Source organism: Mustelus asterias, chromosome 16 (genome assembly GCF_964213995.1).
Source record: "Mustelus asterias chromosome 16, sMusAst1.hap1.1, whole genome shotgun sequence".
Classification (NCBI taxonomy): Eukaryota; Metazoa; Chordata; class Chondrichthyes; order Carcharhiniformes; family Triakidae; genus Mustelus; species Mustelus asterias.
Window position 1 is genome coordinate 69,112,511 of NC_135816.1, and position 143,748 is coordinate 69,256,258.

Consider the following 143,748-nt stretch of genomic DNA (forward strand, 5'->3'; position numbering starts at 1 on the left):
TTCTCAAGGGCAATGAATGATGGGCAATAAATACTGGCCTAGTCAGTGACACCCTTGAATGAATAAAAAAACTTACAGGGAAAAGTGTTGACTTCCTTTAGGAATCCTGCATATTTGTACCAATATGTCATAGTTTGTTATGTCCGGACTCAACTATTCCTATGCTTTCTCAGCTGGCCTCCTGCCATCCAGCCTCCATTAACTTCAGCTCATCCAAATCTTTGGTGTTCATTCTAATTTGCAAAGGCCCCTTCAACCATTACTCCTGGGCTTATGGACCTACACTGGCCACCAGTCCACCGACACCACAGATTGACAATTCTCATCCTGGTGTTCAAATCACTCCAAAGGCTTACTCCTCACTCTCTCTATGCAACAGTCCAGCCTAGAACATTGAAGTGGACAGTTTGAAAAGGCGAATAAGATAGGTTCATAGGTATCTGAAAGAGATGGAATTGAGCGACATGGTGAGAGAATGGGTAGGTAGGGATTTGTGGGAAAGAAAGTAAGTTGGATTGAGCGGTCTGACGAGATAGTGAGTAATGGTGAAGCCACATTGAAGGACATGATGAGAAATTGTTGAGAGCTGTGGTGAGAAGGTGGTTGGGTGGGGTTGAGGAAAGTGGTGTGAAAATGGGTGGATAGGATTTTTCTCAGTAAAACTAACAGATGGTTGGGCTCTAATGGATTTTTCCTCTCTCCTGGTCCTACACTCTAAGTCTAACATTTATGATGGAATCTTGCCACACTTTGTGACTAATACAAGGCTATGTAGATCAGTATTCAATGTAGTTACTTATTTGAGATACTTCTGGTAAATGTTTAACATTTTGGACTTTAACTGCCTAAGGGCTGGTGTACTGAGGTTTGAAGCTTATGCCATAGCTTGCAAACAGAAAAATGCCTTGTTTAGTCTCCTGCTTTAAACAAAAGGCAATTGTGGCCAGTGGTTAGCTGAGCAGTGACCACAATGAAGAACAGGCTCCCAAGGGCACCATTTATAGTTGAATTAGAGTTCGGAGGGAGGTGTTGTAACTGTGAAATAAGCGCTGAATTATTCAGTTCAACGACATTTTGCAGCTAAAGGAATGGATGTTCCACTTCTGTTTGTGCCAGGCTTTACATTTCTGATAAATATTAAAGACTAAATTTAGAAAGGGGTAAACAAAAATGTTTGTCCCATTAAATCCCATCCCTCCAGAAACCCCTTCCAGTAAAATATTCATGTATTAGCAATCCAAAATAATAACCCTCCACTGAAGCATCTAATTACAGAATCATAGAATCGTATAGTGCAGATGAGGCCCTTTAGCCCATCAGGTCTGCATCGACACGTGTGAAACACCTGACCTCCCACCTAAATACATTTACCAGCAATAGAACCATCGTCAGAGTTAATCCCATAACTCTGTGAAAGACATTCACAAAGTCATCTCTTGTCAAACAAATCGATTTGGAGAACATATACCTCAAAGTCCACCATTCAGTCCACTTTGATGTGCTTCTATAGATAAAGCTAAAGAATGTTTTGAGATTGAGAAGGGCAGCTCAGGCAATGCTTTTCGTGAACTCCTCTGGACTGCAAATGATGCACTCCATTGATTTTCCAATGGCATAATGGCTTTTTATTTGTGCCAACAACTGAACATCTGCTCTGAGCTTGATGTAAATGGAAAGCTTGAGTGACATTGGGCCTTTGATGTGGTGATCGTTGTATTTCTGTCTCTGAGGCGGAAGGTTCAAGGTTTGGTCTCCACCTCAGACAGTCTGGCAAGTGGAGACTGGAGCTCTGACTCTGAATTTAATGTTGATTCCCAGTGTGATACAAGTAGTAGGCCTCGATGACACTCCCTCATTTCCCCCACTGCACCCCCCCCCCTCCCGCCATTCTCTACCCCACCACCAACTCTGAGGTGTTAGATTGTGAACCTACCTGCCTGCTCATATACATGTACCTGATCTCACTGGAACTGCTTGAAAAAAGAGAAGGTGATTTCTCCCAGTGTCTAAGTCACTTTCGGTTTCAATGGGAACTTTGTTTTGTAATCAGGTATGAATCTGAAGAGTTTGACTTCCTCTGTCGAAGGCCAGCTAGTGCTGTTTCATTAAACTGCACTGTTTATGATGGCGCAAAGCTGATATGCTTCAGATGCTGACTGAGTGAGAGTAACAAGGTTGTAAATTCAAGTCCATTTTCTAAACAAGAAATGCTTTCTTGCAATATGGGTGATGCTGGAAAGGCTGGCACTTATTGTCCTTTGCTAGTTTCCCCAGGAAGATGATGGTGGCCTGTTCTCTTCCTGTTTTGATGCATCTGTGTGGCTTGTTAGGTCACTTTGGAGGGGGCACATTTTTGTGTGGGAATGTCACCACAAATAGTGCCACAGGCAGAATTTTATGAGATTGACTCTAAGTGTCCAGCTAGCATAAAAATGGGAGAGTTCCTGATCCATTTTTTGGATGAGTTTGGGCCATCATAAGTCATTGAAAAAATGGTGTAGACAGTTTCTAGCTGCTGCAGGCAGTGAGCTGGGCTTAATTCGCCAGCCAGCCTGTAGAGGGAGCTACTGCGCATGTGCAGACCTCTGATTCTGCACATGCTCAATACGAGCAGCAGGGGTCTGACAGACAGAGAGCGAGCCGTCAGGCCCCTGCTACCTTGCTACTGCAGGCAGCCTCAACCAGCTCCCCCGATCACAATTGCAGTGGCCCGCGGTTGATCATGAGCCCCACAGTGCACAGACATATAGCTCCTGCCCCCGCCCCCTACCACCCAGACTGATCAGGCCCCCTCCTCCCGATCCGACCCTGTTGCAGAGTACGCAGCAGGCCCCCCCTCCTCCCTAATTGGGCTGCTCCTACATGCCCCAAAAGGCCCTGCCCCCATAGGCCCTGCCCCTGGAACTGCCCATCGGGCTGTGCCAAGGTGCCCACTGTGCATTACCGAGTTGCCATGCTGGCAGTGCCAAGGTGCCAAGCTGACACTGCTAGGCTGACACTGCCAGGCTGGCACTGCCCAAGCGGGCACTCCCCTTGCCCTCAATGGCCTCCAGTTCCACTGGTGAAGCCAACACAACTGTTCCCCGCTCATGAGGAGCAGGTGCTTTCTTTGCCGGAGAGAACCTCTCCCGGCGAGGCCATAAAGGCAAGTGAGCTCACTAAACAGATGGAAATTGAAATTTAAATCTATTTAAATAAATTATTCAGCCTCTCGCCCATTTCTGGTGAGAGGCTGACCTTGCTGGAAATCCGGCTCACGTATAATCGCCACGGCTGAGAAATTGGGCGTGATCCTGCTTTCTTGGCTCTTGCACGATGGGCAGGATGAGCCAGTAAAATTCCACCCACACAATTTCACATACAACCCTGAGATGACCATCTGACCTCACATTTGCGCCATCACGAAGATTGTCTATTTCCACCTCTGTCGCAGTGCCCAACACTGCCCCAGTCTAGGCTCACCTGCTGCTGAAACCCTTGTTCATGACTTTGTCACCTCTAGTTTCGACTATTCTAATACAACCCAGGCTGGCCTCCCAAATTCCTCCCTCCATAAACTTGAAATCATCGAGAACTGCCTTCCATGCCTTAAGTCATAGCGGGTCCCTTTGCCCGATCACTCCTGTTCCCGCTTCAAGCAATATCTTAACATTGAAATTCTCATTCTTGGGTTCAAATCCGTTTATATCCCTACTACCTCCTCTATCCCACAACTTTCTGAGATGTCTGCGCCCTCTAATTCTGTCCTCTTGAGCAGTCAGGATATTAATCGTTCCACCACTGGTAGCTGTGCTTTCAGTTGCCTCCTCCCTTAGGTTCTCTGTCCTTCTGCCTCACTTTCTTCCTTTAAGACAGTCCTTAAAACCTACCATGTTGACCAAAGTTTTGGTTATCTGGTGAGTGTGTCAACAACTAGCGATCATAGATTTGAAATCGCTGATTTCCTTAAGTGACTTTGCACCATACATTCGTCACAATGCTCCTGTGAAGTGCCTTGGGACATTTTATGACATTAAAGTCACTATAAAAGTGTACTTTATTTTTGGTGTTGCTGTTGTAGAATCTTCTAATACAGAAGGAGACCATTCACCCCATTGTGCCTGTGATAGCTCTTTGAAACAGTTGGCCAGTTTGATTCCATTTAGGCCAGACTGGGTAAAGATCATAGGTTTCCTTCCTCTGAGGACATAGAATAACAGAATCATAGATACTTGCAGACCAGAAGGAGCCCATTCGGCTCCTTATGGCTGTGTTAGTTCTTTGAAAGAGCAGCCATGCTTTGGCTTACAATCACCCTTTTCTCCATAACCCTGTAATTTTTTTTAAGGGGTTCAGTTGGAGGAGAAAGGTCACCAATGCTTCTTTGTTCATTTATGTTTTTCAAAATTTGTGTAATTTAAATATACTGTCTTTCCATATTGGTCCTTCCAAAGCGCATCTCTTTACAGACCATCTGCTAAGCTTCATCAGCCAACCATCCTAAAGTCAAGGACTATCCATATCACTATTCACACCATCTTGCTAAGGTTCTTATCATCTGCAAACCGTTATATGGGCTGCTCCCAACATCTGAGTGTAAGCCATTTATACAAATTGAGATTAGTGGATCCAAAACCAAATCTTGGGAGGCCCCACTAGAAACCACGTTACAATCTGGAAAACATCCACTAACCACCACCCTCGGCTTCCTGTCACTAAGACAATTCCACATCCAAATTGGCATTTGGGTGGATTTCTCAATAATCCAAAAGCCTCATCATCATTTTTACACATTTATTTCCAGATACCTGTTTTAACATTAAACTGAACTCAAATGCCAAAACTGCTACAATGGCATTTGATACCACCTTTAAACAAAGCAATCAATACCAGAAATGCAAGCAAATATGAAGTTGGTTGATATTGCAGCATGGTGCTGAGCATGAACTGCACGGGGATAGAATGTTGGCTGGTATTGCAGCATTGTGCTGTGCATGGGCTGGATTTTTGGAAGTCCCATTCTTTACGTAATCCTGATGAAAGGTTATTGGCCTGAAATATTAACTCTTGTTCATCTTTTCCCAGATGCTTTCTAGTTAGGATTGTATTCGCTGGTTTTTAGAAGAATGAGGGGGGAATCTCATAGGAAGCTGTAAAATTCTATCAGAACCAGACAGGATAGAATCCCTACAGTGCAGAATGAGGCCATTCAGTCCATCGAGTCTGCACCGACCACAATCCCACCCAGGTCCTATTCCCATAACCCGACATATTTACCCTGCTAATCCCCCTGACACTAGCGTGGCCAATCAGCCTAACCCACACATCTTTGGACTGTGGGAGGAAACCGGAGCACCCAGAGGAAACCCACGCAGACACGGGAGAATGCGCAAACTCCACACAGACAGTGACCCGAGGCCGGAATTGAACCCGGGTCCCTAGCGCTGTGAGGTAACAATGCTAACCATTGTGCCACCATGCCGGTAGATGCAGGAAAGATGTTCCCAATGGCAGGGGAGTCCAGAACCAGGGGTCAAAGACTAAGGATATGGGGTAAACCATTTAGGGCTGAGATGAGAAGAAATATTTTCACCCAGAGATTGGTGAACCTATGGAATTTTCTACCACAGAAAGCAGTTGAGGCCAAAACATTGTTTATTTTCAAGAAGGAGTTAGCTCTCGGGGCTAAAGGCATCAAAGCATATGGGGGCGGGGGGGGGGGGGGGGGAGCAGAAACAGGAACAAGGAACAAGTTATTGAGTTGGATGAACAGCCATGATCATAATGAATAGCCTATTCGTGTTGCTATTTTCTCTGCTTCTATGCCTGACCTGTTGAGTATTCCAGCATTTTCTGTTTTTATATTTCTAAATCCAACATCCGTTGTATTTTGTTTTCATTCAGTTGGGATAATATCCACCTGTTCAAGTGGACATTTAAATTATGTATTCTTTTCTTCCGGCCATCGGCATTGGGGAATCTGGTAGGCCATTCTGCTGCTGCCTCTACCTTCGCAAGATCCACATGACTTGGCAGAGACCAGTTCCAGAGCAATATCTTTCAATAACAAGAGGCTGAGTCTGAAGCCGACCAGATCCTGTAAAGGAACGGGCTCCTTGTGTATTGAAATGACTCAACTGATGAAAGCTCAAAGGAAGCTTTGATAACAAGCAGTCAGTTGTTGCAGCAAGAAACACATGTCACTCACAAGTCCCTTACCCGCGAAGCACAATGTGAATGGCTATTATTATTTGATCAGTCAGCTCCATCAGTGTAAACTTTCCTGAGAAGCAGTGGGCCTTTACTAATAGTTTGCAGTTGCAGAGTCCCACACAACTTTGTTTTACTAAGATCGGTATCAGGGCAAAAACCAATAAAGCTGATAATGACTGCAATGTTCTCCCTGGATATAGGACATGTATAGACATAAAAAACACACACACATGAGAAAGAGGCCGAAAAGAAACATTCTCAGAAACGTGTTTGCAGCCTCACTAATGCAAACTCCTTCGAGAAACACTTCAACCCACCTACGGACAACATGGAAGAAATCCGAAGTATGCGACCAAGGCCCAGCTTGAAAACTAAATTATGAAATTTGGCTCAGACCCCAGGTGCTCAAGCCAGCTTTTATTGAAAAAGCTTCCAGATATCCATATAAAAGGTACCATGAAATTTTAAAAGGGACAGAAGACAAACTTAACCAACAAGTCACCCTTTGACAAAGGATAATCTGGACTCGAAACGTCAGCTCTATTTTCTCCTCACAGATGCTGCCAGACCTGCTGAGCTTTTCCAGCATTTTCTCTTTTGGATTCAGATTCCAGCATCTGCAGTAATTTGCTTTAGTTTCAACAAGTGACTTGTTTCTGTTCAACAGTTGCAGCTACGAGTGCTATAGGTTCCTCAGTTGAATCAACTTGGGTTTCAGATGTTTCCCAGAAATCTTCCACTGTGACTGAAGATTCTGGAAGTTCAGTTCTTTGGATTTGATTTATCTAATCTGGTCAGGGTGTCTCTTCCAGGTTCCACAGGAAGATTCAACATCACAGTTCAGTGCTCCTCGAAGTTTGATGATTCTTTGCAGGATCCACTTTGGGATTCCACAGTAATTTCTGACCAAAACAGACTGGTTCATTGGAGAGTGCAGGAGGCCATGCCAGGAGCAGCACCAGGCATATCTAAAAATGAGGTGTCAGCTTAGTGAAGCTACCAAATAGGACTACTTGCATGCCAAAAGGCATGAACAGCAAGTGACAGACAAAGCTGAGCGACCCTGCAACCAGTGGATCAGATCTAAGCTCTGTAGTCCTGCCACATCCAGTTGTGAATAGTGGTGGACATTTAAACAACTCACTGGAGGAGGAGGCTCCACAAACATCCCCATCCTTAGTGATGGGGGAGCCCAGCATATCAGTGCGCCAGAAGTGGATGATCCATCTCGGCCTCCTCCAGTGGTCCCCAGCATCACAGATGTCAGTCTCCAGCCAATTTGATTCACTCCACAAAGAAAAGGTTAGAATCACTGAATACTGCAATGACAAGTGGCCCTGACAACATTCCAGCAATAGTACTGAAGTGTTGTGCTCCAGAATTTGCCACTCCCCTAGCCAATCTCTTCCAGTACAGTCACAATACTGGCATCTACCTGACAATGTGAAAAATTGCCCAGATATGTCCTGTACACAAAAAGCAGGGTGAATCCAAATTGGCCAATTACCATCCATCAGTTTACTTTCAATCATCAGTAAAGTGATGGACGGGGTTATCAATAGTGTTATCAAGCAGCATTTGCTTATCAACAACCTGTTCAGTGAAGCCAGTTTGGATTTCGCTAGGGTCACTCAGCTCCTAACTTCATTACGACCTTGGTTCAAACATGGACAAAAGAGTTGAATTCCAGAGGTGAGGTGAGAGTGACAACCCTTGACATCAAGGCTGCATTCGACTGAGTGTGGCATCAAGGAGCCCTAGAAAAACTGGAATCAATGGATATCAGGTGGGCAAATTCTAGGCTGGTTGGGGTCATACTTGGCATATAGGAAAATGGTTGTGGTTGTGGAGGTTTAGTCACCTCAGCTCAAAGTCATCTCAAGAAGTCCATCAGGTTAGTGTCCCAGCTCAACCATCTTCAGCTGCTTCCCTCCATCATAAGGTCAGAATTGGGGATCTTCACCAATGATTGCACAATGTTAAGCACTATTCATGGCTCCTCAGATACTGAAGCAATCCATGTTCAAATGCACCAAGATCTGGACAACATCCAGACTTGGGCTGACAAGTAACATGCACACCGTACAAATGTCAGGCAATGACCATCACCAATAAAAGACAATCTAACCACCGCCCCTTGACACTCAATGGTGTTACCATCACTGAATCCCCCACTGTCAATGATAATCCCAACATCTTTGGAGTTACTGACCAGATACTCAACTGGACTCGCCACACCACTAGTGGAAACCAGTCGTGATTCTTGCCGGACTCATGCTGCGCCCAAGGGACTGAAGATCCTGGGATCTGAGAGAATCCAGCGTCAAATAGGCTAAGGGTATTTAAATGCTACTTTAAATATACTAATTGGTCTCGTGCCCTTTCTGGGCATAATCTAGGTTGCGCCCATAGAAAGGGACCGGAAAAATTGCAAAGCATTTGGCACCAGGCGCAAAACCTGTTTTTAGGCCCGCACACTATTTTCTGGGATTGGCATGATCTGCACTCGACGTGACAGAAAATCACCCCCATTTCCTTAATGTTTGTCATTGCTTCTCTATTTACCTATCTCCAAACTTAGAATCCCAGTTTGCTTCACTTAGCTTGGCGTTCTTGCCCACATATATTATTTATGTTTAAAATACTCGTCTTAGACCCACCCTTCTCTCTGTCAAACTGGATATAAAATTCAGTCATATTGTGGTCACTGCTACATACTGCCTTTACTCTGAGATCATTAATTATCCTGTCACATTACACAATTCCAATTCTAATACTACTTACTCTCTTGCTGATTCCACAATGTGCTGCCCTAAGAAACTGTCTCAAAATCATTCTATCAACTCCTCATCTAGGCTACTGAGGGTAATCTAATGTTTCCAATTCATATGAAGGTTAAAATCCCCCATGATTATTATTGTCCTTTATCACAAGCATCCAATATTTCTTCTTGAATACTTTGTCCTACACTGTGGTTACTGTTAGGGGACCTGTAGACCACTCCAATAGTAACTTATTTCCCTATTATTCCTCATCTCCACCCAAAACTGATTCCACATCCTGATCTCCTGAAACAAGGTCACATCTAGTGCACCAGTGCTATCCCTCCACCTTTACCTAATTCCCTATTTTTCTTGAATGTTATGTATTCTTCAATATTCATCCTTGTCCTCCTGCAATCAGGTCTCTGTAATGACTATCAGATCATATTTATTTACTTCAATGTGCGCTAATGATTCACTTACTTTGTTATGAATGCTACTTTTTTACTGCCCTTTCTTAAAGCCTTGATTGTCGGAAGATATTTAAATTCTCTATAAGCCCTTTGTGCGATGAGAAAGACTCATTGCAGCTGCAAGAAACACCATTGTACAGAGGCCCTCAGCTGCTTTGACTTGTGTTTTTGCACTGCTGCTGTACAGTTCATGGCCAATTACCTTCCAAAGAATTGGCAATGACTTAATAGCTTACTGCTACACATAACAGGAGATGCCATGTGCCACGCTGTATAGCTGCTCTTTAAGAATGGCATTGGAACAGATAGATTCTCAGATTTGCCATGCCGTCATTGCTAACGAGACAGATCTCTGAGGCAAAAGAGGAGTGGCAAATCTGAGTGACAAATGCCATTTGTTGAATTTTGGTGGAAACTGAGAACATTAAATGAAGTCCCTGCCAGGAGTTGGGACTTTATAAAAATACAAGCATGAGAGACCATTTTCACTGAGTGGGCTCTTGCCGAGCTTGGGAAATTTGGCTTGATGGTATTGCATGGGCTGCCCACGAGAGATGTGGCGTCCTTGGAGTTCCAAAATGCCTTTGATAAGGTATCATATCAAATGTTTCTATGCAAAATAACATCTCATGTTGTAGTAGGCTGTGTTGCTGGGAGGGGTGGGTAACAAGCTATCATGGATGAAGGATTAATTGGCTAACAGGAAGCAGAGAGAAGGGACAAATGGGTAATTTTCAGGTTGGCGAGCTATAGCCAGTGGAGTGCCACAAGGATCAGTGCTGGGGCTGAACTATTTACAATCCATATAAATGACTTGGATGAAGGGATTGAATGTAAGGTTGCCAAATTTGTGGATATCACAAGGGTAATTAGGAAAGTAACTGATGAAGAGGACAAACAGAGCTTACAAAAGGAATTAGATTAAGTGAGTGGCAAGAAATTGGCAGATGGAGTATAATGTAGAAAAATGTGAACTCATCCACTTTGGCAGGAAGAATAGAATAACAGTATTATTTAAATGGAAAAAGATGGTAAAACTCAACAGTATAGGGCAGTCCAGGTACATGAATCACAAAAAGTTAGTTTGCAGGTACAGCAAGTGATTCGAAGGCAAAATGGATGTTTATTACAAAGAGAATGGGATCTAAAATTTGGGACATTTTACTCCAATTTCTTATGTTGGTGAGTCCACATTTAGAGTACTGCCAACAGTTTTGGTCTCCTTACTTGAAAAGGGATATTATTAGCATTAGAAAGAGTCCAGAGAAGATTCACTTGACTGATTCCTGGGATGAAATTCCTATGAAGAAAGGTTGGCCCTATATCCATGAATGAATGAAAGGTGATCTTATTGAAACTTGTAAGATCCTGAGGGGAATTGACAGGGTGGTGCTGAAAGGATGTTCCCCCTTGTGGGAGAGACTAGAGTTTTAAAATAAGGGGGCTCCCATTAAAGACAAAGCTGAGAAGATTTTTTTTCCTTGAGGGTTGCTCGTCGGCGGAATTCTCTTCCCCAAACAGCAGTGAAGGCAGGGTCATTGGATATTTTTAAAGCTATGTTAGATAGATTCTTGACTGACAAGGGAGTTTATGGGGGGTAGACAGGAAAGCAGAGTTGAGGCCACAATCAGATCAGCCATGGTCTTATCAAATGGTGGAGCAGGCTCAATAGGCCAAATGGCCTACTCCTGCTCCTAATTGGTATGCATGTTTGTATACCTCCAATTTGGTGTTCAGTCACTTGTGATATGGAATTGAATGGAATTGAATAGCGGGTGGAGATGAAATGGGTGGCCAACTTAATGTTGCCATTTTGTGTTACCGCCCAAGATTTATTTTTAGCCCATGATATAGTTCAGAGCAAAAGATTTGACTTGATTTATTATTGTCACATGTATTAGTACACAGTGAAAAGTATTGTTTCTGGCATGCTATACAGTCAAAGCCTACCGTACATTGAGAAGGAAAGGAGAGAGTGCAGAATGTAATGTTGCAGTCAAAGCTAGGATGTAGAGAAAGATCAACTTAGTGCGAGTTCGGTCCATTCAAAAGTCTGATAGGAAGCAGGGAAGAAGCTGTTTTTGAGTCAATTGGTACATATCCTCTGACTTTTGTATATTTTTCCCGATGGAAGAAAATGGAAGAGAGTATGTCCGGGGTGTGTGGTGTCCTTGATTATGCTGGCTGTTTTTCCAAAGCAGGAGGAAGTGTAGACAGTGTCAATGGATGAGAGGCTGGTTTGAGTGATGGACCTTCACAACTTTTTGTAGTTTATTGCGGTCTTGGTGTATCTGTAGAAGTTGGTGAGAGTTATAGCGGACATGCCAAATTTCTTTAGCATCCTGAGAAAGTAGAGGTGTTGGTGGGCTTTCTTAAGTATTGCATTTGCATGGAGGGACCAGGACAGGTTGTTGGTGATCTGGACACCTAAAAACTTGAAGCTCTCGACCATTTCTACTTCCACTGCATTGATGTAGACAAGGGCATACCCCCCACTACGCTTCTTGAAGTCGATAACTATTTCTTTCATTTTGTTGAGATTGAGGGAGAGATTATTGTCATTGCACCAGTTCACAGATTCTCTATCTCTTTCCTGTACTATGCCTCATCATTGTTTGAGATCCAACCCACAACAGTGGTGTCATCAGCAAACTTGAAAATCGAGTTGGAGGGGAATTTGGCCACACAGTCATAGGTATATAAGGAGGATAGTAAGGGGCTGAGGACACAGCCTTGCGGAGCCCCGGTGTTGTGGATGATCGTGGAGGAGATGTTGTTGCCTATCCTTACTGACTGCGGTCTGTGGGTTAGAAAGTGTAGGATCCAGTTGCAGAGGGAGGAGCCGAGCCCCAGGCCACAAAGTTTGGAGATTAGTCTCATAGGAATAATGGTGTTAAAGGCTGAGCTGTAGTCTATGAATAGGAGTCTGACATAAGAGTCTTTGTTATCTAGGTGTTCCAGGGTTGAGTACAGGGCCAGGAAGATGACATCTACTGTGGACCTGTTGTGGCGATAAGCAAACTGTAGTGGATCCAGGCAGTCTGGGAGGCTGAAACTGATTTGTGCTATGACTAACCTTTCGAAGCACTTCATAATGATGGATGTCAGAGCCACCAGACTATAGTCATTAAGGCATGCTCCCTAGCTTTTCTTTGGTACCAGGATGATGATTGTCTTCTTGAAGCAGAAGGGACCTCAGATTGGTGGAAAGAGAGTGCAAAGAGGTAAAAAGACAACTTTCCCCAATTATACAATTGCCTTTCTTCCAGCTGTGGTTGACTATATTTGTGGATGTCTGTAGAATTTACATTACATTTGTTCCAGGAAATGGAAATATTGCACACAGAGCAGAGATTGTCAAGTAGTGCTGAGTCAGTATGTTTTGCGGGAGACAGTGATATAGTGGTATTCTTGATGGATTGGTAACCAGAGATCCAGGGTAATAATCTGGGTACCTGAGCTCAAATTCCACCACATCAGATGGTGCAATACAAATCTGGAAATAAAAGTCCCATTGGTGGCACGGTGGCACAGTGGTTAGCACTGCTACCTCACAGCGCCAGGGACCTGGGTACAATTCTAGCCTCGGGTTGCTGTCTGTGTAGAGTTTGCACGTTCTCTCCGTGTCAGCGTGTGTTTCCTCCAGGTGCTCCGGTTTCCTTCCACAGTCAAAGGATGTACGGTTTAGGTTGATTGGCCATGCTAAATTGAGCCAAGTGTCAAGGGATTAGCAGGGTAAATATGTGGGATTACGGGAATATGGGCTGGGTGGGATTGTGGTCGAATGTCTCCTTCTGCACTGTCGGGTTTTTATGGTTCTATGATTCTAAGATTGTTGTAAAACCCCATCTGGTTCATGAATATTCTGCAAGGAAGGAAATCTGTCAGCCCTATCTTGTCTGTCCTACATGTGACTCCAGATCCACAACTACATGTTTGACTCTACATGGATGGGCAATAAATGCTGGCCAGCCAGTGGTGCCCACATCACATGAACTAATTAAAAAGAAGTCTCGTCAGGACTGTGGGTGCACTGCATGGTCAGATCGGCAGTCTTTCAGATGAGACACTAAACTAAGGTCGACATGGAAGAACCTACAGCACAAACTCAAGGGATGGCAGTGAGTTTCACCAAGCGCCTTGGTCAAACTTTATCCATTACTAAGGTACAGATTTTCTGCCAATTTATTTCATTCTTATTTATGGGAGCTTGCTGTGTGCAACTTGGATCCTGGGTTTTCTACATTACGATGTGGAGATGCCGGCGTTGGACTGGGGTAAACACAGTAAGAAGTCTCACAACACCAAGTTAAAGTCCAACAAGTTTATTTGGTTGCAAAAGCCACTAGCTTTCGGAGCGCTGCTCCTTCGTCAGGTAAGTGGGATTTCAGTTCACAAACAGGGCACATAAAGACACAAACTCAATTTACAAAATAATGGTTGAATGCGAGTCTTTACAGGTAATCAAGTCTTAAAGGTACAGACAATGTGAGTGGAGAGAGGGTTAAGCACAGGGTTAAAGAGATGTGTATTGTCTCCAGCCAGGACAGGTAGTGAGATTTTGCAAGCCCAGGCAAGTCATGGGGGCTACAGATAGTGTGAAATGAACCCAAGATTCCGGTTGAGGCCGTCCTCATGAGTGTGGAACTTGGCTATCAGTCTCTGCTCAGCGATTCTGCGCTATCGTGTGTCGTGAAGGCCGCCTTGGAGAACGCTTACCCGATGATCAGAGGCAGAATGCCAGTGACCACTGAAGTGTTCCCTGACAGGAAGAGAACACTCTTGCCTGGTGATTTTCGAGCGGTGTTCATTCATCCATTGTTGTAGTGTCTACATGGTCTCCCCAATGTACCATGCCTCGGGACATCCTTTCCTGCAGTGTATCAGGTAGACAACGTTGGCCGAGTTGCAAGTGTATGTACCGTGTACCTCGTGGATGGTGTTCTCACGTGAGATGATGGCATCCGTGTCGCTGATCCGGCACGTCTTGCAGAGGTTGCTGTGGCAGGGTTGTGTGGTGTCGTGGTCACTGTTCTCCTGAAGGCTGGGTAGTTTGCTGCAGACAATGGTCTGTTTGAAGTTGTGCGGTTGTTTGAAGGCAAGAAATGGGGGTGTGGGGATGGCCTTGGCGAGATATTCGTCTTCATCAATGACATGTTGAAGGCTCCGGAGAAGATGTCGTAGCTTCTCCGCTCCGGGGAAGTACTGGATGACAAAGGATACTCTGCCGTGTCCCGTGTTTGTCTTCTGAGGAGGTCGGTGTGGTTTTCGCTGTGGCGCGTCGGAACAGTCAATCGATGAGTCGAGCGCCATATCCTGTTTTTATGAGGACATCTTTCAGCGTCTGGAGGTGTCTGTTGCAATCCTCCTCATCTAAGCAGATCCTGTGTATACGGAGGGCTTGTCCGTAGGCAGTCCAGAGACTGATAGCCAAGTTCCGCACACATGAGGCTGGCCTCAACCGGGATCTTGGGTTCATGTCACACCATCTGTAATCCCCACGACTTGCCTGGGCTTGCAAAATCTCACTACCTGTCCTGGCTGGAGACAATACACATCACTTTAACCCTGTGCTTAACCCTCTCTCCACTCACATTGTCTGTACCTTTAAGACTTGATTACCTGTAAAGACTCGCATTCCAACCATTATTTTATAAATTGAGTTTGTGTCTTTATATGCCCTATTTGTGAACTGAAATCCCACTCACCTGATGAAGAAGCAGCGCTCCGAAAGCTAGTGGCTTTTGCTAACAAATAAACCTGTTGGACTTTAACCTGGTGTTGTCAGACGTATTACTTTTCTACATTACAACAGTGTTTTAAGTTTATTTATTAAAGTCACCAGTTGGCTTACATTAACACTGCAATTAATTTACTGTGAAAATCCCCTAATCGCCGCACTCCGACGCTTGTTTGGGTACACTGAGGGAGAATTTAGCATGGCCAATGCACCTAACCAGCACGTCTTTTGGACAGTAGGAGTAAACTAGAGAAAACCTACCCAGACATGGGGAGAACGTGCAGACTCCGCACAGGCAGTGACTTAAGCCGGGAATGGAATCCGGGTCCCTGAGGCTGTGAGGCAGCAGTATAGCCACTGTGCCACCTTGCCACCATTACGACACTTTGTGAAGTGCATTTTTGAATGTAAAGCATTTTTATACTTCTGAATGTTGTGACAATTGTTTTAGACATGCAAACTCTTCTTTGATGTGTCACAAGGATATGTACAGACAGCTTATCAGCACCCTTCCACACCCACACAAGTTGAAAATAAGCCCCTTGTATTTAATACCAAGATTCCCATGATAAGAATGTGTTCATTTAGAATTTAACTTTAACAGTAAACAGGAAGTTGTGATTAATACAAGCCCAGTAGCAAATAAGGAAGTTGTACATGCAATTGCAGGAGGGCTTCCCTAAACCATCTGCTCAAACATAGATCATTAGGGGATTTTTACATTTATTTTGCATTTTAAGCTGTATTCTAATTTAAGCTGCTCTATATTGCTTACATCCTATTTTTAAAAATTAATTATTGAGATGTGAATTAGTCTGTGTGATTACAGGCAAGTTAATTTAACCTTGGTGTGGGCAAATTCTTGGAAAACAATTTGGAGGAACAGCTTAAATTGTAACTTTGAAACTCACAAATGAATTGAAGACATCATGGATTTGTTTAGGGAAGATCATGCCTGACTAACTTGATTGCATTTTTTGAGGTAGTAACATGGAGTGTAAATGATTGCAGCTCATTTGATGCAGCCTGCATGTATTTTAACAAGGCTTCTGACCAGGTCCCACATAGCAGACTGCTCAGAAAGGTAAAGGTTATCGGGGTCCAAGGGAAAGTGGCAAGTTGGATCCACAATTGGCTCTGTTTTAAAAAAATTAATTTATGGGATATGGACATCGTTGGCTAGGCGGGCATTAATTGCCTACCCCGAATTGCCCTTCAGAAGGTGATGGTGAGCTGCCTTCTTGAATCGATGAAGTCCCTGCGGTGTAGGTACCCACAGTGCTGTTAGGAGAGGGGGGAAGGGAATTCCAGGATTTTGACCCAGCGACAGTGAAGGGAATGGTGATATATTTCAAAGTCAGGACGGTGAGGAAGCCAGGTGCATTTGTTGAGAAAAGACTTTGTGACTGGAAACTTGTTCCCTGTGAGGTTCACAGGACTTAATACTACCTTTTGTGGTGCATATTAATGTCTTCATCCAGAAGCATGGAGATCTGAAAGTCATTGCCTGAAAGAGGCTGAAACCCTCATTGCATTTAAAATACACTTGGAAATACACTTACTTTTCTCTAACCTACAAGGCTGTGGATCAAAAGCTGGGAAGTGGGATTAGGCTGGATAGATTCGTCTTCAGACAGGAGAGACACAGTGGGCCAAATGGCCTCTTTCTGTGCCATAGGTTTTTCTACATTTTTAGCTGTCCTACTTTCTTCTATTCTTTTCATTATCTACTCCACGAACACATTAAACTCTTTAATTCTCTTTTAGGTTGGCCTGAAATCGCTACATATAAAGGTATAGAATCTGAGGGTTGAGTCTCCACAAAAATTCCAGTCCTTCTATTGGCAGGAGGGGATTTTGTTTTGAAAGGGAAAATAAACAGTGTGAAACTTCTGATAAAATGTCAATTCCAGAGTTTTTTTTTCTAATGAATAAGTTTCCCTTTCCCTCAGTATTTGTCGATCAGCAATTATATCGGGGTGGAGGTCTTGAGGTGCAGTGGGTAGCATCCCTGCCTCTGCGCCAGAAGCTCCAGGTTTGAGTTCCACCCCAGGATGTGATGGCCAAGGAAGGTGCATTCATAACCTGGCCAAACAGGTTATAAAATTCGACCAGGGTTAGACAGGGTAGTTACAGAAAGAATGTTCTCAATGGTGGGGGAGCCCAGAACTAGGGGTCATAATTTGAGGATAAGGGGTAAACCTTTTAGGACTGAGGTGAGGAGAAATTTCTTCACCCAGAGGGTGGTGAATGTGTGGAATTCACTACCACAGAATGTAGTTGAGGCCAAAGCATTGTCTGATTTCAAGATGAGATTAGATATAGCTCATGGAGCTAAAGGAAATCAAGGGATATGGAAGGAAGGAGAGGGTTCAGGATATTGAATTTGATGATCAGCCAAACATCGCAAAACAATGGGATTGTCATCAGAAGCAATCTGGATCACTAATATCCATCGGGAGAGGAAATCTGCCATCTTTACCTGGTCTGGTCTACGTGTGACTTCAGACCAACAGTAATGTGGTTGACTCTTAACTGACCTTTGAAATGACCTGGCCACTTAATTCAAGGGCAGTTAGGGATAGGCAATAAACGCTGGCTCATGACTTTCCACTGCGGTCGCCACCCTTACAGTGTTGGCCTGGTACGCACATTGTGTCGGCACCACTTCCTGCAACAGCTCTCTGTTGAACTCCCTAAACAGCCTTTCAGTCGCAGCATGGTTGCTGACAGCCCTTCCACAACTCCCCGGGTTTCCTGATGCATCTCCACCAGCCTTGGGATGAACAAACCCCGAGGCCCAGCTTGGGGACAGCTGAATCCTCACCTCCAGCAGACACCCATATGCTTGAGCCCTCGGGTGTAGCCACCTCCACCCGATGCGCATCAGTGTCTGTGATGTACTCACCAGTAAGTGACCCAGAAGTCTAAACACTAAAAGTACCCACCATGGTGATAGTCTCTGTGTTGGTGGGTTGTGTGGTACATGCCAGTGCAGCGTCACTGGTGCTGTCCTCGGAGGATTCCGCAGTGCCTCCCTCCGAGGTGCCGTCCAGGGGGTCATGGGGAGTTTGCTCCAGAGCAGCGGCGGGGGGAGGAGGGGGGTGCCAACACCCACAGGGGCGGGTTCCTCTGGGTCTAGAGCTGCAATAAAGAACACCCATTAGGGGAGGGAGGTAAAACATTCTACGCAGCATCGCACTTACTTCGAGGAGGACCTAGGTTGAGGGCTACGCTCATGCTCACTTGCATGCTTGACACCGACCTGACTGTCTGTCACCATTCTGGATGGCCCATCATCCCCTGCCAGCACCCTGGCACGCTGTTCAAAGCTGGTCAGCTGCCGCAGGTCAGGCACACCACCACCAGTTGTGCCCTCTCACAGTGGCTATGCAAGCTTTTTTCCTTTGGGAACATCAGGGAGATAGCAAGCATTAACATATTGAAACGCATGGTGTGCAATGTGTGCCTGTGTTGCGGGCATTGTGCTGGCAGTTTCGGGGAAAAGGGTCACCACTGAAGGGTGCTCGTTGAGGGGTGAGGGGAAGGGGTTAGATTCTGTTCCTGGGGGAAAGGTGCCTTGTTGCATACCCTTCAGGTGTCTAAGCAGGGTTTGAGATCCGTGCCAAGCATCTGCGGGGTTCCAAGTGGGATGCTCACTCACCCTTGCTGCTCACAGAAGGTTGTTTTTTTACACTGCTGGCCAGAGCTTGGTGTCAGGCTCCTGGCATTCACAGCATCTGCCACCTCCTCCCACAATGCCGTGGCAGCTACTCCCCTTGGGCGAGGGCCCTGACTGGGGAATATTCGCTGACACGTCTCCTTCACAGCATCAAACAGGCGGTCTTGGTCGGCCTCGGCGAATCTTGGATCAGGTTTCCTGGAAGACATCTTCATAGCATGATTGGCTGTGTGTCCATTCCTGCAGCTTACATACAGCTCTGGCTTATTAGGGGAGTCATGATGTGGAGATGCCGGCGTTGGACTGGGGTGAACACGGTAAGAAGTCTCACAACACCAGGTTAAAGTCCAGCAGGTTTATTTGGTAGCAAATACCATAAGCTTTCGGAGCACTGCTCCTTCGTCAGATGGAGTGGAAATTAGGGGAGTGCAGGTGTGGTGACTTTGGCCAGTCAAGGGCAGTTGGCAACAAATCCTTGTGAGAAATTTTGAAGGCTGCGTTCAGTTGAGTGTCATGCATCCCTCGGGGTGTTGATTGGCTGCCATTCAATAAGCTGTTGTGTGCAGCGGGGGCGGGTGCAATACTCAGGGTTCCCATTCAATAGAGGGAATTCTCGCAAGCTGAGGGTGTGCATGGCAGCACAGCGCAAGTTCTCTGCAGGGCAGCAGGGAGGTCAGTATTTTCAAGGGGTGGAGGGATGGGGTACCCGTGTTATCCAGATCTGTGAGGGCACGGAGTGAGCGGGCAGCCATGGCTGTGTGGGGGCTGTGCCCAGCGATGTCTGTATGCGGAGGGGGGGGGGGGCGGTGGAGAGGGAGGGCAGCAGTGTGGCCAGCGATGTCTGTGAGGGGGGAGAGGGGCAGTGAAGTCTGTGAGGGGGGGCCAGCGATGTCTGTGTGGTGGGGGGCCAGCGATGTCTGTGTGGTGGGGGGCAGCGATGAGGCCAGCGATGTCTGTGGGGGTAGGGGGGCAGTGATCTAGATGCTGGGAAGTCTTTTCAGTGATCTCCCAGCGATGTGCGTATGTGTGGGTCCCCGCTCATCCCGCCGATTTCAGGCTCTTTGGCGTGAATAGGTTTCGCCCCCTGAGCTTTTAATGATATTCACGATTGTGACCTCTGCATTGCACAGAGTGGGGAGATTCAGGTCTGAAGTTGGGCACTGAAAAAACAATTGTGAATTACATAATTTTTCTCGGCAATTCAGCACTTAGAATTCTTGTGGAACAATCGGGCCCAAGGTCTTTTCCCCGGGTGGGAGAGTCCAAAACTAGAGGGCATAGGTTTAAGGTGAGAGGGGAAAGATTTACAAGGGACCTGAGGGGCAACTTTTTCTCACAGAGAGTGGTGCGTATACGGAATGAGCTGCCAGAGGAGGTGGTAGAGGCGGGTACAAGTACTACGTATAAAATACATTTGTTCAGGTACATGGATGGGAAAGATTTAGAGAGATATGGGCCAAATGCAGACAAATGGGATTAGTTCAGTTTAGGAAACCTGGACGGCATGGACAAGTTGGGCCAAAGGGCCTGTTTCCGTGTATATCTCTATGTCTCTATGAATGGTATGGGTTAAAGAATATGTATTAAATGCCACTAAATGGAATGCCATACGAGTAGATTTTGGTTGTTGTTGTTCGTCTATCGTCGTTGATGAGGACCTCGACACCATTAGTCATTATGAGGCTGGATGCGGTGTGTCCAAAGATGACTGATCAGGCCATTTCGGGCACGGAATGTCCTGGCACATATTGGGCAAACCTGTGTAGGCGTTGCAGTTGTTGCGCTGGTGGCTCTGGACTTGCGCAGCTCGCACTTAAGTTGTGCTTCAGCATTGCACCTTGCTTCATAAGCTTGACAGCCCTTGTGGATGAAGCAACGCCAGGTAGGGTGGTTTTGTGCCAGCGTTTCCCAGGTGGTCGTGTCTATGTCAAACAACTTCAGGGAGGCCTTGAGTGTGTCTTTGTAGTGTTTCTTCTGCCCTCCATGCGAGTGTCTTCCAGCAGAGAGTTCCCCAAAAAGGAGCTGCTTGGGTATGCGCTCGTCCGGCATACGGATGATATGACCTGCCCACCGGGACTGTGCTCTCATCAGCAGTGTGTGGACTGATGGTAGACTTGCTCTAGAGAGAACTTCAGTGTCTGGTACTTTGCCTTGCCATCTGATGCGTAATATTCTGCGAAGACAAGTCATGTGGAAATGATTGAGCTGTCTTGCATGCCTTCGATACACAGTCCACGTTTCACAGGCATACAGGAGGGTAGTGAGTACCACGGCACTGTAGACCTTCAGTTTTGTTGCTGGGTTGATTCCTCGACGTTCCCATTTGGTGGAACGCAGTCTACTGAAAGCAGAACTTGCCTTTGCTATTCTGCAGTTAACTTCTGTATCAATAGTCACTGCTCGGGAAAGGGTGCTGCCAAGATAAGTGAACTGGTCCACTGCCTGTAGTTTCTGCCCTTTGATTGTGATTATGGGTTCTGTGTACGGTGCATGAGGAGCAGGCTCGTGCATGAAGAGCAGGCTGGTGCATGACTTTGGTCTTTTTAATGTTGATGGTGTTAGCACGAGTGGGCAAACACGACCACTTCGGACTCAGAGTCAGGTTCAACAGCGGTACAGCTTTATTAACGTCGATGGAGGTGCAATCAGGACATACAAACAGCACTGTCCCGAAAGCACTCTGAAAGCCCGCCGCAATGGGCTAAGTTATACTCGAACTTTGACACGTTGTATGATTCAAATGTTAATGTTTTGTTAACAGTATTTGACTCTGACCATTCTGTTTGATGTTTTAAGTACAGTATCAATGTTTAGGTATGGTAATCGTTTCTGTCCGATGGGTTTATCAATGGGTGTTTGGCTGATCTCAGGAAGTTTTTTGAGGCTAAGAAGGCTTCCTGATGTCAATTGATTAGATCAGTCGAGCTGATTTGATTAGATGAGTTTCCTTTTGTGCGTTAGACCTTGTTTGGATTTTAAAAGACCTGCTTGTCTGTTCACAATTTGTGCCTGGGTGCTGCTTTGTCCTGTTTCATTTACTTGATTTTATTCTAAGAAATATTTAATCTAAGGAATCACAGAAATTTGTGTCCGCTCACAGTTCCCCCCCTGTCGGTCGGGAGTGGACTTGTCTCGCCTCCCTCAGACCGATTTTCCCCTTTAACATATTTTGTGTCCGGTGCTCCCTGCATTTGCACGCTGCAGTCATGCAGTTTAGGGGAGCTCCGAGGTTTGTCAGATTAGGTGTACGCGGGAGAAATCCTCCCGATTTGTCAGTCGCCCCACCTCGCCAATCGTTCTGATTAGTTGTCTTGGTGCTTTGATTTTCTTGTGTTGGCGGTATGTATAGCACGTCACTATTCCCCAAGATATTGCGAGTATAAGTTGGATAGTGACTGGTACATGTGAGATTATCCGGATCCAGGGGTGAATGTCCATGTTTAGGCCCCAGTCCCATACCCTCTGTGCCCATGTTTGGCTCTGTGGGGCTGACTCTGTGTCGTGCTCTAGGGTTTTGATGTGTGACTGTAATTGGTGATACAGCCGAACGGAGTGTCCCACTTTGAGGCAGAGCTCCCTCACCAATTTGGCTAGGTGTGGGGTGGGAGCCTGTTCTGGCTCTCGGTAGTATTTGAGGTCATCTCTCAGTGGGTCCGTGGCATTATGTGTCAGAGTCTGCCTACCTCGAATGTTGGCGATGTGGGCCTGGCCAATGGTGACCGGTCTGCGAGGGGTGAAGCAAACATTTGGGCTGGGGGATCGGGCATGTCAGCCCGTTATATACAAAGGATGTCTTTGTTGTGGCTACACAGTTCCTGCCTCGTCCTCCAAATCCTGCCCGGGCAAAGTGTGGATCTGTCGGTATGATTTCTAGAGTACAGCCCTGTGTTTGATTAAATCCACATTCAGCTGCCTGTCCTGGTCCCAGTGGGTGAGGGCAAATGGTTATCTCGCCCCTTTGTTTGCATCCCGAGAGGGAGGCGCTTGACATCACGCCATGCCTTGAGATGGCCGTGACTTCGGTTAGGTGGTAGCGGAGGGACGTATTGCCCCTGACAACGACAATGTTCTCGATCTGGAAGATGGGGAATGGTCCCGAGTCTGGTGTAACTATCGGAATCAATAGGACCATCCCTACTCCTGTGCCCTCGCTAACCTCGCAGTCGGGGATTACTGGATACACCCGCGTCATTCCTTTCAGGGTCCAGTTATCCAGCACCCCCTTCTGATCTGCGAGTTGTGCTAGCTGGGCGCTGTCAATCCAGTCGGGCACCTTCCCCCTGTGTACCTGGTCCAAATTATGTCGTAATTGGGCTATCATCCACAGACCATACGCATGGCACAGCTGTCCCTGTTGTACCCGGGCCGTGTTCTCTCTCTCTCTATCTATGAGGCGGTTAATGGTACGGGCGTGCGCTTCCAATATTGTGATCCCATCTAGTTGGATATGGGCGCCCTCCTCCCCTAAAAGAGCCTGCTCGGCCTGTTGGTCTAGTGACCGCTGCAGGATATCTTTCATCACCCCCTTTAATTGTCCGATCTTATCATTGAGACCCTGTATGTCGATAGAGTTGACCACTGTGGATCCTGTGTTAATTCCTGTGAAGATGTCGTTGACTATGTCCCTTTTGTTTCTGTGTGTGTGTGTGTTGTCTCTATAGTGTGTTGCTCCCATTGCATCTATCTCCAGATTCCTCAATGGTTGTCACATACTTGCCGATAGCCCTTCCTCGTGTAGAGGTGTACGATGGAAGCATCTTTAAGTTCCTGAGGAATGGATCCTTACTTCCAAAAGGACTGGAACAACTCGGTGAGCTTCTCGATAAGTACAGAACCAGCAACTTTGTAGATCTCTGCGGGTATGGCATCTGCCCCTGGGGCTTTGCCACTAGATAGCTGGCTTACAGTTTTCGTGACTTCGGCTGCTACCGGTGGGTCATTCATGGCGCTGTTGATATCGACCTGGGGAATCCTGTCTATCGCCTCATCGTTAATATTTTGGTAGACATGAGCACATACCCCCTGACATAAAGTTAGGCAATTGCATCCTGCCCTTGAAAATCCTGAGTACACACATTCAAGCCAATGTGAGAAGCGATGGCCAAGTGGACAGTACGCTTAGAAAAAAGACAAATAAATGAATGTTCCTTTTCAGATCTCTCATTTCTGTCAGGTGCTTTCTCTGTGACCTGTTGTTGATCGACACTGGCTATATTGGCCATGTCTGTGCTTCATTGACCTGAAACTTTGACCGAAGTGCTCCCTTGATGGACATGGAGATAAGGTCATTGTCCAATTAAGAGTGCCGGATATGCTCTTGAAGCTGGAGGACCAATCAGAGGCCTTTCAACGTTAGGGGAGCAGCCAGCTGCAGCACAACTTCATTAATTACAAGGCTGCTCTAGACCATGTGTTAAGTAAAAAATACAAAAAGCAGACAGGCTACTGCTATAGCACATGGGGTGGTGAGTGGAGGTGATGGGAGTGTGTAGGAACCTTTCCATGGCTAAACTTTTGCTGCATCCAACAAGCCAGGGAGGGAGAGCATATAGGCTTGTCTGAAACATTGGCACCCTGGCCTGCCACTAGTACCATGGCTTGCCACATGGTGCCTTAAGTACTGGCACTCTGGCCTACCATTGGGTGCCACCTAGAGGCAGTTTATCATCCCCTTCGCCATCGTGTGGCCAAACTGGATGCCAACCAGAAAATCCCAGTCAGTTTCTTTCTTAATCCTGGCTGAACAAGGCTCCAAATGAGTCTAATTCCTGCCTGCCTCATGGCTGAGGCTGGGAATGAGGCTGGCACTGCACCAGCCACCCACTGATCCCTGCATCAGAGAAGTGCAACAATTCAGCCTGATGCTTCCACTTTTGGTAGAATCCAACTCTAGGGACCACGAAGAGAAGATAGTCACTAATAAACCTAATAAGGAAACCAGGTGAAATGTCTTCAGAAGGTGTTAGGAACATGGAATGTGCAACCACATGGAGTGGTTGAGGTGAATCACATGGACGCATTTAAGGAGAAGCTAGATCAGTGCATGTGGGAGAAAGGAATAGAACGACCTCCCCCCCGCCACCCTCGTAGTATACATCTTGTCTGATTTTCTTTGTCTTCGACTCTGACGAAGTGTCAAACTAATGCTCTCCACAGATGCTGTCAGACCTGAGTTTTTCCAGCATTTCCTGTTTTTGAATAGAAGGACATGCTGATAGGGTGAAATAAAGTGTGAAGAGGTTCGTGTGGAACTTAAACATCAGCAGAGACCTGTTATGGGCAGCATGGTAGCACAGTGATTAGCACTGCTGCCTCACAGCACCAGGGACCTGGGTTCAATTCCAGCCTTGGGTGAGTGTGTGGAATTTGTACATTCTCCCTGTAACTGCGTGGGTTTCCTCCGGGTGCTCCTGTTTCCTCCCACAGTCCAAAGATGTGCAGGTTAGGTTGATAGGCCATGCTAAAGTGATCCTTAGTGTCGGGGGGATTAGCAGGGTGAATATGTGAGGTTGCGGGGATGGGGCTTGGGTGGGATTGTTATTGGTGCAGGCTTGATGGGCCGAATGGCCTCCTTCTGCACTGTAGGGATTTTATGATTCTAAAAGGCCTGTTTCTGTGCTGTAAATTCTATGAAATGCAATTTTATGGTGTGTGATGTGGTGGTAACTGTTAATGAATAGCTTGAAATTCAGATCAACACTAAACAAAAATAATGTCATTCTTGTTTTCAGAAAGTAGGTGGAATGAAAGCTGTGCGTTCTGAGAATGAACTTGTCGCAAGGTAACAGCTCCCTCTATCTTTGCTAAGCTCATTATTTTCTTTGTTTGGCGAATGGAGATTCACACGGACTGTTTAAGTGCTTTGTTTCACAACCAGCAATGTTCACATACTCTACATTCTTCTGTTCCCCACATTAAGTCAAACAGTTTAAACGGAGGCTTCTGAAACTGAATGAAAATGGTTGAATACTAACATTAAAATAACAGGGAAAGAAATTTTAGGAACTACGGTAATGTTGCACAAGATCATTTCTTTCAAAGTTTCACTCAAGTTAATCAGATTACTGTAGAACTCCCAGCTCTGTTGATGTGAATTGTTCTTTCGTCTGGTGCAATTTCCAAACCCACCGTCTCTCCCCCGCGTCCACCATTACAGTATTCCCTCAGTATCAGCATAGATTTTTGTGCGCAAGCCCTGTAGTCAAACTTGCTGTTCCAACAGGAACATAACAACTTGAGTTAGCCTTTCGAGCTTGTTCTGCCAGTCAATAAGGTCATGGCTCCATATACCTCCCCCCCCCCCATCTTTGTCCCAAATTCCTTAATACGAGGAGAGCAAAAACATATCAATCTCAGAATTTACAATTTATCAAACGTCAGTTGCCATTTGATTTAAAGAAAGGCTTCAGGAAGAATTGACTGTGACCGGCAATTGGAAATGAACCAGCATTTGAACGTTTTCTCAGGCTCCTCTGTTTGACAATTGGTGAGGTTACTAAACTTCAGCTGCAGCAGGTTCAGGAGGTCCTTTACTGTTGACGTTACTGATGAGAGCTGGAGTACCCTTGGGACCTGAAGGCAGTGTAGGCTTCAGTGAACGGTCACCAAGGTTAAGGGGCATATAGAGTAACAGGAAACACTCCTGGCAAAAAACTGGAACTAGCAGCACTTACCCTGAAGCAAATAGTATATTAATTGATCAGTAGCTCTTGACTTCCATCATCTTTCGACGATCATGAGACAATTACAACACAGCGGGAGGCCATTCAGCCCTCCACATCCATGTCAGCTCTCTGTAATAGCAACTTGACATGTCCCATTTCCTGGACTGAGTTTTAGGATGATGGGGCTTATCTCCGCCAACTAGAGAGTCTGCAGGCAACACAACCCCATTGCTAATTTGCGTTCTAATGAGCATTTATTGACAGTAGACAGGACTTTCGGGGGTGATTGGGGTATCGGTGGGTAGACCGGGAGTGATGGATGTCCACAGGTGTCCAGCCCTTGAAGGGAGGGTGCTCCCAGTCAGAAGGGGGCTACTGATGAGGGCCCCATCTACCCCTCCGCGACCTCTCCCACCCTCTATTTTCCTGCCCTAGATTTAGGATTTAAAGTTATTTCCTACCTTGATCCATCCCTACTTGCCAGCCTAAAGATTGAGGCTGGGCAGGAAAAGGCTCGTAACTGGTCATTAAATGGCTACTCAAGGGCCTTAACTGGGGAAAGGGTAGGCTTCCAGTCTGAGGCCCTGCCTGCTCACTGTAAACTTGCAACCAGGTCAGGGTGGGAGCCTCCTGCCCATGCAATTTCACGCTCCCTGCCCCTCCCTGCACCTCAACACCTAACAGAGGGGAGCATAAAACTCAGGCCCCTGTCTTATTCTAGCCCAGCACTTTTTTAAATCTTTAGATAATCATCCAATTTCCTTTTGAAAGCCATGATTGAACTTGTCTCCACCACACGTGTTCCAGATCCTTCACCACATGTCGTGTAAAATAGTTTTTTCCTCATGCCACCCCTGACTCATTTGCCAATCTCTGCAAATCAGCTATCTCTGACTCTCCTGCTAATGATGTGGAGATGCCGACGTTGGACTGGGGTAAACACAGTAAGATTTTTAACAACACCAGGTTAAAGTCCAACAGGTTTATTTGGTAGCAAATGCCATTAGCTTTCGGAGCGCTGCTCCTTCATCAGATGGAGTGGAAATCTGCTCTCAAACAGGGCACAGAGACACAAAATCAAGTTGCAGAATACTGCTTAGAATGCGAATCTCTACAGCCAACCAGGTCTTAAAGATACAGACAATGGTTCGATTCCCGGCTTAGGTCACTGTCTGTGTGGAGTTTGCACATTCTCCTCGTGTCTGCGTGGGTTTCCTCCGGGTGCTTCGGTTTCCTCCCACATTCCAAAGATGTGCGGGTTAGGTTGATTGGTCATGCTTAAATTGCCCCTTAGTGTCCTGAGATGTGTAGGTTAGAGGGATTAGTGGGTAAAATATGTATGGATATGGGGGTAGGGCCTGGGTGGGATTGTGGTCGGTGCAGACTCGATGGGTCGAATGGCCTCTTTCTGTCCTGTAGGGTTTCTATGAAATGGTTTCTATGAAATGTGAGTGGAAAGAGCATTAAGCACAGTGTCACACTATCAGTAACCCCCACAGCTTGCCTCCTGGACTTGCAGAATCTCACTGGCTGTCCTGTCTGGAGGCAATACACATCTCTTTAACCTGTGCTTAATGCTCCCTCCACTCACATTGTCTGTATCTTTAAGACCTGGTTGGTTGTAGAGATTCGCATTCTAATCAGTATTCTGTAACTTGATTTTGTGTCTCTGTGCCCTGTTTGAGAGCACATTTCCACTCCATCTGATGAAGGAGCAGCGCTCCGAAAGCCAATGGTATTTGCTACCAAATAAACCTGTTGGACTTTAACCTGGTGTTGTTAAAACTCTCCTGCTAATGGGCAGACTTTTGTCCCATGGACTCCGTCCAGAGCCCTCACAATTTTCAACAGTTCCATCAAATCTCCTCTTGACCTTCTCTTCCATAAAGAGAACAGCCCCAGCTTCTTTAATTCATCCTCAACTGATTTGGCATTTCCTATCACCCTGGGAACAATTTGCATGAATCTTTTTTGAACCCTGTCTAACATCTTCATTGTCGAAATTTGGCCCACCCAGAATTGGATGCAATGCTCCAGGTGAGGCTGAATCAGTGTTTTATAAAGGGCCACCATGAATTCCTTGCTTTTGCATATTTTTATACGTTTCTCAGCCTTGGTAACAGTTTGTATTACAGGCCTTGGGCTTGCACCTGGGTTTCTCACAATTTTTGAAAAATATTCATTCTTGTGATGTGCTTAATCTTGCTCGTTGGCAAGGCCCTTATTTCTCATCCATCCCGAGTTCATCAAGTCATAGAATCATTCTCATTTTCCTTGTTCAGATGGTAGTAGTGAGCTGCCTTCTTGTTTGGCTGCAGTCCAACGCTGAAGTTACTTCCACAGTGTGATTGGAATTCCAGGAATTTGATTCAGTGATGGTGAAGGAACAGCAATTTAGTTCCAAATCAGGGTAGTATATGACTCAGAGGGCAGTTCAGAGGTGACAATGTACCCATGCAGCTGCTGCCTCTCGGTAGCAGAGGTTTACAATGTGCTGTCAAAAAATCCTTTGAGTTTAGCTTGCTGCAATGCATCACATAGCTTGTGCAGGCTGCAGTAAGGATTCACCGGTGGTGGATGGGGTAAGTATTTAAGGTGATGCGCGGGCTGGAGTCAGGTAGACTTCTTCGTTTTGGGCAGCATCAAATTCCTTGCTTGTTGCTGCAGCTGTAGAAAGGTGGGCAGTATTCCATCAGACTTCTGTCTTGTGCCTTGTAGATGGTGGACAGGTGCTGAGGAATCAGGATGCAAGATACAGAATAACTAGCCTCTGTGCTCTATCCGTCACTGCATTGATGTGACTACAATTGCAAAACACTGCTAGTCTCATGTCTCACTTGATGAGGACAAGTGCAACTTAATTTCAAAGTGCTGGATCACTAAAGGTAATTAACATTCCATTGCCATTTTCTCTCAATATGTTATATTTTCCCTTATTTCATTGCTTCTGGGAGGAAGTTTGATGTAAGCATTCCACACACGCAGAGTACAGTCCCAGGATGCGGTGACATACTGAAAAAAAAAACATACCAGTCTTTAATAGTTAATAGGAAGGGAGATTTAATTTGTCCCATCGAACCTGCCCCGTAACCCCACGTATTTACCCTGCTAGTCCCCCAGACACTGAGGGGAAATTTAGCATTGCCAATCAACCTAACCTGCACATCTTTGGAGTGTGGCAGGAAACCAGGTCACCCGGAGGAGACCATGCAGATTCCACACAGTCATCCGAGGCCGGAATTGAACCTAGGTCTCTGGCACTATGAGCCAGTAGTGCTAAATCTTTGTTCCAATCTCAGCCAAATTTGCATCCATGCTGCCAAATACTGCACTTTTAATTTCAGGGCCTCCATTTTGCGAATAATTACCTGATACTTTATCCCTTCTGAAAGTTGATACTCACAACATCAATTGCAATATATTGTTATTTCATCAAATAACTTAGTCTTAAGTTAGGCAGATATTATTTGTCTTTAATAAACGTATGTTGGCTGCAGTTTAATAACCCAAATATCCGACCAGCTAATAATTAATGACATCTCCAATAATTTTCTCCAGAAGTTTCCTCATCATTAAGGACTGAATAGTGAACTGGTTTACCTCCCTCCCGTTTTGCATACGCCTTTATTAAAAATTCCCTGGGAATGTTTGGTGTGACAGTCTAGGCAGACTTTCACTCTCTGTACTAGACCTGGGTATGTTTAGACAGTGTAAAGAGAGCTTTACTTTGTATCTAGCTTGTGCAGTACCTATCCTAGGAATGTTTGATGGCATTGTGTAGAGGGAATTTTACTCCATATGTAACCCATGCTGTACTAGCCCTGGGAAAGGGGGATCTTTAATTCAGTATCTAACCAGTGCTGTACATGCCATTGAAGTGTGTGATGGACTGAGTGTTGATGGAACAATGAAGTGGGATCTTTCTTCTGTATCTAACTTGTGCTGCTCAAGCTCGGAGTATTTGATGAGACAGTGTAAAGGGACTTTAATTCAGTATCTAAACAGTGCTGTATGTGCCATTGGAGTGTTTGATGGGAGGAGTGTTGATGGAAGTGGAATCTTTATTCTGTATCCAGCCTTTGCTGGGCCTGCTTTGGGAGTGTTTGATAAGACCATGCAGAGGGATCCTTAATTCAGTATCTAACTAGTGCTGTGCCTGCTCTGGGAGTATTTGATGTGACAATGGATGCCTGAAGTGGGCAAGTGCTCCACCTAAAATTGACAACTTCTGAGCAGGAAATAAACACAGCGAAAGTTATAGGAACATAGAAACATGGAAAAACTACAGCACAAAACAGGTCCTTCGGCGCCACAAGTTGTACCGAACATATCCCTACCTTTTAGGCCTACCTATAACCCTCCATCCTATTAAGTCCCATGTACTCATCCAGGAGTCTCTTAAAAGACCCTATTGAGTTTGCCTCCACCACCACTGACGGCAGCCGATTCCACTCGCCCACCACCCTCTGTGTGAAAAACTTCCCCCTAACATTCCCCCTGTACCTACCCCCCGCACCTTAAACCTGTGTCCTCTCGTAGCAGCCATTTCCACCCTGGGGAAAAGCCTCTGAGAGTCCACCCGATCTATGCCTCTCAACATCTTAAATACCTCTATTAGGTGTCCTCTCATCCTACGTCTCTCCAAGGAGAAAAGACCGAGCTCCCTCAGCCTATCCTCATAAGGAATGCCACTCAATCCAGGCATATAGATGGGGAAAATACCGGTCTTGAAAGGGTTAACTCACCTGTGATCTTTCAGGAATGTGGATGATGGAACGGATTGAATCAGTGTGTCCAATGTTTCTCTGCACTTGTACAAATGATTCGGGATCATAAACTCTGAGGAAATATTTATTAAGGACAATTAAACAGAAAAGGAATTGTAATATCATCAAAAGGATTGCCTTCAGAGAATTTGGTTCAAACTCAGAAAGTAACTAGAGGAAAGGTCTTTAACCCGGGCTCTTACATGATCTCAGATGATGCCCTGGCAACCAATGATGGGATGATGCAGATCAGTGATGTGAAAATTTGGAGGAGTATGCGTGTTGTGGGGGATTATGGAGCTAGGAAAGGCCAAGACCACTGAGGGATTTGAGAGGAGAATTTTTAAATCTTGGTGCCGTTGGACCAGGAGTCAATGTCGGTCAGCAAGCACAGAAATGATTGGTTAAATGGAGTCTCACTATCATGAGAGATTGCCTGTGTGCCTCTAGAAATTAACCATTGTGAACTGAATTTAACTTTCTAGTAATGTCATCAGACAAAGTGAAGCAGCAACACTTCAGTCCAAAGCAGGAAAGTCCAAGAATGTTTTTTTGTTATTCATTCGTGGGACATGGGTGTCGCTGGCTGGTCAGCATTTATTGCCCATCCCTAGTTGCCCTTGTTCAGAGGGTACTTGAGAGTCAACCACATTGCTGTGGCTCTGGAGTTACATGTAGGCTAGACCAGGTAAGGACGGCAGATTTCCTTCCCTAAAGGATATTCGTAAAGCAGATGGGATTTTCTGACAATCGACAATGGCTTCATGGTCATCAGTAGATTCTTAATTCCAGATTTTTAAAATTGAATTCAAATTTCATCAGTTGCTATGGCAGGATTCGAACCCGGGTCCCCAGAATATTTGCTGAATTTCTAGACTAATACTCTAGCGATAATACCAGTAGCCCATCATTTTAGCAAAATTGTTATAATAGCTATGTGTGGTGATATAAACAGGGCCTAGTTTTAAGGCTGATAAAATTGGATATCCTAAATTAAAGAATTAGGCACATTGAAATCAAACACAGTCAAACCGCAGGCAGGCCAATTGTACAATACACAAATGTGTCTGGGCCTGACCCATCAACCACCCATCAAAGGTCGTTACACTCTACTTGAGACTTAGCAGGAGATCATGGCACCTCATTGAAATGCATCGGTCTATTGTTAGAAGCCCAGATCGGGCCAGACTTTCTGTCACCAAGAGATCCTGTAGAAACCTTACCTGATAACAAGTTTAACAACATGGAGATGGACACCTGGGGGGCGGACCCTGGTGTCCTGTCAGGCAGACATCAAGAAACCCACTGGGTATTGGAACCCCCTCCTGGGACCTCATTGGCCAGAAGCCAGAGAAGTTTCTGGAAAGGCAAGCAGGCTGGGGAAAAAGGGACACGCTCAGAGGCACACAAGAGCGAAGACTCGACAGGGGAGACAGCCGTGACCATTCAGAAGACTGACCAGACAAGGAAGGAAGGAAGAAGCAGCCATCGAGACTCACCTTCGTGACAACAGACCAGAGGGACTCAGAGAATCGGGCCTGCAGTTTAACCAAGCCATCTTTACGGGTAGTATACTTGAATCTGCTGGGGTATCCTCTTGTTTTATGTGGGTAATTTAAGGGTTAATAGTGTTATTTAATAAACTTGTTGAATCTTTACTTGTGTTTGTCCTTTGTCCACCTTGCAAATAAGGGCACCGGGGTAAAACCTTGGAGTAAGTAAACTGGTTGAAAGTATCTGAGAATTAACAGGTACAACAGTGGCACCCCAGATGGGACTTCGATAAGAAGTAATACGTTGCTCCGAAGTCGAACCTTCAACCCAGTATTCTCCAACACTCCGTCTGAGCCTGAATTAAGAGGGCAGATGCCCCACGTGACGGCCAGTCTTAAGTGAGTGAAGGACTAATACAGATTCAACTAGTAAATTGGGCCATAAACCCGGTGTCTGTAACACAAGGTGGACAAACTGTGTAGTCAGAACTAGAACAGTCTAGGGAATTTGGGTAAAATCTACGGGAGGGAATTTAGTACCTTACCTATACTCAAGTGACGAATCCTAAAAGGAAATAATCATGGCCAGTCATGCTGCATGGGAGGACCTCTGGGATTGGTGTTCAAATGTCCAAATCCACCCATGAGTCCGCATTCTGTCACAACTGGCCGTAATAGGAATCCTACTTATGATAGTGTACCTAACCATCCTCACATTTAAGTGCGCCCGATGGAAGACCGCGCGCATACAACAATTGGAAGGGGAGGTAAGCACAGGGGAAGAAAGGAACCAGATTAACATGATACACATGAGCCAATTCCAGGCTCAATGTGATAAAGCCTGCCAAAAGGCACGGCGTGCTGTCCGTGAGAGAGAGGCTGTGCTGCAACAGGTAGAGGAAGTTAAACGTAAATGCAGCGACCTACAGGCTGCAGTAAAAGTTTTGCACCAAGCAGGAAAAGCAAGTACAGCCCGCACAACAGACCACTCCAAATGCCTGCGCGAGATTGAAGATTTAAAAGCACAACTAGCCATAAAAAGGGGTGTAATGTTGATGCGCGACAATCAAGCACGAGGTACAAGGCTTCAGCGATTGAAGGCTTTTATTGACAAACAATGGAACTATCTAACACGAGTACACCAATCCAGACTGGAGGGGTCCCGCCTGAGCAGAGGGTCTTATACCTCTCCCCAGGAGGCGGGGCCCGACCGGGATGTGCCATAACAACATCCACCACAGGTATATTAATCCCACAGTGTAAACACCCTAACCCAACAACATTATAACAACCCCCACAGTGGCAACACCCTAACCCAACAGTAACATTGGAATAACCCCACAGTGGTAACCAACGATGGTTCACCACATTCACCCCTCCTTTAAAAACAAAGGCCGGCGGGGTGCGAAAACAGGTCACATATATACAAAATTCACAAGTCCAGACGGTCTGGAGGACCGCACCGTCGCTGTGATCTCCTCAACACCGGTTGCGACACCGGAGCAGGTGCTTGCGGTGGCGTTCTCTCCAAAACAGCATCCGGCTGTCCCCTCGAGGACTCCCGGGCCGGTTGACCCTGGTGAGGCGGTGGTGCAGGGGATCCTGGAACCTTCTGTGGTGGCGCCGATCTCCGAGTCTCAGGCAAGCTGTACATGGGAGTATAACTGTTATGCACTGGTCCCGGTGCTGACCGCGCCACGTCTGGGGAAGAAAGAAGTGAAAGGGGGTTCGTGACAGGGGGTATAGGAGCGACAGGAGTTGCTACGTCCCCTGCGGGCGCCAGGTCTCGAATCGAGACCGTGTCCTCTCGCCCGTCAGGATATGCCACATAGGCATACTGAGGGTTGGCGTGGAGGAGTTGGACCGGTTCGACCAAGGGGTCGGACTTGCGGGCCCTCACATGTCGCCGCAGAAGGACGGGTCCTGGGTACGTCAACCAGGCTGGTAAGGAGATCCCCGAGGACGACTTCCGAGGGAATGAGAACATCCTCTCGTGGGGAGTAGCATTGGTTGCCGTACACAGGAGGGAGCGAATGGAATGAAGCGCATTTGGAAGGACCTCCTGCCAACGGGAGACTGGAAGGCCCCTGGACTTCAGCGCCAATAGGACAGCCTTCCAGACTGTAGCATTCTCCCTCTCCACCTGTCCGTTACCCCTAGGGTTGTAGCTCGTGGTTCTACTAGAGGCAATCCCGTATGAGAGCAGGAATTGCCTCAAGTCGTTACTCATGAACGACGAGCCCCTGTCGCTATGTATGTAGCAAGGGTACCCGAACAGGGTAAAAAGATCACTGAATGCCTTAATCACTGTGGCAGTCGACGTGTCCGCACAGGGGACAACAAACGGGAACCGGGAGTATTCATCTATGATATTGAGAAAATAGACATTCCGGTCCGTTGAGGGAAGGGGGCCCTTAAAATCCACACTCAGCCTCTCGAAGGGGCGAGTGGCCTTGACCAATTGTGCCCGGTCCGGTCGATAAAAGTGCGGTTTGCATTCCGCCCAATCCGACAGCTTCTCGTTACTGACCTGACATCCTCCACCGAGTAGGGCAGGTTGCGGGCTTTTATGAAGTGGTAGAGCCGAGTGACTCCAGGATGACCACGACCTGCGCTCTCCACGGACTAGCACTTGGCTGTATGATCCCTTCTTTGAGGAGCTGCTGAACCTCAGATCTGATAAAGATCCGGTCTTCAGCGCTGTAACGCCTACTTTTAGTAGCGATGGGCTTGCAGCCTGGTACCAGATTCTTAAATAAAGAAGGTGTGGTGATCTTCAGTGTGGAAAGATTGCATGCGGGGCGCTTTGGGCAATTTGGAGGCTGCGGCTGATTCCCTACTGCCAGTGAAGGGAGTGGCCCACCGTACTGTAGGATCACACTCTTCATGTGGACCATAAAGTTTAGTTCGAGGAGAATTGGCGCGCAAAGGTGCGGCAACACAAGGAGCCTGTATCGCTCGTAAATTGTGCCCTGCACCTCTAGGGTTACCATACAACGTCCTTGGATCGGTACAGACCGGGACCGTGATGCCATAGAAATTGTCTGTTTGGCAGGTAGAACCCGGAGTCCACACCTTTTTGCAGTGTCAGGGTGAATAAAACTCTCGGTGCTCCCACTGTCAAACAGACAATACACAGTACGACCATTTACCTTGATGTTCATCATCGAACTGTCGAGCCTGTGATGCTTTGTCTGGTCCAGAGAGATCGACGCCACCGTTGGCCCCCGGGCGTCACTGCAGGCAGCCGAGGTTGATACTGAGGACCCCTGCTGGTCGCTCCTGGTCGTCGTCGACCATGATGGTCGCCCCCATGAATCGCACGTGGGTGAGGGCGCCAAGCGTAGCGACTCCTGGTGGTCATCCTCCTCCTCCGTCAGCCACGATGGCGCCGTCCTGGATTCGCACGTGGTCGGGCCTCGCGGGTACTGCGACGTCGAAGGAGATTGTCTCCGCTCTGGAGGGTCACAGGCTGCACTGCCGTTCTTGGGCTTCGACCTGCAAACTTTAGCATAGTGCCCCTTTTTACCGCACTGACTGCAGATCGCCGTTCTTGCTGGACACTGTTGCCGTGGATGCTTGGCTCCTCCGCAAAAATAGCATCGCTGGCCGCCTGGAGCTGCCGCCGTCGTCGGGTCGATATGGGAGCGCGAGCCCGTGGGGCGAGGAGGGATTTGTGCTTGCTCCTGCCACGTTGTCTCCGCGTGGTCTTCGGGGTACACAGCCAAGCTTTTCGACGCTGCCTCCAGCATCTCAGCCATCTCCATCGCTTGGGTCAAGTTGAGGTTCCCTTTCTCTAATAGCTTAAGCCGGATGTACGAGGACCCTACCCCTGCTACAAACGCATCTCGGGCGAGGTCGTACATATATTGCTCAGCCGACACATCTTTGCAGTCGCAGCCCCTGGCAAGCTGCAAGAGCTCATTGGCGTAGTCCTCCATGGTTTCGCCCGACTGCCGACGTCGTGTAGCGAGGAGGTAACGAGCGTGAATCTCGTTGGGTGGTCTCGTGTATCGTTTCTTCAAGAGCTCAATGGCCCTCGGGTAAGTGGTGGCCGCACGAATCGCAAGATAGACCGTGTCGCTTACCCTCGCGTGGAGGACCTGGAGTTTGTCGTCGTCCGTAGTAACTGCTGCAGAGGCTGCCAGGTAGTCCTCGAAACACTTCAACCAGTGGTCGAAGGTGTTAGAGGCACCGACCGCACGTGGGTCCAGCGTCAGCCGCTCTGGTTTCAGCATTTGCTCCATACTCTCTTTACTGTCGAGAGTTTTGTGTTTGTCAATAAAATTGATGCGCGACAATCAAGCACGAGGTACAAGGCTTCAGCGATTGAAGGCTTTTATTGACAAACAATGGAACTATCTAACACGAGTACACCAATCCAGACTGGAGGGGTCCCGCCTGAGCAGAGGGTCTTATACCTCTCCCCAGGAGGCGGGGCCCGACCGGGATGTGCCATAACAGCATCCACCACAGGTATATTAATCCCACAGTGTAAACACCCTAACCCAACAACATTATAACAACCCCCACAGTGGCAACACCCTAACCCAACAGTAACATTGGAATAACCCCACAGTGGTAACCAACGATGGTTCACCACAAATGTGTGCATACACGACCGAAACAGGGGATAGTGATCCAGGGGTAGAGTGGGGGGATTTAGAAGAGGATGCCTGCTATTATGCAACAGCAGGCGCCACTGCCGACTGGGGACCCCCACCTCCCTTCCCGGTAGTGGAACCATCAGCACCACCTAAACCAGCTCTCACCTGGGGAAACTCAGTCTCAGCTCGTAGTCCTTTTACCATCCCAAAAAGCCCAGTCACTAATCTGGTTCCTGTACCGATGAATCCGGTCACCACCCAACGACAGGACGGACAGAACCACAATGTGACTTATGTAACTCCATACACCATGACACAGCTCACTGATATCGCTAAAGTGATTGGAATATTTGAACCCTCCGGGGATCCACATGCTCTCTTTGACCAGGTTACCCAATATCGTGTTTTAAACGGTCTAGATGAGGCAGAAGAGGTTAAACTTATTCTGTTATGTTTAAGTCCTGCCATCCGTTCCGCCCTCCCCGAACCCCAGAACGTGGCCGGGGGAACCCTACCAGAAATGAAGGCGGCCGTTCTGGCCGCCATAGGCTACAATAGGGATGACCCGGTACAAGGCTTAAACAACTGCCAACAAAAGAGAGGGGAGCACCCGACAGCCTATGCTGGCCGACTATGGAACCAATTTGTTGCGGTTTTTGGCCAATTAAATCGAGTCCAATTAAATGCACACCACCGGCCCACATGGATCCGGACCCTGATAGCACACGCCACCGAGGGGAGTTGGAAAGCCTGTGAGAATTTTGACCCTGATGATAATACACATACAGAAGCCTGGGCCATCCGCAAAATGACTCGTGTGTGGGAACGGGAAGTCAGACAAACGGACACCCCCAAGCCCACAAAACACGGATTGATGAACCCGATCCACACAGACCTGGCCCTGGTTTGGCGTAACGAAGGGGGAGGTGGAAACAGGGGACTGGGAAACTCACCCCCATATACCCCTGCCAATCATCGATACAGAAAACCGCTGCCCCGCGCAGAACCCCGATATATTCCCAACCCCAGGTACAGGGAACAAGATAGAACCAATCCCAGATATGCACCCCCACAAGCACAGTGTTATAACTGTGGGCAACCCAACCATTTTGCCCGGGAATGTAGGGCACCACCAAATTTCAGGGGACCAGCAAACCCCGCACACCCATACACTATTGCTGATCGCCGACACAGGGAACCACAAGGCCGCACAGGACATAGGCCCAACCCCCGACACCGAGAACGATATAGAGCTGAGCCCAGAGGCCCACGCCCACAAGCACAGTGTTATACCTGTGGGCAACCCAACCATTTCGCCCGGAACTGTAGGGCCCCATCCAACTACCCCACACGACCATCTCAGCGGTTCCCCGACGATGGACCCCGACCCATGCCCCTTGAAGGACCAGCCCGACAAGCATCTATAACCCCCACATTCCTGGCAGACAACCTAACCTACGGCAGGGAGCCCCATGAATGCCAGGTCCCGGCAATAAAAGACCCCAAGGGGCCATTTTTGCCAAATCAAAATGGGGAAGGAGCCAGGGGAATCAGCCAAACCCCAGCCCAGGGGACCCTGACGGAAAGGATTGGGAACCCACAAGCCAGGGGAATCAGCCAAACCCCAGCCCAGGGGACCCCGATGGAAAGGATGGGGAACCCGCAAACCTTACCCACTGTGGCGCCCCTGGTACCGGGACTCCCAGAACCGTTTGACCCGGCGCTCACTACCAGAGGTGGTAATGCAGTGGGTACCTGGCAGCCAAAGCCCGCCCATATAGGTTCCCTCCACTAAGAAAGAATCAGGACATCACAGTCCAAATTGTAAATAGCTTTATCCGTCCACTCCACGCATCACCCAATTGAAAAGGGTTTCTTATCTGCCCACATTATACTGCGTCATAATCTTCCGACACACCACAGTTTGGTTGTGAGATGAAGAATCTATTGTTATACCGTGCCATAGTCCTTCAACAACAAGGACACGTGCCATATACCCAACATTTTATTTTCACATTCTGCAAACTCCTTACCCCACTACACTTCGTATGACACGATTGGGCCTTTATTATTCCTTTACTTATTTCTTTGGTTTTATTTTATAAAAAAGAGGAGTCATACGACATTCTAGTAAAGAAAAGGAAAAGAGAATCAGATATTAATAAGAATTAACAGGTGCTACCTTGATCTTCCCCAGAATGAACTACATACTTCCCTGTTATCTGGGACTCCTTGTCGCAGACCGAACCACAGACACCACACCAACCAAAGACCAGAAGATCAGCCTACGATACCCCGGATACATGTGGTTCACCCCACGCCCGATGGAAGTACACTCGTCAGAGGTCAACCTTTTGGCACCCCTTAGAAACTTTCTGGAAGGGGACTACAGAACAATATCTAAAGAACGTAAACTCTTGCAGAATAAAAGACTTGATTTAGATGCAGCAAAAGCAAGACTGAAGAAGGCAAAGGTCTCAGAGGCCCGTTCAGCAGCAGAACAGGAAATGCGAATTACACAAAGTGAATTTGATCGCCAGGCAGAGATCACAAGACTTTTGCTTGAAAGAATTAGCAGTACACATGCTCATCACCTTTGTTGCCTGCATGACTATGTTGATGCCCAGTTGACCCACTACGCTCAGTGTTACTATTGCTTTATTTTGTATATACCCAATTGACGTATTGTTTCTTGTTGTTTTGTAAATTATTTTACTTCATTTTGTACTGTTTATTGCTTTGTTTTGTATATACCCGATTGCTTATTGTTTTTTTAAAATTATTTTACTTCATTTAAATTTGTTAGTACTATTGTGGGTTAGGGATGATACTGTCAACTCCAGATTCGGGGTACTTGCTTGTTCAGATGGTTTGGTGAGAATTGTGTGATCCGGTTCGCTGACGCTCATTGGATCAAGAGGAGGGAATGTGGTGATATAAACAGGGCCTAGTTTTAAAGCTGATAAAATTGGATATCCTAAATTAAAGAATTAGGCACATTGAAATCAAACACAGTCACACCGCAGGCAGGCCAATTGTACACTACACAAATGTGTCTGGGCCTGACCCATCAACCACCCATCAAAGGTCGTTACACTCTACTTGAGACTTAGCAGGAGATCATGGCACCTCATTGAAATGCATCGGTCTATTGTTAGAAGCCCAGATCGGGCCAGACTTTCTGTCACCAAGAGATCCTGTAGAAATCTCACCTGATAACAAGTTTAACAACATGGAGATGGACACCTGGGGGGCGGACCCTGGTGTCCTGTCAGGCAGACATCAAGAAACCCACTGGGTATTGGAACCCCCTCCTGGGACCTCACTGGCCAGAAGCCAGAGAAGTTTCTGGAAAGGCAAGCAGGCTGGGGATAAAGGGACACGCTCAGAGGCACACAAGAGCGAAGACTCGACAGGGGAGACAGCCGTGACCATTCAGAAGACTGACCAGACAAGGAAGGAAGGAAGAAGCAGCCATCGAGACTCACCTTCGTGACAACAGACCAGAGGGACTCAGAGAATCGGGCCTGCAGTTTAACCAAGCCATCTTTACGGGTAGTATACTTGAATTTGCTGGGGTATCCTCTTGTTTTATGTGGGTAATTTAAGGGTTAATAGTGTTATTTAATAAACTTGTTGAATCTTTACTTGTGTTTGTCCTTTGTCCACCTTGCAAATAAGGGCACCGGGGTAAAACCTTGGAGTAAGTAAACTGGTTGAAAGTATCTGAGATTAACAGGTACAACATATGCTAAAGTTTTACTAAAATCAAGTGACAGATTTTCCACATGTTGCAAATGAGGAACTTTCTGTAAATGACTCACTCTCCTATTTTAGTCTGCAGCTGTCTGTCCTTTAACATTGTGCACAACTGGTCATTAACCCCTTGCGAACCTAGATAGTCATAGTGATCAAACACATCACAGCTCTGCCCATTCCTCCTCAGGAGCTTCCAGTGTACGATCCCCCATCGCTGGTCCAGACCAAAGATTGAGTCTGAGTCTTTTGGTTGAGTCTATAAAAGTGCTGATAAATCTCTGGGATCGTGACTATTTTCTGTCTAATCACAATCATCTGTAACAGGCAGTGAGCATAATGTATGAATATAGAGCGAGAGCGTTAACACAGAGAGAGACAGCGGGGAGAGACGGGGTGGGGGGGGGAGAGACTGGAGTGGGGAGAGACAGGGTGGAGAGACGGTGGGGGGAGAGACGGGGGGGAGAGATGGGGGGAAAGAGACGGGGGGGGGAGAGATGGGGGGGGGGAGACAAATTGAAGTCGAATTGAAATGACACAATAACATGTCATGGAATAGTTGTTAATAATAGTAAGAATCTACCAAGTCTTACCTCATGATCTCCTGAGTCCCAGCGATAATGCTACCATTGACCTGATCGATGCAGAGACAATTAACTGCTCCATGTGTGACTAGGTTCTGCTCACACTGTGTTCCATCTTCACTCTGTTATAAACAAAGAGTTCTGTAACTATTGAGAAACATTCACTTGCTTGGTGTTCTTCAGCTAATCCAGTTTTGAAGATTATCATTTCACATGTAGCCCAGAGTGGGTTGACCAAGAGGTACTCCATATGTTGCACATAACTGTTCATGCTGAGGTGTTAGTCCTGACTCCTTGACTCAATCCTGAATGAAAATAATACAGATTTGAGGCCCACTCTAGTGCCTTCAGCCTATAATCCAGTCAGGCACTCCAGTGAAGTACTGAGGGAGTGCTGTACTATTGGTGATGTCGTCTTTTGGATGAAATGGTAAACTGATACCATGGCATGATTTGAAGAAGGAGAATTCTACCAAAGTTTTGACCAATATTTATCCCTCAACCAACATCATTTCAACAGGTATTTTTAGACCTCATTGATGTTTGTGGGGCATTACTTGTACAAACTCGTTGCTGCATTTCCCTCCATTATAACCATAACTTCACTGACTGTAAAGCACATTAGGGCATTCTGAGATCATGAATGGTGCCATATAAATGTAAGCTCTTTCTTTAATCCCTGTCAGGTCAGCTCCAGAACTGGTTCCTGCACGCAGCCTTGCAAATGATAGGTCAGAATCTCCAACCTTGCTTGCAGCTGGGATTCTCTCGTCCCCTTGCAGTGAACGGAGATTGGGCTAAGTGCCAAATTCTCCATCTTTGCTGGCAACAGCGACGGGGCGTGAACAGCCAGAGATTTCCGGTCGATGTTTCATGTGCTGTATGTGTCTGTATGTCAATGAAAGGTTAAGGTACTTGGCAGAGCAAGGGTTAGTATGGGACTTGAAAATAGTACTGCCCACAATATAATGTATAGAGTCTCATGATAATGGACTTGGGGAACAGGACTTGGAAGAAACCTGCATGGGAGCAGCACTATGTATGGTAGTGACTGCGTTAAGTACATAGTTAAGGATTTCAAATAAATGGTTCATTTTGACAATACAAATCTCAAGATCTCATCAGTGAGACACCAAACAAAACCTATAACACAATGGTGGTAAGAAAGATGGCATTTAAATGAAAATACCATGGAAAAAGAAAATTTGAGTCCACTCTAAGAATGAATGGAGTATACATTCCCTTCGGAAGGAATGGGACAAACCCACAATGTCTGAAAAAAGCAGACAGATTGCCGAGAAACACAACTCGAGATAGTGCAAGAAGCGAATCCAATGGAGGTAACCAAGTACCAGAAACACAGAGTACTACTACCATTCCATCAAGTTAAAGACCGAAATGTGGAAGAATTGTCAAGTCTCAAGACCATCTGAATTTATAAAGTCCGAGGCTTGAGGTGGGGGAGAAGGGATAGCAAGTAAAGATTATATTGTAAATAGTTATACTCTGGTAGAAGGGAGGAAAGTTTTCTTTCAGGAAGAAAGGGGGATGTTGTATCTGCCTGCATGCCATAGTAATGCAAAGATGTTCGGCAGAGCAAGAACTAATGTATGACTGGAGAATAACACTGCCCACAGTGTACTGTATAGAGTCACATGGTAATAGACTTGAAGAAGAGTCTGAAAGAAACCTGCATGGGAGCAGCACCATGCACAACAGTAAGAAAAGTGCATAGTTAAGGATGACCAATAAGTGGTTCCTGTTTGAACATACAAGTATCAAGATTTCATCAGTTAGACACTAAACGAAACCCAAAACACAACACCACGTGAGGCACTTACCCATATCCGAATACTTCCATCCTCAGAACCGCTGAGCCACTTATTCAGGAGGGAATGCCACAAGATGGCAGTGATGTCAGCCTCATGTCCCTGCAGCACACTCATGAGTTTCATCTCACTTGCGACGGGGCTGAAGTGGCGGATGTAGATCATCCCATCACTTGAGGAATAGGCAAATTCGTTCCTGTCCACAACATGGGGATTGTGTGTGAACACTCTTTGCAACAATGAGCCTGCATTTCATTCATCGCGATCAATCAAAACAATGATCAAAGATTGGAAACTGCCCGGTCTTTGCTAAGACAGTGCAGGGGTACAGGGTTTTTCATGGGGACAAATGACAAGACTCAGTCTTCACAATATTTAGTGGGAGAAAATTTCTGCTCTTTCAATGCTGGATGCCAGGCAAATAGTGTTACAAATCAAACACACTGCTGGGTTGTGGGAAGTACCTTGGAATCTGTGGGATTTAAAGATTAAATTGATGGATACAACTGCAAGCAACCCCAAAGAAAAATCACGGAAGCGTTAAAATACATTTTAATTACCGATAAAAAATATTGCTGATGGAAAAATGGCGGCCAAAAGGAATTAAATTTATAGCTATAAGAAGGCGGGACTCGATGCATTGAGCTCAGCCTTGGAGGGATCATACAATGAAACCTCTCACAATACATCTAACCAGATTGGCAGATCTAGGTTTAAGACTCATTGTTGGTGCAGGAAAGGTATTTGTTACTGCAGCGACTGACTCGGGATACTGAAAATGGAGGAAAAAGAATAGACAATAGACATCAGGGTAGATTTTTTTAGCCAATGCTGTTCTGTACGGACATGAGCCTGCTGTAATAAATTTTGTGTGCTTTTGAAACAAGCCTGTCATACAAATTGTATTATCTGTTAATCATATATTTGGAGTCCCTAGCAACCAAGTGAACATTACAGTGAACTAATGGACAGTCTTTTGCAGCTCTTGCTTCGACTTTTTTTTGCCCTCTGGGATGGCTCCATTTCTGCTTTTTGCATTAATTGAATTTGCTTCTATTCCTTCAGTCATTGACTCCATCGCCTTTATATCTCCATCAGATATTTTTAACTGACCTTTTTGTTTTCCTTTGGGAGCGAGGGGAGTGGAACAGAGGACTCAATGAGGACAGGGAGTGGGGGATGGGGTGGGCTGAGACAGGGAGTGGGGGATGGGGTGGGTTGATACAGGGAGTGGGGGATGGGATGAGCTGATTCAGGGAGTGGTGGATGGGATGAGCTGATATAGGGAATGGGGGATGGGGTGGGCAGAGATGGGGAGTGGGGGATGGGGTGGGCTGATACAGGGAGTGGGGGATGGGATGAGCTAATAAAGGGAGTGGGAGCTGGGATATACTGATACAGGAGTGAGAGCTGGGATGTACTGATACAGGGAATGGGGGATGGGATGAGCTGATACGGGGAGCGGGAGATGGGATGAACTGATATAGGGAGTGGTGGATGGGATGAGCTACTCCAGGGAGTGGTGGATGGGATGAGCTGATACAGGGAATGGGGGTGGGATGGGCTGATACAGGGAGTGGGGGATGGGGTGGGCTGATACAGGGAGTGGGGGATGGGGTGGGCTGATACAGGGAGTGGGGGATGGGGTGGGCTGATACAGGGAGTGGGGGATGGGGTGGGCTGATACAGGGAGTGGGGGATGGAGTGGGCTGATACAGGGAGTGGGGGATGGGGTGGGCTGATACAGGGAGTGGGGGATGGGGTGGGCTGATACAGGGAGTGGGGGATGGGGTGGGCTGATACAGGGAGTGGGGGATGGGGTGGGCTGATACAGGGAGTGGGGGATGGGGTGGGCTGATACAGGGAGTGGGGGATGGGGTGGGCTGATACAGGGAGTGGGGGATGGGGTGGGCTGATACAGGGAGTGGGGGATGGGGTGGGCTGATACAGGGAGTGGGGGATGGGGTGGGCTGATACAGGGAGTGGGGGATGGGGTGGGCTGATACAGGGAGTGGGGGCTGGGATGTGCTGATTTAGGGAGTGGGGAAGGGATGGGCTATGTTGCAGGGGGCCAAATTAGGCGAATGAAAACATCATGAGTTTAAAATACTAACACAATACTGACATGAAGTGAATGATCTTAGACTAAAGAATGTAATGACAAGATACTGTTAGTGTAAAAGACATTTTGATTAAATAACAATTATTTCCCATTTAAACATATATTTCCGATTTCTAAAATGGACACAGCTTATGTCTTAGAATGTATTTTGTAAAACTTCAGCCAATGGCAAGGTACAGCAAGGTTTGATGGGATGAGATACTCAAAAGTGAACTACATTCTGTAGAACAGTGGACTGTTGAATGTGGACATTTTTTTCAACAGGTATCAGGAACAAAATGGCTTCCAAGGCCAGCTCAATGAATAGAGCTGTACAAAATTGTGCTGATGGCACAGCTGCTGCCAGACATGAACACTTTCTCAGGGTCTGACTTATGGTGACATGAATATGAATCTGCGGGAATATTAACTTTAACCTTTACTGTATTGCTGGGCAACCAAGGGAGGTAACATCTGAAGGACAAATAAGATCCCATGAGGTCAGGATGTAAATTGTTATTGACTGGAGTTGGTGACAGGGATGATTAGTGACTGATTTGTGTTAATGTTTACTGGATTATGCCTACCGGAAAGGTGGGAAATAAGATTCTGAGAAATGTATAACTGCCCTTACAGAGGCATTGTATTTTCAGAGTGGTATTGGGTTTGCTAGAGCCTCCTAATGGAGGCTGAGCCATCTAATATCGTTCTCCCATTCGATCAATTGGTCAATAAAAGACACAACTTAGAACAGGACATTTGTTTCATGAGTTTCTGTGTATAGCTTAAGTTTTAGAAACTCACAGTCTCACGGAAAGAAAAACCCTACGGGCTGATATAGGGAATGGGAGTATAAGATGGGCTGATATTGGGAACTGGAAATAGGATGGGTTGATATAGGGAGTCAGAAATGGGATGGGCTGATACAGGAGTAGTGCAAGGGTGGAGCTGAATGAATATAGTGAATGTTCTGAGAAGCTGTAATGCAGAAGAATAAAGCTCTGTAATCATGGGGAAGTTGGAGAACTAGCCACATATATTTGGCTATTTCTCCAAGTTCTTATATGTGGCTATTTCTCATAAACTTGGTGGGCCAAATGGCCTCCTTCTGCACTGTAAGCTATTGTCCAGAGGGAAATGTCGAGTTTTTGGTGTGCTTGTGTCATGTTCCTGTGTGCCTGGGCAAATAATCTAATCAGTTAATAATAGACAGAGGGGTTTCACATGCACAGGTGTCTGGATAACAGCTGACAGATTTCATACCAATCAAGATTTTTTTGTGCCAACCATGACTCACCGCTTTGGGCTATAAGCAAGATCTAAGATGGCGCCGTCACAGGCCAGCTCTTGTACATCGCTCCTCTCGCCTGGTGCAGTGTTGAAGAATGTGTCATGCAACACACCTGCTTGCAGGTCCCATACACAAAGTCTCCGGTCCCAGCCCCCAGAGATCTGACAAGCACCAGACAGGAAATAAGGACAATAAACAGTGACACACCCTTTCATTTTTGTTACTGCAGGGTGACTTATTTAACAGCATGGGACATTTAATTTTCTTTTTGCATTGCTGTGTCTGGTTGTGACTTCACTCTAAGAGAAAATATGCTAATGAGTGAGTAGCCAGGATGTAATGATCTAGATGTGAATGTGGAAAGTATGATCAGTAAGTTCACAGATAACATGAAAATTGATGGTGTGGTAAATAGTGGAGAGGAAAGCCTTCGATTACAGGATGGTGTAGACGATGGGTCAGGTGGGCAGAACAGTGCCAAATGGAATTTAACCCTGAAAAGTGTCAGATGATGCCTTTTGGGAGGACCAACAAGACAAGGGAATACACAATATCCAGCAGGATGCTCAGAGGTACAGAGGAACAGAGGGATCTTAGGTGCATGTCCAAAGATATCTGAAGGCAGCAGGACAGGGAGATAAGGTGATTAAGAAGGCATATAAGATACTTGCCTTTATTAACTGAGGTATAGAATATAAGAGCAGTGAGGTTATGGTGGAGCTGTAAAAAATGCTCATGAGCTCACAGCTAGAGTAATGTGTACAGTTCTGACAGCGTGACTATAGGAAGGATTTGATTGCACTAGAAAGGGTGCAGAGAAGATTCACCAGGATGTTGCCTGGGCTAGAATGTTTCAACTATGAAGAGAGGCTGATTAGAATGGGGTTGTCCTCCTCAGAGCAGAAAATGTTGAGGGGAGAACTGGTTGAGTTGTACAAAATTATGAGGGCCATAGATAGGGCAGATAGGAAGAAACATTTCCCTTGTAGATGTGTCATTAACCAGGAGGCATATATTTAAGGTCAGGGGCAGGAGATTTAGAGGGGATTTGAGGAAAGATGTTTTCACCCAGACAGTGGTGGGAATCTGGAACTCTGTCTGAAAGAGTGGCAGAGGCAGAAAGTCTCACAACATTTAAGAAGCATTCCGGTGAGCACTTGACATTCTACACTCTATAGCAGACAAGGCTACAGTCCAAGTGCTGGAAAATGGGATTAGAATAGTTAGGATGGCCAGGGCACAAAGGGCCCCTTTCTGTGCTGTATGACTCCAGGGCTGTACTGTTCAGGGGAACTTTCAGTTTAGCTCGCAGTATGTGATGTGGAGGAGTCGCAGGTACACTTTCTTATTCACAACAGCTGTTGAATCTTTATAATAAATCAGTCTACTGAGCAATTGTGTGTACATCCTCAAATAAACTGAACCTATGTTTAATTTACCAGCCCTGTGTGAGATTGGTAAATTTGCACAAACATAGAAATATAACAGGAGTCAACCGATATGGGAACCTTTGGATGGCACAGTGGTTAACACTGCTGTCTCACAGCACCAGGGACTCGAGTTTAATTCCTGGCTTGGGTCACTGTCTATGTGGAGTTTGCACATTCTCCCTGTGTCTGCGTGGGTTTCCTCCGGGTGGTTTCCCATATGGTTTCCTCCCACAGTCCAAAGATGCACGGATTAGGTGGGTTGGCCATGCTAAATTGCCCCTTAGTGTCAGGGGGACTAGCTAGGGTAAATGCATTGGGTTATGGGGATAGGGCCTGGGTGGGATTGTGGTCGATGCAGACTCGATGCGCCAAATGGCCTCTTTCTGCACTGTAGGATTCTATGCTGCACATCTGCACAGCCTGGAGGGAACATTGGTAAAGAGACACATCTACAACATACACTTTTATTTTCATAGACTCATTGCAAAACCTCCCAGGGTAAAGAATAATTTTTTTTGTACACTACACCATGAAAAGCCCATTGTGTAAGAACAACATGGGTTAGATACAGAGTAAAACCCACTCTAAAGTATCTCATCAAGCATTGTCAAGGCTGATATAGCACAAATTAGAAATAGTGTAAAACTCCCTCTATGGTATCTCATCGTTCACTCTGAGGGCAAGGACAACACAGGATAGATTAAGAGTGAAGCTCCCTCTACACCATGTTTACTGTTGCATAAAGCAAAATATATTCACACATGTTTAAGCTAGTCATCTGAAGGCTATACATTAACCACAAATGTGGAAGCTGTTATTCATATAGGCAACATATAGACAATAGGGAAGGCAATGGGCTGGATTATATATGGGATCCCAACTCAATGGCAAGGGTGAGCTTGGCCAGCTCCCCCACTTTAATTTTTTTTGGCCGCGACTCTTTAATTAGGAGGGACTTCTGTCTATCTCCAGGAGGAAGTCCCATAGAGATGTGCCAGCCAATCAGAGGCCAGCAGCTCTGCACCACACCAGGATCAGTGGCCACTGCTGGTACTGCAGGAGGAAAAGAAAACATGGGTGCCCTCAACTCTGGCCCGGAATTTCAGTGGGGGTGCATTGACAAAAGGAACTGGAGGGGTGGGGGTATATCAGAGAGGGCAGGCGGTGGGTGGAAATGGCGAGGCAGAACTGTAGGGGGTGGCCTCCTCTTGGCACATGGGGCCCAGGAAGGAGGCAGCCCCCATCCCCATCTCTTTCACTGACCAGCAGTCCACAGGGTTAACTGCCGGCTTCTCCCGCTGCCTATTATATCGGACCAGTGGCAGAATGAAGCCCTTAACTAAGCATTAATTGCCAACTCAATGGCTTCAATTGGACAATGGGTGAGAGGCCAACCTGACATCTCCCCTGTAAAATTGTAGTGGGGTTGGGGGAAGGCACAATGCCCTAATTTATGTGTCCACCCTCCTGTTTTCCCATCAGTGGTTGGCCCATATAGAATCCAGCCTCTTATCTCATTTTAGATGTACCCAATAAACATTCACAACTTGGAATTTCTCTTCCCAAGAGGAGTTCCATGATGTTCATTTCATAATGGGGCATGAAACAGCATCATTGTGACTGGCCAGACCAGCTAGCCAACCATTGGATGATCATTGGGTCATTAGCCAATCCCACATTTTCTGTGGAAAAGGAACAGAAGTATGTGATGAGATCAGTTAATGTGTTGCAAAATCAATTGGCAATTAAATAGAGAGAGCTTTGAAGGAAGCTATCACCAGCCTCAAACAGAAAGGACATCAAGCAGGCTGATCTACTCCTGTGGGCAGGTATGCATTAGTTTTGCTCCATTTTACAAAGGCAAATTGCACTTCTGAATTGTGCAACCACTCATAACTGTTGCTCGATAGGTTAACTTAACAAAGGTGCTTAATGAGTCCAAAGATTATGCGGGTTATGTTGATTGGCCGTGCTAGATTGACCCTAGTGTTAGGGGATTAGCAGGGTAATATGTGGGGTTACGGGAATAGGGCCTGGGTGGGATTATGGCAGTGCAGATTTGATGGGCTGAATGGCCTCCTTCTGCACTGTAGGGTTTCTATGATTCTATGATTTATATCTAACCTGGACTTACCAAGCATTACCTTGGTCTACCTTCAAAGAGTTTTGAGAGACTCATGTGAAGACATGCACAAGGTACATTTGCCTGGTCCAGATCACAGGAGGGCATGGAGGTATTTTCTCATCCTGCCCACCATGGGAATCGTAGTGGGTGGGGGACGACGACGGACCGTCTGTTGACTTCAGGCAGGATTTTCCGGTTTTGGGGCGAGTGCAGCCATAAAATCCTGCCCAATATTGTGAAAGTAATATTGCTACATTATTGTAGCAGGAGATATTGGGAAGTGTGTATCACATTTGGGATGTGAGAATCATTTATGGGGAATAACTGATGCCGATGAACCTGATAAATTATGCACAGCAGGATTGGAAATTTTAACAATCTTCCTGTGATTTGATATGAAGTATTACCAAGTCAGAAGCAAAATGAAGGAGAATAAAACTTTTTCTCCTCAACATCAACACTCGGCCTAAATACTAACGACAGTAGAGTGACTCCGTTTTTCTATATTAGAGTCATAGAATCATAGACATTTATAGTAAGCATGGAGGCCATTCAGCCCATTGTGCCCATGCTGGCTGACAAAGAGCCACCAAGCCTAATCCTATATTTTAGCTCTTATGCCCACTGGTTTTGGATCCCTCAACCAAGGAGATGGGGGCCTTCCTATCCGCTCCATCTACAGCCCTAATAATTTTATACACTTTGTTTATATCTTCCCTCAGCCTCCTCTGCTCCGAAGAAAACAGCCCTTGCTTATCAAATAACTAAAATTCTCCAGTGAAGGTAACATCCTCTTAACCCTCTCTCATCCTTGTAAGATAATGGTTTGCGCTGTGATGGTGAACTCTGTGTTAAGCATCATCTGGTGTTGCTCAGAAGTGCCACTCTGACATGGCAGTCCCTGTTGCATTTGCTGCAGAGGAGGAAAGTGGGCTGAGAAGGTGCATGGTTCACTAGCCTCTGTTTTCCCTGAGGCCCTGCTCTCAGCCCACTGAGCTTTTCATTTCTGCTTACCTCTTCCAATGCCATTCTACAATGTAAGCCTCCAGAGGTCATGGCCATCAATGACTGTCTCCTAATTGTTAGTGTCAATGTCTGACATCTTCATATCTTGGGGGAAAGTTTAAGGGAGATGTGCAGGGGGGTAATTTTTCATGCAGAGAGTGGTGGGTGCCTGGAATGCACTTCCAGAGGAGGTGGTGGAAGCAGGCACATTAACAACATTTAAGAGGCATCTGGATGCGTTCATGAATAGGGAGGAAATAGAGGGATATGGACCAAGTAAGGGCAGAAGGTTTTTTTTGTAGTTTTATTGGTGCATCATGATCAGCACAGGCTTGGAGGGTCGAAGGGCCTGTTCCTATGCTGTACTTTTCTTTGTTCTTGTTGTAGAGGTTTGGTAGCCCAGGAGGTCATGACCCAGTGGTCAGTTTGCTGGATTGAAAGTATTTGGTGATGAAGATGGTTGAGCCAGTACCCAATCATATCTTTCCTACGTTGCAGCGAGCACTGTGTGGAATATTCCAACTGTGCCCTAACTAATGTTTTGTGCAATTCCATCATTACCTCCCTTTTCTTACCCTTATATGTCAAGGCATAGAATATAAGTATTCCGTATGCCTTCTGGACGATGTTATCTACCTGTCCAGTTATGTTCCGTAATCAATGGACAGACATTCCATGGTCCCCCTGTTCCTCTACACTCCTCAGAAGCCTACCATTTATTGTGTATCCCTTGCCTCAATAGCCTTACTCTAATGCATTGCTTTGTTACTACACCTGTCATCTTGAGATTGGCAATTTACTGCCAAATGCTACAAAAAGAGGTATTATAGGTCCATAGATTAATATTGTTTCAACTCACTTTGCTTTAGTCCCTCACATGCAGCAGAGAGGGAACATCTCAATTTCATCGAGCTTGGTTACAAATCCAAAGATGCAGCATCTAACCCACTACCACACCCAGACCATCCTTTTGGGGGTTTCTGGGGAGTTGAATCATTGCTTTTGTTTGTATCTGTTTTACAAACATTGATTTTTGTCACTGGAATGGATTTATGTTGGAGAGGCTACAAGGAGTTAACTCACCAGGTAATCAGTGTTGTAGCCCTGATCTCTCTTAACCACAGCAACTCCCCCCACAGGCTGGACATGGTGAGACAACACCTTCTTACAGACAAACCCTACAGAGTAGAAACAGACTGCAGTTAGTGTGTGCATGTATATATACTTGTGTGCAGCTGCATGCACAGCATCAGTAAAAGCGAGATCCTTCTAAAAAACAAATTGTTTGTGCAAAATATAACTCTTGAGGAGAGGACTCATCACTTTGGGTTCCTTTTTCTGATTCCCAACGAGTGATCTCTGATGGAATTAGGGTTCACAATCCTCCAGGATTGGTCTGCAGTCTCCAGGAATTGAAGATCTCCAGGACACTGCTGTGTGCAACCCTGGAGAAAAATCATCACAGAACATAGAACATTACAGCGCAGTACAAGCCCTTCGGCCCTCGATGTTGCGCCGACCAGTGGTACCAATCTAAAGCCCCTCTAATCTACACTATTCCAATATCATCCATATGTTTATCCAATAACCACTTGAACACTCTCAACGTTGACGAGTCCACCACTGCTGCAGGCAGGGCATTCCACGCCCTTACCACTCTCTGAGTAAAGAACCTACCTCTAACATCTGTCCTATATCTCTCACCCCTCAATTTAAAGCTACGTCCCCTCGTGCTAGCCAACACCATCCGAGGAAAAAGGCTCTCACTATCCACCCTATTTAATCCTCTGATCATCTTGTATGCCTCTATTAAGTCACCTCTTAACCTTCTTCTCTCTAACGAAAACAATCAGGACATTAAAATAGATCATTTTTCTTTTGTTTTGTTTAAATATTTCTCTTTTCCAGACGTAAAAAAATTGGAAATGGATGGGAAAATGTTGTTTGATTGACAGTCAGGCATCAGATTGGGTAATGAATCCTCTTGCTTTACAATTGGCGTAGGAAGGCATAGGAAGTACAGCACAAGGATGGATGTGTTGGCCGACAAATGGCCGGAGCATGGGGGTCAAGTCATGTGATGAAACCTCCAGGAATACACTTAATCACAGTTGACAACCATAGCTGGAATGTCAAGAGAACAGTCGTCTACAACTGTGAAGGACCCCATGGTCAAATTGCCTGGCAAGACCTTTAACCTTGAGGGATCCAGCTCTTTCAAGGGAGGAGGGTAAGAAGTAACATGGCAATGGTGGTGAGATATTGAGAACTGACATTCTCCATTTCCCCTTCATTTGAGGTTGGGAAGGTAGTTTCACTTTTGGTGTCATTGTATGTCTAATCATATGAAAAAACCCGAACCTTTGCAGCACTATGGGATAAAATAATACTGATAAGAGATCAGAATAATAAAATGCTTGCTCTGTCCTGGTTCCACCTACTGTACTTTACCTATGGCCTGATTTTAACTCTGTGTAAATGAATGGGTGAAAATCAGGCTCTAAATGGTCTCTGCTCTGATCACAATTAACACAACCTCTCCATGGGTAAATAAAGTTAATCATTCATGTGGTATCACCTCAGCAGCATTAACCATTGACAGTAGCTGTGGAGAAGTACCAATTGCTTGCTCTCTTGGCTAAGAAAGCCAGGGAGTAGGGTAGGAGGAAGAAAGATCAACAGCAAATAAAAGGTTCCTCAGTGAGTCATTGCACAACAGTATGGGGAAGGAACTTTCCCTCTTAATACCAAAACACAGCAGTAACAACTCACACTTCAACATCATTAAACATCCCAATGTCTTCACAGGAGTCTTATCAAACAAAACTTGACGTGGAGCCACATAAGAAACTATTGAGGTAGGTGACTGGGGTAGGTGACTGAAAGCTTGATCAACCAGGAGCAGGTTTTAAGGAGCATCTTAAAGAAACAGAGAGAGAGGCGGAAAAGCTTGGGGAGGGAGCCCCAGGGCGAATGACACAGACAGCAGAAGGCGATTTATAGATGGCACAAGATATATTGCAGATGAAGTCAAATCTGGGGGGGAATTGCTAATAATGAGCAAAATTGTGGCAAAATACAAAATACATTGATAATTGGAAAATGAACGTCCAAAGATGTGGGGGTTAGGTTGATTGGTCATCCTAAATTGACCCTAATTTCAGGGGGATTAGCAAGGTGAATGTGTGGAGTTATGGGAATAGGGCCTGGGTGGGATGTGGTCGGTACAGACTTCATGGGCCGAATGGCCTCCTTCTGTACTGTAGGGATTCTATGAATTTCACTAGAGATAAATGTGAAGTGGTGCATTTTGGTAGCAGAATATGGAGGCCACATACTCCTTGCAAAATAAGTGTCCAAATGTGGACACAGAAGATCCTCAGGATACAGATACACAAATCACTAAAAGCAGCAACGGTTAACGTGGCCACAAAGAAGCAAAGGTTCATTTCTAGATAGGATTTAATTGCAAATCAGAGACGTTATGTTAATCTTGAAAAGGACCTCGGTTAGACCATACTTGGATTATTGTGAATAGTTCTGATCACCTAAATGTGAAAATATATCGAGCCACTGATTAACATGTAAACAAAGATTTACAAGGAAGCTACAAAAAACTAAGAGGCTATATGAAGCAGGAAAAAATGAACGGAAGCTGTCTTTTATCTCGAATGAAAAGACTGAGGGGAGACCGACGACAGGTTTTAGATTATTTAAGGACCTAGTGGGAAGCGGCTTTCATGGGCTGAATAAGACCAGGATCATAATCTCACTTTGCAGTGCATGTTATGGGTAGTGACATCGGATTCCATTCACAACATTACAAAGCGGCATTACGATAAAACAGTAACTTGCCCGCTTCCATTCCAGGACCTCTGGCATCCAACTGTAGGAGCTTCACTGATGCGATGAAATCAGCTAACTTACCCTGGGCAGGGACTGAACCTGGAACCTTACTTTCTACACAGCTCAGTTACTCTGTAGGTGAGCTGGCTCAGTCACCAGCTAGAGCAGAAACCAATGCCTTTGGTCAGCTGCTCAGAATTATGAATAGTGGATTGTTGGCTTTCGGGCACGTGCGATGTTGCTTCTGACCTGGTCAGGCTCTCACTCATTTCTCTTACCTGAAACCCGATCATTTACTGAACCATTCTCCTCTTCGCCTGCAGTGTACTGTCTGTTAACAGTCTGCTTCATCAAGATTTTAAATCTCTAGAATAAAAGACCAAAAGTCCAAAAGTAAGTTGTTCTTCCAGTTGGATGAGGTGACTTTCATTTGTTGCTCAGGCTCTAGTGAAATGCAATCGACTTCCACCTTTTCTTATATCGCCAACGTCACAATCAAAGTGTATAGCTGCCCAAAGAGTTTTGCAGCCCTTTCTCTGACAGGCCTTCCTTCCTTGGCATATCTCCATTGGGAATCTGGGATTGGTTACCCTTACACAGAATCGGGATGCTCTATCCTTGCTCCCCTCCAATGTCCTATCTATCACAAGATGAATGCCTTGTTCTTGAATGGTGAGTTTAAAGGGGCGGCATGGTGGCACAATGGTTAATACTGCTGCCTCACAGTGCCAGAGTTCGATTCCGTAGGTCACGGTCAGTGCGGAGTCTGTAAGTTCTCCCCGTGTCCGCATGGGCTTCCTCCGGGTGCTCCAGTTTCCTCCCACAGTCTGAAAGACGTGCTGGTTAGGTGCATTGGGCCACGCTAAATTCTCTCTCAGTGTACCCGAACAGGAGCCAGAGTGTGGCAACTAGGGGATTTTCACAGTGACTTCATTGCAGTGTTAATGTAAGCACACTTGTAACACTAATAAATAAACTCAAAAGATGGTGCTGCAGGAGGAAGCAGCATATCAGCAGAAGCTTAAACCATGAGCAAGTGTCATAGAGTTATACAGTACAGAAGAGGTCCTTTGGCCCATCGAGTCAGCACTGACAAAACTACACTAATTCTACACTAATTATGGCCCAAGTGCAGGAAAGTGCACTTGGGCCATAGCCTTGAATGTTATGACATTTCAATGGCTCATCCACATACCTTTTAAAGGTTGTTAGGTTTCCCACTTTTACTACCCTCCCAGGCAGTGCATTCCAGATTCCTGCCGCCTTCTGGGTGAAAACATTTTCATCAAATCCCATCTAAACCTCCTGCCCCTCACCCTAAAATATGAAAAATGAAAGGGAACAGCTGCTTCCTATCCACCCTGACCATACTACTCATAATCTTAAACATTTCAATCAAGTCATCCCCTCAGCCTTCTCTGCTCTAAAGAAAACAAGCCAAGCTTCATAGCTCAATTGCTCCATCCCAGGCACTTCTTAGTGAATCTCCTCTGGCACCCTCTCTAATGCAATCACATCCTTCCTATAGTGAGGTGACCAGTACTGCACACAGTACTCCAGTTGTGGCTTAACCAAAGTTTTGTACAGCTCCAACATAATCTCCCTGCTCTTATAATCTATGGCATGACTGACAAAGGAAAGTGTCATGTTTGCCTTCTGTGACACTCCTGTGCCTTTAAGATATATATTTTTAAGCATGTTCTCTGCAGTTATAAGCAGGCACCGAGCTGCCTGGTTAGATGTCCTTTCACTGCTGCTTAAATGAGTTTTTGTTTATTTCTAATCTGGGCCTAATGCACTCTCTTGGAGTTTACAACCTTTTTGGAATTGTTGGGAGGGAAGAATAATTGACAGGTCAGGTGGGACAGTTCTGTTTCCTCACGAGAGTTCTTTTACTGGTTGCTGGCTAGTTAGAAGGTGTTTAGTCTCCAGGCTGGATGCAATGTTTTCTCTTTCTCCCTGGTATTAGAAATTCTGCTGGCTAGTTGGAAACATTCTTTCTTACTTTCCTGGTGTGAAACTTTTGCTGTTGGTAGTTTGCTAGCTAGAGGCAAGCTGTGGCAGTGTCTCAACCTCGAGGGCTGGGAGTTCCAGAGGTGCTGGAGAAGCCCAGAGCTTCAATTCTCCATCCAAAGGACTATTCCACAGCAGCTGCTGCAGAGCTGAAAAATCATGTGAGCATAATTTTCTGTGCTAAACCGAACCCGAATGTTGTGCTAGAGCAGTACATCGAGCTGTTAAAGTTTACACAATATCATGGTTGTTTTTTTTCTTGTTTGTAATTGGTAAAAGTTATTGCTAATTTTTTTTCTATGTGTTAACTGTGTTCTTAAATAAACTTTGTTTGATAAAAGCTCCCTCGTGGGTCATTTGCATCATACCTGGAATGAGACATCTTACGCTTACCCGTGCCAAATTCAAAGTGTAAAACTTATGGTTAGGCTGACTTCATAAAATATGTTGGAGTTTTTGACCTTGGATTATAACACTTCTTAACTACCCTATTAATCTGTCCTGCTGCCTTCAGGGATCTGTGGACAAACACCTGGAGATCCCTCTGTTCCTCTGGGCTTCCTAGTGTCCTCCATTCATTGAGTACTCCCTTGTCTTATTACTCACCATCTTGCACTTCTCAGGATTAAATTCTATTTGCCCACTGATCTGTCCATCTGACCAACCCATTTATATTTTCCTGCAACCTAAGACCTTCTTCCTCACGATTAACCACTTTGCCAATCTTTGTGTCATCTGCGAACTTACTTATCATCCCCCTCCCTCCCTCTCCCCCCCCCCCCCCATTCTCATCTATATTGCTTGTACATATCATGAGCAATAAGGGATTTAGCACTGATCCCTATGGTAAGTCACTGAACACCAGCCTCACGTCACACAATCGACCTTCTACCACCACCCTTTATCTTCTACCACTCAGTCAATTTTGAATCCAACTTGCCAAGTTACCCTGGATCCCATGTGCATTTACTTCTTTATCAATCTACCATGTGGGACCTTGTCAAAGGCTTTGCTGAAATCCATCTAAACTACAATGACACTAGCCTTACCTACACATCCAATCACTGCCTTGAAAAATGTAATCAAATTTGTTAGGCATGACCTCTCCTCTCACAAAGCCATGCTGACTATCCCTGATCAAACCTTGCCTCTCCAAGTGGAGATTAATTATCTCTGTCAGAATTTTCTCCAATCGTTTTCTGACCACTGACGTGATACTCATTGGTCTGTAATTCTCTTGTTTACCTCTACCACCCTTCTTGAAAAGTGGAACCACATTAGCTGCCCTCTAATCCTCTGGCACCTCCCCAGTGGCTGGAGTGAAATTAAAAATTTAGGTCAGAGTCCCTGTAATTTCCTCCCTTGCCTCCCACAGCAGCCTTGTGTACAACTCATCCAGATCTGAGGACTTATTCACTTTTAAGCCTACCAACACCTCCAATATCTCTCCACTCCCTGTGTCAAAGACTCAGGATTGGGTTCTCACGGTGGCACAGTGGTTAGCACTGCTGCCTCACAGCGCCAGGGACCTGGGTTCAATCCCCAGCTTGGGTCACTGTCTGTGTGGAGTTTGCACATTCTCCCCGTATCTGTGTGGGTTTGCTCTGGTTTCCACCCACAGTCCGAAAAATGTGTATTGGCCATGCTAAATTCTCCTTCAGTGTATATGAATAGGCACCGGAGTGTGGTGACCAGGGGATTTTCACTGTAACATTATAGCAATGTTAATGTAAGCCTACTTGTGACACTAATAAATAAACCTTAAACTTAAATTCAGATCGGGGAAGTTCAGGGATTCATCGAGAGATTTGATGTCAGGATCAGGGGCTTCAGAAGTGAAGGCTTCAGGGTGCCTGTGTCTCTGGGCTGGGAGTGGCAGTGATCAGGATGATGTTTGTTGCAAGCAATTTGCTTCTTTTGCTGTCTACAGTGTTTAAAGGTGGTTTCCCAGAGTATGTGGTGTTAGTGTTGGCTGCCTCAGAGTAAACTAAAATCACAGCAGGGAACTGAAGCATGTATGAAGCTTTTATACCCAAATGCAATGGTTCTAATGTTTGCCTTGGACTTGTGCTAGGAACATATTTTGTTTATCTTTAATTAATATGGTGCACAAGTTTCCTAACCGCCATTTTGGATCCTGGGGAGACCGTACAGCACCTGCAAAAATGGTTGCTCTGCAACCTAATTCAAGATTGATTATTTGCTAAACACCAGATCCTCAATATTAACCCCGGGCAAGAGATGAGTGTTGGGGCAGACTGGGTGAGTGGCAGGCCCACCCTGATGCATACACCTGAGGATCTGGCCAATAATTATCTCTCAATCAACATCATTAAAACAAAAATCTGACCATCAGCACTGATTGTGAAATTTTCTTGCTCTGATTCCCTATATTCTAACACTCAAAAAAGTCTTTCATTAGCTGTGCTATGAGGCATCCTGAGGTCATGCACACGACTTGGCAAATCTGTTCTTTCCCTTTCTGTTGTTGTCCCCTCTCTCCATAATGTATGCAATAGCCACTTAAGTTCTTCCTGTTCTTACTGCCTGGAATCCCTTCGCTCCTAATCGTCATTTCTGCTCGAAGGACATTTACCAAAGCATCTGTTGATCTGGTGAGCCTTCCACGCTGCAGACCGTGGACCTCATTGCTGCACTCGTTCACTGCTCCCTGACAGAAAACATGAGCTCCCATTAATCACTGGCAACATTTTAATTGCTGAAGCCTTGATAATTCTCTCCCTTTCACTGGTAGGAAATCAAAAGACAGTGGTTCCACTGCAATGAACGTCCCGATTGTGTAACAAAACCCATCTTAGGAACTTTGAGTGCGATGTGACAGAGGCAGGCAGTCGTACCTTAACAATAACCCTCCAATCAGAATTTTAAAAAACCCACCCCAAAATCCTAACTGGTCAGTACATTTTCAGGATAGGAGACCAAACATCAGAACTCAAGTCATGATTGTACCAACTGTCTGTTAAAATGTAGTAGCCCATCTCTGTGCGCTCCCTCACCCTTATCCTATCTTGCTCTTGGGCTCTCTTTGAGGGCATCATCTTGAGGATGCTAGAAAGCGAGTCATCAAAGCCCCAGAGGTAAATATTTCCGTTATCAGCAGCAAGCACCAACAGATCCAGTTCTTCCACAAACACGGACCTGTAATCAATAAATTCTCAGTGAGATAGCTGTCAATCCCCTGACATGCCAAAGCATTTCCCACCCAATTAAGTCCTTTAGAAAGATAGTCACTGTTGTAACACGAGAAACGAGGCAGCCAAACTTGCACAGCAACATCCCACAAACAGTAATGAAACAAGTCACCAAAAAGTCTGTTTTAGTGATTGATTGATACACATTGGCCAGGATACCAGGGAGAAGATCCATTGCTATTTTAAATAGTAAAATGGGATCTTTTTTAAAATTCTTTCATGGCATGTGGGCATCGCTGGCTGGGCCAGCATGTATTGCCCATTCCTAAGTGTCCTTGAACGGAATGGCTTGCTAGACCATTTCAGAGGGCAGTTAAGAGGTCAACCACATTACTGTCTGGAGTCCCATGTAGGCCAGACTAGGTAAGGATGGGAGATCTCCTTCCGTAAAGGACATACATTAGTGAAACAGATGGGATTTTATGACAATCGACAATGTTTTCATGGTCATCATTTTCAGATTTTTATTGAATTCAGATTTCACCATCTGCCATCATGGGATTCGAACCCGGGTCCCAAGGGCATTACCCTGGGACTCTGGGTTACTACTCAATACCACGACACCACCACCTCCATCTTTTACAATTAATTGGTCAGATGGGAACTCGGTTTAACATCTCATTTAGTCAATGGCACTTCCAACAATGTAGCACTCCCTGAATACTGTGCTGAATGTCACTCTACATACACAAGCCTTTAGACTGAAACTTGAACTCACAAACTTCAGATTCAAAGGTAAGAGTTCTAAAGAGTGAGCCCAAGCTGACACTCATGGAGAGTACAGAATACCTTTTACCTGGTAAAGCTTGGTGGTTGGATGGTTTTATTGGATGCTACGACTCCAGATGATTCCTTTTCTCCACTTTGGGCAACATGTAGAAGACGATGGGCTGAACGGCCTTTGCAGCGACTGGCATTCCATGCCACTCTGAGAGCGCTGTGCCTGTCCACTCCTTTGGGTTGTGTTTCAAACATGTTGAATGCTTCATGGCTGAAAGGGCGGTGAGGGGAGCGGGTGGAAATAAAATAACACAGCACTTGGTTAGTCAAGTCAATGTGGATCGAAATTAATAAGTAAGTGGTCAGTGAAGAGGAATTTCAGAATTAACCTGTAGCGTACAAGCTTAGAAAAAATAATAAACTATGTAGGGAACAACTTAACACCAAAAGGCTTTGAGAATCGGTGGTTTGGTGTCAAGGATAGTTCCATGCACTTACATACCTATAATTTCCAACAAAAGGCTCAGACATTATGCTAGAATGGTGGCCCAGTGAAAATTAACCCGTGTGCCATATCCAATCACGATCCAGCAATTAGTACTGGAAATGTAGGCACCAGGGACAGAATCATTGGAATTATGAGATGATAAAGGTTAAAGTTCACCCAGTTCACCTGATAGTCACATGGTGGCACAGTGGTTAGCACCGCTGCCCCACAGCGCCAGGGACCCGGATTCGATTTCAGCCTTGGGTCACTGTCTGTGTGGAGTTTGCACATTCTCACCGTGTCTGCATGGGTTTCCTCCAAGTGCTCCAGTTTTTTCCCACACTCCAAAGATGTGCAGGTTAGGTCGATCGGCCATCCAAAAATTGCTCCTTAGTGTCAGGGGGATTAGCAGGGTAAATACATGGGGTTACAGGGATAGGGCCTGGATGGGATTGTGGTCAGTGCAGGCTTGATGGGCTGAATGGCTTCCTTCTGCACTGTAGGGATTCTATGATTCTACAATACAATGAAAATGGAGTTGCTGGCTAAGTATGGCAATCAATCCCTATCAAGTACTTATCACAGACCCTGATCTAAAGTGAAGAAAATCATAGTTCCAAAGTCATGTTCCTGCCAAACATGCTCCATTCAAATTACTCACAGACTAGAATATTAGTGGATATAGTTTGAGAGAAATTGATCAAACTTAACTCTCAGCTGTGATGTCCTCCTCCATCATCAGATGGCCTCACCGTCTAGGCATTGGGTTGAATGATGCCTGTTGGGTAAAGTGTTTGAGGGAATACCCCAGTAAACACCTTCAGAAGGGGTAATTGGTGCTTAAAAAGTGTGTTTCAGCATGAACTCTGACCTGTACAGGAAGTAAGATGACTGTTGTCTTTCCCATTTTAGAATCGTCCCATCACGGTGTCCACCGAAAAGGAGTATCGGCTCCTTCTGGGCTACGGAGGAAAGGGCACACGGTCTGATTAAGACAATAATTTTAGTCATTTGAATTCACTTAAACGAGCAGTTCACACCTCAGTGGATAAATGTCTCACTCAATGTGGTACTGAGCCAGCATCCCAGGAAATGCAGAGTGAGTTGGCCTCTACTGGCAATGAGGGTGTTACGACAAACAACAACTTATTTTTATATAGTGCATTTAGTGTAAGAAAATGTCCCAAGGCAAAATGCGACATGAGGGCTAGATTTTCCGTCCCTTCCTGCCGGTGAGATCTTCCCACTGAAATTCCCCCCCCACCGTGGTGGGTTTCTCGGCAGTAGGGCCAGTAAGCCATGCAAATTGCCATTGACTTCGACGGGACCAGAGGATCCTGCCGGTGACCCACAGCTTGCCAGCTCTGCAGCAGGAAAAACTGTCACATTGGGGGGGCCAGAACATTCTGGCCTGAATCTCATAAGGAATTAATAGGTCAGAAAACCAGAAGTCTTATCAAAGATTGGTTTAATGAGAATTGGTTTAACGTATTAAAGGGAGAAATTGAAGTAGAGAGGTGGAGAGGATTAGGAAGATATTCCAGACCTTGGGGTTTAGGTAACTGAAAACATGGCCACTAATGGGCCAAATGACCAAACATGTGAAAGTACAAAAGACAGAATTAGAAGAACACAGATATCTCATTGGGTTATGGGGCTGGAGGAGATTACAGAGATTGGGAAGGATTTGAAAACAAGGAGAAGAATTTTTAAATCGAGACATTGCTTGACCATGAACCAATGAGCTAGAACAAGGGTAAGGGAAATAGACTTGGTGAAAGTTAAAATGAGTGTTGCAGTGCTTTGGATGATCTTAACTTTTACAGGGGTTAGAACTTTGGAGACCAGCCAGAAGTGCAAGCAAATTTTCATTTTTTGCAACTGTCATTGTAGTGGGAATTTCACAGTAACTTCATTGCAGTGTTAATGTAAGCCTTACTTGGGATTAATAAATAAACTTTACTTTAGTGTGTTAAAAATTGCATTGTGTATTTTTTGCACCTGAGACTATCACACACATATACCAGCACAGGGAGTCTAGAAGAAGAATAAAGTAATTCATGCTTTAACAGCATTTGTACCAGTTCTGGCTCTTACTGAATTTTGCTGAATTTTACTGTTTCTTTCCAATGAAAACTTCACAATGGTGATGAGGATGGTGAGAGATAGGAAACATTGCTTTCGGTGTGAAATGTTTGGAAGTTATTTGTCTGTTTTCTGCAGACAGCAGTTTAAGTTGGAGATTTAGGAGGGAATATATTGGTGCTGTAGCCTGTTGTTAGACGCAGGGAGGCACTCCAGCTCGGTATCAGCAAGAAAAAGCCTTGCACAGTGTATATACAAACTGATCTTGACAACATAACCATTCATAGAAAATTAGAATAATTGTGGATCATTACAGAGTTTTTTCTGAAAGGAATGTGATTCTGGATCCTTGATCATGCAAAATCATTGCACTGCTGATCAAGATGTCATTGTCTATGCCCAAGCTATCACATTTTGTGTGTACTCACTGCCAGCAATAGTATTCCATGTTGGCAAACATGGCTGCAATGCCTTGAATATGAGATGGCAGGCTTTGCAATCACAAAAGGAAAGACAAACAAAAAAATGTCTTACTTCTCAGCACGGAGGTGAAGAATTGGAAGATACTTTTAAGACATTTACACATCGGCAAATGCTTATGACTCAGCCAAAACTGCCCTAACAAATCTATTTTAAACCCAAGAAAAATAGAGTATATGAAACAGTTTACTTCAGACACACTAAGCAAGAAGCAAATGACACAATTGACCAATATTGCCCACGATTGAGGCAACTAGCACCCAAATGTAAGTCCAGTGATATTGAACATGTTGAACTGAAAATCAAAACACAAACCATCAAAGGTTGCTGCTCATCAACTATGTCAAAAAGAACTCAAGAAAAAGAGAAAGCTGTCAGATCTGTTGGAGTTAGCAAGATCACTATTTCTTCCAGAGTTCAGAGCTGTTGATGATGAAGTTGCCAACAGTAACTATAGCACTCCATTCCTGTGGAGACTGTTCATGTGCAAGGAAAGCAATAACCACTGTCTCACAAACAGAGCTGCGACTTGCCCAAGGAAGGCAGTGGACAGAATATCCTTCTGCTGGCAAACAGTGTAAAGCCTATGGAAAACTCAACCATTTTCCTCGTATTTGTCACTCATCAGTGAACACAATGATGATGGGGGTGCAACCTATGTACACCCCAATAAAAGGATGAGAACTCTTTTAAAATCTTGTACTCTGTTCCTAAAGTTACAAAGCCAAAACTCCGAATGGACTGGGCAGACCCAAATCCATTCCTTGGTTCCTCCAAAAACTAAATTCAAAATCCAATTGAATCCAATTCATGGTCCCCAAAAGAGAGAAAAACAAGATCCAAACTGACAAGATAAGGCATTGCACCCTATCTTGGGCATGATTTGATGCTTGATTTTAGCCAAAAGGCAGAAGCAATAAAAGGGTGAGAGAATATAGCTAAAGTAGAGGTGGATAACCCTAAATCTACTTCTGAGCACCCTTTCAGAATCTTACAGCTCAGGGGATCTTTGGGCCTGTACTTTCATGCTAGCTTTTTCCAAGAGCTACCCAATTAGTCCCACTCCACTGTTTTTCCTCTGCAGACCTGCAGTTCTTTTCCTGTCCAATTATATACCAAATACCCTTTTAGCAGTTACTATTAGGAACAGAAAGATTTACATTCTGTTCAAACCAGAAAATTAATCTTGTTTCCACTACACTTTCAGCAATCGCATTCCAGATGATAACACCTCTCAGTATAAGAAAGGCCAATTCTCCTCATCTCCCTCCACAGTGTTTCTGCAATGTTCTTAAATCCGTGTCACTGACCTTCCGACGAATAAAAATAGTTTCTTACTCTTTATGCTTTCAAAACACCTCATCATTTTGAATTGCTCTATGTAATCTCACCGTAACATTTTCTGCTCTCTGGCAAACAATTACTTAAAGCCTTCATCACTAAATGGTAAATCTCTTCTGCACTCTTTCAAATTAAGGCCTTGAAATCTTGCTGATGTATGGTGGTGTGCAAAATTAGACACAGTGCTCCATTAGAGGCCTATGGCCATTAATTTATGAATGTTTGGGTAGGTTTCTTGCTGTTGCACTCTCAGTATATATTTATAAAATGAAGTATCCCATACTGCTCTGCGGTACAGTCTGACTATGGCTTCCAGGATGGCAGTGATATATTGCCTGCTCAATAACTACGCTTTACAAAATAGCCTGATCATTGAGGCCTTGGACGAGGGAACTTCCACAAAGCAGTGAGCAGCAGCAATTTGAATTAAAACACTTTAGACATACGTTTTCTCCTGTGACTAAGTCATGTGGCAGGGGTGGGATGAGTTGCGTTTCCTGCCCCAGAGGCCGCTGGGAATTTGCTATCTGTAACGACCTGACCTCATTAAGTATGCACTGGGTTTTGTGACACTTCACACAGTGGGACAATCATGGCCTGCTATCATATAATTTTTAAAAGGCATGTGGACACTACTGACTCACCCTCGAAGAAAGAAGGTGGACCACACAAAGAAAGAAGATGGGTCTCCAGGAACATTCTGAAGCTGAAAGGTGGACCTCCTCAAAGACACTGAAGCTGGAAGATCCACCTGATAGATGCTCCCCACCAGCCCCCAACAATGCCAACCTACTGCCCTGATCTTGTAGGCTTCATGGCCACTAGAGGCCTCAATCCCAAACTCTGGAGGCAATCCCACGCCTTCTTCAGGTAAGTGCCGAAATGTACATGACATGTTGGTCTGGATGTGATCCGCACCGTGTGTTTTCCTGCTGGCATCACGGATGATTGAAGGGGGGGGGGATGGGGGATGGAACAGGTAATGCTGATTGGGCTTTCATCTGTATCCCATTAGCTGGAAGCAAATCAGCTTCATGTTGGAATTGTGATCCACCATGGCAAACGGGAGCCAAAGACCCACCATCAATTTTCACCGGTGTGAAACCAACTTTTAGAATTTCCACCGTATTGTCTCACCACCAGCACCCAACTCCTGCACCTCTGCCCTCCATTAAACCCACCCTGAGGAGGGAGGAGGGTGTGCAGGCTTGATAAAATTCTGCCCTTTGTCAGCTGCAAAAGACTCTTATGCTCGTTTGGTATGGGGGTCTTGTCTCAAACACGGAGCACTGCAGCTGGACAAGGACATATGGACATGAGAGCAAGGTGCTAAATTGAAATGGGAAGCGACAGGAAGGTTGCATCACCACGTCTGTGCTTAGTCTTCCCAATGTAGAAGAGACGACACTGGGAACAACGAGTACAGAAGTCTAGGTGGTTGTGATAATAATGCATCTCTAAATGATTGATGCCTGATAACAGGATGCTTTTATGAAGAAGAAAAGAGCATTAAAGACCAGCAAGTTTGTTTGCATGTTACATTCCAGCTTTTTTAACATATCTCTTAACCCCTTCCCCATACACCCTATTACAGAGAAAGTGTTTCTTTTTAACAACCTTAGAATGTCCTAAAGGATTTTACTGATATTGAGATAGTTTTGGAAGTGTAGTTTTTGTATCATGTTTAAAATGAGCAGCCAATTTATGTACAGCCCAAACCCTTCAAATCACAATGCAGCGAAGACTAGAGGCTATTTCTTTTTGGTTGAGAGGTAAATATAATACAATGGGTTATTTTAGATCCATCTGAGAAAGCAGACAGGACTTTGATTTAATGTATCATCTGACAGATGACATCTCTGACAGTGCAGCCTTCCTTCAGTGCTGCATTGGAATGTCAGCCTGGATTAGATGCTAAAGTCCACAAAGTGAGCTTGAACCCTCAACTTTCAACTCATATTGCCCATACCGCAGAAACTGATCCTTCATCCATTATTCTCTGGGAGGTCCTTTTCTAAACATGGACTTTAAGGGGCGGCACAGTGGTTAGCACTGCTGCCTCACAGCGCCAGGGACTTAGGTTCAATTTCAGCCTCGGGTCACTGTCTGTGTGGATTCCAGCCTTGGGTGACTTGTGGAGTTTGCACTTTCTCCCTGCGTCTCTATGGGTTTCCTCCGGGTGCTCCGGTTTCCTCCCACAGTCCAAAGATGTGCAGGTTAAGTTGATTGTCCATGTTAAATTGATCCTTAGTGTCAGGGGGATTAGCAGCGTATGTACCTGGTGTTACGGGAATAGGGCCTGTGTCGGATTGTTGTCAGTGCAGGCTAGATGGGCTGAATGGCCTCGTTCTGCACTGTAGGGATTCTGTGGTAGTGTGAATCTCGTCCGTGAACAAAGTGGGTCAGCCTCGCTGCTACTGACAAACTGGAGCACTGCTAGAGTCTCTGCTCCTGATGTACTTTACTCACTGTAAGTCAGGCACTCCACGGGCTGCCTGCTTCGTAACACTGTGATACAGCCCATCTTGTTGTACTTCCACACCGTCACATCTCTATGCTGCCTGCTGGAGCCTGCCATGGAAAGATGTGCAAAGATTAGAAAGTCATTGCCCAGTTTCCTTCATACTCTTCTCCCCACCTCAGTGGGTTGACTCATTCCAGGGTGGGGGGGATAGTTTCAGGAGGAGCAGGGGTCAAAGGCAGCCCACTAGTACATCACCGAAGCAGAACTCTTCGGATGTGTTGCCAGTCAGTTCTGCAGGCAAATGGATTGCAGGCCTGTGCCAGATCATGTCCTCCGCGGATAGTCATATCAGCCCACTTTCTGGCAAAGGCCTCTCACAAAGACTGGGAGGAGGAAGCCTACTTCATTTTACATCACCCAAATCCTGATGCACTGAGGCCAAAAGTAGCACCACATTGTCACCAATCAGTGAGTGAACTTGGGGCTTTTGTGATCTATATCAATCTGTAACTCCTGGATAAAGAATATACCAACCAAGACAGTGAAGCTGAAAGTCAAATTACTTTAATTTTTCTTTTAGAAGTACTCATTTTTTAATGAAGATCATCTTTTGTTTCTGGGCTCGCTTGAATCAGTGGCAGCAACACTTTTATTTCTGGTGTCTAATTTTCAGTTTCCCATTTTAGAACCATAGAATCATAGAATCCCTACAGTGCAGAAGAAGGCCATTTGGCCCATTGAGTCTGCACCGACAACAATCCTACACAGGCCCTATCCCCTTAACCCCACATATTTACACTACTAGTCCCCCCGACACTAAGGAGCAATATAGCATGGCCATTCAAACTAAGTAAGAAGTTTAACAACACCAGGTTAAAGTCCAACAGGTTTATTTGGTAGCAAAAGCCACACAAGCTTTTGGAGCTCCAAGCCCCTTCTTCAGGTGAGCCCATACATCTTTAGAGTGTGGGAGGAAACCAGAGCATCCGAAGAAAACCCATGCAGACATGGGGAGAACCTGCAAGCTCCACACAGACAGTTACCCAAGGCTGGATCCCTGTCGCTGTGAGGCAACAGTGCTACTCATTCTGCCACCGTGCTGCACATTATCCATGCTGACAAGAATCAAGGGAGTGCGTCATTGTTGGAGGTCCTGCCTGAGGCCCTGGACTGAATAATACAGGGGCATGGGGGTGTGTGGGGGAGGGCCCCCGCCACCCAAGCCAGAAGAAAAGGCAATTTGGATCTGGCCCACTCCATGCGGCCCACCCCTCAGCTCGAACACACTGCAGGTGGGTTTAACTAGGCCTGAGTGGGACATCTGCCCCTCACGAGGGGAGGAAGTCACTCCCCCGGGGGCTGTTGGCCAATCCGATTGGCTATCAACTCTGTCAGTCTTACAGCACTAAGAGTGCATTAATGGTTACAGCGGGACTGCAAGAAGAGGAGGAAGAATGATCCCTGAAGCTAATTAAATCCAGGATCTTCGGCAGGTCAGGGAGGGTGAGGTGAGGGGATGGTGAGGGATTAGGTTTAAGACTGCAGGGAGTTAAGAAGAGATAAAGTTTTAAGTTTATTAGTGTCACAACTCGGCTTACATTAACACTGCAATTAAGTTCCTGTGAAAATCCTCTAGTCGCCACACTCTGGCACCTGAAGGTCCACCTGCTTATCCACAAAGAGCAGCCCCGGAAGATTGAACGCCACTTCTTTCCTGCCCTTTGATGGGTGAAGTTTAAAATAGTGTTGCCTGCTCCTGTCTGACTACCCGTGCCAAACGTTTTATGGCATGGATTGTGTATTATCAAGGTCAATTGGCTTGAGAACAAGCCTTCAATTGACATTTGATTACCTATTTAAATTGGCAGCCCACCCACCCTCCCTAAAGTTAAGGGAGTGAGTTTGAAGGGAGTGAGTTTGAGGGTGGGTGAGAAGGAACGAGGATAGTGGTCACCTGCCCTATTTTGCATGCCAGAATTTGTTGGAGAGATAATGAGGTTTCAAAAATCAACATGGAAACATTTCCCTTCAGACCCCGATGAGCAAGAGTTGTCGCATGAGCCACACTAAGTGCAGTCTCCTAGCCACAGGACCCTACCCTCCCCATTCCCTCTAGCAAGGCTCTCCTAAAATCCCATCATTGTGATTTGTATCCTGCAGAGCCTTTCTTTGGTGTTGACTCGCAGTCTTTGGGCACTGGAGTTTTCACTACTGCCTGCCGCCCAGCTATTACTTTCCTGCCTTGAATAAAAATCCACCGCGGAGCTGAAATCTGGATCTGTGAATGGATTTACTTGCATCCCGATCCCAGCCCGGAAAATTCTGGGAGTTAAGCCAGCCTTCAGCGTCAGCATCAAGAACCTCGGGTAGAGACAGAATCATAGAATCCCTACAGTTCAGAAGGGGGCCATTCAGGCCATTGAACCTGCACCGGCAACATTCCCACGCAGACCACATCCCCGTAACCCCATGTATTTGCCCTGCTAATTATCCTGACACTAAGGAGCAATTTAGCATGGCCAATCAACCTAACCTGTACATCTTTGGAATGTGGGAGGAAACCAGAACACCCAAAAGAAACCCACGCAGACATGGAGAGAAAGTGCAAACTTCACAGAGACAGTCACCCAAGGCTGGAATTGAACCCGGGTCCCTGGCGCTGTGAGGCAGCAGTGCTAACCACTGTGCCACCGTGCCGTCCTCAAAAGGGAGATATTTTAAAGGGAGATATTTTACCCAATTATACTGAATAAAAGATTCTCTTGAGAATCAATCTCCTTGAAAACCAGTCACCCTGAAGAACCAGGAAGTGTTTATTGAGTTTGAAACATGGCAGGCAACATCATTGAAGAAATTTTGATGATGTCAGTCCTTACCTATCACGTGGTTGGTTTCTGGGATACACAGCAGTTGATGCAATGGTTGTCCAGTCTGGTGAGTTTGGAAAGTTTCGACAGACTCCGAAACCTGGAAAAGAAACGCACGATAAATAATCAGGGATCGAGCTACAGAGGAGTCGGGTGTATTCAAGCAATATAATCTGGCTGTTGTAATACAGAAAGCCACTTTGTGAAGGAAACGCTGGAGTAGTGGTGGGTAACCTGCGGTCCCAGGGACTACATGCTGCCCACCAGGGTACTGATTGTGGCCCATGAGGCATTTTGTTGACCATTGCTCACGTGCAGGGTTGCCAGATTCTGTTGGTTTTCGATCACGTAGATTTTGTTCCTAGCAGCACGGGTGAAGTGATACACACACAAAGCAAGGGTATGTGAAGTGAGGTGCATGCTGATTGGACACAACACTGACTGTGAGAGCCATTCTGTGTCCGATCAAAGCGTTAATCTTTTTGTTTTTAACATTCAAAGTTGGTGATGGGTATATTAATATGTGAATGATTTAGCATTTTCTACAACAGAATATTAAACTTTTGCTGCCTGATTTCAAACTTGCGGCCCACTGAGATGAAGGAGGACCACTCAGACGGCCCACTCACTAGCCTAGTTTGCCCATCACTGCACTAGATTCAATCTTTGTTCAGTATGACATTTATACACAGAGTGAAACCTGACAAGCTACATTTCGTCATAGTTCTGTGGAAGTTAAAAAGTTCAGATTGAAGTTTCATAGTTTGGAAGTTAAATTGTGCGGAAGTTAAAAGTGTTCAAATTTAAAAAATCATGCTTTCTCTGTGCAGTAGTGGAAAATGTTTATCAGCTTACTGACCTTCAAAAGAAGTCAGTCTCTGCTATTTCTTCACAGGCCCCATAACTTTTTTCTTTTTCGGCCTTCACCAGAGGGTGAACAAGACCAGATTTTTCCACAACTAATACCAAAGGCAAGATATGAGGATATGCTATCTAAATGAAGGATTATCAGAAGTCAATTTTTTATCGAATGAGAAAGGGCGCAAGGCTGGGATTTAATTGTATTTCAATGAAAGATGTGAAAAATCTCTTGTTCCTGATTTGCTGTAATTGACTATAACTGCTGAGCTGTTTCTCTGTAACCTCAGAACTTAAGTAATTAAAGACCTTGCATTGGATACATGGTGCCCAGCGCTGTTTGTGTAAGGAATCGACTGAGTGCCTTTGGATTGCTATTACTCAAGAGAACGCTAACAGTGTTTGGAGGCTCCACTGAGATTCCAACCCCTGGAGTGTCTACACGTGAAGGAAGCATGGTGCTTCGCTGACCAAGGGCTCGGAGACCATGGCTGCCTGAATTTTGGGCATTGAGCCAACTTGACCAGGGGAATGCACATGCTGTCCTGTGTGGACATTACCAGGGTAAGCAGGTAGAGGCGAAGGTTTAAGTCCCTTGAGGGTACAGCTAAGGATTGGGGGTTGGACCCCCCTGTATAGGAATTTTTTTTTCAGGGTTCGAGTCCCTGGAAAACCACGGTCCTGATTTGATTGATTACCTAATTCCAAATTGATTCGGATCTTTTTTGCTGTTATACCCTTTTCTGCCACAGGATGGCACTGAGTCAGATGATCTCGCGCTGCTCGAATCATAAGTGTTTTAACCCTTTGTTGGCCTTTTTCATTACTCTTGAGGGTTTGTGTGTTGGTTTTTGTCCGTGTGTGTGTAACCATGTCTCATGCCGGCCAGCAGGATAGAACAGATCCCCTCTTTGATCATGGGAAATTCATTAAGGAAGGCAGGTGAGCCTCCTTTCAACGGAACACCTTGTGCATACATGTATGTGCACTATGGGCAAGAAAGTGTGAACCACATTCCGAAATGAGTCAAGGAAAGGAAAGGTAAGAGAGACGTAGGGTGGTCTGCATATTTCCAGTGACGAATGGAGATGCAGAAGTGGTTGGATGAGTCCAGGAAAAGGGGTATAGAGAATGCTAGAAGGTCTGAGGAACTAAGGAATAGTAAGGGAAATGTTACAGCCAAGATCTTGGCTGCGCAGCGTCCTCACAAACAAACAAAAAAAATCACTTCCTGCTGAACAGGATGATGAGGAGGAAGATTGGTCGCCCCCGTATCCTCCTCCACCGGACTCATAGTCGAGTGAAGCTGAGGCTACACAAAACCCCCACCTCCATATGGGTCGACCCTCCCTGCCGATGTTCCTGACAATACTATCAGCGGGGATGCCCCCACCCCTTCACAGCTGTGGGCCCCTCAGGATTCATAGCAGCTGCATCCCCAGGAGGGATTCCTGTGGAGGAACAGAGAGATCTTGGGGTCCATATCCACAGATCTCTAAAGGTTGCCAGTCAAGTGGATAGAGCTGTGAAGAAGGCCTATAGTGTGTTGGCTTTTATTAACAGGGGGTTGGAGTTTAAGAGCCGTGGGGTTATGCTGCAACTGTACAGGACCTTGGTGAGACCACATTTGGAATATTGTCTGCAGTTCTGGTCACCTCACTATAAGAAGGATGTGGAAGCGCTGGAAAGAGTGCAGAGGAGATTTACCAGGATGCTGCCTGGTTTGGAGGGTAGGTCTTATGAGGAAAGGTTGAGGGAGCTAGGGCTATTCTCTCTGGAGCGGAGGAGGCTGAGGGGAGACTTAATAGAGGTTTATAAAATGATGAAGGGGATAGATAGAATGAACGTTCAAAGACTATTTCCTCGGGTGGATGGAGCTATTACAAGGGGGCATAACTATAGGGTTCGTAGTGGGAGACATAGGAAGGATATCAGAGGTAGGTTCTTTACGCAGAGAGTGGTTGGGGTGTGGAATGGACTGCCTGCAGTGATAGTGGAGTCAGACACTTTAGGAACATTTAAGCGGTTATTGGATAGGCACATGGAGCACACCAGGATGATAGGGAGTGGGATAGCTTGATCTTGGTTTCAGATAAAGCTCGGCACAACATCGTGGGCCGAAGGACCTGTTCTATGCTGTACTGTTCTATGTTCTAACCCCCATCTCACCCCGAACCAGATCCCAAGCACCCACTGCACCGGTGTGACAATTGCCCCTCCGTGCCTTTCCCAGACCCAGGGAACACCCTTAGTTCCTTTAGTTTCTTTTTTTCTAGGCTGTATTTTAATAGTCCGGACTCTAAATGTACATTGGCATAAGATACATAGCACGGTACAGGAACCTGATAAGGAGGTATTATGTAGAGAAGTTTCGCTTGCTGTTCATGAATTGTTTGGGTATTTCTCAAAACGCTGAAATGTCAGCGCTTGTAAATATTCTTGTACCGGGGTTGCGTCCTGATCTGAAGAAAATGTTTGCAATGACTTGTGTTGGGTGGGAGAGAAGACAGGACCTACCCAAGTTTGTTGGAGCCCTCAAGCACTGTGAAGGCCAGCTCCAATACCAGAAGCCAAAATCGAGAAGTAAAGTTACAGTTAATGAATTACACGCCGGCCAGTTGGGGGTAGAGGTGGAGGACGCAGGCTGGGGATAAGGCAATCAGCTGGCCGAGGCAGCGACACAAGTGCCTGTTTCACCTGCGGTCCCCAGGGACACTGGTCCCAGGACTGTATCCAGAGACCTTCAGCCATACCATCCCCGCCTCCCCCACCGCCTGCACCCCCAACAACTCCCTATACCATGCACTGGCATTTAATTTGGCCATCAATGTCAATATGTGACTGCTGCTTTAAAATATTGTCGACTTTACTTGTATAATTTGCTATGTAATGTTATTCCTGTGATAGGATTTTTTTGCTATTTGCTTGTTTTGATTTTCTTGGCCTTGCTGTGTCGTTATCAGTCCCCAGTATTGTTTTGGAATGTAATTTCCATTTGCTCGCTGCCAACGAAGTCTGTCTTTATTTTTGCAACAGTAACTCTGGTAGTTACTGTTTATGAAAATTGTAATTTAATACAGCTGGTAATTTACTTTGCTGATTACTTTAATTCTTGCATTTGATGTATGTAATTTTATCTTTTTTCATGCGTGAACAAATATTTATAACTGCTGTTACAGAGAACACCATGCTTTAATGGTTACAGTAACAAGCAATCTGCAGTCATTTGGGGGTGGGGTTGGTCAGTAAATTGGCGATTCAGATCCCCATGGGAATCATAACTGTATCCAAATCTTAAACATCAAACATAAATACAAAAATAAATAATCAGAGTAATAAATTAGCTTTAAAAGTATAAAATCAATTAAATGGAAGACATCAAAAATCAGAGAATGAAAGAAATATCTGGTGTCCATAAATAATAAATACAGTGAAATAACACGAGGAACTCCAGACAAATGTAATAACATGGGTAAGCACAAATATTTCGGACAGTCATTTTTTTTCCTTTTGATGCTCAATGTTGAAAGATTGGGAGCAATTTGACTTTTGCCATTTGCCTAAAATGAGTGATTTTGGATTTGCTGCTCATTTTACATCCCTCTCAGAAAGCCAGGAGCGAGGTGTAACTGGTGAACTGTGATCACCCATTTTATACAATCACCATAAATTAATTTCATTGAATCTTGGGATTTATTCAGGTACTTGCTGCTGTTGAAATTATAGATAGTGCCAAATTGTGTCACATAGCAAGTAGACTGAGTTATATCTTTTTAAGTGTTAAAATAAGCTACTGCCATTAGTATACAAAGGGGTAACCCTAATAGACAACCTTCTTGAGATCATCCAAGATCCACAACAAGTTGTATGGTGTTAATTGGAACTAACTTCAGTTGCCATAATGCTTATTAGTTTGTGTCAAAAGTTCAGAGTGCTACTGCTACAAAGATTCTATCAAATACAGACATAGGTATATGCATGGATCCCCAGCTGTGCTGAAATCAGCCGTCCCCTCAGCCCCTGACAATGTCCTCTGGGACTCTTTTTTTCCCAGCGGAATGAGGATTACTCGAGAGGAGAGAGGGGGAGAGAGAGCAGCCAAAGGCTGGCACTGGATTGAACAAAGAACAAAGAGAATTACAGCACAGGAACAGGCCCTTCAGCCCTCCAAGTCTGCACCGACCATGCTGCCTGACTTAACTAAAACCCCCTATGCTTCCGGGGACCATATCACTCTATTCCCATCTCATTCATGTACTTGTCAAGATGCCCCTTAAAAGTCACTACCATATCCGCTTCCACTACCTTCCCCGGCAATGAGTTCCAGGCACCCACCACTCTCTGTGTAAAAAATCTGCCTCGTCCATCTCTTTTAAAACTTGTCCCTTGCACCTTAAACCTATGCCCTCTAGTAATTGACTCTTCCACCCTGGGAAAAAGTTTCTGACTATCCACTCTGTCCATGCCTCTCATAATCTTGTAGACTTCTATCAGGTTGCCCCTCAATCTCTGACATTCCAGTGAGAACTGTGGTGAACCATCGTTGGTTCCCACTGGATAGTACTGAGCCAGGGCTGGCCAGTACTACAGGAATGTATATAGGTTACTGTGGGATTGTTCTAATGTTGCTGTTGGGTTAGGGTGGGATTGATACACCTGTGTTTGTTACTGTTGTGGCACATCCCAGTCGGGCTCCGCCTCCTGGGAGAGGTATAAGACTCCCTGCTCGGACGGGACCCCTTCAGTCTGGGATAGTGTGTTAAAGTTCTGATAGCTCCATTGTTAGTTAATAAAAGCCTTCTTTTACTGAAGCTTCGAGCCTCGTGTCCAATCGATGCGCATCAATTTTATTAACTAAAATTAAACTCTCGACGGAAGAAAAAAAAAAGGAGAGTATGGAGCAAATCCTCAAGCCAGAACGTCTGACACTAGATCCACATGCGGTGGGCGCTTCTAACACCTTCGACCACTGGCTGAAGTGTTTTGAAGATTACCTAGCAGCCTCCGCAGCGGTCACCACAGATGATGACAGACTCCGGGTCCTCCATGCGAGGGGAAGCGACACAGTCTACCTCGCGATCCGTGCGGCCACCACTTACCCTAGGGCCCTCGAGCTTCTAAAGAAGCGCTATACGAAACCTCCCAACGAGATCCACGCTCGTTACCTCCTCGCTACACGACGTCGGCAGTCGGGCGAAACCATGGAGGACTAAGCCAATGAGCTCTTACAGCTAGCCAGGGGCTGTGACTGCAAAGCTGTGTCGGCTGAGCAGAGCATGTACGACCTCGCCCGAGATGCGTTTGTGGCCGGGGTCGGGTCTTCATGCATCCGTCTCAAACTGCTAGAAAAGGGTAATCTCAATCTTACCCAGGCCATGGAATTAGCTGAAATGCTCGAGTCGGCTTCGAAGAGCTTAGTCCTATATCCAGAGGACCACGTGGAGACAACGTGGCAGGAGCAGTCGCAAATCCCTCCTCGCCCCTCGGGCTTGAAGTGCGGTGTAATGGCATGCTCCCATGTGGGCCAGACGACAGCTGCAGCCCCATGCGGCCCGCGGTGCTATTTCTGCGGAGGAGCAAAACATACTCGACAAAAGTGTCCCGCTAAAGCGGTAATCTGTACCGCATGCGGTAAAAAGGGGCATTATGCAAAGGTGTGCAGATCGAAGCCCAGGAACGGCAGTGCGGCCTGCGACCCTTCGGAACTGGGATCATCACCATCGTCGTCGAAGTCCTCGCGGGGTTCGTCCACGTGCGAGTCCAGGACGACGCCATTGCGGTCGACGGAGTCGGAGGAGTATGACCACCAGGGGTCGCTAGGTTTGGCACCCTCACCCATGTGCGATTCATGGGGGCGGCCATTTTGGTCGATGATGACCACAAGCGACCAGCAGGGGTCCTCAGCGTCGACCTCAGCTGCCTGCAGTGACGTTCATGGACCAACGGTGGCGTCGATCATCCTGGACCAGGCTAAGCCTCACAGGCTTGATCGTTCAATGATGGATATCCAGGTAAACAATCATGTGCTTTATTGTCTGTTTGACAGCGGGAGCACTGAGAGCTTTATCCACCCTGACACTGTGAAGAGGTGTGGACTCCAGATTCAACCTGCCAAACAGACAATCTCTATGGCATCAAGGTCCCGGTCTGTCGCTGTGCCAGGACGTTGTGTGGTAACCTTGAAAGTACAAGGCACAATTTACGAGCGTTTCAGGCTCCTTGTGTTGCCGTATCTTTGCGCACCAATTCTCCTCGGACTAAACTTCATGGTCCACATGAAGAGTGTGATCCTACAGTACGGTGGGCCACTCCCTTCGCTGGCAGTGGGAGAACAGCTGCAGTCTCCAAATTGCCCAACGCGCCCCGCCTGCAATCTTTCTACGTTAAAGATCACCACACCCTCTCTTTTCAGAATCTGGTACCAGGCTGCAAGCCCATCGCTACGAAAAGTAGGCGTTACAGCACTGAGGATTGGATCTTCATCAGATCTGAGGTTCAGCGACTCCTCAAAGAAGGGATCATACAGCCCAGTGTTAGTCCGTGGAGAGCACAGGTTGTGGTGGTCAAGAGCGGGAACAAACCCCGGATGGTCATTGATTACAGTCAGACCATTAACCGATATACGCAGCTGGATGCGTATCCTCTCCCGTGCATATCTGATATGGTCAATCAGATTGCGCAGTACCAGGTGTTCTCCACCATAGACCTCAAGTCCGCCTACCACCAACTCCCCATTCGCCCAGAGGACCGACAATACACGGCCTTTGAGGCGGATGGTCGTTTGTATCAGTTTCTTAGGGTTCCATTTGGTGTCACCAATGGGGTCTCGGTCTTCCAGCGTGCTATGGACCGAATGGTGGACCAGAACAGGCTGCGGGCTACCTTCCCGTACCTGGATAATGTCACCATCTGCGGCCATGATCAGCAGGACCATGACACAAATCTCCATAACTTCATACGCACTGCATCTCGCCTGAACTTGACCTACAACAGGGAGAAGTGTGTATTCCGTACGTGCCGGTTAGCCATCCTGGGATACGTGGTGGAAAATGGGGCCATTGGCCCTGATCCAGACCGTATGCGCCCCCTTGCTGAACTTCCCTTGCCCGCTAGCGCAAAAGCACTGAGAAGATGCCTAGGCTTCTTCTCCTATTATGTGCAGTGGGTCCCCAACTACGCGGACAAAGCCCGTCCGCTTATTAAGTCCACGACTTTTCCACTCACGCCAGAGGTCCAATTGGCCTTCAAGGAATTGAAACACGACATTGCGAAAGCTACGATGCACGCGGTAGACGAATCCATCCCTTTTCAGGTGGAAAGCGATGCATCTGATTTCGCCCTGGCCACCACACTTAACCAGGCGGGCAGGCCCGTCGCATTTTTTTCCCGCACCCTCCAAGGCCCCGAAATTCGGCATTCAGCGGTGGAGAAGGAGGCCCAGGCCATTGTGGAGGCCGTCAGACACTGGCGCCATTACCTGGCGGGAAAGCGGTTTACCCTGATCACGGACCTGCGGTCCGTGGCGTTCATGTTCAGCAACTCGCAGAGGGGCAAAATCAAGAATGACAAGATCTTGCGGTGGAGAATTGAACTCTCCACCTATAACTACGATATCATGTATCGTCCAGGGAAACTCAATAAGCCCTCGGATGCCCTCTCGCGCGGAACATGCGCTAGTATTCAGGAGGATCGCTTGAACGCCCTCCATAATGATCTGTGCCATCCTGGGGTCACTCGGCTCTACCACTTCGTCAAAGCCCGCAACCTACCTTACTCGGTGGAGGACGTCAGGTCGGTAACAAGGAGCTGTCGGATTTGCGCGGAATGCAAACCGCACTTTTACCGACCTGACCGGGCACATTTGGTCAAGGCCACTCGCCCCTTCGAGAGGCTGAGTGTTGATTTTAAGGGCCCCCTTCCCTCAACAGATCGGAACGTGTACTTTCTGAACATAATCGATGAGTACTCCCGGTTCCCGTTTGTTGTCCCCTGCTCGGACACATCAGCTGCCACGGTGATCAAGGCATTCCGTGATCTTTTTACCCTGTTCGGGTACCCCAGCTATATCCATAGCAACAGGGGCTCGTCGTTCATGAGCGATGACTTGAGGCAATTCCTGCTCTCATACGGGATTGCCTCTAGTAGGACCACGAGTTACAACCCTAGGGGTAATGGACAGGTGGAACGAGAGAATGCTACAGTCTGGAAGGCTGTCCTATTGGCGTTGAAATCCAAAGGTCTTCCAGTCTCCCGTTGGCAGGAGGTCCTCCCTGATGCGCTTCACTCTATTCGCTCCCTCCTGTGTACGGCAACCAATGCTACTCCCCACGAGAGGATGTTCTCAATCCCTCGGAAGTCTTCCTCGGGGATATCTTTACCAGCCTGGTTGACGTACCCAGGGCCCGCAAGTCCGACCCCTTGGTTGAACAGGTCCACCTCCTCCACGCCAACCCTCAGTATGCCTATGTGGCATATCCTGACGGGCGAGAGGACACAGTCTCGATCCGAGACCTGGCGCCTGCAGGGGACGTAGCAACTCCTGTCGCTCCCATACCCCCAGTGACGAATCCATTATCTCTTGTTTCTTCCCCGGACATAGTGCGGGCAGCATCGGGACCATTGCTTAACAGTTTTACTCCAATGTACAGCTTGTCTGAGCCCCGAAGATGGTCGCCACCGCGGGATGTGTCAGGATCCCCTGCACTACTGTCTCATCAGGGTCAACCGGCCTGTGAGTCCGTGGGAGAACAGCTGGACGCCGTTTTGGGGAGAACGCCACCGCAAGTGCCTACTCCGGTGTCACCGCCGGTATTGAGGAGGTCACAACGATGGTGCGGTCCTCCAGACTGTCTGAACTTATAATCTGCTGACATTTTAGTCTGTTTTCGTACCCCGCCGGCCTTTGTTCTCAAAGGAGGGGTGAATGTGGTGAACCATCGTTGGTTCCCACTGGATAGTACTGAGCCAGGGCTGGCCAGTACTACAGGAATGTATATAGGTTACTGTGGGATTGTACTAATGTTGCTGTTGGGTTAGGGTGGGATTGTTACACCTGTGTTTGTTACTGTTGTGGCACATCCCAGTCGGGCTCCGCCTCCTGGGAGAGGTATAAGACTCCCTGCTCGGACGGGACCCCTTCAGTCTGGGATAGTGTGTTAAAGTTCTGATAGCTCCATTGTTAGTTAATAAAAGCCTTCTTTTACTGAAGCTTCGAGCCTCGTGTCCAATTGATGCGCATCAAGAAAAAACTTAAGTTTCTCCAACCTCTCCTCATAGCTAATGCCCTCCATACCAGGCAACATCCTGGTAAATCTTTTCTGTATCCTCTCCAAAGCCTCCACATCCTTCTGGTAGTGTGGCGACCAGAATTGAACACTATATTCCAAGTGCGGCCTCACCTAAGGTTCTATAAAGCATCAACATGACTTGCCAATTTTTAAACTCAATACCCCAGCCGATGAAGGCAAGCATGCCGTATGCCTTCTTGACTACCTTCTCCACCTGCATTGCCACTTTCAGTGACCTGTGTACCTGTACACCCAGATCCCTTTGCCTATCAATACACCGAAGGGTTCTGCCATTTACTGTACAACTCAAAACATAGTCTGGATTGAACTAACTAAACATTGATTTGTGTCTACAATAACTGAACACTTATATTGTTGAAAGTTGCACGCAGGCACAACTTGCTTCGGTGGCCATGAGCAAGCTTGTTTACCTTACATTGTACTTCCAAAGAATGCAGCTAAATTCCTAGGCTGGACCCAGAATTTCAGGCTGATGTGGCCAAATTAGCTTAAGTTAGCTTAAAGCATAGCACAATTAGTTACAGCTGTAGACAGAAATGCCTTGAAATGAAGCCTTTTAACTGGGCAAATCATACAAAGGATCCCAAAATTCCTCCTTGATTCAAAGGCCGCTGTCGCCTCTGCATAGTGCCACTAAACTATGATAAGCCCTTTAATCTTTTATGTCTGCAAGTAAAATGGGTTCTCCCAGGCCGTACTCACCCAATCTCACAGGGTGGGATCCTACTATAGCACTCCTGCCATGGCTTGCCCGCATGTTACATGAGTTTACCCATGCGGGCAAAGGGGGGATGATCCAGATAGTGCAGCAATCGTGGTTCGCACCAGGATTTTCCGCTTTGGCAGGAAAACTTGCTGTTTGATGCCTACTCTGCCATAGCAATAACCCTGGAAAGATGCCACCAGTGGCTGCAGCAGCAGGCCCACAACCATTGGGCCCTTTTGTAAAGCTACAAATGGACTTTATACAAATGCCCAAATTTATGGGGTATAGCTATGTACTTGTTATTGTATGTTTATTTTCGCGATGGGTAGAAGCATACCCAACTAGAAAGAATGACGCTGTTACTGTAGCTAAGTTGCTGTTATGTGAATATGTTCCTCGATTCGGGATTCCCGAGACACTATCTGGTGACAATGTCCTGAAGCCCTACCCCTGACCCTCATGGTCATGCGCTCCCATCCCAATGGTACCACCTCTTTGACACCTTATGAGATTGTAATAGGATGTCACATGCGCTTACCTATCTCCCCACCCCTCACTATTAAACAAATGGATATCCACTCCATGGATAAAAGAATGATGGACTATTGCATAGCTCTAACCAACTCTCTTAAAGGTTTGCATTCCCAGGTCGTCGAAGCTCAGAAGTAAGTCACCACTGAGGGTTGCCATACCTACCAAGCAAGAGACTTGGTCTTTGTTAAGACCTTCCGAAGAAAGCATTGCCTGGAACCTCGGTGGGAGGGACCTTGCCACATCCTGCTGACAACTCACACAGCCATGGAGGTGGAAGGGGAACCTTTGTGGATACACCACAAGCGGGCACCCTCAGGAGAAGAAACTTAAACAAGGACTTGATAGTGTTTGAAATGTGAATTTTTTCATCATCATTGATTGTACTCCCCTTTGCAGAGGCGTGGATTAGCCATTCCGCGATTCGAAGAATGCAGGCTGTCGCTTCACAGGGCAACCAGACCCAATGTTGGATCTGTACTCGCCTCCGTGCCACCCCCGCCTCATCAGGATTGCATTTTTGTGCTCCCCCTTCAAACCTTGAGTGGTCTGCGGAAGCCATGGTGATCCTCATCCATCGGGCGCCTATCTGCAAGCAACAGCCTACCCCTGTGGCCATTAAGACACCGGCATGGCTGTGCGTTAGGAGGAATTATACCTGTGGGAACAGTTGAGTGGGTGATCTTCCATTGAGCTCCTGTACTTACCTTGCTGAGTATGACTTCCGGGAAGCCCGGTTTCGCTTCCACAATCTGTCTGGTCCCATGACTCCCTTTTTGGGGATTGCACGACTAACGACTCCTTATGCATTGCTCAGGCCCCCACATCCGAGGCCAAACTCCATTACACCAAGGGTGAGTGTGATTGCTAGTGGTCATACAAACTCACCCTCAATGGTCCCGTTACCATCTGGTCTTCTGACGGCATCTAGCCCAAGGGATCAGGCCCTTGTAACCATGGGGATCGGTCCAAGTGTGCTGACCAAGAAGCCCTAAGGGCTCTATGTCTCAGTCAAACTTGTCATATCCATTGGTATGCCAAGGCGAAGTCTCCCCATACCCAGTATTGGCTCACCTTTTGCCAAGACTTCACATTCTGGTACCCGATCCTTGTTCGCAATGGTTCGTTCTGGCTTTGTGGGGACAGAGCCTACAAGATCCTCCTCATCGATTGAGTCGGCACCTGTACCATAGGTCACATGATCCCCGAGGCCTTTGGAGTCAAGCACCTAACCATCCATTCCCTCTACACCACCTAGGCTGTTGAAGGCGGGTGGTGTCAGGAATGGTCAGTTCCAAACCCGCTAGCCACTCATAACACCGGCTTCCACCATTTGTCCGAGCCCTCCTCCCAGGTCTTGGGGTCTCAGAATTAGAAAAGGCCATTATTAGTATTTCTGCTACGATGGAAATAATTGAAAACAGCATCATGGACACCATTCAGGGCCTGCATTCGGAGATTCAGTCCCTTTCTAAAGTGGTGCTTCAGAACCACATGGCCCTTGATCTCTTGCAAGTGGCACAAGAGGGGTTTGCTTGGCTGTCAATGAGACATGCTGCTTCTACGTCAATGAGGATCGTAGGATTGAGACCGATGTGCATATTATTCAGGAGCAGGTGCGCCTCCTGCACTCAATTGCTGAGGAAAAGCTCTTTGAATGGTGAGGTTGGCTCCCTAACATTGTCGGCGGTTTGGAGGCTTTATCAAGACTCTTCTCAAATATCTTATTGTGGGCCAAGCCTTACTCATTGTCCTGTATGTAGTTATTCAACTTTTCTCTTGCTGCATTCTTTCTATCGCCCTCGTTCTTTTGTCCACAGCCCAGCACCCCATCTCCTTCCAGTCCTCCCAGTCTATGAACCGACCGAGGAAGAATTTAGAAAGCTGATGCGAATAGACATAGAAATCATGGAGGACCATGAAGGTTGTCTTTAGAGGACAAAAAGGAGGGAAGTGTGGAAGTCAAAAAGTTCAGATTGAAGTTTCATAGTTTGGAAGTTAAATTGTGCGGAAGTTAAATGTGTTCAACTTAAAAAATAATTTTGCTTTCTCTGTGCAGTAGCGGAAAATGTTTATCAGCTTACTGATCTTCAAAGGAAGTCAGTCTCTGCTATTTCTTCATAGGCCCCATAACATTTTTCCTTTTTCGGCCTTCACCAGAGGATGAACAAGACCAGATTTTTTCCATAACTAATACCAAAGGCAAGATATGAGGATATGCTATCTAAGTGAAGGATTAGCAGAAGTCAATTTTTTATCGAATGAGAAAGGATGAAAGGCTGGGATTTAATTGGCAAATATGTACGTCAATGAAAAGATGTGAAAAATCTCTTGTTCCTGATTTGCTGTAATTGACTATAACTGCTGAGCTGTTTCTCTGTAACCTCAGAACTGCTCCGGCCATTCCGTGTTGGCCGTAGAGAGTTCTCCTTGTGCACAAGTAATTAAAGACCTTGCATTGGATACATGGTGTCCAGCACTGTTTGTGTAAGGAGACGACTGAGTGTCTTTAGATTGCTGTTACCAACCCCGGGGGAACACCACTGCGTGCTGTCTTCCAGGCTGAGAAACAATGAGTCATCACTAGTCTCTGCTTTCTGCCACTTAGGACATTTTATATCCACGCTTATAGCATTCCTGTAATCCTGTGGGCTTCAATCTATTCTGTGGTATTCTGTCAAATGCTTTTTGAAAATCCAAGCCCATGTATAAATTGACTATACTAAACCCATCAGCCCACTCCATTATTTCCTTATACAACCATCTGTGACATCCCTCAGTATCACAATGTGGTGAAGTGTGACCAGTGCTGCTATGGAAGGAGCAGCCATTTTGCAAACTGAAAGATGTTATAAAGGGGATGAATGAGCCACTGATATGTTTTCGATATTTTGAGGGATGATCATTGACCAGGAGACTGGGGGGAATTTGTCTGCCATTCTTTGAATAGGGACATGTGCTCTTTTATATCTACTTGCAAAGAAATGCAGGGCCTCGGTTTAACATTCCATTAAAAGGACAGTATCTCTGACAGTTACCTCAAGGGTATCTGCCGAGATGATCAAGTCCTGAAGCAGAGCCACTTGATCCGCTGTTGAGAGTACTACCAAGTGAGTCAATAAAATGGGAGTTGAGAGAATTAAGGGCAAGATAAAGATGCCAAACACCTCTGATCTCATCCATGGCTGGGATTCTCCAGTGAATGGAGATTTAGCTGAATGCCAAATTCTCCACTCTCTCTGGCAACAGGATAGGTACGGACACGATTGGAGAATCTAGCCTATAATTTATGAGACTACAAGATAGGTAGAGGAAGCTGTGCCTGATTTGGTGAGATCTCTGCAGAGGGTAAATGTGACACAGTCAAAATCTGCCACTAGGTGGCAGGAGAGAGCAGTTTGGAAACAATTCTCTCCAGCATTCCCTTTCTGATTGGCCTCTTGGGTTTCAATTCAAGCACAACTATGATCATGGACTTATTGGAATTAGGAAATCATAGGAGGAAAGGAGAAACCTCCACTCGTGTGACCACTCGACCAGAGGGTACCATCTACCTTATCCTTTCTCTACTCTTATATATGTCCAATTCTGAGCAGTATGCTTTAAGTCTTCAGAAAGGCTGAACAGTAGATTCACTAAAAGCACGAGGGTCTACAGTTATGTGCTGAGAACACGAGTGTTCTTCTCTGGTGACTTCAATGGCAAAAGAAATTGATCAATATATAAGGACAGAAGGCTATTTCACTATCGACCATTCTGAATTACCTTCCCAGCTGGATTTCATCCCCACAGTTCCTTGCTATTTAAAACCATTAAAACAGATTAGGGCAAGTGAATTCTGCAGGGATTAACACAACTCCTAACTCCCCAAAGCCTTCAACCATCTACAAGGCACAAGTCAGGATTACGTGGAACACTTGCCTACAAACATAATAATTAGCAGCAGGAGTAGACCACTCGAGCCTGTTCTGCCATTCAATAAGATCATGGCTGACCTGATTGGGACCTCAACTCCATACTCCATATTCCTGCCTATCCCTGATAATGTTGCTAATCACAAATCTATCCATCTCTGCCTTAAAATTAAATTGCCTGGGTGAGTGCAGCTCCAACAGGATTCAAGGAGCTCGACTCCATCCAGGACAAAGCAGCACCCTATCCATTACCTTCAATATTCACTCCCTCTGACACAGAGGCACAGTGACAGCAGTGTGTGTCATTTACAAGATGTGCTGCAGCATCTTGCCAAGCTTCCTTCGACAACACCTTCCAAAGCTGTGACCTCTCAAAGGCGGCAGGTTTATAGGAACCCCAACACCCCGAAATTCCCCAACAAGACACACACCATCCTGACTTGGAAATATACCACCATTCCTTCACTGCCACTGGGTAAAATTCCTGTGGGTGTGCCTACACAGAGGAACTGCAACGGCTGAAGAAGGTAGCTCACCACCACCTTCTCAAGAGCAATTAGGGATGGGCAACAACAGTTGGCCTAGCCAGCAACACCCAGATTCTACGAAAGAATTTATTTTGTAACTGAGTAGCTCACGTGTCCAAGCGTTAAAATTGCTTTATCTCAAAATTGATAATACTTTTTACAGGAGAGCTGTGAAGAATGTATGACTTACTGAGGGACACGATAGGTAATGGCACTATTTAGGATGGTACTGAGCCAAACAGGCTGGTGGACCCAAGATTAAACTATTAGTGTCGCTATGGGGCAAATGAGTTGAAACTTCAGCCTCCCTGGGCTTAGTACTAGCACAGTAAGAGTTTTAACAACACCAGGTCCAACGCCGGCATCTCCACATCATGACTACCTTAGTACTAGCCCCATGGAAATGTATGGTTTCAAATCTGGTTGCAGGTATTCTTGGAGGTTTCATGGCATGATCGCCTGTCCCTGTTCCAATTCTACATCCCAACATTGGTCACTCGGGCTCTTGGCACCTCCCTCCCCCCTCCCCCCTCCCCTCAACCACATTGTTCCCAGACCAGCTGGCAAGCGACCAGACTGGGAATGGGGGCACTCACCATTTCTCCAGAGCTCGGATCAAAGATGGACGGGGACAGACCACTGCAGATCCAGACTGAATTCACACAGGGCACAAAGCAGAGGCTACTTATAAACCTGGCAAAGTAAGGGAGCTTCATGATCAGCTGTCCATCCTGTGACCAGACCTTCACACTTTTATCGAAGGAGCCGGTCATCAGCCTGTATTGGGTTGAGAGTGAGAGTTAATTCATATTGAATGCTAATATCTCTGCGGGCAAACATGACAACATTGCAAAGTCAGCCAAAATAACATCATCCCTTTAGCATATTCAGAACCTGATGGTAATTCTCAGTCTTCCTTCTTCCTCCAAATTTTTCATATTGTTCTTGGGAAATGGGTGCTTCAGACAAGGTATTAATTGCGCCCATTCCTGATCGCCCCCCGCAAAAGTGCTGGTGAACCTTTTTAAACTGCTGCAGTCTCAAGAGTGATGCCACTCCCAAAGCAAGAGAATTGTAGAATTTTGACCCAGAGGACATTTGTTTGAGATTATTGCCCTCAATTGATGGATGTCGGAGTCAAATAAGTATTGTCTACTCTTGACTCATCGTGGGCAGAATTTTACGTTCTCCTGCTGGTGGGTTTGAGGTGGGGGTGGTGGGGGGTGAGGGGGGGGCGAAGTGGGACCATAAAATTCCTCAGGCGGCCTTTCCATCGGGTGCCCTCCTACACTGACCTCTTCAGAGTTTGACTCTTAGATGGGTGAGGCTGAGGCAGGCCCACCCATCCTTGCCCCAGTCGAGGCCCTTAAGGGGCCAATTATTGATCACTTAATTCAGCCTGGCAGGAGAAGCTCAGGGACAGGAGGGAAGCCTGAAAATGAAGCATGTGCAGGCTTCAGACTGCAAGGCGGGAGCTGGTTGGCTGGGAGCACTTCCATCACCTTGGACGTTCCACGCAAGGGGTCTGAATCCTGCAGGGTCTCCCTCACATCCCACCCCCATCAGCCTCCATACCATCACCTCTCTGCCTGTTCCCCTGGGCCTCACACCCCCTCCCCACACTGAGACCCCCACACTTACTGATCCTGGATACCCTACACTGTGAATGTGGGGATTGCTTGCAGTTCCAGTCCTGTCCACTGCAGCTCTGGCACTGCAGGGATGAGAGGGTTCTTGGCCAACCAGATTGTGTAGCAGCTCACTGAGGCGGGGGGCTTCCTCCCGAGTGAGGGGCAATATCCCATATTCAACCAATTAAGGCTTGTTGGAGTGTTAAATGGCTCTGGGGCAGGGCAGGGATGTGCTCTCTACTGACTCTTCATATGTTAGGAAAGGAAACTCTGCCATCCAAAAAAACACGGCCCATATTCTATGGTAATTCCTCTAGTACGGATTACCTTTTTTCTCCCGCATAAGTTAATATTGGGTACTGAACACTGTTAGTATGGCCTTTACTAAGATGTTGTTCTTTTCCCGCCATCTTGAAGCCTCAGAGTATCTTATTCATTTTATGGGTTGTGGGCATCACTGGCCAGCATTTATTGTCCATCCCTAACTGCCCTCCATTTCAGAGGAGCATTTGAGAGTCAACCACATTGCTGTGGATCTGGAGTCAGACCAGGTGAGGACAGCAGATTTCCTTCCCTAAAAGACATGAGTGAACCAGTTGGGTTTTTACAAAAATTACAATGGTTTCATGGTCACCATTAGACTTTTAACTTCAGGCTTTTTATTGACTTCAAATTTTACCATTTGCCATGATGAGATCTGAACCTGGGTTACCCAGAGGATTACCCTGGGTCCCTGGATTACAGGTCCAGTGACAACACCGCTACACCACTGCCTCCCCTTAATGTGGTTTAGTATCAGAAAAGCAGGTACTGTACAGCCACGTTTCCAGATCCAAGTGTTTTGTTTTGTAAGGTATGGCTAAAAGATATATATTTATAATCAGGAAGCATCCTCTGCCGTGCTTGTTAGAGAGGATTCGCCACAGCCTTTACCTTGTGCTCTCGTATTCTCGGACGACCATCAAATTTGTGATTCCGGCATCATGAGCACTGGGGTTGCAGAAGACAAGCTGCAGGGTTTTGCTGTTCGGATATGAGCTGGTGTTATAGATGATGAGTTTCTTGTCATACCTGGTCAAACAAGGGGAATGGAAAAGCTTGTCAGTCCGAGGGTGAAAGTAAATACTTTATTTGAGGTGACTTCCCCAGTCTTTGGGCCTCTTTCACCTTTCCCCCAGCTTCTTTTTAGCTCTGTAGGAGGGGTGGCGGAGGCATAGAAACAGGAGGTGGCCATTCAGTCCCTCTATCCCATTCTGCCATTCAATCGGATGAGATGGTCCGTACCTCACCTCCGTTTACCCATCTTTTCTCCAACTCACTCAGTATTCTTATCGAACAAATCTCTAATATTATCTCAGTTCCAACTGAACTCAGGCATGCATAATCTTTTGGGGGAATGAGTGACTGATTTCCTCTGGCCTTTGCGTAAAGGAATATTTCCTCATATCAGTCCTGAAGAGCCAAGCTGTAACTTTAAGAATAAGCTTCATTGTTCCTGACACCCCCACCAGAGGAATTCACTCTACTGTATTGAATTGTTTTATCATTCTCAACACTTCAAACAGATCCCCCATGGTGAAAAGATTCAATTAATTTTTTTTAAAAAGTTCTTTCTTTTAATTAAACAATCGTTAAGGATTTTTAACGTGTATTCTATTAACTTCCTTCAACTGCTATTTGGACATCATTCACCCTAAACAATCTCACTTCACTATGACTAAATCAAGATATCATTGTACTGCCATTCAATGTGCTATTAAAGTTTATTTATTCATGTCTCAAGTAGGCTTACATTAACACTGCAATGAAGTTACTGTGAAAATCCCCTAGTCGCCACACTCCGGTGCCTGTTCGGATACACTGAGGGAGAATTTAGCATGGCCAAAGCACCTAACCAGCATGTCTTTTGGACTGTGGAAGGAAACCGGAGCACTGGAAGAAACCCATGCAGACATGGGGGGAATGTACAAACTCTGCACAGACAGTGACTCAAGCTGGGAATCGAACCCAGGTCCGTGGCGCTGTGAGGCAGCAGTGATAACCACTGTGCCACCGTGCCACCCTGATGCGTAATCCCAAAGATACATGTCAGACTAATATCAGAGATGGTGGCTGTGTGTACCTGACCATGTGCTCGGGTACACTAAGGTAGAATTTAGCATGGCCAATGCACCCACGCAGGCATGGGGAGAATGTGTAGACTCCGCACAGACAGTGACCCAAGCGGAATCGAACCCGGGTCCCTGGCGCTTTGAGGCAGCAGTGTTAACCACTGTGCCACCATGCTGCCCCAGTTCTGCAGTGTTTGTAGAGTCATGCGTTAATGGTTATGTTAAAGAGACTGTGGTGACCCACTGTAATTACATGTTGTATGCCTGGACACACCCCTGCTGCATCTGACCCGAGACTCCTCCCTTTCCACCTGAACGAGGTATAAAGGTGACGGTTCCTCCCCCCTGCCTCAGTCTGGGCCAGGTTAGCTACAAGGGTGTGTTCCAGTTCTTTGCGATCAAAAGCCTGTTATTTTCACTCACTCGCTGGAGTCCTCGTAAATTGATGGTGCATCAATTTTAATCGCAAAGAGCAAAAAAACAGAACTCGTAGGATGGAGCAAATTTTAAAGCCCGATAAATTAAACCTGGATCCGCAAGCTGTGGGAGCTGCCAACAGCTTCGATCACTGGCTGAAGTGCTTTGAAGCCTTCCTTGAAGCCTCCGCTGCCGTCCAGTCCGAATCAGACAAGCTGCACGTGCTCCACGCCCGGGTAAGCGACGTGGTTTATGCCACCATCCGTGATGCTGAGACGTACAGGGACGTGCTAGAGCTCCTAAAGAGCCAGTATAGTAAACGGACGAATGAAGTCTACGCCAGGCACCTTCTGGCTACCCGAAGACAGCGGCCGGGAGAATCGAGTGCACAGTTTCTCTGCGAACTACGGGTATTCGGCAGGGCCTGTAATTGCAAGGCTGTATCCGCTGCGCAGTACACAGAGGACTTAATCCGCGATGCCTATGTTACGGGCATCGCGTCCAACTACATTCAGCAGCAACTGCTGAAGCAAGGTGGGCTGGACCTACCAAAAACAGTGACGCTCACTGAATCTTTAGAGGTGGCCTCCCGTAACCTCGAGGCTTACGCACCCGACCACGCGGTTGCATCGTGGGCACCACGGCCGCTACCACCCCAGTACCTAGGAGGGCCGCAGACTTATGCCACACCGCGCCCCACCAACGACTCGACTGCTGCGGCTGTTGCAGGTCCGAAGTGTTATTTTTGCGGCCTGGGGAAGCACCCCCGATAACGCTGCCCGGCAAGGGAGGTGTTCTGCTCTGGGTGCGGGAAGAAGGACCACTATGCTAAAGTCTGCAGGGCAAAGTCGTCCTCGAAGCCAAACAGTGCCACGTGCGACCCAAGGGAGCCGCCATTTTGGACGCCATCGGCTGCATGTGAGTCAAGGGAGCCGCCATTTTGGACGCCATCGGCCGCGTGTGAGTCAAGGGAACCGCCATTTTGGATGCCATCGGCCGCGTGTGAGACAAAGGAGCCGCCATTTTGGATGCCATCGGCCGCGTGTGAAACAAGGGAGCCGCCATTTTGGACGCCGGTCCTCCAGGATCTACGGTGGCCGTGGTCCAGCTAGACCAATCCCGTCTGCATCAACTCGCCAGGTCCATGATGGACATCCAGGTAAGTGGCCACGTGGGAAATTGTTTGTTTGACTGCGGGAGTACGGAGAGTTTCATCCACCCCGATACAGTGCGCTGCTATGCCCTTTCTGTGCGGCCAGTCAAACAAACCATTTCCTTGGCCTCAAAGTCCCGCTCGGTGGATGTCCTCGGGTACTGTGTGGTGACCCTTACGGTTCGGGGGACCGAGTACGAAAATGTCAAGCTCCTGGTGCTGCCACACCTCTGCGCTCCTGTACACCTGGGGCTCGATTTCCTGACCCATCTTAGGAGTGTCACGCTGCAGTACAACGGGCCTCTTCCCCCACTCTCCGTCTACAACCCACAGTTGCTAGACTGCCCACCGCGCACCACTTGCAGCCTTTCGACCCTTCAAGTCACCCCTCCCTCACTATTTGAATACCTCATCCCCGAATGTAAGCCTATTGCCACCAAGAGCAGACGGTACAGTGCAGGGGACAGGACCTTCATCAGGTCCGAGGTCCAGCGGCTCCTGAAGGAAGAGATCATTGAGGCTAGTACTAGCCCCTGGAGAGCACAAGTGGTGGTGGTCAAAACTGGGGAGTAACACCGTATGGTCATCGATTACAGTCAGACCATCAATCGGTACACGCAACTGGACGCGTATCCCCTTCCACGCATATCTGACATGGTCAATCGGATTGCGCAATACCAGGTGTTCTCCACTATTGACCTCAAATCGGCTTACCACAAGCTCCCCATCCGCCCGGAGGACCGCAAATATACTGCTTTCAAGGTGGATGGCCGCCTCTATCACTTCCTTAGGGTCCCCTTCAGCATCACCAATGGGGTCTCGGTTTTCCAGCGTGAGATGGACCAAATGGTGGACCAGAACAGGCTGCGGGCCACCTTCCCGTACCCGGATAACATCACCATCTGCGGCCATGATCAGCAGGACCACGATGCAAACCTCAATAAATTCCTTCACACGGCCTCTCTACTTAACCTGACCTACAATAAGGAGAAGTGTGTCTTCTGCACTCACCGCCTCGCCATCCTGGGGTATGTAGTGGACAATGGGGTCATCGGCCCCGACACTGACCGCATGCGCCCCCTCATGGAACTTCCCCTTCCCACCAATCTCAAAGCACTGAGGAGATGCCTGGGCTTCTTCTCATACTACGCCCAGTGGGTCCCTAATTATGCGGATAAGGCCCGTCCGCTTATCAAATCCACCCTTTTTCCCATGTCGGGAGAGGCCCGCTTGGCCTTCGACCGCACCAAAGCGGACATCGCGAAGGCCACGATGCACGCTGTGGATGAGTCAATCCCCTTCCAGGTGGAGAGTGATGCGTCTGACTTCGCCCTGGCCGCGACCCTTAACCAGGCAGGCAGACCCGTAGCCTTCTTCTCATGAACCCTCCAAGGCTCGGAAATTCGACACTCCTCTGTCGAGAAGGAGGCTCAGGCCATCGTCGAAGCGGTGCGACACTGGCGCCACTACTTAGCTGGCAAACGGTTCACTTTGCTCACGGACCAACGTTCGGTGGCTTTTATGTTTAACAACGCACAGAGGGGCAAGATTAAGAATGATAAGATACTGAGGTGGAGGATTGAGCTCTCCACCTACAATTATAATATCTTATACCGGCCCGGGAAGCTCAATGAGCCTCCAGACGCTCTGTCTCGTGGAACATGTGCCAGCGCACAAGTGAACCAGCTACAGACTCTCCACAATGACCTCTGTCACCCGGGAGTCACCAGGCTCTACCACTTTATTAAGGCCCGTAACCTGCCTATTCTGTTGAGGACGTCCGGTCTATAACCAATCATTGCCCGGTCTGCGCGGAGTGTACGCCGCACTTCTATCGGCCGGACAGGGCACACCTCATAAAAGCCACCCGCCCCTTTGAACGCCTCAGCATTGATTTCAAAGGGCCCCTTCCTTCTTCTGACCGCAACATCTATTTCCTTAACGTTATAGATGAGTACTCCCAATTCCCTTTTGCCATTCCCTGCTCGGATATGACTTCAGCCATGGTCGTCAGGGCCCTGCACGGCCTCTTCACCCTGTTTGGTTTCCCTAGCTACATCCATGGCGACCGGGGATCCTCCTTCATGACTGATGAGCTGCGTCAGTACCTGCTCTCTAAAGGCATAGCCTCGAGCAGGACTACCAGCTACAACCCCAGGGGTAACGGACAGGTAGAGAGGGAGAATGCAACAGTCTGGAAGGCCGTTTTACTAGCGCTACGGTCTAAAGGCCTTCCAGTCACCCGCTGGCAAGAAGTCCTCCCTGATGCATTGCATTCAATTAGGTCACTCCTGTGTACGGCTACCAATGTCACCCCTCATGAGCGGATGTTTGCTTTCCCTAAGAAGTCCTCCTCAGGAATCTCACTACCGTCGTGGCTGACGTACCCAGGCCCCGTTCTGCTCCGGAGGCATGTGCGGCCCCATAAGTCGGGCCCCCTGGTCAAAAAGGTCCAGCTCCTCCATACCAACCCCCAATATGCCTATGTGGTGTACCCCGATGGGTGGGAGGACACGCTCTCTATCCGGGACCTGGCGCCTGCGGGTGCCCCGGAGCCCACTATGACCTCCCATCCCACATCCCTAGACCCCTCTGTTGTTCAGGTAGCACCAGGTCCGCTTACTTCTTTGTCCCCTGTATGCAGCTCGCCTGAGCCCCCGGAGTCACCGCACAGGACCCGACCAGAAGGGACGATGGTGGACTCGAGCGGTTCCACCCTGCCATCTGAAACAACACCTCAACCAGTACTACGGCGGTCGCAGCGACGGATCAAGCCGCCCGACAGGCTGAACCTGTGAGGGGTTGACGTCTTACTTCAGCTTTGTGACTCTTGTGTATATATATATATATCTTCGTGCCTCTGTATATATTGTTCCACCCATCTCACCCCCGCCGGACTCTTTTTTTTAAAGAGGGGGTGAATGTGGTGACCCACTGTAATTGCATGTTGTATGCCTGGACACACCCCTGCTGCACCTGGCCCGAGACTCCTCCCTTTCCACCTGAACGAGGTATAAAGGTGATGGTTCCTCCCCTCTGCCTCAGTCTGGGCCAGGTTAGCTACAAGGATGTGTTCCAGTTCTTTGCGATTAAAAGCCTGTTATTTTCACTCACTCGCTGGAGTCCTCGTAAATTGATGGTGCATCAGAGACCACGATGATATTAATGACTCAATGTTGACATCAGGGGTCAGATGACTCTAAGAGAACTGGCTGCAAAACACACTGTGCCCTGAAACCTTGTACTTAACTATGTTGCTGTGTAAATACTGTAAATAAATAGGTTTAGCAAAACGAAGCCACCTATCTCAAATCACTGGTAGACTAAGTTAAAGCTCTTTGAAACAGGGTAGCAGCTCTGGAGATCACAGTTGAAGAAATTGAGGCCACAGATTGGTGAGTGAAAACCTGGAACAAATCAACTTCGAAGCATCGATGATCAAAATTGAGAAGTATCACAGTGAGGGGACAGTAAGGCACGCACAATGTCAATCACTACTGAACAGTCAGTGCTCCTCCCACAGATTTTCCAATACATTGCAGATCCGCAGCAGGACGAGAATGGAAGAGACAGTTCAAACGGTACTGGACAACCTCATGCTTACATGGACAAACACAGAAACAGCAACTTTTATATGCAGTGAGAGCCATAGCTGGTGAGGTCTTGGGCTGGGAAAGCATCAAAGAGACCTCAGCATCATACAACGAGGTGAGGAGGGCCTTTGATAAGTATTAAAAATAAATAATAGAAAGAATAAGATTCAACCAATGGCTCGACCTCACCATAGAATCATAGAATCCCGACAATGCTGAAGGAGGCCATTCAGCCCATCAAGTCTGCACTGACAACAATCCAACCCAGGCCCTATCCCCATGACCTCATGTATTTACCTGCTCGTCCCCCTGACACTAACAGTCAATTTACCATGGCCAATCAACCTAACCTGCACATCTTAGGAGTGGAGAAGGAAACCGGAGCACCCGAAAGAAACACACGCAGGCATGGGGAGAAAGTGTAAACTCCATACAGACAGTCACTCAAGGCCAGAATTGAACCCAGGTCTCTGGAGCAGCAATGCTAACCACTGTGCTACTGTGCTGCCCATTGATTCCTCCAGCAATGCTTTATATCAATTGCCTCGTACTTGCAGTCACAGAGCATGTGCACAAACATGAGTTCATTCTCAACTGCTTCATGGTCAGTGAGGTCAAAGAGGCGCTGATGGATATTTTGCAATTGAAAGATGATTTGATATTAGGGCCCCAGACGGAATTTCAATAGCAGACTCAGGATGCAATTCAGCGTCAGGGCTTGGGAGAGGTTGATCCAGTATGTAGGCCCAAACTTTGGAGCCCTGTCCACTGAAGAACCCAGGATAAAGCTTGCCAAAACTGCCAACAGGGAGAGAAGAACCCCTTCCACCCATTTTAAAATATTCCAGATGCTGCTCTGAAACACAGCACTGTAGCAGAACATGCCCAGCAGGGGGAGCTGAGTGCTTTGGTTATGGAATTACTGGGCATTTTAAATGATCCTGCAGATTTAAAGAATAGTTGAAAGGAAGTGAGGGAGAGCCAACTTTTTTTTACCATTCTCTGAAATGCAGCCAGTGGAAAATAGGAACATTCGGGATGAAGAGTTCTCGGGGGAAATAAATTCCCCAATAAGCAGTTCTGGTCTGAGGAGCTGGATGTCAAAACTTGCTGAACAAATTTAAGTGGGTCACAGGGACTGCTGTGTCGGTCTTTTCAGACAAACTGTACCGGCTCACAGTGTGGAGATCTAGCTGTCAAAAATCAAGCCACAGGGCCCAAGAGGCACAGACCTCAAAGTGAAGGACCTAATCACTATGACCCTCAAATATAAAGCCAAATAAATTAACGAAGCTCTTTACATTCTGCGGAATCAGCAATTTTCTCTACTTAGCAAGGCAACATGTCGAGGCTTTGATCTCGTACAAAGGGTGGAGGAGGTAACATGACATGACAGCAGAGCAGATTTTAGCAACGTGTTTTCTAGATTGTTCAGACTAGGACTAGGAAAACTCTACTGCCAGATGATAAATCAGTTTGTTTATTTACTCCAAGGAGGGTGCCACACCCACTGATCGGAAAAGTCAAAGAGCAAATTGAGAAAGTGCTGCCTCAATGAGCGATTGCTCCAGTTTCAGTACCGACAAGATTTATGGGCGGAACAGTGGCATTGCTGCCTCACAGCGCCAGGGACCCAGGTTCAATTCCGGCCTTGTGGAGTTTGTGTGGAGTTTGCACTTTCTCCCCGTGTCTGCTTGAGTTTCCTTCAGATGCTCTGGTTTCCTCCCACATTCCAAAGATGTATGGGTTAGGTTGATTGGCCATGCTAAATTGACCCTACTGTCAGGGGGATTAGCAGGGTAAATGTGTTGTGGTTGCAGGATTCAGGGCCTGGGTGGGATTGTGGTCGGTAGAGACTCAATGGGTCGAATGGCCTCCTTTTGTACTGTAGGGATTCTATGATTCTGTGAGTAGTGCTCAGGATTACTGACGGTCTCTAAATTTGGCAATGAAATCAAGCTCTATGTTGATCTGACGCAGCTAAATAAAGCTGTTCAAAGGATGATCCATCCAATGTTCTCATGCAAAAGTTGAGCACTAGTGTCCTTTTTATAAAGGTAGATGCCAACAGTGGGTTTTGGCAGATTTGCCTTGACCAAGAACCAAGATTTTTAACTACGTTTATTACACCTTTTGGTCACTTTTTCACTTCAATCATCTTCCCTTTCTCGCATCCTCAGCACCAGAAATCTTTCAATCCACTATATTCAACATCTTCGAAAGAGATGGAGACATCATCTGCCACAAGGATGATTTACTCATCCACAGTGCTACTAAAGAAGGACTCGACCAGGGAATCTGGGAAGCTTTAAAAGTGCTTGAGTAAGCAGGCCTAACCTTGAATGATAATAGTGGATTTGGGAAGACCACCATTCGATATTTAGGTCACATCATCAACCAGAAAGGGATCACAGTAGGTGAGGAAAACAAAGCAAGGCAATTAAAGAATTTTCAGAGCCCTAAAGTGTGGATATCCAATGATTTTTAGGTAGAGTCAATCAGGCAGGCAAGTTTACCTTATACCTGTCCACCATTAATGAACTGCTAAAAGGTCTGCTGAGAAAAGGTCAGCGTGGCATTGGGGAGTCGAGCAGAGGAATGCCTTTCTCAAGATTAAAGAGTTGCTAGTCCCTTCAGAAGTGCTCATACAATATGACCCCAAACAGCTAAGAATCGTAACAGCTGGTGCATCAGCGATGGGGCTTGGAGCAGTTCTTGGAGCAGAGATGGTGGGAGAAAACTAGTTTTCTATTCTTTTCCAACGTGAACAGAAAAGGAACAACGTTTGAAAAGGAAGTACTAGTTGTGTTTAAAGTTTATTTATTAGTGTCACAAGTAGGCTTACATTAACACTGCAATGAAGTTACTGTGAAAATCCCCTAGTCGCCACACTCCGATGCCTGTTGAGGTACACTGAGGGAGAATTTAGCATGGCCAAGGCACCTAATCAGCACGTTTATCGGACTGTAGGAGGAAACCAAAGCACCCAGAGGAAACCCATGCAGACACGAGGAGAATGTACAGACTCCATACAGGCAGTGACCTGAGCCAGGAATCAAACCCAGGTCCCTGGCACTGTGAGGCAGCAGTGCTAACCACTGTGCCATTGTGCCAATCACTTTTAAAGCCTCCCATAGTCCCTGGTTGAGTCCTTCTGTGGCATGGACCTTTGCAAAATTTCCTGATTACCAACGCGTTTGCAATTGGGATGGACCATAAACCTCTGTGCATTCTTATGAACTCCAAATATACCACCAAGGATACATTGTTTGCAGAACTGGATCATGCGCTCTGACTATACCACTGAGTACAGGCCAGGAAACAGTCAGATTGTAGCTGACACACTGCCGAGAGCTGTAGTTGACCAGGCTACAACATCACTGACGTCCATCTCTGAGCTGCAAACATATTCCCCATCAATTACAGGCACTCTACTGGTCCCTGCACGGAGATCAAGTACGCCCAATTAAAAACCACAGAATGTAGTCAGGTCTGAACATATTGCCGCGAATGTTGCCTTGAATATGCCCCTTGCCATCAGGTGTTAAGAGAATATCATGAACAACAAAGACTTTCCATGATTGCTGATGACCTCCTCATCTTTAATGAAACGCTCAGAATCTCAAGAGTGATGAGAGAAGACTTTCCTCATAAACTCCATGCTGGCCACTTGGGCATTACCAACTGTAAAGCATGGGCACGACAATTGGTACAGTGGCCAGCTATTTTGACATCAATCGAAACATTTATTTCCAAGTGCGATACTGGCACTATCAAAAACCAAGAACAAATAACTGAACCTTTGCTACCTTTGCCATTTCCCTCCAGACCTTGGCAAAGCCTTGGCATGGATCTCTTTAACATCAGGGGAAATGTCTCTCTTCTATGATGTGGAGATGCCGGCATTGGACTGGGGTAGGCGGGCAGTGGAGTGAGCAGGGGGCAGAGTGAGAGCTGAAGGGCTTTGGCTCAAAACGGGCTTCGGCGAGAACAGGCAGAGGCGAGAGTAGGTTTTTTTTTCTTTTTCAGAAAGTTTATTCCTGTATTTCCCCCAAGTAAAAAAAAATATGCCAGGCAAGATGTTGGAATGCTCCTCTTGCAGGATGTGGGAGATCAGGGAGACCTCCGGTATCCCTGACGACAGCACCTGCAAAAGATGCATTCAGCTGCAGCTGCTAGCAAAGCGTGTTAGGGAACTGGAGAAGGAGCTTGATGATCTCCATTTAATTCGGGAGAATGAGAAGTATATAGACAGTAGCTTTAGGGAGATAGTTACACCTAAGCAGCAGAGCACAGGAAATTGGGTTACTGTAAGGAGAGGAAATGGCAGTGTGAAAGGACAGGCAGAGCAGGGTTCCCCTGTGGCCATACCCCTCCACAACAGGTATACTGAATTGGATACTGTTGTGGGAGATGCTTTACCTGGGACAAGCTGCGACAGCCGGAACTCTGATACTGAGTCTGGTTCTACAGCGCAAAAGGGTGGGATGAAGAAGAGGAGAGCAGTAGTGATAGGGGACTCAATGGTCAGAGGTACGGACAGGAGGTTCTGTGGTCGGGACAGAGACTCCCGCATGGTTTGTTGCCTCCCAGGTGCCAAGGTCAGCGATGTCTCTGATCGCGTGCAGAGCATTCTAAAGTGGGAAGGTGATCAGCCAAATGTCGTGTACACGTCGGTACCAATGACGTGGGAAGGAAGAGTGAGGAGGTCCTAAAGAGTGAGTACAAAGAGCTTGGAAGGAAGTTAAAAAGCAGGACCCCGAGGGTAGTAATCTCAGGATTGCTACCTGAGCCACGTGCCAGTGAGGGCAGGAGTAGGATGCTTGGGCGGATAAACACATGGCTGAGGAACTGGTGCAGGGGGCAGGGTTTCCAATTCTTGGATCATTGGGACCTCTTCTGGGGCAGGTGGGACCTGTACAAGAGAGACGGGTTACACCTAAACTACAAGGGGACCAATATACTTGCAGGGAGATTTGCTAGTGTTATTGGGAAGCGTTTAAACTAGATTTGCAGGGGGATGGGAACCAGAGTGCCAGAGCAGATAGTGGAGCAGGGGTCAAAAGACAGGTTAGTTCAAGCAAAATCACAAATGGAAGGGTAGAGTGTGGTGGAAATAATTTTTTGAGGTGTGTCTATTTCAATGCCAGGAGTATTGTGGGGAAGGCAGATGAGCTGAAGGCGTGGATAGACACGTGGAAATATGACATTATAGTCATTAGTGAAACTTGGCTACAGGAGGGGCAGGACTGGCAGCTCAATGTTCCAGGGTTCCAATGTTTCAGGCGGGATAGAGGCAGAGGGATGAAAGGTGGGGGGGTGGCATTGTTGGTCAGGGAAAATGTTACAGCGGTACTCAGGCAGGATAGATTAGGGAGCTTGTCTACAGAGGCCCTATGGGTGGAGCTGAGAAACAGGAAAAGTATGACCACATTAATGGGCTTGTATTATAGACCACCCAATAGTCAGCGAGAATTGGAGGAGCATATCAGTGGAGAGATAGCTGACAACTGCAAGAAACACAAAGTTGTGATAGTAGGGGATTTTAATTTTCCACATATAGATTGGGACTCGCATACTGTTAAAGGTTTAGACGGGGTAGAGTTTGTAAAATGTGTTCAGGAGAATTTTCTACATCAGTATATAGAGGTGCCAACTAGAGAAGATGCGATATTGGATCTCCTATTGGGAAATGAGTTAGGGCAGGTGATGGATGTGAGTGTGAGGGAACACTTTGGATCCAGTGATCATAATGCCATTAGTTTCAACCTGATCGTGGATAAGGATAGATCTGGTCCTTGGGTTGAAGTTCTGAACTGGAAAAAGGCGAAATTTGATGAAATGAGAAGGGATCTGGGAAGTGTGGATTGGCACAGGCTGTTCTCTGGTAAGGATGTAAATAGAAAGTGGGAGGCCTTCAAAGGAGAAATTTTGAGAGTGCAGAGTTTGTATGTTCCTGTCAGGATTCAAGGCAAAGTAAATAGGAATAAAGAACCTTGGTTCTCGAGGGAGATTGTAACACTGATTAAGAGGAAGAGAGAGTTGTATGAAATGTACAGGCAGCAAGGAACACATCAGATGCTCGAGGAGTATAAAAAGTGCAAGAAGCTACTTAAGAGGGAAATCAGGAGGGCTAAAAGAAGACATGAGGTTGCTTTGGCAGACAGAGTGAAGGAAAATCCAAAGAGCTTCTATAGGTATGTTAGGAGCAAAAGGATAGTGAGGGATAAAATTGGTCCTCTTGAAGACCAGTGTGGTACACTGTGTATGGAACCAAAAGAGATGGGGGAGATACTAAATGGTTTTTCTGCATCCGTATTTACTGAGGAAATGGGCATGGAGTCTACGGAAATAGGGCAAACTGGTAGGGAGGCCATGGAACCTTTACAGATTAAAGGGGAGGAGGTGCTCGCTGTCTTGAGGCAAATCAGAGTGGATAAATCCCCAGGACCGGACAGGGTATTCCCACGGACCTTGAGGGAAGCTAGTGTTGAACTTGCAGGGGCCCTGGCAGACATATTTAAAATGTCAGTATTCACGGGGGAGGTGCCAGATGATTGGAGAGTGGCTCATGTTGTTCCGTTGTTTAAAAAAGGTTCCAAAAGAAATCCGGGAAATTATCGGCCAGTACGTTTGACGTCGGTGGTGGGCAAGTTATTGGAAGGTGTGATAAGGGATAGGATCTACAAATATTTGGATAGACAGGGACTTATTAGGGAGAGTCAAAGAACAAAGAACAGTACAGCACAGGAAACAGGCCCTTCGGCCCTCCAAGCCTGTGCTGCTCCTTGGTCCAACTAGACCAATCGTTTGTATCCCTCCATTCCCAGGCTGCTCATGTGACTATCCAGGTAAGTCTTAAACGATGTCAGCGTGCCTGCCTCCACCACCCTACTTGGCAGCGCATTCCAGGCCCCCACCACCCTCTGTGTAAAAAACGTCCCTCTGATATCTGAGTTATACTTCGCCCCTCTCACCTTGAGCCCGTGACCCCTCGTGATTGTCACCTCCGACCTGGGAAAAAGCTTCCCACTGTTCACCCTATCTATACCCTTCATAATCTTGTACACCTCTATTAGATCTCCCCTCATTCTCCGTCTTTCCAAGGAGAACAACCCCAGTCTACCCAATCTCTCCTCATAGCTAAGACACTCTATACCAGGCAACATCCTGGTAAACCTTCTCTGCACTCTCTCTAACGCCTCCACGTCCTTCTGGTAGTGCGGCGACCAGAACTGGACGCAGTACTCCAAATGTGGCCTAACCAGCGTTCTATACAGCTGCATCATCAGACTCCAGCTTTTATACTCTATACCCCGTCCTATAAAGGCAAGCATACCATATGCCTTCTTCACCACCTTCTCCACCTGTGTTGCCACCTTCAAGGATTTGTGGACTTGCACACCTCGGTCCCTCTGTGTTTCTATACTCCTGATGACTCTGCCATTTATTGTATAACTCCTCCCTACATTATTTCTTCCAAAATGCATCACTTCGCATTTATCCGGATTGAACTCCATCTGCCACCTCTCCGCCCAATTTTCCAGCCTATCTATATCCTGCTGTATTGCCCGACAATGCTCTTCGCTATCCGCAAGTCCAGCCATCTTCGTGTCATCCGCAAACTTGCTGATTACACCAGTTACACCTTCTTCCAAATCATTTATATATATCACAAATAGCAGAGTCAACATGGCTTTGTGCGTGGTAGGTCATGTTTGACCAATCTATTAGAGTTTTTCGAGGAGGTTACCAGGAAAGTGGATGAAGGGAAGGCGGTGGATGTTGTCTACCTGGATTTCAGCAAGGCCTTTGACAAGGTCCCTCATGGGAGGTTAGTTAGAAAGGTTCAGTTGCTAGGTATACATGGGGAGGTAGTAAATTGGATAAGACACTGGCTCAATGGAAGAAGCCAGAGAGTGGTTGTGGAGGATTGCTTCTCTGAGTGGAGGCCTGTGACTAGTGGTGTGCCGCACGGATTGGTGTTGGGTCCATTGTTGTTTGTCATCTATATCAATGATCTGGATGATAATGTGATAAATTGGATCAGCAAGTTTGCTGATGATACAAAGATTGGAGGTGTAGTGGACAGTGAGGAAGGTTTTCAAAGCTTGCAGAGGGATTTGGACCAACTAGAAAAATGGGCTGAAAAATGGCAAATGGAATTTAACGCAGACAAGTGTGAGATATTGCACTTTGGAAGGACAAACCAAAGAAGAACGTACAGGGTAAATGGTAGGACTCTGAAGAGTGCAGTTGAACAGAGGGATCTGGGAATACAGGTACAGAATTCCCTAAAAGTGACGTAACAGGTGGATAGGGTCGTAAAGAGTGCCTTTGGTACATTGGCCTTTATAAATCGGAGTATCGAGTATAAAAGTTGGAGTGTTATGGTAAGGTTATATAAGGCATTGGTGAGGCCGAATTTGGAGTATTGTGTACAGTTTTGGTCACCTAGTTACAGGAAGGATGTAAATAAGATTGAAAGAGTGCAGAGAAGGTTCACAAGGATGTTGCCGGGACTTGAGAAGCTGAGTTACAGAGCGAGATTGAATAGGTTGGGACTTTATTCCCTGGAGCGTAGAAGATTGAGGGGAGATTTGATAGAGGTGTATAAGATTTTGATGGGTATAGATAGAATGAATGCAAGCAGGCTTCTTCTGCTGAGGCTAGGGGAGAAAAAAAACCAGAGGGCATGGGTTAAGGGTGAAAGGAGAAAAGTTTAAAGGGAATATTAGGGGGGGCTTCTTCACGCAGAGAGTGGTGGGAGTGTGGAATGAGCTGCCGGATAAAGTGGTAAATGCGGGGTCACTTTTAACATTTAAGAAAAACTTGGACGGGTTCATGGATGAGAGGGGTGTGGAGGGATATGGTCCAAGTGCAGGTCAGTGGGACTAGGCATAAAATGGTTTGGCACAGACAAGAAGGGCCAAAAGGCCTGTTTCTGAGCTGTAATTTTCTATGGTTTCTATGGTTTCTAGGCACAATAAGAAGTCTCACAACACCAGGTTAGAGTCCAACAGGTTTATTTGGTAGCGAAAGCTTTGGGACTGCTGCCCCCTTTGCCCACTCACCTGATGAAGGGACAGTAATCCAAAAGCTCATGCTACCAAATAAACCTGCTGGACTTTAACCTGGTGTTGTGAGACTTCTTACTGTCTCTCTTCTAGTCACTGACTATTACTCACATTGATTTCAAATCAGCAGACTTCATGCCGCTACCACAGAAGAGGTAGCAAAATCTCTGAGCACATCTACTCTACTCATGACATCATAGATGAGGCAGAGATGGACAACAGTTCACAGATTGGAAGTGAACATTTCTGACTATTTGCAGTGGAGTATGGCTTCTACCAGATTACCAGTTCCCCACACCATCCAAAGGTGAATGGCAAAGTGGAACGTGGGGATAAAACCATAAAATGTTGATGAAAAATAACAATGACCTAGAGCTAGCCTTGCTCAACTAGACAGCCACACCATTGACAAATGGCTTTCTGTCATCCGAACTATTGATGGGCAAAAGGCTGAAAACCCAACTTCTTCGCTCCAACATCAACTTAGACTTAACACCACTTTACAAGACCATGACCGAGTAAGGTTCCACGAGCAAATGCTGGGAGAGAGGCAGTCCGATTGGTATAACCGCCAACATAGAGCATGGGCATTACCCACATTAGAACTAGTGTAAAATGTCTGGATCAGAGACCACCAGGTACATGTTATGAGCACACACCAACAGCCATGGTCATATCTTGTCAATACACCACAGGGGATTTTAAGAACGAACTGGAAAGGCCCTGATTCCCGTAGATGCTACAAGGAGCCAATCCTCCCAGTTCCATCATGACAACGTTGACAACATGTCCTCTCCTGTAAACGTGCCCAGAAATGATGCTCATGTCCAGGAATTGCCTATACCCCAACAAGCCCAACTAAGGATACTCAGGACGAGATCAGGGAAGAATTGTCAAAGCACCTGATGGGCTCAGCCTGTGATGTTATGACAGTGGGGGTGGGGGGGATGGGATGACATGATGACATGAAATAAATGCAGACATAACAGGAAGGACCGAGAGTACAAATCTACGGGTATGATCCGCAGATAACTAGAGGTTACAAAATAATACAAGCACAAAACTAAAGGCTCTATATCTGAATGCACATAACATTCAAAACAAAATAGATAAATTGATGACGCGAATAGAAATACAAATTTATAAACTTATAATCATTACAGAGACATAGCTGTAGGATGACATAGTTTGGGGCATGAATATTGAACGACCTGACATTTGGGAAGGACATGAAGTGAGGAAAAGGTAGAGGGGTAGCCCTGTTATTAATGATGGTGTTGCACAATGGAGATAATGTAAGTTTAGGAAAGCAGGTTTAGAAGTGACTTGGGTAGAGATGAGGAATTATAAAGGCACGAGGTCACTTGTGGGAGTGGTGTACAGGTCACCGAACAGTAGCCTCATGGTAGGATGGGGTATAAAGGAAGAAATAATGGGAACTTGTCAGATAAGTACGGTGACTGGAAAAAATAGATGACATAGGTATCGTAGGTGAGGAATTCATAGAATGTTTTTGAGATAGTTTCTTAGAACAGCACATTCTGGAGCCAATCAGAGAGCAGGCTACACTAAAGCTGGTATTGTGCAACAAGATAGGATTAATTAATGACCTCATACTGAAGGTGCCCCTAGGTAGCAATGATCGAAACGTGATGTAATTTTACATTTAGTTCATGGGAGAGAAGAGTGGGTCTAAGACTTGTATTTTAAACTTAAGTTAGGGTCATTATGAGGGCATGAGCTAGCTAAAGTGAACTGGAAAATTAAGTGAATAGCTGGATCAATATAGATGCATTGGCAGATATTTAAGGAGATATGTCAGAATGCACAGAATAAATACATTCCATCCGTAACTAAAAGAGTTAAGAGTAATATCAAACTTGAAGAAAAAGCATATAAATGTGCAACGATGGGAGGCAGGTCAGAAGATTGGAAAGGCTCAAAAAACAGCAACTGAATGACTAAAAAATTACTAAAGAGGGAAAAGTTAGAGTACGAGAGAAAACTAGCTAGAAATGTAAAGACAGATGGTTAGAGTTCCTATAGATATTTTTTAAAGTAAAATTAACAAAGTGAGCATCAGCCTTTTAACTTTATTTATAAGTGTCACAAGTAGATTTACATCAACACTGCAATGAAGTTACTGTGAAAATTCCCTAGTCGCCACAGTCTGGTGCCTGTTCGGGTACACTGAGGGAGAATTTAGCATGATCAATGCATCTAACCAGCATGTCTTTTAGACTGTGGGAGGAAACACACGCCGACACAGGGAGAACGTGCAGACTCTGCGCAGACAGTGACCCAAACCGGGAATCAAACCAGCGTCCCTGGCGCTGTGAGGCAGCAGTGCTAAAACCACTGTGCCACCATGTCACCCGAGAAACTGAGTCTAGGAAATTATTAATTAAAAGACGGTGGAGCAGAGTCTTTGAATAATTTTAAAGCAAAGGGAGATAGATTCTTGATAAGCAAGGGATGAAAGGTTATACCGGGCAAGCGGAATGTGGAGTTGAGGTTACAATAGATTAACCATGATCTTATTGAATGGTGGAGCAGTCTCGAGGGGCCATGTTGCCTACTCCTGATCCTAATGTGTACGTTTGTTTGTAAACAGTATAACAGAAGAATTTAACAATTTTGTGATTATCCTTGGGGAGAGTGACATCATGGCTTAATGGTTATGAATGAGACCATGATGATAATGATATAATGGTGACATCAGGGGTGGGATGACGAAGAAACCCCAAGAAAGTCAGGTGCAGAATAGTCTGTGTTCCTGAAATTGGGTACTTAATATGATGCCTTGTAAATAAGTAGTTTATAGTGCCTATTTTAAGTCACTTATAGACAGTGTCAAACCTCTCAGAAACAATATTATGGATAAACTTGCTCATCTTGTGCACTCTTATGTTTGTGGACAGTCTGCATCCATCTGGAGAAGTGATCAGTGAAAATATGTACTCTACATGAATCTAGAACCCAACATGAATCTAGAACCCAACATGAATCTAGAACCCAAACAGCTACTTGGCTTCAACTAAGAGTTCCATTTGTCATTTAATATTTGAACAAAATTAACTTCGAAACATAATGTGAACATGCAAACAGTAACAGCTCAAAGACGACCCTCTGGTTCATTCAGCCTCTCCCAAACAATACAAACCCTCCCCCTCCCAGACAAAACCATCTGACCTTCTGGGAAAGAAGAGAAAAAACAGATTAAATCCAGGCCAACTGGAAGAAAAATCTGGGCAGTTCTTCTCCATCCATTAGGCAATGGAAACTCATTCAGGATATCATTTTGGCCCTGGTAATTATACACAGTGCTTACTGTAAGAGGTGATCTGTACCCGAAGCCAGAAACGAACCTTGCTCTTGCTTGATGGAATTTAGTAAATCAATGGCTACTATATAGCTCAGTTTTTTTTATTCATTCGTGGGACATGGATGTCGCTGGCTGGCCAACATTTATTGCCCATCCCTATTTTCCCAAAAGCAGTTGAGAGCCAACAACACTGTGGCTCTGGAGTCACGTGTAGGCCAGAGCAGGTAAGGATAATAGATTTCCTTCCCTAAAGGATATTAGTGAACCAGATGGGTTTTTCCGACAATCAACAACGGTTTCATGGTCATCAGTAGATTCTTAATTCCAGATTTTTTTTATTGAATTCAAATTCCATCATCTGCCGTGGCGGGTCTCCAGAACATTAGTGGAGTTTCTGGATTAATATTCTAGTCTAGTGATAATACCACTGGGCCATGTCCTCCCCTGTTGTCCACTATTCTAAGAGAAATGCCATCTCTAGACACTTAACCTCGATCCGGACTTGTACAACTTAAAATTGTGACTCACTAGTCCTTCTTAACCTATTTAATTGGACAAATTGTCTGCTCAAACATCAACCAATTCTTTTCATTATCTTATAAACCTCAATCAAATCTCCCGCTAGTGTATGCTTCTCCAAAGTATGAGTCCCAGCCCTTTTAATCTGTTTTAATAAACAAATATTTCAAACTGGAGATGAATGCAATTGCCCTCCTTTGCACCCTTTCTAAAGCTCAATATTATCTACCATATGAGGAAACTGGACACAGCATTCTGAGTCCTACCAAAGGCAGAATAGTTTACCTTATCTTACAGTCAATTGACTTATAAATGCATCCCAACATCTTAGCTCCAGCTATTTATTGTTCTATAATGCTGTTAATTCACTGGATGAGGAGGCTGCTGAATTAGTTGGAAGCTATTTTATACTAAAGAAGAGCAGCAATGTCATGGGAGCTCTCTCCCGCAAGCTCACCTCTCTTGACTTGCATACCTACTTGCATCCCAGAGTTTCCCACTTAACATCATCATGGCAGTATCATAACTACCGGGACTGCAGTGTTTCATGGCGTAGATCATCACCACAGCCTCCAACACTTTCTCAGGGGATCTAAGGAGCAACAATAAATGTTGGTTTTGTCAACGATTCCACTCCTGTGCATGTTTTGCAATTGCTTACTAAAAGGACTATATAAATGCAAGTTGTTGTTGTCATTGAACACACCTGAGGGAGCTTTGGTGCTTGTTAAGCTATGTTTAAGGTTTCTGAGTTTGGTAAGTCTCACTGTGAGATGAGATGGTGTACTTCATACCAGGTTTTTATACCAGACTCTGTTTCTGTACATTTAGCCATGGTAGGACTTCAAACTTCTTACATGAACCACAAAAGCCTCGTTGTCTTCATCTCTCTTAGCTGCACGGTTACTCACCCAGCAGAATATATGCGTGTATCGAGGCAAACTACAGCCGACACAATGTCCTTATGTCTGCGATCAGTGAAGCTGCTGCCCAGATCTAACACGTGACCGGATTCCTTCTTGTCATCCAAAGCAAAGACTCTGAGCTGTTTTTTAAATCCACAGATGAGCTGATGCCTCCGGTGATTGATTACCATGCAAAATATAGATGTGTTCAGCTGGAAGAAAAAGACAGAATGAACAGAAGCAGCAGGAGGAGCTTTAAACTACCCATTCAGCGAGTGTTTGTCTCACTGTACAAACAGTGGCAATAGTGACTGCACTCCCAAAGTCATTCATCGGCTGCGACATTCTGGGGGTGCTACAAAATATTACAAGTTCTCTCTTTCTTTCTGAAAACGAGTGTACAAATGGACCAATGAAAATATTTATTACTGGCCATGCAGATATCAGCCTGACTCCACATTAGCATCCCCCCTCACTTCTGAAGCAGATAGGAACATAAGAACTAGGAGCAGGAGTAGGCCATTTGGTCCCCCGAACCTGTGCCATCATCCAATAAGATCACGGCTGATCCTTTTGTGGACTCAGCTCCACTTACCCACCCGCTCACCATAACCCTTAATTCCTTTACTGTTCAAAAATCTATCTATCTTTGCCTTAAAAACATTTAATGAGGTAGTTTCAACTGCTTCACTGGGCAGGGAATTCCACAGATTCACAACCCTTTGGGTGAAGAAGTTCCTCCTCAACTCAGTCCTACAGGTGCTTCCCCTTATTTTGAGGCTATGCCCCCTAGTTCTAGTTTCACCCGCCAGTGGAAACAACCTCCCTGCTTCTATCTTCTCTATTCCTTCATAATTTTATATGTTTCTATAAGATCTCGCCTCATTCTTCTAAATTCCAATGAGTATAATCCCAGTCTACTCAGTCTCCCCTTTTAAGCCAACTCTCTCAACTCTGAAATCAACCTATTGAATCTCCTCCACACTCCCTCCAGTGCCAGTATATCCTTTCACAAGTAAGGAGACCAAAATTGCACAGATGATCTTGGGTGCAAGCCCCACTCCTGAGACTTGAGTTTGTCATCCAGGCTAAAACACAGAGGGATTCCATTATTGCAGATGCTACCTGTCAGAAGCAATGTTAAACTTCAGGCCCTATCTGCCCCCTCAAGATAGGAATGAAAGATCCTATGGCAGTATTTGAAGTTACATAGGAGAGTTTCCCTCATGTCCTGACCACTACTTATCCCTCAACCAGTTTTACTAAAACAGAACATTTGGACATTATGACAGTGCTGCTCAGGAGAGTTTCTGGTTCTTCTTGAATTCTCTGCCCAAAGTCATGTCTGACCCACAGTGTCAAGTCCTCCACCATACTCGGGCAAGGAGGTAGGTCCTGAGTCCACCCTATCTGGAATGGGAACAGCTGGAAAGGGAATCAAACCCTGTGCTGTTGCAGGCACCAATCTGACTCACACTAGCTGTCCAGCAAACTGAGTTACAAATTGATACTGAACCTGCTTGGCTACATTATGAATACAATTTTCTTGGCCATCAAGTCCTAGAGTGGGACTTAAACCCCGTGCTTCTGATCCAGAGGAAGGGATGCTTCCTACTACACCCCTTGACATCCTTAGCAGAGTGTACTGTGTGCAAATAAACTGCTGCACTTCCTACATTAAAAAAGTGACTACAAAAGTGTTCTTCTTATTCTGAACTTCCTTATTTTTAATGGTGATCTCTAGAATTTTAATTTTTCGCCATTGTGTCAACTTCTGGGCGCAGGCAAGAATAAACATCATAACGACAGCAATGAAAACGATCCAAGGATGAAAGTGGAAATCCTGGGATACAGCCCTTACCATAATCCGGTCAAACACTGTTGCTCCGACAGTCCACACCACAATAGTCCCGTCATTCGATGCTGAGAAAAGGAGCTTAGGTTCAGCCCAGTACAGGAACTGAGTGATCATACCAGTGTGCTCAAAGACCGAAAAGCTCAACTGTCCAGTTTCCAAATCCCACCATTTAATAACACCATCTATCCAAAGACAAGAGAGAAAGCGCTCACTTAGCAAACATGGCACAATCATTACACACCATACTCAGTGTTCCTTTCTTGGTGTTTTACCCAGGAACAGGCCATTCAGCCCCTTGAGCCTGTTCCACCATTCAGTCGGGTAATAGTTAAAACTGTACACCAATTACATTTGTGCCTTTCCTTTGATCCACTTCCTTTACTAAAAAGCTAGCAATCTCAATTTTGAAGATTCCAACCCAGCTCCTACAACCTTCTGAGGAAGAAAGATTCGGATTTCTATTACTCTTAATGTGGAAAAGTGCTTCCTAATTTTGCTCCTGAATAGGTTTAACTCTAATTTTTAATATTTTGACCGATAGAAAATAAATGGGAGTGATGTAAATCGGCTTGTCAAATGTCTATCACCTTTATACACGATCAGACAAGATCCACCCCAGTGAGTCCACTACATTCTCGGAACAGCTGTATCCTAAGGTTGAAGTAGATAAAGGTAATTGGGGTAAGATCTGGTTGATTGTAGGGATTCGCATTCTAATCAGTATTCTGTAACTTGATTACGTGTCTCTGTGCCCTGTTTGAGAGCACATTTCCACTCCATCTGACGAAGGAGCAGCGCTCCAAAAGCTAATGGTATTTGCTACCAAATAAACCTGTTGGACTTTAACCTGGTGTTGTTAAAACTCTTGCCTTAGGATGCCATTGCATTAAGTGTCAATATGACATAGGTGTGGGTGGCAGTATCCCTTCCATCGATCTCATTTCACCCTCTACTCAGTATCACTGTTGGAAGGCATTGAGTAGCAGATGGGTGGATCTCAATGGAGTGTTTAGGATGTTATTCCATTTTTCTCCCTCCTTTCAATAATCATTCTGACACGAACCATTTTGTTTTGCTGGCCCTGTATTGTTAGCTCAATCTAGTAAACGCTGAGAAAACAAATAGTTGCTACCTGATGTCTTTCCACAAACACCGTGATTAAAGTCCTGTGCTGTCAGGAATCCACAATAAATTGACTTTATTTGATTTTAGATGGGAGGAGATAGCATTATTTACACTCATACCTCAATAAGTTGCTTATCTCACCTGGTTTACTCACAGTCCGTTGAATAACATTGTTTTTTTAAAAAGTTCAAATGCTCTGCCCGTCGTATCTTTTAGTACAGCTGTTGTTATTTTTGGAGTGGGGGAATGGGTGAATGCCCAGTGAAGGGAATTTTATGATTAAGGCAAAACACTGCGGATGCTGGAATTTGAAACAAGAACACAAAACGCTGGAAAATCTCAGCAGGTCTGATAGCATCAGTGGAAAGAGAATTGAGTTTTGTGAAGGGTCATTCAGACTCGAAATGTCGGCTCTATTCTCTCTCCACAGATGCTGTCAGACCTGCTGAGTTTCTCCGGCATTTGCTGATTTTGGAATTTTGTGATTCACTTTTTGTTAGAGATCTTCGATCTTCATTGACTGCACATTGCTTATCTTGTGATTAACAGCAGCTATGGATGCATTAAAATGTCACATTATTTCCATGCCCCTGTCATTTGGCCAGTGAATCCTTTAATATGCCCAGTCCCATCAAAACTTCTTCCTGGGCAGAGAGATAGAGAGAGTGGAGCTTTCCTGAGTGCTGCGGATCAGTTACTAAATATGCTGGTGCCAAATTCCTTCCAAATTCTATTTTTGACAGGCCTGATTGACTGGTTGAATAAAAGCGAAATACTGCAGATGCTGCAAATCTGAAATATAAACAAAAAATGCTGAAAAAGCTGAGCAGGTCTGACAGCATCCGTGATGAGAGAAACGTAGTGAGACATCTTACCAAAATTGGACAGTGCCAGGTTCTGACTGAAAACTGGTGTGTTTCTCCCCACCCCCGCGGTCAGAGCCGGCATTCCACCCCTCCCCCCCAAAAGTGATCAATGCCAGCATCCCCCCTCCCCCACAATCAACACCAGCATCACTCTCTCTCCCCCACACCTGCCAAACAGCCACCATTGACATCAATCTCCTTCCCACACCCACCCCAGTCAACACAGGCATCACCACATCTCCTACAGCCACTCCCTCCCCCACCACCACAAATAAATGAGTCCCCCCTCTACATGAGGTTCCCAGTAGTCCATCCCAGCACTGCCCCCAGCACAGGTTGGCACTGCCATGTTGGCATGGCGACCAGATAAACCTGTTGGACTTTAACCTGGTGTTGTGAGATTTCTTACTGTGCTTACCCCAGTCCAACGCCGGCATCTCCACATCAGTGCCAACTCATGCCAGGGGACAGTGACAGCCCACTGCCTGACCATGTCCTTCTTCCCCCGGAGGCTATACTCATCTTTACGCCCATGGGGGGATCCCCACAACATCTGGGTAAACCTGTTGTAAACCGTGCTGACGTAATGTCATGGCAGCGAGGTTTGAAAGCACGGCAAGGGGTCAAATATGGGGGGGGGGGTGGGGGGGGGCAGGGGGCTGTTATTGATGTTTAAATTTAGTAAAATACATTAAAATAAGGTTTGCCCTTTGTGAGTGTAACCCGATTACGCCGCTAGCAAGGGGCAATGAAAATCGGAAATTGTTATCTCGCTGGTTTCCGGAATGCATCAGACCTTGAGCCCCTGCTGCCATTCACATGAACGGAGGCTGTAGGGAACTTTCAGTTCCCTAAAAGTGGCAACACAGGTGGCCAAGGTGATTAAGAAGGCATAGGACATGTTTGTCTTCATCAGCCGGGGCATTGAGCACAGGAGTTGGGAGATCATGATGCAGCTATATAAAACCCCGGTTAGGCCGCACTTGGAATATTGGGTGCAGTTCTGATCACCACACTACCCGAAGGATGAGGAAGCTTTGGAGAGAGTGCTAAGAAGGTTCACCAGGATGTTGCCTGATCTCAAGGGTGTTGGCTATGATGAGAGGTTGAATAAACTAAGGTTGTTTTCACTGGAAAGACAGAGGCTGAGGGGAGACTTAATAGGGGTCTACAAAATTATAAGAGGCATAGACAGGGTGGATAGTCAGAGGCTTTTTCCAAGGGTGGAAGGATCAATTACAAGGGGGCACAGGTTCAAGGTGCGAGGGGGGACGTTCAAGGGAGATGTGCGGAGGAAGGTTTTCACGTAGAGCGGTGGGTGCCTGGAGCGAGCTGCCAGAGAATGTGGCACATTAGCAACATTTAAGAGGCATCTGGATGGGTACATGAATAGGAAGAGAATAGAGGGATATGGATCAAGTAAGGACAGAAGGTTTTTTTTGTTAGGGCATCATGATTGGCACAGGCTTGGGGGGCCGAAGAGCCTAATCCTGTGCTGTACTTTCCTTTGTTCTTTGTTCTTTGTATGACTGTTCTCAGACGAGAAACATTAACTCTGTTTCTCTTTCCACAGATGCTGTCAGACCTGCTGAGTTTTCCCAGCATTCTCTGTTTTTATTTCATATCATATTGGCTAGTTTAAGTATTATTCCCACCAAATATATCCCTAAACAGGGGCAAGCCAACTGACCTACAGCGTTGCAGAGACGAGGTGAAATTATTTCTCTCAGGGGGTTGTGAGTGTTTGAAATTCTCTTTCTGAAAAGTTGGTGGAAGCAGGGTCTTTGAATATCTTTAAGGAGAGGTGGATCAATTCCTGGTAAGCAAGTGGACGATAGGTAATCGAGGCTATGTGGGTAGATTTAAAGTTACTATCAGATCAGCCATAATCTTATTAAATGGTGGAGCAGACCTGAGGGGCTTGGATGGCCTACTCCTGTACTTTGTTCATTCATATGACCATTTGCTGGGATAAAGCACAGTCTAATCTGCTCCTCATTGCACCTGCACACACATGTATTCTGTGAAAGGTTTCAGCAACAGATTTCCCTCAGCTTTACCTCAGACCATTTGTCACACCCACCAGCTAACCCAGTTGAGATTAATAAGGAAAACTTTAAGAGATTCAGGCTGAAATCAGATTAAAATAACTTCAAACTTAACATCTGGACAACAATGCCACAGAACAGGCTTAGATAATGCCAGTTCTTCTGTCTATTTGATCTCACCTTCCTAGGACATCTCACCCATTTCTGCTTTAGCCTCCACCTGGAAGCTGGCAGAATAACACCTCCCCTGAAAGTCAACATCTTTGGCAATGTAGCACTACTTCAGTTCCGTGATGGAGTGCCAGCTAAATGGCAAACTTTAGTTCTGGGCTTTGGAGATTCAGCCCACAACCATCCAACTAGTTCTCCCCGTGCCTGTGTGGGTTTCCTCCGGGGTGCTCTGGTTTCCTCTCACATTCCAAAGACGTGTGGGTTAGGTGGATTGGCCATGCTAAATTGCTCCTTAGTGTCAGGGGAATTCGTAAAGTAAATATGTGAGGTTACGGGGATAGGGCCTGGGTGGGATTGTTGTTGGTGCAGGCTCGATGGGCCGAATGGCCTCTTTCTGCACTGTAGGGTTTCTATAAAATTCAATTAAATTCTATCTTCACGTGAAGTATTCCCTTTGATTGCTTGGCGAATCTGGGAATGTGGCACAGCAAGGTTACCGTCAGGATTCTTTGTTCTTCTCTGTGCTTTAATATGTGACAAAAATCAACGTTAAATGATGGATGAGATAGTCAACAGCGGGAAAGCAGATAAGCAGTGGGTGACATGAAGGGCCAACTCAATCCAAGAACGATTTGGAATTTATTGTAAATGGACATATAATCTGGAATAATCGGGGAAAAAAATCCCAATTGTCATCTTGGCCTGGTGGATAGCGGCCATGCCACAGACTCAAAGGGTCATAGGGTCCAGTGCAATTGGGAATATGGTACCCCTGGTGGTGCTGAATTCTGGATGTTAGGCCACTTTTACTTGTTCAAATTGCTGTAAGGAACACATGGCAATATTCAAAGAGCATGGTTTCCATCCTGGCCAATATCTATCATAGAATCATAGAATCCCTACAGTGTAGAAAGAGGCTATTCAGCCCATCGAGCCTACACCAACAATCCCACTCAGGCCCTATCCCCGTAGCCCCACATATTTACCCAAGCTAGTCCCCCTGACTCTAAGGGGCAATTTAGTATGGCCAATCAACCTAACCTGCAAATCTTTGGAGTGTGGGAGGAAACCGGAGCGCCCGGAGGAAACCCACGCAGACACAGAGAGTGATCAGAGTCTGGAATCAAACCCGGGCCCCTGGCACTGTGAGGCAGCAGTGCTAACCACTGTACCACCGTTTCAAACAAAATCGTTCAAATAGATGAACTCATCATTATGGCTTTGGAAGTTTCAATTTGGTTGTCAATCAGGGCGGCATGGTGGTACAGTGGTTAGCACTGCTGCCCCACAGCACCAGGGACGCAGGTTCGATTCCCGGCTCAGGTCATTGTCTGTGTGGAGTTTGCACGTTCTCCGTGTGCCTGCGTGGATTTTCTCCAGGTGCTCCGGTTTCCTCCCACACTCCAAAGATGTGCAGGTTCGGTGGATTGGCCATGCTAAATTGTCCCTTAGTGTCAGGGGACTAGCTAGGATAAATGCATGGGGTTATGGGGATAAGGGCCTGGGTGGGATTGTGGTGGGTGCAGTATCGATGGACCGAATAGCCTCCTTCTGCACTGTAGGATTCTCCGAATTCTGTCCAAATTACAAAAGTGACACTTCAGAGTGGTCTGAGTTTGTGAAAGGTGCTAAATAAATGCCTTCTTCTCTTTACAGTAGTTTGTGAGAGGAGTGAGTTGAAATATTGAGATTATCGCAGTAGCCTGCTCTTACCCTCAAAGCCAGTCAGGAATTCTCTCCGAGCCAAGTGATATCCCAGAGCACTTACTGAGCGGTTGTGGCAATCTGGGACAGTCAGATGCTTCTGCATGGACATCCTGGATCAGATGTGCAGTGGGAAGCACAGCGAGCAATCCAGAAAGGCGGATGATCTGTACAGTTTGGGTCCTAGATCAACTGCATCTTGATGCTTCTGCCTCAGCATATCCTCATGCGAGACATGGCAGAGAAATCCTTTTGAAGCCACTTCACCTGACTAGACAAAGTTTAGACGCACACAGTAGAGAGAGCACTCTGCAATTCCTCTCACTATTCCTGCCAGCTCGTCGGTGGGATAAGTGACAGCCCCGACTCCGCAGAGCACAAACAGTTTAAAAACTTCCTGCTCTGCAGCCATGGAAACAAGACACCAAGTCAGGTGATCCGAAGTCAACAACAGGGGCCTCAAGCCAGGTTTGCAATCGTCACTTCGACTGCTTCCAGCCTCGAGAGGAACTAAGCAAGGAAAGGATCGTTTGTAAAATTAACTCTGAAGAGGAAATTAATGCATCACATTCATGACAAAATATAACATTACTTCTCAGGCTCTTAACTCTGACTTAATACCATTATTTACCAACATTGCAAAGACAGCATTTGTCAAGAAACATGAATGATAATAAAGCAGAGGAATCCACATTTTGAATGGATTATAGAATTTTATTTATTCTTTTTTATTCATTTGTGGGACATGGGCATTGCCGGCTGGCCAGCATTTATTGCTCATCCCTAGTTGCCCTTGTTCAGGTGGCAGTTGAGAGTCAACCACATTGCTGTAGCCCTGGAGGACTTGTAGGCCAAACCAGGTAAATTTCCTTCCCTAAAGCACATTAATGAACCAGATGGGCATTTCTGACAATCGACAATGGTTGCGTGGTCATCAGTAGATTTTTAATTCCATATATTTTTTATTGAATTCAAATTCCACCATCTGTTGTGGCGGGATTCGAACCCAAGTCCCCAGTGCATTAGCTGAGTTCCTGGATTAATAGTCTAGTGATAATACCACTAGGCCATCGTAACGTGCAAAACGAGACATTTAAATTCAAGTTAATCTCAACTAAAAGAAAATCGATGGAAAAATGCACGTTAAGTTCCACATAGCCCACAGGCAGAAAGGGAAGGGTCCTTGACTCAAATCTGAACAGATTATAATAGAACATGGAACATAGAACAGTACAGCACAGGTACAGGCTCTTCGGCTCACGATATTGTGCCGAAGATGACACCAAATTAAATTAGTCCCTTCTGCCTGCCCATGGCTCCTATCCCTCTATTCCTTGCATATTCATGTGCTTATCTAAAAGCCCCTTAAATGCCCCTATTATATCTGTCTGCACCACCATCCCTGGCAACGTGTTCCAGATACCCATTTCTCTCTGTGTAAAAAATTTGCCCCTCACATCTCCTTTGAACTGTCCCTCTCTCACCTTAAGTGCATGCCCCCAGTACTATAATTAGAATCAGAATCGTATTCATCCAGTGAATAGTTGCAGATTTTCCTTTTAATCTTATTTTTAATCTTGACCTCCAAATCTAAACCATTAACTTCTCAAAGCAGATTTTTCAATAAAGTTTGCAAATGCCACTCAATCTTCACCTATGTTCTCCACTGGCCCTTCCCCCACCCCAAGCCTATTCTCGTGAAGGCAGCTTTGCAGGTGTAAGAAGTTATTTCAACAGAGATCGTGTTATGTTTCAAACATTGAAATAAAAATCATGAAAGAACACTATAAAACTCAGTGATCACAGACATCTGTACAATAATACAATATTTTGAAAGAGAGTCTAAGACTGGTGGGCGAAAGATAGATTTATAAGCAATCAGGGTGATTTTCCATGACTGTGATTGAAGAACAATGAAAAGTAAATTATTACTTTGATCAATAAACTGTCAGAGACTCTGAGCATTTTCTGTTTTTTTTATTCATTCATCGGATGTGGGCGTCACCAGCTAGACCAGCATTCATTACCCATGCCTAATTACCTTTGAGAAGGTGGTGGTGAACTTAGTTTCTTAAGCTTTTGCAGTCCGTGTGATGTAGGTACACCCACTGCGCTGTCAGGGAGAGTATTTCATGATTTGACCCAGAGACAATGAAAGAACGGCGATATATTTCCAAGTCAGGATAGTGAGTGACTTGGAGAGGAATTTCCAGGTGGTGGCGTTCCCAGGTATCTGTTGCCCTCATCCTTCTAGATGGTAGTGGTCAGGGGTTTGGAAGATGCTGCTGAAGGAGCCTTGGTGAGTTCCTGTAGTGCATCTTGTAGATGGTACACACTGCTGCTACTGTGCTTCGGTGGAGAGAGTGAATGTTTGTGGAAAGGAGACCAATCAAGCAGGCTACTTTTCCTGGATGGTGTCAAGCTTCTTGAGTGTTGTTGGAGCTACACTCATCCAGGCAACGGGGGAGTATTCTATCACATTCCTTGTTATATACTTGTGGCTATTGTGTTGCTGCACTGTCACTTTAAGAGTCGAGTAACGTGTATAGTTTGTGACATCATTGGCTGCTTTATGGGCTTTTGCCCAGTCTAGATCGAGCCTCTGTAGAATCAACAGCTTATCAATAAACCTGCATTGTTGTATTCACCCAACCCCACATGCTATCACTTCATCAATTAGGGGACTCCTCACGTAGCACAACCATGGGTGGTACCGAATCATCTAGCATCATGTGATATATTATTGTGGGCGGCACGGTGGTGCAGTGGTTAGCACTGCTGCCTCACAGTGCCAGGGACCTGGGTTCAATTCCTGGCTTGGGTCACTGTCTGTGTGGAGTCTGCACGTTCTCCCTGTGTCTGTGTGGGTTTCCTCCGGGTGCTCCGGTTTCCTCCCACAGACTGAAAGATGTGCTGGTTAGGGTGCATTGGCTCGAACAGGTGCCGGAGTGTGGCGACTAGGGGAATTTCACAGTCACTTCATTGCAGTGTTAATGTAAGCCTTACTTGTGACTAATAAATAAACTTTAACTTTTATATTACAGGTAGCTGCCGAATGATGTCGCAGTTGAATCAATCTTTATATTCTATCATTTTCTGGAAGCTGATGCTGCAGAGTGTGTGGGTGGGATTGTCCCAGAAAAATTCTGAGTGTCGAATTCAGGTAAAAACTGGAGTAAATCATACTGGTTTTATCAGCAGGAGTTTCAAAATGAATCTCTCACACTCTTTGCACTGCAGAGTGCACTAGCGTGATTCACGCTGAAAATCAGTGGGCGGGGCTTATTCCTGCTGGAGAGGCCGGCAGCATAGCGTTGAGTGGGCCACTGCACATGCACCGATCTATCAGCGCCAAGATTGGAGCATGCGCAGTGGCCCTGGTCTGCCAGCCTCCTGACTGCCAGCCAGCTTGATCGCTGGCCCTCCGAGCCCCCCATGGCCCGATCGCTGGTCTCCCGGATGTGTCTGGGCCAGCCTCAAACCCCCGCCCCTCCCAGTCCACCTCGATTTCCCCCACCCCACTGGCAGTCCCAAAACTGCCCCCCTCCTCCTGCAGTGCCTCCGGAGACCTCAGTCCCAGGCCCACTAATGCTAGAAACATAGAAACACTACAGTGCAGAAAGAGGCCATTTGGCCCATCGAGTCTGCACTGACCACAATCCCACCCAGGCCCTACCCCCATATGCCTACATATTTACCCGCTAATCCCTCTAACCTACGCATCTAAGGACACTAAGGGGCAATTTTAGCACGGCCAATCAACCTAACCTGCACATCTTTGGACTGTGGGAGGAAACCGGAGCACCCGGAGAAAACCCACGCAGACACGAGGAGAATGTGCAAACTCCACACAGACAGTGACCCAAGCCGGGAATCGAACCCAGGTCCCTGGAGCTGTGAAGCAGCAGTGCTAACCACTGTGCTACCGTGCCGCCCCCGTGCTACTTAAATTATATTATAATGAGCTGCTGCATATATTTGGCAGCTCTGTGCCAATTTCTGGCATGGAGCTGATGGTGCCAGAAATCTGGCGCTGGGAAATGCGTGGAGCCCGGACGTCCAGTGCAATTTGCGCGAATCGGCCATCACTAGAATCTCCTGGCCTGCTTTTCTTAAAAAGCAACGCAGTGGGATGATAGAATCACCCCCTCTATGTCTGGACTAAGGCCCCAGTGTGATGCTGAACCGAAGACCCAAGAGTGGCTTCACACTTTGGTCAATGGCATAAAACTAGAAGCTGCCCTACGTACAATGGAAAATGGCCACACCTTCTGTGTGGATAGTTTGTCTGTCATACACCACGAGGTCCACCTGAATGCTGGGATCTGGCGCTGCAAATGGGTTGAGTTCCCACATCAACTGCCTGGGCAGGATATTGCACTTTGCTCCAATGCCAATGTTTACTTTTAGTTTTGCATTGCTGAAGGCAATGCTTAATATGAAAATCTCCCCCTTCTCCGCAATGGTGTCAACACTCTCATAATAAAAGTACTCTCATAAATAACAGTAACCAAAATGTTTTTGGAGGTTCAGTGCCTTGGTTACTCTGATTGAGGTCCAATTCATTTAATCTGTTTGTGCTCTGAACCCTGGAGCAGTAGCCAGCTGTGATGTGGCTGGTGGATTGTGGCTGTGGCTTCGATCTGCGGCATTCTGCAAAATGGTTCCACTTGGTACGACGTTTGCCAAAGACCAGACATGTAGTTCTGTTCTGGGTGTGATGGCCACAATACTTTGAACAAGGCATGCAATATTTCGGGATCCTCCTTCTCTTCCACTGTTTGCAAAGCAAAAGACTCAAATTTCTAACCCACCCCAGGACCCGCTGAATTTAAGAATATACACTAGCACCTTCTTCGATTTGTCTGATAGGTCGGCACCGCAGTAAATACGCCATTATTTGAATTTTGTCCTTTGTCTGCGATGTTTTCGTCAAATGCGAGCAGGTCGATGTGGCAAAGTCCCTCTCCCATTCTGCCAACTCCTGACACCAAGTAGAAGTATTGAGTTCCAATAACTAGCAAGCAGGGATTGACAACAGTAGAGGTTTATTAACAGTAACCAAGCAGGTCTTACATGCTGTGTGTCTGCCCGTACCCAGAGGAAAACTGCCGCGCTCCCAACATGTACCCGCACCATCCCAGCGTCCATGTGGCCACCTGCTGATATCTTGTTCTCCAGTTCAGGGGACATTTAAGAGCCACTCATATTGCAGTGGGCCTGGGGTCAGGTATAATACCAGACCGGTAAGGATGGCAGATTTTCTTCCCTAAAGGACATTAGTGAACCAGATGGGTTTTTAAGACAATGGTAGTCATCCAGAAATTCGGTTGAATTCAAAATTCCACTGCCTACCAAAACCAGGACGTGGAGATGCCAGCATTGGACTGGGGTGAGCACTGTAGGAAGACTCACAACACCAGGGTAAAGTCCAACAGGTTTATTTGATATCATGAGCTTTCGGAGCACAACTCCTTTACCAGGTGAGTCTGGGTGACTCACCTGATAAAGGGGCAGTGCTCCGAAAGGAGCAGTGCTCCAAAAGCTCATGATACCAAATAAACCTGTTGAACTTTAACTTAGTGTTGTGAGACTTCTTACTGTACCAAAACCAGGTAACGAGAGCATACCCTGAGTCTCTGGATTACTAGTCCAGTAACAAAACCCCTGTGTCACTGCCTCTCCATGATATTGATTAAAGGGTAAATATTAATCAGGACACCAGCCATCACTCCCCTGCTCTTCTTCAACATGGCGACAAGGGTGGCACAGTGGTTAGCATTGTTGCCTCACAGCGCTAGGGACCCGGGTTTGATTCCAGCCTTGGGTTACTGTCTGTGTGGAGTTTGCACATTCTCCCCGTGTCTGCGTGGTTTCCGCCGGGTGCTCCAGTTTCCTCCCACAGTCCAAAGATTGCGGGTTAGGTTGATTGGCCATGCTAAATTGCCCCTTAGTGTCCTGGGATGTGTAGATTAGAGGAATTTGCGGGGTAAATACATGGAGTGATAGGGATAGGGCCTGGGTGGGTGCAGACTCGATAGACCGAATGGCCTCCTTTTGCACTGTAGGATTCTATGATTCTATGAAAATAGTGCCATGAGATCTTTTCCATTCACTTGAGCAGGTTGATGGAGCCTCAGCTTCACGTCTCATCCAAACGAAGACACTTCCAAGAGCTCAGCACACCCTCAGTGCTGCACTGGAGTGTCAGTATAGATTTATGTATTCAAACCCAAGGGCAGAACTCAAATAACAAAGAACAAAGAACAAAGAACAATACAGCACAGGAACAGGCCCTTCGGCCCTCCAAGCCCGCGCCGCTCCCCGGTCCAGGATTGAATCCTGAATCCAGGATCCCCGCCCAATTTTCCAGCCTATCTACATACCAATATCCTATCCACCGAGCTGTCCCTCACAGCTACGATGCTTTGTTCATCACAACCTATCAACTCACCCCCACCCCCCCATTCCAGACCATGTGATCTCCAGGGAGAGGCAAAAACCCAGAGTGAAAACCCCAGGGCCAATATGGGGAAAAAAAATCTGGGAAATTCCTCTCTGACCCCCTGAGGCGATCGCAACGAGTCCAGGAGATCACACTGGCCCTGATCGGAAAATGCTTCCCAACCCTAGTCATTTCCACTTCCACGAACACCATCTGAATTCCCTGCCCCCGAGACAGGTTCCCAACTATCCGCAGTCTCGCTCTGTACTGGCACCAGCAAGATGATCATAGAATGAAGCCTTGAAACGAGAAACAAGGAACAATTAGCCCGCGCCGCTCCCTGGTCCAAACTAGACCACTCTTTTGTATCCCTCCATTCCCACTCCGTTCATATAGCTGTCTAGATAAGTCTTAAACGTTCCCAGTGTGTCCGCCTCCACCACCTTGCCCAGCAACACATTCCAGGCCCCCACAAATCTAGAACTTTGTGACTCAGAAGTGAGAGCACCACAGTTAACACTTAGATGAAAGAAGGACATTAAGTGAAGCAGGGTTGAAAGTGTTCACGTGTGCTTGTTTGAAGAGTAGGCTTCCTTGCGACACTGGGGCAAGGCCGAGGGGTTCGCAACCCTATCGTTCTCAATTCCAGGCGAAGAATAACATTCTTACCATGCATATAGCATTCATACAGTGCAGCTTGGGCTGTGCTTAGTCCCAGGCAGCTGTTAAAGCACAAACTTACTCTGTCCCCTGTACCTTTTGATTCAGTGTCAATTTCAAACCATGCATTTTTCAAAAATGACTCTTGCCTCTAAGTTCGAAAGCTGTGGGTTTATAACCCATTTCAGAGATTTGGAGCATTTGATCTCAGCAGACACTCCTGCTCAGTACTGAAAGAGTGCTGCTATGTCAGAGGTGCTGACTATCAAGATGTTCAACTGATCTCTTTGTTTCTCCTTTTACCTTTCCTTCCCTCTCTATCTTCTCATTTCTATGCCTATTTTCTGTATTTCCTTCCTTTCCTTTCCCTCTTTTCTTTCTTTCTCTCGCTCTTTTCTCATTCTTTTTCTGTTTTTCTCTCTGTCTCTCTTTCATTCCTTCTTCCTTTCATCAATTGGATTTTGGAATTCGAACGGTTCTATCACACACAGGTGTTAAAGTGTTGCTTATTGCTAATATTGGTTAATGGGAAGCAGCATTGGAGGGAAGCAGAATGATTGCTCATGTAAAGTGGTATGTAGCTGACCCTGTCTGCAGTAATAGGAAGAGGTTTATCAGCACAGCTTGTTTGCTCTGTGCACACTCTTCAGTACACATACCTCTTCCAGTAACGTCACTGCTTTGTTTGTCCTGTGCTGTAAATGGAGTTGCTGCTGATGCCACACTCTCTCCAGCCCACACCCCTGCCATTCAGCATCTCCAAGACCTTTCATCGGATCGGGGAAGATGCTCTCTGAGTCGACAAAAAACGCTATGCAGGTAATTGATGAGAGCAATAAGCATGTGCTTTCTAGGTGCTGAATATTGCTGCTGTCATGTAAATGTGATATCCTGATACCTTTGAGCATGTGAGCAGTATTTGTTGTCAGCCTAGTTTAATTGGCAGCAATCCACCTCTCAATTCATTCCAGTGCTTTACTGAGGTAGTTCTGCACTACTGAAAGTGGGATATTAGACTGAGGCTATCTTAACTTTTATAATTCTTCAATGGAATGTGGGTGTCGCTTGCTAAGCCAGTATTTATTGTTAATTCCTAATTGCCTTTGATAAGGTTAGGTTAGGTTGATTGGCCGTGCTAAAATTGCCCCTTAGTGTCCTGAGATGCGTAGGTTAGAGGGATTTAGCGGGCAAACTATGTAGGCATATGGGGGTAGGGCCTGGGTGGGATTGTGGTCGGTGCAGATTCGATGGGCCGAATGGCCTCTTTCTGCACTGTCGGGTTTCTATGATTTCTATGATTTCTAAGGTAGTGGTGAGCTGCCTTCTTGGACTGCTGCAATCCATATCATGTAGGTACACTTACAGTGCTGTTAGGGAGGGAGTTCCCAGATTTGGATCCAGTGACAGTGAAGGAACAACGATATATTTACTAGTCAGGATGGTGTATGGCTTGGAGAAGAACTTGCAGGTGATGGTGTTCCATGCATCTGCTGCCCTTGTCCTTCTGGGAGGTAGAAATCACGGAGTTAGAAGGTGCTGTCTATGGAGTCTTGGTGAGTTCCTGCAGTGCATCCTGTAGATGGTAATATTGCTGTCACTGTGCGTCAGTCGTGCAGACAGTGAATGTTTAATTTGATGAATGGGGTGCCAATCAAGCGGATTACTTTGTCCAGGATAGTATCATGATTTCTGACTGTTTTTGGAGCCGTGCTCATCCGGCCAAGTGGAAAGTATTTGATTACATTCCTGACAATTGAGCCTTGTAGATGATGGACAGGCTCTGGGGAGTCAGAATCATGTAGAATTGTCAGCTTTTGACCTGTTCTTGTAGCCACAGTATTTATATGGCCAATCCCGTTAAAATCTTTGTTCAGTGGTAACCCCAAGGTAATGCTATTGAACGACAAGGAGAGATGGTTAGATTCTCTCCCTTACTGAAGATGGTCATTGCCTGGTACTTAAGTGGTATGAATGTAACTTGTCACTTAACAGCCCAAACTTGAATGTTGTCCAGGTCTTGCTGCCAATGGCCACAGACTGCTTCAGTATTTGAGGAATTGCAAATGGTACTGAACATTGTGCAGTCAATTGCAAACATCCACTTCTGATCTTATGATGGAGGGAAGGTCATTGATGAAGCAGCCGAAGACCTTGGACACAAACCTGAGGTACCCCTGCAGTGATATACTATGAAAGAGCTAACAAATCTCCAACACCCGTAGCCATCTTCCTTTGTGCCAGGTTTGACTCCAACCAGCAGAGAGGTTTCCCTCTGATTCCCATTGACTTGAGTTTTGCTTGGGCCCTTTGATGCCACACTCAGCCAAATACGTTCTTGATGTCAAAGTCAGTCACTCTCACCTCACCTCTGATTTCAGTTCTTTTGTCCATATTTAGACTATGGCTGTAATGAGATCAGGAGCTGAGTAGCCCTGGCGGAACCTTTTCTATCTCTCAGGTGGATTTAAAAGATTCCATGACACTATTCTAAATAATAGATGCGAAGTTATCCCTGTGTCCCAGCCAATAGTTATACCTCAATCAATATCACTAAAACAGATTATCTGGTCTTTATTGCATTGTTTTCATGGCATGTTTGTACTGCGCAAATCGACTGCTTCATTTCCTACACTACGTTATCTTTAGGCAGCACCTCCAAACCACTATTCCATGCAGATGCATGGACTATCACCATAATATTTGGGGGCACGGCATCATTAACACTGTGCTGAGCCCCCCCAATATACTATCACCCTGGCCAGCATGATGTTGGGTCGGGAAGTTGAGGGGTGGTGGGGGGGGGGGGGGGGGTGGTGGTGGGGGGGGGGGGGGGGGTGGTGGTGGGGGGGGGGGGGGTGGTGGTGGGAGGGGGGGGGTGGTGGGGGGGGGGGTGGTGGGGGGGGGGTGGTGGGGGGGGGTGGTGGGGGGGGGGTGGTGGGCGGGGGGGGTGGTGGGCGGGGGGGGTGGTGGGCGGGGGGGGTGGTGGGCGGGGGGGGTGGTGGGCGGGGGGGGTGGTGGGCGGGGGGGTGGTGGGGGGGGGCGGGTGGTGGGGGGGGGGTGGGGGGGTGGGGTGGTGGGGGGGGGGGGTGGGGGGGGGGCTGGTGGGGGGGGGGGGCGGGTGGTGGTGGGGGGGGGGGGTGCGGTGGGTGCCGCAGTCATGGCCTAAATTTTCTAGCCATTCCCACTGGCAAGATCTTCCAGTCCCACCAACAGACACCCCCTGCCTGAGTTCTCCTGCAGTGGAGGGTGCGAACAATGGGGAAACCCGTTGACAGTGGGGGGACTGGAAGATCCCACCACTGGCCAATGGCGGACTGACTCCACTGGCACAAAACATGCCATGGGTGGAGGGAGGGGGGGCGGTGGGGGGGGGTGGGAGGGGGGATGGGGGGGCAAAAAATTCCGTGGTGTTTGAGAGGCTCAGGGAGAGGCCCAGTTCAGGTGAGCTAACTCAGCAAAGACTGGAAATATAGCTCAATATATTAGTGAAATCAATTTTCACTTAATCCCCTGGTATTGATAGAGCAGTAATATCTCAAAATGGAGTTAGTACCCTTCCATCCCATTAACAGAGAAGATGCCCAAATTACCTCCTTTCTCTGATGATTGGCCCCCTTTTAATTTGGCAGTTGGGATCCTCCAGTCCAGATTATTTTTGATGGGCCTTCAGAGGAGGTTCAGTCTTGTTCCTTTTACTTGGCCTTTTCAACTCCATTGCCCCTGGAACTGGTCAGAAAGGTTTGGTCAGTTTGAAACTAAAATAGAAATCCAGGATCCCAACTGCCAAATTAAAAGGGGGCTAATCATCAGAGGTAATTTGGGCATCTTCTCTGTTAATGGGGTGGGAGGGTACTAACTCCATTTCGAGATATTACTGCTCTATCAATACCAGGGGATTAAGTGAAAATTGATTTCACTAATATAGTGGGCTATATTTCCAGTCTTTGCTGAGTTAGCTCACCTGAACTGGGGAGCCACAATTAGTCTCAATTAGTCTCAATCACTGCGGCATAGCTCAGGGAAGGTTGAAATCTGCTTAGTCGTGTGGCCTGTAGTTCAATTTGGACCCTATAGTTTCATTAGAAGGTTTTCACTTGCGTAATGAATATTGGTTAAAGTTGTCCTTTGGAATTGCTCTTGCTGGACAGGGAAAGGAACCATCTGAAAAATCCCAGAGTTGTAGAAGATGTAAAGAGAAACACAAAAGACAAATAGAGAACTCCACTCTCATCAGCTGCTTTAATGTATTGTAAGCCATGAATCCACTTGTTACACTCACATCACATTACACTCATTAAGACCCTCCTTAATCCTCACCTCTTTGACCACAGTTTTAGTCATCCCACCTAATGTCATTTTCCATAGTTCATTTTCAATTTCCATGTATTATATTCTCTATAATGTTCATAAGAGGAAAAAAATGGATTGTCTCCACCAAACTGTGGAATGGAATAACAGGGAGACATTACTTCCAACAACATTTTGGAAAGACTAAAGCCGTTGCCTTCAGTCCCTGTGACAAACTCAATTTCAGAGAAACCGACTCAATCTGTCTCCCTGACAACTTCCTGAGGTCAAAGCAGACCATCAAAAAAATTAGGGATGGACTTTCCACCCCTGTTTCTGGCAGCCGGCAAAGCCGGTGGGGACAAAGAATCCAACGGGAGTCCCCAAATGGCTTTCTTGCCAGCAGGATTCCTGTTCTCATTGGCTTGCCTGCCAACCATGGAAGCAAATGGGCCACGTAAAAATGTGTTCAATTTTCCCCTTAATGGGCTAAATTGCCTGCTTGAATGTTGAAGGGAATGCTCCTGTTTCTCATATGCACCGGTTTACCAAAATATAGCTCAAGTGCGCGACCACATCTTTTCACACAGTTTCATGCAGTTCCTGATCAGGCACCCACCATTCCTAGCAACCTAAAATTCTGGCCTTGTTTTCAAATCCTTCCAACTCCCTTCATATTCTGCAATCTCCTTCAGCTTCAATATCCACTGAGATACCTGCACGTACTCCTCTAATTCAGGCCGTTTGAGCATTTCCGATTTGAATTGTCACACTATTCAGGTAGTAAAGCCCGTAAGCTCTGAAATTTCCTGTCTAGGCTGTTCCTACTGGTGTATTGAGGCTGGGAGTCTTGGGATACCTGCAATCTGCTGTGTCGAGTCAGGGTGACCCAAGTTCTGTCGAATAAAGGTTGGGAGACCCAGGATCTGTTGTATAGAGGCTGCGAGATCGGGGATATGTTATAGAGAGGTTGGAAAACCTGGGAACTGTTGTATGGAAGTTGGGAGACCCAGGATTACTATATAGAGGTTGGGAGATCTGGGATCTGTTATTTAGAGGTTGGGAGACCCGGGGTCTATTATGTTGAGTTTGGAAGATCCAAAATCTGGGGTAATAGGAGTTGGGAGAACTGAGACTCTGTACCAGCAAGCCAAGAACATCTTAATATTTTAATAAAGAGTTGAGCATGGTTAAGGAGAGAAATGTATTTGTCCAAGCAGTGGAAAGTCTTTGTTACATAATGTATTCTTATTTGTTGCTTTAAATAAATACAGTCCAATTTCTTCTAGGACTGGTTCCCTGGTTACATAGATAATGAGAAGACTCAATAGTACCATTGTTTGACGTGGGGGGTTAGATGCTTGTCATAGAAACCAAACCATGTAAACACCAAATGACCTAATTGGTCTGGTTGTTGACTATATAACATGCTTATTGTAGCTCATGTTACCATCGTACAGAAAAACACTGCAGTCTCGTTTGATAAGTCAGCCAGTCTATTTAAACATGATATCATCCCTTAACTCACTTGCTGCACAAGGAATTGTCACCATGACGCATTCAAATGGCCTGTTCAGCCAGAGTGGGATTATCCAGTGTAAACAGCAATATGAATAGGAAGTGATGTTGATCTGCCAACATCACTGTTTATAAGTAGGCCACATCATTCACTGACTCTGTTCCTTTAGCGATAGAGATAATGCTGAGTGTGTGGGCTCAGGGTGGAGTAAGGTTTTGTGGGCACAAGGCAGCCCATACCCAAAATGATCTCAGTGAGCTATCAGGGCTGGCAGCTACGAGCAGATCTCATAGCTTTGGGACAGTCCCTGGCTGCCCTTTCATAGACTTAGCCAGTACCGCAACTGCAGAGACCATTGGCACGGTGGCACAGTGGTTAGCACTGCTGCCTCACAACGCCAGGGACCCGGGTCCGATTCCTGGCTTGGGTCACTGTACGGAGTCTGCATGTTTTTCCAGTGTCTGCGTGTGTTTCCTCTGGGTGCTCCGGTTTCCCCCCATAATCCGAAAGACATGTTGTTTAGGTGCATTGGCCATTCCAAATTCTCCCTCAGTTTACCCGAACAGGCGCTGGAGTGTGGCGACTAGGGGATTTTCATAGTGACCTCATTGCAGTGTTAATATAAGCATACTTGTGACATGAATAAATAAACTTAAACTTAAACCAATTCTATCAGTTTGCATACCTTTCAATGGTGACTTATCCATCAGGGGTGCCACTCCCCCTGCCCAGGTGTTTATTCACTCGTGACCATTGACTCTTTCTGGAGGTGATCGGGTCACTTGACCGGTACTCAGTGTTGAACCGTCACGGGTGGCACCATCTGCGATTGTTATGGTAACAGGTTTGAATCCCTGAACTGACTGAAAAGCATTTAATGTGGAGACTCTGGAACAGGGTGCGGGTTTTCTGTTGTGCCAATCCCAGACTGGTCACCCTAAACACATCACACAAGTAGGTACAAACAAAATCTAACACCAAGCCACAAAAGGACAGAGTGATATTAGGACAGGTCATTACAAGCTTGGTCCAAGAAGTAGGTTTTAAGAAACATCTGAAACAAAGAGGGAGAAAGAGATAAAGGTGGAGAAGCAGAAGTGTTTAAGGGCTGATTCCAAAGCTTAAGGCCCAAGCAGGTGAAGGCACAACCACTAATAGCACAGAAAGGGAAATTGGGAATGTGCAAAGGGACTAAGCAGAGGAGTGCAGAGATTTGAACGCTTTGTAAGGCTGGGAAAAGTTAAAGAACTGGAGAGGGTTGAGGCCTTGGATGGATTTCAATGCAAGGATATGAATTTATAAACCCTCACTCTCCCCTCAAGCCCTCACTCATTCTCCCCTCAAACCCTCACTCACTCTCTCCTCAAACCCTCACTCACTTTCCCTTCAAACCCTCACTCACTCTCCCTTCAAGCCCTCACTCACTCTCCCATCAAGCCTTCACTCATTCTCCCCTCAAACTCTCGCTCATTCTCCCCTCAAACCCTCACTCACTCTCCCCTCAAACCCTCATTCACTCTCCCTTCAAGCCCTCACTCACTCTCCCATCAAGCCTTCACTCATTCTCCCCTCAAACTCTCGCTCATTCTCCCCTCAAACCCTCACTCACTCTCCCCTCAAACCCTCACTCACTCTCCCCTCAAACCCTCACACTCCCCTCAAACACTCACCCACTCTCCCCTCAAACCCTCACTCACTCTCCCCTCAAACCCTCACACTCCCCTCAAACACTCACCCACTCTCCCCTCAAACCCTCACTCACTCTCCCCTCAAACCCTCACACTCCCCTCAAACCCTCACTCACTCTCCCTTCAAGCCCTCACTCACTCTCCCATCAAGCCTTCACTCATTCTCCCCTCAAACTCTCGCTCATTCTCCCCTCAAACCCTCACTCACTCTCCCCTCAAACCCTCACTCACTCTCCCCTCAAACCCTCACACTCCCCTCAAACACTCACCCACTCTCCCCTCAAACCCTCACTCACTCTCCCCTCAAACCCTCACACTCCCCTCAAACACTCACCCACTCTCCCCTCAAACCCTCACTCACTCTCCCCTCAAACCCTCACACTCCCCTCAAACCCTCACTCACTCTCCCCTCAGACCCTCACTCACTCTACCCTCTTTGATTTGATTTATTATTGTCACATGTATTAACATACAGTAAAAAGTATAATTTCTTGCGCACTGTACAGACAAAACATAGTGAAGGAAACAAGACGATGCAGAATGTAGTGTTACAGTCATAGCTAGGATGTAGAGAAAGATCAACTTAATGCAAGGTAAGTCCATTCAAATGTCTGACAGCAGCAGGGAAGAAGCTGTTCTTGAATCAGTTGTTACGTGACCTCAGACGTTTGTATCTTTTTCCCGAAGGAAGAAGGTGGAAGAGAGAATGTCCGGGGTGTGTGGCGTCCTTAATTATGCTGGCTGCTTTGCCGATGCGGGAAGTGTAGACAGAGTTAATGGATGGGAGGCTGGTTTGCGTGATGGATTGGGCTACATTCATGACCTTTTGTAGTTCCTTGCAGTCTTGGGCAGAGCAGGAGCCATACCAAGCTGTGATACAACCAGAAAGAATGCTTTCTATGGTGCACCTGTAAAAGCTGGTGAGAGTCATAGCTGACATGCCTGTGGTGGACCTCAGTTGTGCCTTTGTCCTATATGGACCACCGTTGTGTGTGTTTGTCATACCTGGACACATCCCCTTCCAGTTTGGTTCCTCCCCTCAGCACCTAGTATAAAGGTGGCTGTCTCCTCCCCCTTGTTCAGTCCAGGTCGGTTAATTGTTGGGATCTGCTCCTGATTCTGTTGTGAATAAAAGCCTACACTTATATTGGCATATCGGTAGTCTTTCGCCTTATTGATAGCGCATCAATGCCAAATTTCCTTAGTCTTCTGAGAAAATAGAGGCATTCTTAACTATAGTGTCGGCATGGGGGGACCAGGACAGGTTGTTGGTGACCTGGACATGTAAAAGCTTGAAGCTCTCGACCCTTTCTACTTCGTACCTGTTGATGTAGACAGGGACATGTTCTCCTTTATGCTTCCTGAAGTCGATGACAATCTCCTTTGTTTTGTTGACATTGAGGCAGAGATTATTGTTGCCACACCAGTTCACCAGATTCTCTATCTCATTCCTGTACTTTGTCTCATCATTGTTTGAGATTCGACCCACTACGGTGGTGTCATCAGCAAACTTGGAAATCAAATTGGAGGAGAATTTGGCCACACAGTCATAGGTGTATAAAGAGTATAGTAGGGGGCTGAGAACACAGCCTTATGGGGCACCGGTGTTGAGGATGATCATGGAGGAGGTGTTGTTGCCTATCCTTACCGATTGTGGTCTGTGAGTTAGGAAGTTCAGGGTCCAGTCGCAGAGAGAGCAGCCGAGGTCCAGGCCACGGAGTTTGGAGATGAGTTTCGTGGAAATAATAGTGTTGAAGGCTGAGCTGTAGTCAATAAATAGGAGTCTGACATAGGTGTCCTTGTTATCTACATGTTCCAGGGTTGAGTACAGGGCCAGGGAGATGGCGTCTGCTGTGGACCCGTTGCGGTGGTAGGCAAACTGTAGTGGATCCAGGTAGTCCGGGAGGCTGGAATTGATTCATGCCATGACTAACCTTTCGAAGCACTTCATAATGATGGATGTCAGAGCCACCGGCTGATAGTCATTAAGGCACGCTGCTTGGTTTTTCTTAGGTACCGGGATGATGGTCGTCTTTTTGAAGCAGATAGACACCTCAGATTGTTTTAAAGAGAGATTGAGGATGTCTGTGAATACCCCCGCCAGCTGATCCATGCAGGATCTGAGTGCTTGTCTGGGTACCCAATCCGGGCCAGTCGCTTTCCGTGGGTTGACCTTCGAGAAGGCTGCTCTGACATCTGCAGTGGTGACCCCAGATACAGGTTCATCCAGGGCTTCCAGGGTATAGGGCATGCTCTCGCTGACCTCTTGCTCAAAATGGGCGTAGAATGCATTGAGCTCATCAGGAAGGGGTGCGTTGGAGCCGGCGATCAAACTCTCACTCACACTCGTTGTCCCCTCAACCCCTCACTCACGCTATCTCTTCCCTCAAACCCTCAATCACTGTCTCCTCAAACCCTCAATCATTGTCCCCTCAAACACTCAATCACTGTCCCCTCAAACCCTCACTCACACTCACTCTACCCTCAAACACTCACTCACTTTCCCTTGTCCACTCAAACTTGCTCTGAACTTTTACGCTGTCAGTTCATTTCAGGGTAGCACAGGGGACATCTCTGGCATCTCCCAGTCTGCCACCCACAAATGTATTAGAGAGGTGACAGATGCTCTTTATGCCAGGGCTGAAACGTTTATCAACTTTGACTCGGACGAAGCAAGCCAGGACACCAGGGCCATGGAATGCGCCTACCCCAGCATGGACACCCCAGGTGGAAGGTCTGATAGACTGTACCCACGTGGCTCTTAAATCACCTTGGCGACATGCAGCAGCATTCAGGAACCACAAGGGATTCCAAACCCCTCAACACCCAGCTTGTCTGCGACCACACAATGTGCATCAGGCAGGTTTGTGCCCATTTCCCAGAGAAAGCCCAGGACAGTTACATCTTGGGCTGCTCACAAATCCCAGCTGTCTTGAAGGGAGAGTGGAAGCTGGAGAAATGGCTCCTTGGGGACAAGGGGTACCCACTCAGAAGGTGGATAATGATGCCAGTGCGGAGGCCACAAACACCAGCAGAGACTCGATGTAGTGAGGCTCACGCTGCAACCCATATGTTGGTGGAGCAGGCAAATGGACTGTGGAAGATGCTGTTCAGGTGTCCGAACCAGTCAGGGTGTGTCCTACAATACAGCCCCAAGAGGGTCTCCTGCATTACTGTGGTTTGCTAAACTCTCCACAACCTACCGCTTCAGAGCGGAGACAACTTAGACCTGGAGGAGATGGCAAGTGCCAGATTTCCTCGGATGAGGAGGATGTTGAGGAGGATGGTGGGCCTGATGATGCTGAGGAGGAGGAGGAAGAATGCTGGTCTGTGGACAGGGCCAGAGTTGACCATCGAGCAAGGGATGCCCTGATCGCCTCTCATTTCGGGGATGAGCAGGAGTAGCAGGTGGTGAGGTCTCCCACAATGGGTGTCAGATCAAACCAATGATTTAATGCCACCACTCACCGTTTGGTTGCACATCTTCAATGTCATGGGCCATGATGTGGAGATGCCAGTGTTGGACTGGGGTGAGCACAGTAAGAAGTCTCACAACACCAGGTTAAAGTCTAACAGGTTTATTTGGAATCATGAGCTTTCGGGGTTTTGCCCCTTAATTGCGCCAGGGATCAATTTCTGCCCCACCATCAAATGGACCCCCATCGGTCTTGCGGCAGTCACAGAGGAATTCATCAGGTGAATGAGGCTCCGGGAATTCTTCCACAACCCAGCGAACCCAATGAGAAAAGATTCACTGGGTGAAGGAGCAGCGCTCCGAAAGCTTGTGATTCCAAATAAGCCTGTTGGACTTTAACCTGGTGTTGTGAGACTTCTACAGTGTCATGGAGCAAAAGCCATTGGCTTGATTCTGCAGAATAATGATGACTTTCAATGAGGACAAAGCGATGCTTCTCTCATCCTCAGTAATATGTCTGACTCTTGTCTAACAGAGAGCTGCATGTGCAATGTCAATGAACAGGCGCATCATGGGTTCATCAAAGCTGGAAAATAATTGGTCTCAGGCACTGCAGGCCCCTCTAAGTATGTGGCCAAGTTTTCACTTTCATCTTACACCCGAGGTGAGCAGGCAATCAGCACCTCGACAGACCCTTGACCTTTTTCGCTCAGGTGAAGAGATGCAAAATTGAAGTTTTCTAATCCAGATGAATGCATCGGCTGCTCCTTCCATGAACGGGGCCTTGAGAAGGATAACTGGGAGTTTGGGCGTGGGGCAGATCGGGGAGGGTGGTGAGGTTCGGTTGCCTGCAGCAGAGCTTCTTTACTGTGTCCTCAGTGTGGGAGAGACATAGCACTGCCATTCTCTTCCTGTTGGGGAGCACTTCAGCGGTCACGGGCATTCGGCCTCTGATATTCGGGTAAGCGTTCTCCAAGGCGGCCTTCGCGACACACGACAGCGCAGAGTCGCTGAGCAGAAACTGACAGCCAAGTTCCGCACACACGAGGACGGCCTCAACCGGGATATTGGGTTCATGTCACACTATTTGTAACGCCCACAGTTGCATGGACCTGCAGAGTTTCACTGGCTGTCTTGTCTGGAGACAATACACATCTTTTTAGCCTGTCTTGATGCTCTCTCCACTCACATTGTTTCGTCTCTTAAAGACTTGATTAGTTGTAAGTATTTGCATTCCAACCATTATTCATGTAAATTGAGTCTGTGTCTTTATAAGCTCTGTTTGTGAACAGAATTCCCACTCACCTGAAGAAGGGGCTAAGAGCTCCGAAAGCTTGTGTGGCTTTTGCTACCAAATAAACCTGTTGGACTTTAACCTGGTGTTGTTAAACTTCTTACTGTATTCTCACACTACACAGGAATGAAGCGTGGGTGTGTGTTTGGGTCCATCGAGCTCGGCTGCATGAAATGACAGGATGGAAATTCTGTGAATAGATGGAGTGATTTATTATTTATAACTATATACAGTGGTGACCTCACTACACTTGTGCCTGCTTTCACCCATGCCAACTAGGTGCTTATCACTTCTTAATCTTCCTCACCCTCTCACTACATCTAGGTGCTTCCCCAGGATCCACAGTTGAGGTTGATGAGGTGCTGACTTCCACATCCTGTTGCCTGAGTTAATCTTGGTGGGCTTCCCTTGGGAGGCCTGGACCTTGTGTGCCCTGGCCTGCTTTTGGACAGCACAGGTATTGCACTGATGCCCTCATTGGTGTGTGGTGCTGGAGGCATGTCACTCACAGGAAGGGGGGACTCAGATAGACTGGACACCCCCAAGGTGGAAGACCTCAAGCTGTGCACCAGATGATCCTCATTCCTTCAGGTGCCTGATGGGCCTAATGGCCCATGGGATACAGAGGCAGCTGGAATGAAGTCCAGAAGCCCCACCATCCTCTGGTGCAGGCATTCATGGATTCCCACCAGTGCCAGCACCATGCATTTAAAATCCACAGCTCATGAGCTGAGTCATGCTGCATAAATCTGCTGACACAGAGTGCATGCCCTGCACCAAGGTCTCCACTGCAGATGCCAACCGAGACCAGTGTTGGCCTCGGTATGCTGCAGTGGTGGCACCATCTCCTCGGACATGGGACTCCTCCAGTCTGCCTTGCACTCTGAGGAGGGATGCTGTCACCCCCTCCTGATGCTTGAGAACCAACATCACTCCAGCTGGACGTGCTTGCTCACGCTTGTTGGGTTGTGTTTGTCCTGCAATGACACAGATAGGGAGAGGGTAGACGGCAGTGTTGACATTTACGATTATGAGGTTTTGATTTGATTTGATTTAATTTATTATTGTCACATGTATTAACATATAGTAAAAAGTATTGTTTCTTGCGCGCTATACAGACAAAGCATACCATTCACAGAAAAGGAAATGAGAGAGTGCAGAATGTAGAGTTACAGTCATAGCTAGGGTGCAGAGAAAGATCAACTTAATGTAAGGTAAGTCCATTCAAAAGTCTGACAGCAGCAGGGAAGAAGCTGTTTTTGAGTCAGTTGGTACATGATCTCAGACTTTTGTATCTTTTTCCCGACGGAAGAAGGTGGAAGAGAGAATGTCTGGGGTGCGTGGGGTCCATAATTATGCTGGCTGCTTTGCCGAGGAAGCGGGAAGTGTAGACAGAGTCAATGGATGGGGCGACTGGTTTGCGTGGTGGATTGGACTACATTCACGACCTTTTGTAGTTCCTTGCTGTCTTGGGCAGAGCAGGAGACATACCAAGCTGTGATACAACCAGAAAGAATGCTTTCTATGGTGCAGCTGTAAAAGGTGTGGCAGGCAGTGTGAGGAGCATGACAGTGAGTAGTGGGGGGAACATGGTTACGGGGGGGGATCCTCCTTACAGGTGTTGATAAAGCCCGAAGTGGCTGGGTGAGAGATGAAGGTGGAGGAGGGAGGAATGTGCGAGCGGGTCCAGCAAAAGGCTGCATGAGGCTCACTCACACTGGCTGAGCGAAGAAGATTGTTCATTTCTTTGCAGCACTGCTGCCCCGTCCTCTTCTGCAGCAAGGTGGGGCTGGTGACCTTGGTGGGGGGTAGAGTACATCCCACTTCTGCTCCACTGCATCGAGAAGTCTGGTCAGGGCTCCCTCTGAGAATCGCGGTGTGGGCTTCCCGGCTGCCATCCCCTGCAGTCGCTGTGGAACAAGTGATTGGCGCGATTAAGTGGTGCCATGGTGGGTGAATCAGAGGGAGGCCGCTGTGGGCATGGTGTGATTCCCGTGGACATAGAAACTTTTGTCGATGAGGCTCAAGATTCAGTCAGAAATCAAGTCGGTGCCTTCGGTGCAATTCATTCCATTTTTCTCGCCGGAACTGACACACTGCCAAATTCTGATACGAACACACGTCACCCCACCCCACCCTCACCCCACACCTTTATCTCTGCTTCTCTTTCCATCGAGGCTGCCAAAGCTGCTGTGTTTTTCCAGCAGCCGCTGTATCAGTGTTCTGGCTGATTTTTATACATTGATAAACATCATAATTATCAAGTCACTCTTGTGGCACGAAGGGTTAATGTTACCTATTAGCACTGCTGCCTCACAGCGCCATGATCCGGTTCAATTCCCAGCTTGGGTCACTGTCTGTGCGGAGTCTGAACGTTCTCCCCATGTCTGCGTGTGTTTCCTCCGGGTGCTCCGGTTTCCTCCCACAATCCGAAGGATGCGCTGGTTTGGTGTATTGGCCATGCTAAATTCTCCCTCAGTGTACCCGAACAAGCACCGGAGTGTGGCGACTGGGGTATTTTCACAGTAACTTCATTGCAGTATGAATGTAAGCCTACTTGTGACACTAATAAATAAACATAAACTTAATATAGTCTACATCATCAGCGACTTGTATTGAAAAAAACAAGAATTGTCCCCAGATAAAGACTGCAAGTTCTGGAGATGGATTGACATTTTCAAGACTGGGAGATAGATTTGTGTTGGGTGAGGATATTAAGTGATACAAGTTGCTATCGGATTAGGCTAAATTGAATAAATATAACAGTGATATAAATGAAATCTGACTGAGTCTTGAAATAGCCTTAAGGACTTAAATATCTGGCTCCTCTTCCTATGATTTTCATCTACAAAAACTGGTGAGAAGACGCTTGCCTTAAAATGTTGAGTTTTTATTTAAATTGTAGAGTTGTTATGTTCAAAGCTGGTCAACAGGGTAGCCCTGGAGGAATGAAGGCCTGGAATTGGAAACCACGACAATCAGCACCTTTTGTACTGATATTTGGTCCTTACTCCTGTTGTGGAGATGCCGGCGTTGGACTGGGGTAAACACAGTAAGAGGTTTAACAACACCAGGTTAAAGTCCAACAGGTTTATTTGGTAGCAAAAGCCACACAAGCTTTCGGAGCTCTAAGCCCCTTCTTCAGCTGAGTGGGAATTCTGTTCACAAACAGAGATTATAAAGACACAGACTCAGACTAAATTGAGTCTGTGTCTTTACAATCTCTGTTTGTGAACAGAATTCCCACTCACCTGAAGAAGGGGCTTGGAGCTCCGAAAGCTTGTGTGGCTTTTGCTACCAAATAAACCTGCTGGACTTTAACCTGGTGTTGTTAAACTTCTTACCTTACTCCTGTGACAGACAACAGGGGTCAGAATTTTGCTGCTGAGACTCAAATCAGGGAATTCCCATTTCAACTCCCAAGATCATGCCTTTTCCCAAGGTTAAATCATCACTCTCCATGAGGAGACATTCCTTAATTTGTGGAATTGAAGTCTTTTCGATGAATTGGTCACAAACTATTACATTGGTTCATGTGCCACATTTTCATATAGAAGCCAATTGTCGCGACAGTGCCATCCATTGTTTAATAGGCTCATCATTTTCCCTGACATCTGTGGCAGGATGTATACCATTCCATCATCGCACTTACCTTTGGCTAGAAGCTTTTTTCAAAAGTAATTTGGGCCACATCAAATAGAACCATAGAATCCTACAGTGCAGAAGGAGACCATTTGGCCCATCGAGTCTGTACTGAGCACAATCCCATCCTGACCTTATCCCTGTAACCGCATGTATTTACCCTAGCTATTCCCCTAACACTAAGAGGCAATTTAATATTGCCAATCCAACTAATCCGCACACCTTTGGACTGTGGGAGGAAACCAGAGCACCCGTAGGACCCAAACAGGCACAGGGAGAATGTGCAAGCTCCACACAGTCACCCTGGCTGGAATTGAACCTGGTTCACTGGTGCTGTGAGGCCGCAGTACTAACCAGGTGCTACCGTGCCTCTGCCAGATCTGTTTTCGGAGAATTGCTTGGATATTTCCTGGCCTACTGCAATGAGACAATTTACAAGTATTGCCTTCTCGCTGGTTGTTGGTACACCCATCCCTGTAGTGACCAAGTAGGTGTTGAACCCCAAAATCCATTAACCATCCCCCCCCCCCCCCCCCCCCCCCCCCCACAACATCATGGTTTTGTCTCCCAGCAAAGAAAGGAAAGATGCAGGAGTCAGTAGATTTAAACTTTTCTTCATTATCTGACTTCTCGAAGGGGATGGTGAATTTATGAAACTCGCTGCCCCATATCGCGGTGGAGTCTGAATTGTTAAATGGTTTCAAGAGGGAGATGGACATATTTTGAATAAAAAAGGGAAAGAGAGATATGGGGAACAGGTGGGGAGGTGGAATTGAATCCAGGGAGAGATCAGTCATGATCTGATTGAATGGCGGAGGAGGCTCGAAGGGCTGAATTTGCTGAATTCTGCTCCTAATTCCTATGTTCCTATCCTTGATCCTACTTTACTTTGTACTATATGTTTCATATCATTGCAGAGACAACACTAGTTTCTATGTGTGGAACAGCTTTTATTAATAGTTTTTTAAAATATCTACTCCACGCTCCATCTCTGGCTTCCAGCTCTTTCTACAGCTTTGTTTACTTTTCTCTGAAGTCACACCCAGGCTTATCCAAACAACTATAACAGGCAGTCCAAAGATGTGCGGGTTAGGTTGCTTGGCCATGCTAAGTTGCCTCTTAGTGTCAGGGAGATTAACAGGGTAAATACTTGGGGTTACGGGGAGAGGGCCTGAGTGGGATTGTTGTCAGTGCAGGCTTGATGAGCTGAATAGCCTCCTTCTCTCTGTAGGGGTTGTATGATTCCACAAATATAAGGGTGAATTTTCCTGTGCCGCTGCCATGGTAATTGCAGTGGGCAAGGGCCGACCATGGAAATGTCTGTTGACCTTGGGCGGGATTTTCCAGTTTCGGGGCGAGCGCGGCCAGAAAATCCCGTTCATAGTGTGTGTGGTGAACCATCGTTGGTTCCCATCAGGTAGTACTGAGCCAGGGTCTGGCCAGTACCATGAGTCTGTATATATGTTGCTGTTGGGGTTAGGGTTGGGTTGTTCTACATGTTACTGTTGGGGTTAGGGTTGGGCTGTTCTACCTGTATTATAGTTATTATGGTACATCCCAGTCGGGCTCCGCCTCCTGGGAGAGGTATAAAGGTCACTGCTCTGTCTGGGACCCTTCAGTCTGGGATCGTGTATTATATATGGTAGCTCTATTGTAGTAGTTAATAAAAGCCTTTATTTCCTCGAGCATCTCTAGCCTCGTGAGTTATATCGCGCATCAGTGTGCATAGAACAATTGAAGAGTACAACTGCACAACTTAGAGCCCCACAGCGCAGCGCAGAGTGGGTCCCATGATCGACTCTGATGGTGTTTTCAAAGAGATCCTGATAACATCTTTGTAATGTTGTCTCCTGAAGTGGAAAAACTTGATCTAGAATGCAAGTGTCTGGAAGGTGAAAAGACTGATCACAACAGCAGCAGGAGAAAAAAGAAACAAGTATTCCAAGTTTCCATGGGTTTTGGGGAAGGCAGATCGCTCCATTTCTGTAGAAAAACTGAAGTCTGTGCACAGGGACTATAAAATTACTTGGTCAGACGATACCAAGTAAATGAATCACTGGAAACCTGTCCATCAACAAAATTGTTGTAAAACAGTTTTCACTTGCTTTTGTTGAAATGATTTCAGTGTTACTGGATGAAGCGAGTTTATTTATGGCATTCAGTTGAGCAATGGGAGCGCTAAGGGACTTGGCAGACTGTGGTGTTAAACAATACTCATACAGAATGTACTTTGAGATATATTGCCCAATAAATTATATGTTGTGAGTTTGCCCTGAAAAGAAATACCAGCGCTCATTCACACACAATAGGAATCAGCTGTATTTCAGTGTTAATACTCTCAGTACCAGGTCAGATAGTTGCAGTTTCATTGTCTCATGCCAGAGACTTGAGTACAGAATCTAAGCTGACACCCCACTACAGAACTGAAGCAATGCTGTATTGCCGTGGTTACCTGAGATGCTAAAAGGCAGAATGCAATGGAGTACTCCCGGTTGCCTTGGCCAATTTGGTCGCTACCAGTGTGTGGGCTCTTGCTGTGCCATATTCCCCACTTTACAATGGTAACTCCACATCCAAAAATGCTTCATTGGTGGTTTGGAATGCCCTGAGGTTGTGAACGGTGCTACAGAAATGTAAGTCTTTATTTCCTTTACTTCACTTTAATCTTATATTTAGCTGCCTATTCACTAAAACTTGGTCACCTAATTCCCCCACTGGTTCCTTTTATTTAATGATGTTCCCCTGATATGAGCTGCCTTGGTTATGACAATGATTCCATTTTTTTTTGCCAATTGCCTGCAATCTCAGTGTGTTTCACATACACACACACAAAAGTAGAGATAATTACTCAGCCCATACACCAGATGACTCTGTTTGTGGAGTTAATCCATCTGGAACTGCTAAATAAATTGGATGGTCAAACTTAAGGATGTTGATGCTCGGTAACTTTCTATCTCATATTCTTAGAGGAGACAGTGGCAATGTCACTGGACTAGTAATCTAAAGGCCTAGGTTAATGGTCTGGGGACAAGGGTAAAAATCCCACCATGGCAGCTTGTGGAATTTAAATTCAATTATTAATCTGGACTTGAAAAGCGAGTGACCATGAAAACATTGTCAATTGTTGTAAAAACCCATCTGGTTCACTAATATCTTTTAGAGAAGGAAATCTGCTGTCCTTACCTGGTCCGACCTACATGTGACTCAAGACCCACAGCAATGTGGTTGACTCCTGAAGGCCCTCTGCAATGGTGTGGCAAGCTACCTGGTTCAAGGGCAATTGGGGATGGGCAATAAATGCCAGCGACACTCCGGATCCCACGAGAGAGAAAAATATATATACAGTTATAGTCATGCAGGCTCAAGCCAGAATAAAATTCCCTCTACTTGTTCACGTCAAACATCCCCAGAAAAAAGAAAGAAATAGTACCTATAA

General features: G+C 46.3%; 1 protein-coding gene across 1 annotated transcript; it reads right to left on the reverse strand.

The window, feature by feature from the left end:
- Positions 1–28,601: 28,601 nt before the first annotated feature.
- LOC144505521 (uncharacterized) lies at positions 28,602–117,569 on the reverse strand. The gene is made up of 17 exons (XM_078231645.1): positions 117,372–117,569; positions 111,452–111,630; positions 109,597–109,802; positions 89,424–89,561; positions 87,456–87,636; positions 71,025–71,115; positions 68,154–68,255; positions 62,650–62,740; positions 61,368–61,562; positions 60,377–60,518; positions 55,625–55,712; positions 52,584–52,678; positions 46,947–47,101; positions 43,561–43,744; positions 41,729–41,841; positions 31,259–31,352; positions 28,602–29,525 (listed from the first exon to the last, which is right to left on the reverse strand). Exons 1-17 carry the CDS (start codon positions 117,472–117,474, stop codon positions 29,427–29,429), a joined length of 2,256 nt encoding a protein of 751 aa, XP_078087771.1. The 5' UTR covers positions 117,475–117,569; the 3' UTR covers positions 28,602–29,426.
- Between the last annotated feature and the right edge of the window lie 26,179 nt (positions 117,570–143,748).

What these genes read in the sequence shown, in the direction of transcription:
- LOC144505521 (XM_078231645.1), bottom strand. Translation starts at nt 117,474, where the DNA reads ATGTCCATGCAGAAGCATCTGACTGTCCCAGATTGCCACAACCGCTCA. An exon ending in CGTGGAGTGCCTGACTTACA is followed by an intron (nt 62,741 to 68,153) that starts GTGAGTAAAGTA and finishes TTTCCTCCGTAG; the next exon opens with CCCAGAAGGAGCCGATACTC. An exon ending in GCTACAACACTGATTACCTG is followed by an intron (nt 47,102 to 52,583) that starts GTGAGTTAACTC and finishes GGTGCTTGTCAG; the next exon opens with ATCTCTGGGGGCTGGGACCG.